This window comes from Lissotriton vulgaris, chromosome 7 (assembly GCF_964263255.1).
Source record: "Lissotriton vulgaris chromosome 7, aLisVul1.2, whole genome shotgun sequence".
In the NCBI taxonomy this organism is placed as follows: Eukaryota; Metazoa; Chordata; class Amphibia; order Caudata; family Salamandridae; genus Lissotriton; species Lissotriton vulgaris.
This window is the reverse complement of record NC_141695.1, coordinates 1706393069-1706537247: the sequence shown is the minus strand read 5'-3', so window position 1 is coordinate 1706537247 and position 144179 is coordinate 1706393069. Positions and strand designations below refer to the sequence as shown.

The 144179-nt window shown below is 45.7% G+C and overlaps 1 protein-coding gene across 2 annotated transcripts; it reads left to right on the top strand.

Moving 5' to 3' along the window:
- Positions 1-81422: 81422 nt before the first annotated feature.
- On the top strand, positions 81423-141040 carry LSM14B (LSM family member 14B). 2 transcript variants are annotated; one of them, XM_086932867.1, is made up of 9 exons: positions 81423-81920; positions 104456-104619; positions 108025-108160; positions 108717-108836; positions 110071-110223; positions 114252-114329; positions 129318-129479; positions 131807-131960; positions 139825-141040. In XM_086932867.1, exons 1-9 carry the CDS (start codon positions 81800-81802, stop codon positions 139988-139990), a joined length of 1254 nt encoding a protein of 417 aa, XP_086788993.1. In that variant the 5' UTR covers positions 81423-81799; the 3' UTR covers positions 139991-141040. The 2 variants fall into 2 exon arrangements, with proteins under 2 accessions (XP_086788993.1, XP_086788994.1); XM_086932868.1 differs by lacking the exon at positions 108717-108836 and having other exon boundaries at positions 81528-81920.
- The last annotated feature ends 3139 nt before the right edge of the window (positions 141041-144179 follow it).

Sequence of the window (144179 nt, the reverse complement as noted above, 5' to 3'; positions counted from 1 at the left end):
CGAAAGGTCGTTTTAAGTATCTGCTTTTACCCCCCCACCCGCAACAACAGTCCCTTCAGCCAACTCCGAGGTATCAACGTAATCGGCCCCATCGGGGCCTGCTCCAGGCTATTCGGGCCTTCATGCCAGGCCGTTCCAACCACTCAATCCGCCCGCCACTCAATACCCCCAGTTCCAGTAGATCCAGGCCTCCACCAGCAACCCTCCAACGGCTTCCGGCCCTCCCCAACCCCCCCTACAACTAACCCCCCCAACGCCCCCCCCCCTGGCAACTGCTAAGGTGCGTGCTTCGCTCTACTGAACTGGATGGTTCCACTACAATACGTGATGTCATACTCCTGTGGGCGCCCCGCGGTGTCCAGCGGCTTAGTCCTCGCCGTCTTCATCCTCAACCAAAGCATCCCGCAGAGCCTGTACCACCAACTCCCACGCACGCGCTGCATCCAGAGCCTTCTCATTCCCCAACTTCACTGCTTGCTTCATCCGGAGCACGCTCTCGCAGTCAGACCATCGCAGTAACTCATTCTTCCACCTACGCAGTGAGGGACCCCCCCTGGCCTTCCAGTGCCACGATATTTCCCTTTGAGCCAATATCAGACCCAAATCTATAAATTTACTGGTCACCTTGGTGTGCTTAGTATGTGGGAACCAGAGCAATAGACACGTCGCCATGTCGAAGTCTACCTCCCTGTCTGTCACTTCATTCAGGAGGTCCCCTACCTCCGCCCAATAAGTTCCCAGCTGCGGACACCCCCAAAACAAGTGGTCCATGTCCGCCCCTAGGGACGAGCACCGGGGGCAACAGGCATCCGGCACCCTAAAGTGCCGCTGTAGTTTTTCTGGAGTTAGGTAGGCCCTATGGAGCACATAAAAATGGACCTGCTGAAAGCGCGCATTCCTAGTGCCCTTCCACGTGCGTCGCAGGATATGGCCCCATGCCGTATCCGGTATGGGCCGGCCAACGCTCTCCTCCCACTTAGCCTTGAGCCCATGGAGTGGTTCCAGCCCATCGTTCAGCATCCTGTTGTGGAGGCACGTCACAGCTTTGAATGTACCAGCCGCCATCACCACATATTGGCATGCCATAGTTGTCGCGGGTTCCAGGAGCCCCTCCTTCCAGTGCTTTTGCACGGCAGCCACTATAGCCGCGTGCAGTAGGAAGCCCCCTTCAGGCAGCCCGAACTGGTCCCGGAGCACGTCGAACGGTGCCAACGCCCCATCTATATACAAGTCACCCACCACCTGCAACCCCGCGTCCTCCCAATCCATCAGCGGGGACCAGTCCCCTCCGTGCGGCAAAGCTGTCAGCATCCCGATCGGGATCTCCGGGGCATAAGGCCGCGATGTTCTCGCTCTCCGAAGGCTCCTCTGCCAGCACAGCCGGAGCGTCCGCTCCTCCATGGTGAGGGCCCGTATTTCGAGCCGTTGCTGCATAATGATGTACGACAGCACGTGGCGCTGCATCCCCCGACCCCGGTCCTCCTCCGGCCCCCGGAACACCCTGGCTACGTTCTGCGTTAGGACCTGCAACTGCGCCGCTAAATAGTATAGCTCAAGATCGGGTACAGCCATGCCCCCCTCCAGCTTGGGGCGAAGGAGCGTGCTCAAGGCTACCCTGCGACGACCATGCCCCCACAGAAAGCCAATAATCATTGACCGCAGGTCCCTAAACACCCCCTGGGGAATCCAAACCGGTAGCGTTCGGAAATAATAAAGGAAGCGCGGGAGCGCCACCATTTTCAACAATGCTATCCTGCCCAGGACTGTCAGCGGTAGGGTCGACCAGAAAGACAAGCTACCCCGCAGTGACCGGACACAACGGCCAATGTTGCCCTCCAGGAGGTCGGCGGCCGAGTGGTAGATGCGGACACCCAAGTAGACGATGCAAGAGGGCTCCCACGTCACACCCAGGTCGCTGCTAGGGGCTGGCGATCCCGCTCTCAGCGGAAACACGCAGGTCTTTGCCCAATTGACCCTAAGGCCCGACAATCGGCCGAACTCAGACAGCAGAGCCATCGCTCCGACCAATGCCCCCGAGGTGTCTGCTAGGTACAGGAGCAGGTCATCCGCATAAAGCGATATATAATGCCATTGCCCATCCCCCACTACTCCCGCGTAACGGTCACCGGACCTCGCATGGACCGCCAAGGGTTCCATCGCCAGGGCAAACAATAGAGGGGAAAGAGAGCATCCCTGCCGTGTACCCCTGCCCACCGGATACGCGGCGGATACCAGGCCGCCCAATCGTACCCTCGCCGTCGCCGAGTTATACAAGACCCTCGTCCACCTCCTAAACCCATCGCCCATGCCAAACCGCTCCAGCACTCCATCCAGGAAAGGCCATTCCAAACTATCGAAGGCCTTCTCAATATCCACGGACAGTACCGCTGGCGACCCCTCCCCTTCCAAGATGGCGTCCATTATTCCCACTAGGCGGCGGATATTCATCGCCGTGCTCCTCGTGGGTATAAACCCGGCCTGGTCCCTGTGCACCAGGCCCGTCATGTGCGGGGCCAGTCTAGTGGCTAGGATGCGACTTAGGATCTTGTAATCCACCGTCAGCATGGACAGTGGGCGATAAGACCTCACGTCCGCGGCATCCCGGCCAGGCTTGAGGAGTGGTACTATCAAGGCCTCCCGCATGGAGGCAGGCAACACCCCCTTCTCGAAGGCCTCCGTATATACCACCAGCAGCCTGGGCGCCAGAGCGTCTGCATAGTGCTGATAGAACTCGATTGGGAGTCCGTCCACCCCTGGTGTCTTGTTACGGGCCATATGTTTGATAGCCACTCGAATTTCCGTTAGCGTGATCGGGCCACCCAGGTCCTTCGCGTCGCCCTCGTCCAAGACCGAAAGCGGCCTCTCCTCCAGGTACTCCACGATGTCCTGCACCCCCACTCCCAGCTGACTCCGGTACAATTCCTCATAGTAACCCCGAAAGCGGTCCACTACAGCTGCCTGAGAGTACACCATCTCTCCCTGTGCGTCAATAATGCTGAGGATCGGGCAACCCCTAAGTTCCGGGCTAGCTAATCTGGCCAAGAGGGTACCCACCTTGTCCCTTTCTGCGTGCGCCCTAATCATGTACTGCCTGTAATCATAGCATCTCAAACGTTCCGCCTCCGCGGCCACCACTTCCTTCGCGTCCAGTAACTGGGCCTGTAAATCTGGCCTAGTTGGCCTGCGGCGTTCCAGGTCCCTCAAAGTCTCCTCCGCTTTCATTAGGTCATTCAGCACAGTCGTTCGAGCATTCGAGAACTTACCCAGGCACACCCCTCTCACCACCACTTTCATTGCATCCCATTCAACAGACCTGCTCGTCGCCGTTCCATCGTTCACACCGAAATAACTATCAATGCCCTGCCGGACCGCATCGTCGAACACAGAATCCTCTAGCGTCTCCGGCCGAAGCCGCCATGTTGGAATTACTGAGCGCTCCCTCTGCCATTGAATATGCACCAACAGGGGGTTATGATCAGATATCGTCCTAGCAAGGTACTCAGCATGGGTGATCAATGGTGCTAGGGAGCCCCCACAAAGCACCGAATCAATCCTAACATGTAAATCATGTAAGGCGGAGTAAAAGGAGTAATCCCTGGTTCCCCTGTGCCTCTCCCTCCAGACATCCAGCAACCCCCACCGGTCTTGCCAGTCCTTCCTGTGCGCGGCCAGCCTGCGCACAGGAGAGTCTACTAGGGGGGGATGGGACCTATCCAGAGCCACATCCGTAATTGAATTGAAGTCCCCCCCTAATACTATCGGACCCGCTAGGAAAGAAGCCAAGGACCCCGAGAGGCCATCAAAGTATCGGCCTTGGTCAGTGTTAGGTGCATAAACACAACATAAAACCACATCCCGTCCATACAGTCTCCCCTCCACCGCTACGAACCTGCCATCCGGATCTATTACCTGATTCAGGACCTGGAAGGGGATCCCCGCCCTCACCCAGATCAAAACCCCCCTGGCATACGCTGAATAAGTGGTGCCAAAAACCTGGCCCCGCCATCTTTTCTGCAGGGCAGCGCACTCTTTTTTAGTGAGGTGAGTCTCCTGGAGCATAGCTATCTGAACCCCCCTGCGTACCAGGTATGCATGCACTTTGTGACGTTTCACCATAGTCCGCAGCCCCCGGACATTCCACGTTAGGCATTTCAAATTAGGTAATGTCCCCATTCCAAGTCCGTACAGTCCAATTCACACTCCAACGGTCCATGACCCCCCCAATGCAGTTGCCCCCCCCCCAACAACCCCAAAACTGAAACTTTCCCCAACCCCCACTCCCCAGGACAGAGCATACGAACCCAATGGCCGCCCCCATCCAAACCTTGAACCAACTGCTCGCACACTTACCCTGTGGTCTCCACCACAGTCGGCCTTAAGGGCCTAGGGGGGGTGAGTCGCCGCCGACCCCAGCCAGCGGAGCCCGCGTCCGCCCTTCATCCCCTCAGATACACTCCGCTCCCCCACCCGGCAACCCGCCCTCCAGCAACAGGATATCACCCTACCATGAAGTCCCGATCAAGACCAAAGTCTGTCTTAGCCGCAGATAATATTATCCGAAGTCTGTGGGGTCACTGTCGGCCCCTTCTGGCTCTCTGCCTCCGAAAGTTCCTCTCCTGTTCTGCTGCCCTCTCCTCCCGAGTCCGTTTCGGCTCGCTCACTATTCTGTTGTGACCCTGTAATGGCCGCCGTCGCCGCGAGTGCGTCCCTCTTCTCCGCCGCCATTTGGGCCTCCCGCTTCTCCCGCTGGCGCCTGTTGCGGGACCTGATACGTTGTGACTGCCGCACCCGGGGCTGCTTGGGCTGGTCTCGCCTACTTTGGTGTGTCCTGTCCGTCCCCGCTCTGTACAACTCAAGCCAGTGCCAAACTTCGTCCGGAGTATGGAAAAAGTGTGTGGTGCCATCCATGATAATCCGCAACTTGGCCGGGTAGAGCAAGGAGTACTGAATGCCTTCCTCCCTGAGCTCCTTCTTCACAGCAAGGAACGATGCCCTGTCCTTCTGGACCGCCTGCGTGTAGTCCGGAAATATCGTCACCTTGCTGTTCTCCACCCCGTAAGGGCCCGACATCCTGGCCCGCTGGATGAGAAGGTCTCGGTCTTTGTAATGGAGGAGCCGCACCACCATTGGACGGGGGGGGCGGCCAAGCCCCGGCGGGCGAGCGGGCACCCGGTGGGCTCGCTCCAGAGTGAAAAATGGAGTAAGCCCCTCCGGCGCCACCACAGTGCGGAACCAGTTCTCCATGTAGGCCACCGCATCCTCCCCCTCAATCCGTTCCGGCAGGCCTACGACCCGCACGTTGTTCCGCCTATTGCGGCCCTCGGCATCCTCCGCCCTCCGTTCCAGAGTGTCCAGCCGGGCCAAAATGTCTGTAATCCTGTGCTCCGCGATCACCACCGAGGGCTTCAGGTCCAGCAACAGTTGGTCATGATCCTTGACCCGATCCGCCAGCTTCGCGTGATCCGCACGTAGCAGCCCCAGGCCCGTGGCCACTTGGGCTATGTCGTTATGTAACGCCTCCTTGGTGGAGGTGATCGCCTCAAGGATGGCATCCAAGCGCCGGTTCAGCCGCTGTTCTTGGTCAAGCTCCGGGGAGGGGCTCTCACTCAACCGGGTCGATGTCGCCGAGTCCCCTTCGCGGCTCCCGGGCGTCGGCCCTCCGATCGCCGCCATGTCAGGGCGCTGCGTCACAAGTCCGGCCACCCTGTCTGTGGGGCGCTCTCGTGGGCCCGTGCCGAGCACCGGGCACCAGGCAGCACAATGTCACCGCCAATGGTCTCAGGAGCAATGACCAGGCGGATGAGCTCCGGTCCGTCACCCCCACTAGTCCGGTGGGGGGAGGATGAGTCACGGGACGGCGGCCGACGAGGGCCCCGGGTCCCCTGGGTGAATCGGGCAGCGTCCCCCGGTCTCAAGGCTTCGCGCCGCCAATCCCAGTGCGTCGGGCAGTCGGGTGCAGGGTCTCTTTCTGCTTGGCGACAGCCGGACTCAAGGCTATAGTTCGGGACCATCCGATCTCCTCGCCGCCATTTTCTTCACACCCTGGTCTACACCTCGGCCGCCTCTTCCTCGATCTCCTCGGGGCCAGCAGTCCCCCAGCAATTAACCGATTATGTCCAGCTGTCCCCCTACACTTCAGAGGGTAGGAACGTCTTCTCCGGGTCGCCTGGGGTCCCGAAAAACAGGAGAATTAGCGGGAATCCGCGCGGAGCTACGAGCTCACGCCGCCATCCCGATCGGCGTCCAAGCCACGCCCCCGTGTGTGTGTGTATGCTCGTGTGTGTATGTATGTGTGCGACGGTGACGGCGGGGGAGGGAGGGGGGCCTCTGTGCACTTGTGTGTGTGTGCGCGCGTGTGTGTATGTGTGAGGGGGCGGTGTCTCTGTATGTATGTGCGTGCGTGCGTGGGCGCTTGTGTGTGTGTCTGTGTGTATGCACATGCGTGTGTGGTGCCTGAGCTTCCCAGGAGACTGCGCCTGGCCACAGCGCGCGTTCCAGTTTCACATCGCCTCCAAGGCGATGCGCGCGGCCGGCACTGGCTCCTGGGAAGCACAGTCGGCAACAATAGATCTCTAGCGAGACACAGCGCTGACGCTCTGTGTTTTCGCTACGAGACCTAAAAAAGCAGGCTTTCTGGACAAAGAGCTACCTTTCTGCCAAATTTGGTGTAATTCCATCCAGTGCTTCGGACTGTAGTAGTGTCTAAAATCTCTATGGAAATTAACATAGGAAACACATTTTTCTTACACCTCCCTCCCCCCTGCTTTTCTTAGCCACTGCTCAATGGATCACCCTGAAATTTTCCATGCACAACAAGAATCAGCGTGGCACTTTGGAAAATGTTGTGAAGCTTCGTCAAACTGCGCCAAAGATATAGGCAAGTCAAAAAAATATTTTCCTGTGGAAACATGGGCATAACTATAACTTCCTACTGGCGGCCACTATTGTGCAAATATATATATATATATATATATATATATATATATATATATATATATATATATATATATATATATATATATATCAAACAGCAGTGATCTACATGAAATTTTCCAAAAAAGTGCTACTTTTTGATTGTTTTCCAATGGTACGGTTCGGGGTGATCCATCAAGTGGGGGCTGAGAAAAAGGGGGAGTCCCAAAACATGTTTTCCCTGTTCATTTTTCTATAGAAATGTTCGACACCGCTACAGCCCAAACCACTGAATGGATTTACACAAGATTTGGCGGAGAGCTAAAGCTTGGGCCAGAAAGAATGGTTTTTGTGATTTACTGTATATCCATTCAGTCGTTTTTGAGCAATTAATGCTTAAGGAAACTGTATATCTATGAAGGCGGAACTGATGAATATCAAACTGAGATCTGATTGTCTACCACTACATAAACCAGGAAGTGGTGGCAGCCATCTTAGGACTCCGGGCCACCCCCGCCTTCCTATAGAATTCAACCCCGTTGGATAAGGCCACCAGGTCCTATTAAGGCTCTTGCCGTGGACCACGCAGCTCCCCCCCTTTCAAATTAATTTTGCCATGGGGGATGGTGGTCCCCGGTGACTAATGAGGCTCAGAGATGTGGGGATGCCCCCTTATCTTTTTTTAATATAATTTAGCTTGGAGGGGATGCTGTCCCTGGGGCCAAATGATGCTTGGGGAGAGGGTCACTTGGACCTTCCCTTTTTTTTTTTTTTTAATTGAGCCCCAGTAATTGTGTTCTGGGAACATTTAAGGCTTGTGGAAAGGTGTTGCATGCCCCCCCTTTAATATACATGATCTGAAAGAAACACATTAGTTATAGATCCTTTACCTTAGAATTACCCCCGGCGTCAGACTGGATCTGGAAAGTTTTTTCGTCAGCAGTACCCCTGCGTGTCAGGAGGTGGCATCGGTCAACTCCGCGTCCATCGTCCGCGTCGTAGTCGCCGGGATGACCTTGTGGAAGCTACTTAGACACCGCCATCATGCGCTGACGTCCGTTATGTACACGACTTTCCACGCAAGTAAGCGCAGATCCGGAGAGAGCGGTACCCCCAGTCAATGTTTGACTGACTTTTTGCAACTTTTTGTCTAATCCTTTTTGAGTCTACATCAACTCCTGGTGCACGAGGGATGCCCAGTTTCAAGGCCTGTAGTTCCTGTTCTCGGCTGATGTCTGTTACGGATCCGCACCGCGTGTGCCTCTACTGTTTGGAGCGTGACCACGATCTCAAGACGTGCTCCGACTGCAGGACCATGGCCCGAAGTCTTTGCAGGACCAGTCCTGAAAGCTCCTCGAGGCCCGGCAGTCGGTTCCGCATCGCTCGAAGTCCAGGTCGCACAGGAGGTCACAGGACTGGTTGCTGAACCACCATCAGTCCTCGTTGAAGCCTTCGCATTCGTCCGGTAAGTCGAAGCATCGTCGTTCTTCAACTTCCCCTTATCCGTCGGCCAACGTGACAAAGGGTGTGGTGGTGCCACTCCAGCGGCTCCGCATGCAGAGCCTTCATGGTCGACTCCGGCCTTCCCTCCCTTTGCGGGACAGGGGGCGACTCCTGCCCAGCTTCGTCAGGTCTACGAAGCGATGCATGCCATCTTTGGGAGGCCCGACTCCGCTGGTTTGTCTTCGGCCCTGCTCAGTCAGCCAGGGGCCCTAGGGCTTCGGCCTCAACACCGCAGAGCCCCCTTGGATCCAGGCCTGGATCCGGATCGGTGCCAGTCAACCTCGTGACACCTCCACCGGTGCCTAATCCACCGGCATCATGTCCGCTACAGACGCCAGTTAGTCCTCCAGCCAGCTTCGACCCCCAGCTTCCACTCCGATGTCGATACGGATTCGACGGTGATGGGTACTTTTGTGCCTGCATTCCACTCTCGGCATTCATTTTCAGCCAGTTTGGCAGCCAGAGGAGGGTGAGGAAGACTGGGAGGGGTCTGAGGACCCTCTCACACCCCAGCTGGAATATGACCCGGACTGGAGAGAGGGACTGGGGGATATTGTCTCCGTCTACCGTGGCTACGGAGGCGGGAGCGTCTTACGCAGTGGTATTGCGTAGGGCTGCCGAGGCCCTACACCTCAAGCTACCTACTGTGGCGGTTGTTATGATGTTAACACACTAGTAGTTGGGCGTGGGAGGAGCTAGGGGGCGAGAGGAAGAGGAGGAGTAGAGGCAGGATATGGTCAGTTAGAGTAGGGACAGGGGACAGAGCAGACACGTTAAATAAAGCTCTATTAGTGATCATCCCAAGCGTCTGTCTTTCATTGTAGCTGGACGCTACAACTGGCGACGAGGGTGGGATTAGGAGTACCTGCCACCCACTGAAGCCTGCAAGCCTGCAGGAGCGCTTAAGAAGTAAAGCGCCCGTCGGCGCCAAAACGCGAATCACGCGTGACGCGTGAGAGGTGGTGTGCCCTGAAAGAACAGAAGTCGGGAGCCCACTCCGACTCTGCCCAGAGCCCTGTCGTGGCGAAAATCGCCGTAGAGAAGAGCGCTGCTCCGGGGAAGTTTTGGCGCGCTGTCGCCGAGTTTAGGAGGCCATCGGCGGAAGAACGCGGGACTGCTGAAGCAAGTCGGGAGCCCACCCCGATCTCACCTGGTGTCCGTGGTGATGGTGGAAGAATAAATCCTGGCGTGAGCTGCCCCAGAAACCGACCGCCGGTGAGTCCTGAATGCCCCAGAGTGAATGAGTCTGGAGAGCCAGCCTCGTGTGTGTCTGCAGGAGCGGCGGCCATCTTGAAGTCAGGCGCCCAATAAGGACAACTCTGTGCAAATCAACGGCGGCCATCTTGAAGTCAGGCGCTGGTGAGAAAACAAGCATTGGCACAATAAACAAGCATTGGCGACTACAAGGAACAAGCATTGGCAAAACAAACAAGCACTGGCGACTACAAGAAACAAGCATTGGCAAAACAAACAAGCACTGGCGACTACAAGAAACAAGCATTGGCAAAACAAACAAGCACTGGCGACTACAAGAAACAAGCATTGGCAAAATAAACAAGCACTGACGACTACAAGAGACAAACCTGGGCAAAATAGATAAGCACTGGCGACTGCAAGAAACAAGCCTTGGCTAAATAAACAAGCATTAGCGACTACGAGAAACAAACACCGGCTATCAGCGATTCCAAGAAACTAGCCTTGACAAATAAACAAGCATTGGCGACTACAAGAACCTAGCAGTGATAAAGCCAACAAGCATTGGCGACCACAGGGACCCAGCATTGGCAATACAACAAGTGAGATCGTTGCAGAATGGGAGACGAAGACGCTCAACTTCCACCCAGTGGATCGCTCTTGAGAGCACCCGCCCCTCTCAAGGTAACAACGGAAGGAAGCATGGGCCCCAAATGGCAAGAGTGGCTGGAAGAGTTTGAGGACTATATTGTAGGTTCAGACGTCACTGATGAGGCAAAGAAACTGGTTATCCTGCGCAATTTGGCGGGGCGAGAGGTAGTTAAGATACTCAAAGACCTGCCTGCGGCTGACGTAGACACTTATGCTAAAGCGTGTGAGGTCCTGAACAAAAAGTTTCTTCACAAGAGAAATGTAGACTATGAGCGACACACCTTTCACTCCGCCAGGCAAGGAAAGGATGAGCCCATGAGTGCCTTCATGGTGCGTCTGCGGAGACTAGCCAAGTACTGTGAATTCGATTCTTTCTCCACTGACGATGCCATCAAATCCCAAATAATAGATGGGTGCCATTCGGATCAACTTAGGAGACGACTACTGAGGAAACCACATGGGTTGGACGAAATAGAGGAGATGACACGAGCTTATGACCAGGCAGAGAAGTACGCCGCCGTCATGGAAACGGAAAACAAAGGGAGTCATGAACAGGCACGACGTGTACACGCCCGGAATGACAGTCGAAGACACTCCAGAGACAAACAATGGAGGTCGCACGCATCGTCACGTCAAGAGCAATCAAGCTATCAACGTCAAGAACCATGGAAGAAGGAGAGACGACAGGAAAGAGTGAGAAAATGCTACCGATGTGGGTATGACTTCCCTCATGCGGGCAGTTGCCCGGCCTCGGGCCAGAGATGTCGAAAATGTGGTCGCACTAACCATTTCGAAGCAATGTGCGGGGAGTACCACAAAGAGCAACGAAGTAGCCACTCGGGTGCTACACGATCTGACACCCGAAGCAGAGCTCCAAGAGTGTCGCGGTCTGACACCCGAAGACATCATGCGCGAGCTGTCCAAGATCAGACGGAGCGGTCCCCTGAATCGTCACACTCCAGCAGAGAGTCACGTCGGTCTCGGTGGGAGAGGAGGTCGCCGTCCAGAGAATCCAGACCCTCATCCCGAGACTCTGTTTATACCATTGAATACTTGAACTTAGCAGCAGACCCGGACCAACTTAAGAGATACCCTCGGCTGGACATCAAAGTCGGAAATCACGACTCAAAGTTTGTACTAGACTCTGGTGCCTCTCTAAATTACATTCCAGTTACTGAATACGAGAGAATGAGTCCACGACCCCCCTTGACATTTGCACCTGTGAGAGTCTACACGTGGATGGCTAAGAAGCCCCTTCCTTGTCTAGGGAAATTCTCCACGACACTTACACACGACGGCACAACCATATCAGCAGTCATCCATGTCATCAAGGGCCCTGAAGCAGACTGCCTTCTGAGTCTACCAACTGCTGAACGACTCCACTTGGTGGAAATTCTCTTCAAAGTCAGCGACATCCGAGACGTGACCCGCCTATTTCCCAGGTTGTTTCAAGGCTTGGGCAAGTTGAGAGACTGTCAAGTACGGCTTCATATCAACGAACAAGTCAGGCCTGTAGCCCAACACCCTCGGCGAGTACCATTTCACCTACAGGCCGCTGTGGAGGAAGAACTCCAAGATCTATTGGCTGCGGACATCATCGAACGCACTGATGGCCCGACTCCATGGGTTTCGCCGGTCGTCATTGTTCCCAAAAAGGGCACGGCCAACAAAGTCAGGCTCTGTGTGGACATGCGGTTGCCCAACACTGCAATAGAACGAGAGCGGCACCCGGGGCCACACTTGAGCGACATGATCGCAGCATTGAACGGAGCCACTGTGTTTTCCAAATTGGATTTGAACAAAGGTTATCATCAACTGGAATTGGAAGTGGGGTCCAGGTACATCACTACTTTTGCAACGCACATGGGGTTGTTCAGATACAAAAGACTGAGCTTCGGTGTGTCCTCGGCAGCCGAGATCTTTCAGGAAATGATCCGGCAAGTCATCCAAAATATTCCAAACACGCTCAACTATAGCGATGACATTCTTGTCTATGGTTCTGATGTCAGAGAACATGACATTGCACTTAATCGTGTCTGCCATGCCTTAGTAGCAGCCAACTTGACTTTGAACAAAGAGAAATGCGAGTTTCACCAGGCTACGCTGAAATTTTTCGGTCACATCTTCTCGGGTGCTGGCATGAAACCTGATCCCGACAAAATCATGACTCTAAACAACACCAAGAGTCCCCAAGACGTCAGCGATCTCAGATCGTTCCTGGGCATGGCCAGCTATTGTGCTCGCTACATTAAGGACTACGCTACTATCAGCCACCCCCTCCGCATGCTAACCAAGCAGGGTCAATCGTTTGAATGGACTCCCCAATGTGAGCAGGCATTCAAGGAAATCAAGAAAGCGGTAGAATCGGCAAATCACTTGTCATATTTCAACCCGAAACGGAAAACTGAGATAACTGTCGATGCGAGTCCGGTGGGACTAGGAGCGATCCTGGCACAATATGAGAATGACTCGGATCAACGCCGCATCATTGCCTACGCGAGTCGTAGTCTGACTGAGCCGGAACGAGCCTACTCCCAACCTGAAAAAGAAAGCCTAGCCGTGGTATGGGCATGTGAACATTTTCATGTCTTTATCTATGGGAAGCATTTCACTTTAATCACAGATCATCAAGCCCTCATCACCATCTATGGGAATCCAAGATCCAAAATGCCCCCAAGGATTGAAAGGTGGGGTCTACGGTTGCAGGAATATACCTTCACCATACTTCACAAACCAGGGAAGTCTGAAAATCCAGCGTCAGGACTAACCTCCTGACAGAGGTGCTTCAGCCAGCAGCGAGCTCTGCGGATCCCCTGCTGCCGTTCAATGAGGCACTCACCAACATCCTTTTGGGCACGTGGTTCAGGCCCAACAAAGGGGCTCCTGTGGACAGGATGATTGCCCAACGCCACCGCCCGGCCCCGGGTAACCCCACTTTCCTCTCCCAACACCCTTCCCCTGAGAGCATGATAGTCCAAGCCTCCACGTCCCAGTGCGCATTCCCTACTGCACCCTCGGACAGGGAATCCAAAAAGCTGGATCAGCGAGGGAAGAAAATGTTTTCTTCCTCCTGCTTAGGGCTGCGGTTAGTGAACACTGCATGCATCTTGGGCCGTTATTCCCATACTGTGTGGGATACAGTGGCGCAGGTGCTGCCTCAGTGCCTGGAGGAGGCCCGGGGGTGTGCTCTCCTGTGTAGTTGCTGAGGGGCGAGACGCAGCAAAGTTCGCCATACGTTGTGGATTGGACACCACTGACTCCCTGGGTAGGACCATTTTAACATCAGTGGTGCTTCGCCGTCACGCCTGGTTGAGGACGACTGGCTTTTCTGGGGCTGTCCAGAACACATTGATGGACATGCCCTTTGATGGCCGCCACCTGTTCAGCAATAAAGCAGACAATGCCCTAGAGCAGTGTTTCCCAAACTGTGGTCCGCGGACCCCCAGGGGTCCGTGACACATTCCCAGGGGGTCCTTAGGCAACAGTTTTAAAAGCACAGAAACGTTTTTTGTATAATTAGCAGTTTTCCAGCAACAATAAAAGTGTCAAGAGAATGCCAGTGATTAATGTACCTGCTGGAGTGTGAAGAGAGTTTTCTTCAGTGGCAGCTTTGATTTAACTAATGTAGCACAGAGGGTTAATGTGCCTACTGCAAAGAACGTGTAACATGCATCTTAAAAAGCAGTATTTTATGTGCCTAGGTTCGTGGTTACTACTTTTGTTACAGAGATTCTTTTGTTACTGTGCACTTTATAAGTGACAATCGTAATCAAGCAGAGGGACCTATAAACTGTCATCATAGAGCTGCTTGCAAACTGCATGGTACCAGTTAGTAACTTATATTTTGCCCCAGTTATTAATTATCCCGATGCTGCTAAAAAGATATATTTTGGTGGAAATGCGTTTTTAATGTTAAAGTCAATGCTAGCAATTGAGTTATGTTCTGAATCCTGAGTTTGTGCTTTTCCAGACCAAGCACTCTTTAAACATTTTATATACACACTGATTTACATGTATGATTCAATGTCTCCATATGTGTGTTATGTAAAGTGCTCTGACATCCTGAGAGATGATATAAAACAAATACAATACATGTGACAGAGGGGCTATTACTTCAATATAAAATACTAAGGGCCAGATGTACGATCTGTTTTTATATACGCGAACGGGTTCGCTGCCCCGTTTGCGCATGCAAAAACCTATTGGGCCATGTACATGGCCCATTTCGCGAGTTGCAATTTTTTTGCGACTCTCTAAATAGGTTTTGCAACTTGCTATTTGGAAGGGGCATTCCCTTCCAAATAGCGAGTCTCAAAACCATCTACAAATGTTTGCGGTCGCAAAACAGTCACAATTACCACCTACTTCAAGTAGATGGTAATACATTTGCAAATGGGAAGAGGTCCCCAGGGGACCCCTTCCCCTTTGCCAATGCATGCAAAATTATTTTTTAAGGGCAGGTGGTGGTCCCAGGGACCTCTGCCTGCCCTTAGAAAATGAAAACAAAATGTTTAATTTTCTTTTTTTTTTTAAATGCATGGTAAACAGGCTGCATATTTTTTTAAACTGCTTTATTTAAAAGCAGTCCGAGACATGGTGGCCTGCAGAGCCCAGCAGGTCACCATCGCTGGGAGGGCTGGCATTCCCAATGGGCTTGCAAATTGCGAGAGGCTTATTAATATTAATGAACCTCGCAATTTGCGACCCCATTGGGAATCCCAAACAGTGTTAAACACACTGTTGTACATTTCATTTAGCGACTCGCAATTTGCCACTCGCAATGTGTCACCAATTGCGAGGCGCTAAATAAAATGGTCGTACATCTGGCCCCAAATTCCTTAGTACTTTGAGTATTTGTTTTGTGTGCAAACGTGTGTATTCTTTTTCGAATTACTCTTTTAATGTTTGAATTTAACTCATACAAATTGCTTGGGGGTCCCCGGCTTCCAGTGGTAACTCAATGGGGGTCCTCAGGAGTCAAAAGTTTGGAAACCACTGCCCTAGAGTGTTTCAAGGACTCTCGGGCTACGGCCAGGTCCTTGGGCCTCTCCACCACACGCCCTGCACAGTCTGAATTTTTCACCCCTTTCGTGGCCAAGGAAGGGTTGCCCCAACACATTCCTTTCAGAGCCACAGGTCGGCGCAAGCCGAAACTCCATGCAGCCGGGGACGTGGGAACCACAGATGTGGTTCTGGGGTATAGCGGGTGGGCCACTCAACCACCGCCCTCTCTGCAACAGCCTCCAAACCTTCCTAGTCCGACCTTTCAGGCCCATCAAACGCCAGTGGGTGGCAGGATTCGCCATCACCTCCCCCACTGGTGCATCATCATGTCGGACAGGTAGATTTTGCAGATAGTCCGAAGGGGCTACTCCCTCCCCTTTGAGACTATTCCTCCATCCATGCCACCCCAGTACCATCACATGTCGGGGATCATCTGGCACTTCTCCAACAGAATGTTATGGCTCTCTTGGCCAAGGGAGCCATTGAGCACGTTCCTGTCCCAGAAGTAGGTCGTGGTTGCTATTCCCACTACTTTCTGGTGCCCAAGGACAAGGGCCTACGTCCTATCTTGTATCTCAGGAACGTCAACCGCTTCCTCCGGAAGGAGAAGTTCAAAATGTTGACGCTCGCTCAGGTTCTGTCTGCCCTCGACCCTGGAGACTAGATGGTAGCGTTGTACTTGCAGGATGCTTATTTTCACATCCCCTTCCTGCCGGCCCACCAGCGTTACCTGCGCTTCACAGTAGGCCATGAGCATTTTCAGTTTACTGTGCTTCCCTCTGGTCTTACGAGCACCCCTCGGGTGTTAACGAAAGTAATGGCGGTGGTTGCAGCTCATCTGCGCAGATCAGTGCTTCCAGTCTTCCCCTATCTAGACGACTGGTTCCTGAAGGCGGCCTCGCCCCAGGCAGTCTTCTCCCACCTCCAGCCCATGGCCAACCTCCTGCATTTGCTGGGGTTCTCCATCAACGTGCCAAAGTTACATCTGTTCCCCTCTCAGAAGCTACTCTTCATCGGAGCGGTTGTAGACACAACGCAGTTTTGGGTTTATCCTCCTGAACAGCGAGTACGGGATATTCAGGCTATGATTCCGATCTTTCAGCCTCTATCCCGGGTTTCGGTCAGAATGACCCTGAAGCTGCTGGGCCTCATTGCCACCTGCATCCTGCTGGTCGATCATGCCAGGTGGCATATGCAGGCTCTGCAGTGGGACCTGAAGTTCCAGTGGCTCACGAACCAGGATTAGGTCAATGACGGATCCCTCTCCCTTCCCCAAAGAGATCACACAGTGGTAACAAACACATCCCTGCTGGGATGGGGCGGCCACATGGGAGAGGTGGAGATCAGAGACCTTTGGCCTCCGGCGAAGTCCGGGCTTCACATCAACCTTCTGGAGCTCTGGGCAATCCGTCTTGCACTGAAAGCATTCCTTCCCTCTGTCCGCGGAAGAGTAGTGCGGGTGTTTACTGACAACACCATTGCCATGTGGTACTGCAACAAACAAGGCAGGGTGGGGTCGTGGACCCTATGTCAAGAGTCCCTCCTCTCTGGACATGGCTGGAACATCAGGGCATATCCCTGGTGGTTCAACATCTGGCAGGTTACTTGAACGCCAGGGCGGACGAACTCAGCCGCAGGTGCATGATGGATCACGAATGGCTTCTTCACTCGAAGGTGGTGCAAGGTCTCTTTCAGCAGTGGGGAGACCCTTGGTTATATCTATTCAGCACCAAAGAGAACGCGCAATGTCAGCAATTCTGCGTGTTGGAATTTCCAAGGCGGCAGATGCTAGACGCAGCTTTTCGTCACAAGTGGAGTTGCAGTCATCCATACGCCTTTCTGCCTATATCACTTCTGCCCAGAGTGCTGAAGAAGATCAAGTGCGACCGGGCCCAAGTCATTCTTGTGGCTCCGGACTGAGCACAAAGAGTTTGGTATCTTGAGCTGCCCCATATGGCCATCAATCCGACCGATCTGACTGCCTCTTCTGGAGGATCTTCTGTCGCAGCAGCAGGGGACGGTCCTCCGCCCGAACCTTTCCAGCCTCCTCCTCCTTGCATGGAGATTGAGCGGCGACAGTTGACGTCATTTGACTTGCCTCCCAAAGTCTGCGATGTTATCTTGGCAGCCAGGTGTCCCTCCACAAAGACGGTATACGCCTGCAGATGGAACACATTTGTGGCATGGTGCACGGCAAAGGCTGTGGATCCCCTTCCTGTCCCTCTTTCTGAGGTTCTCTTGTTCCTCCTCTCTTTGGCCCAGCAGGGCTCTGCTCTGGGCACTGTCCAGAGCTATCTTTCAGCCATTTCTGCTTTTCTTCTGCTTCCTGATCAGCCATCTCTCTTCAAGTCCCCGGTTGTAAACCGTTTCTTAAAAGGCATAACGCATCTCTTTCCTCCTATTCCTCCCTCAGTGGGACTTGAATCTAGTTTTAACTTATTTGATGTGTGCTCCCTTTGAGCCACTTCACAACTGTCCTTTGAGGATGTTTACTCTTAAAACTGCATTCCTGGTAGCTATCACATCTGCCAGAAGAGCTCCAGGCCCTTTCATCAAAGCCTCCTTTTCTGTCTGTGCATCCGGACAAAGTTGTCCTCAGGACTCGTCCATCCTTCCTTCCAAAGGTTGTCACCTCCTTTCACAATGGGCAGACTATCACTTTGCCCACCTTCTTTCCGCATTCGCATCCTTCAAAAGAGGAAGAGATGCTCCACCATCTAGACCCAAAACGTGATCTCTCCTTTTATTTGGATCGCACCAAACAGTTCCGGGTACATGACCAGCTCTTTGTTGGCTGCATGGGTGCCGAGAAAGGTTGGGCTGTACAAATGCGGACCATTTCTAGATGGGTAATTTTGTGTATTAAAGCCTGCTATTCTCTGGCTAAAAAGGAGCCTCCAGTGGGGATGCGCGCCAATTCCACCACTGCTTTGGGGCGAGGAGTCCCTATGAATGACATCTGCCAGGCAGCTACATGGGCATCACTGCACACTTTTAGCAAGCACTACTGCCTGGACAGCCAAGTCCAGAGAGACGGCTTCTTTGGCCATTCTGTTCTCCAGGATTTTCTGGTGTGATCTTAGTTCGCAGACTCACCCCCGGGCGTTGATATTGCTGGGGTATCTATTCTAAGGTAAGGAATCTATAACTAACTGTTTCTTTCAGATGAACAAGTTACTTACCTTCGGTAACGGTATATCTATAAGAAACATTAATTAGTTATAGATTCCTTACCGCCCCACCCACCCTCCACATTCTGTGAACTGATTTCTAGGGCTAATTTTGTGCACCAGTGGTGAGTGTCTTACATGGCTCTGCGTTCCTGGCGCGGAAAGTCGTGTACAGAACTGACATCAGCGTGCGAAGGCGTCTAAGTAGCTTCTGCGACGTCATCCTGGTGGCCACGACGCCGACGATGGACGTGGAGTCGACCGACTCCACCTACCGACACGCAGGGGTACTGCTGACGAAAAAACTTTCCGGATCCAGTCTGACACCTGGGGGTAATTCTAAGATAAGGAATCTATAACTAACTAATGTTTCTTACAGATATATCGTTACCGAAGGTAAGTAACTTGTTCTTTTGGCTCCTGGGGTTGGGTCCCCATGGGCCGAATGTCAATCCTGTGCCCCTCAAGCCAAAGGCTGTTTTTGTGGGTGGCTTCCTGCAGGGAGTTGTTTACAAGTTCTGTCTGCATGCCAAGTCCTGTGCGCCGCATGGGGTTGGCTGCCTGCAGGGGGTTGATACTTCATATTATTATGATCTATTTTGTCCTTACTTTCAGACCTCTAATGCCTTACTTGTTTATAGCAGAGAACAACTTGGGTTGTGGCTCTAATCAGTAAGGCTGAGTCCTAATCATTTGGTTTATAGAGCAATGTGTGCAAAAGAAACTTGGATGATGTCTTCAGTGATGTAGTCAATTATGTAATTTGAGATGTTATCAGTGATGTTATACCTAATGTAATAGAACATGTCATGAGTAACGTAATATGTGAGGTCATAAGCAGTGCATGGAGGTTGCACAAGTTATAGTTAGCTCTGCTAACTATAACTGGTGTATTTTTGTGTATTTTGAGTTAAAACGTTAATGCTGTCACTGGCAAATTCACCTAACTATAACTTCACCTTTATTTTTTTTCAGTGAAGATGTATATGTGTACACACACACTTACACACACACACATATATTACACAACAGTGGCATGATGTCCGGGTATGGCCTCTGTGGCCTATCAGGCTAACATTGACAAGATGCACTTGCAGCCTCCCAGGTAGATCTGGCTTACACTAACAAGGTACAGTGCGAAATCCCAGGCTGCTCAGGCTTACAGTGGTGAACTGTAGTTGTGGCCTCCCTGGCTGATCAAGATCACAACTGCAAGATGCAGTGATGGCCACGTGGAGTTATGACCGCTGTGGGCAATAGATCAGGCCTTTTCTGGATCGTATAGTGTTTGGGTCAGTTCTTAGGATGAATCTGCACAGAGAGACTGAGGATTTCCTAATGATGCAGGTTTCTCCTGACTTCACTGTGATAGTGTTCTCTTTCACTGGGTGCTCCACACATCTGGAACACACTGGGCTTCTCTTCCTTGACATTCTTGCATCCCTTGGGGCCTAGCTCACTCCTTTCCTTTGTCAGACGGCAAGCAGACAGGGTTATAGGAAGTAGGCAGACTGTTGGGATGGGAATGTTCCCTGCATGGTATGCCAACATGTACTTCTGCCCTGAATGCCTGGCAGCTTGTGTTTTTTGGTATCTTGAATTGTATATCTGGCATCAAGCTAATCTAGCGTATGTGCAGAGGCCTAAGCCTGTCCTTGACAGAGGGGTGCACCAAGCATGCCTCATGGTGGGTAGATACTGCTGTTCTGGTCCTGGATTTAGCACATAAAACTGTGTTGGCAGGGCAGGGTGTATTGTGATGTTATAGTTGACCACAAGCTTTGTTTTTTTATCTGGGTCAATGAGAGTGTGGCCTACTGTCCCCTCATGTAAAGTAATCGTATTACGTCAAACCAATAACGTTGCACAGACATTCTGTGTTCATGTCAAGTACATATACACGCATTGTCTGCATGTAGTACATGTGTTGGCTTAGGGGTTTGTGTATGCTGAAGCTAGTGGGATACATTTCAAATGTCCCTGATTTAGCAGGAAGATTTAAGGAGAATGACAGTGGGATTGTCTTACCTTCATTCCTGTAGCTTGAGGGTAGCAATCATGACACTGAAGTGAGGAGGATGGAGACATGGGTACTTTGTTAGCTTTGGGCTGCTGATAACTGCCATGTGGTTGATGGTAGGGGTGAAGCATGGGACTGCAGTTTCTGTTGTTGAAGGTGGGGAAGTTTTGGGTCTGTCCCTGAATACTGCTTCAGAAACGCTAATGACAGCCAGGTGCAGAAACCACATGCTTAATTGTACTCAGTTTGAATATGGTCCCAGTGCTGCCAGCTACACAAATGCTGTGGTCTTGAGAGCAGCCTGAGAAGTACACCTGAGAGTGACCACAAGCCAGTTCTCAGACATGGGATGCATCTGAACTCCCCTGTAACCGCTGCAGAAACAGCACACGAGTACAGCGCACCTCAGTGTTTTGCCAGGACCAAGCCGCTGCCATGCTTGAAGCAAATGTGAGGACATGAGACTGCTTTTTACCAACTACAACTGTGGTTAAAACAAAGTAAACTGACTGCGCATTTTAACTTGTGAGGAATGTAACCTATACCTGACCCTAATTCATGTTCCTTCCAAAATGTACTGGGGGACTATAACACCAGTGCTTCCCAGGTGGAACAGAGTACAGAGAGTGGGTGTTGGCCCATAGGGGAATTGTCATTAGAACAACAACTCTGCATTCACAAATTTAATTGTGTAGTATGTAGAATTGCTATGTGATTTAAAGGATTGAAGTCTACTCAAAAGCAGACCCTTGCGTGGACACTAATACCACCGCACTGGCGAAAGACCAAGGACTAAAGAAATGCTCAGCCATCCTGAAGTCCAACAACTTGGTAATATCTGCCCTGATGGACTTTTTCACACATTCTATAAGTCCTGCGCTTCACAGCAAGCTATCCCCTGCATCTAGGTCATGAACGCAGACAGGTGTCAATGCTGGCATAGCGAAAGGAGTTGACAAGCCCCCCAACTCCCCAGCACTTCTCGAGACTCTTTCTGTTGCTCGGGCATTAGTCCAGGGGCATGTTTTACCCCATTCACAGAACTGTCTTCCACATCACCATGCAACAGGTCAGGAATTGGTTCACTGCCTTCCTCAACCTTCTCGGTCATTGCTGTGATGCTCACTGTAAAGTCTGTCTGGAGTTATAGCTTCTCTATTGTGGTCCCTGGGCTCACCAAGTAATTTACCTCAGACTATTTCTGTACTAATGTGTATGGCTCATGTAGGAAGGTGGAGTATTATGTGGTGAGGCTGGTTAGGCTTCACTATGCAATACTCTCACAGACCCCAAAGGTGGTCCTTGGATTCACTATAATAAATCATTAGCTCAGTCCTTGTAGTGTGGCGCTGAGCAATCCGGTTCTACTAGAGAACGAGTTAAGCATTTCAGAGTACCAACATGGACTGTAAGAAATTGAGATGACTCTAGAAAAATCAGACACCAATTTATCACAATAAAGCGTATTTTCATCTTAATTTAGACACCAAAATGGACGGAATTGCAGACGTATAACCGGAGTTATGGATTTTAGAAGCAATATAAAAACATTGCAAAAGAATACAGTGAAACTTCATCATTGCGCTCAATGGGCAAAACTACTAGTGACAATTAGTCGGGTAGCGTGAAACCCTTGCAGGGTAAAGGTGATGCGGGTCCCAGGACTAGGCCATGACAGTTCAATTTTACCTGGCTCGTAGAGCCTGGGTGCAGAGCTGTCCTGGCTGTGCCTGGTGCTGAACGGGAGCCGCGGGAGAGCTGCTTTTACCACTTACACTGTGCTGTGGGGAACAACAACAGAACAGGGTGGTTGCAGATGTCGGTCGGATGGAGTTCTCTCTAGGTGCCGCGTTGAGTGCAGGGTTCAGTAGCCAAACTGGTGACCAACAAACCTTGGCAGTGGTAAACTTTGGAAAAAGGTACTTCAACGTCAGGCAGTCCTGGGGAACACGGTAGCTGCCTGCAAGTTCATGGAAGGCAGAACTGCAGTTCCCACAATTAATGACATTTATAAAGCGCATAGTTACTTCAAACTAAGTGTCCTAGCGCTGAGGGTCTAGCTCCAGAGGTCAGAAAAGCACAGCAAAACTAATTAGAGTCAGGTTCAAAACAATCTAAATAAGCAGATTTTTAGGTTTAAAAAACCATGCTTCTGTTTTTTGCCTGTCGTAAATGAAAGCAAGGAAGTTGTGCAGACTTTCTTAACAGTGATGACACATGCTAACAAAGTCCCGGTAAGTATGAGGCACCTGAAGGGAGAGTAAGGCTTGACGAGGAGCTGCAGATAACAGGCACACTTGTTCATAAAAGCCCTGTAGCAGTAGCACAGGGCTTTAAAAAAAAGTTGTTTCTTCAAAGGAAACCAATGAAAATTAGAGAGTGCAGAACCCAAGGGGGGCTTGCCTCGGAAGTTTCAACAACAAATGAGCTGCAGTAGTCCAGCCTGGAGATGAGCAGTGCCTGGAATACTGTTTTCCTGGTCAGATTGAGGTAACAAGCAAATAATGATTCTACGGGATGTTTGAATCCTAAATAATCTACAGTTCCCACATTGCACTAGACCATCTGGATTTGGGTGATCCCTCGGAGGGCCCAATGGCTAGTGATTCCTGAGAGCATTGCTTTACCTGCAGTTTAAAGGGGACTAGTGCCACTAATCCACGGGAGTCTGAAGTGCTTCAGACTCTCACTGGGGTCCCTCTGTCTGGGGTAGCCAAAAAGTAGCCTAGGATGAGTCTCAATCCGACAGTTCAAGGATTGTTGCCACAGGTGCAGAGTATCCCTCTTGTGGTTTGTGCAAGTCCTGTTGTCGCCAACACTGCTATCTTCATTGTCCTCTTCGATGCAGGTGGTTCCGAACTGAGGTTCTGGTGTCAGTGGTAGCCCATAAATCCTAGATTTGGGGGGTGCAAGTGGCTAATGGCCTGCTTTCCCCTTCGTCTAATCCGCCCCTCAGATGAACACATCTGGGAGTGTAGGTCACCTTTTCTACCCATAATCCACTTTTTCTACCGCTTTTACAAACGGCAGAAGTCTTCTTTAGCTGTACAGACCAAGCAACCCACCGTACAGCTGTGGTTAGCCTTCTGGGTTTGTACTCTTCCTACATACCTAAATTCCCACCTGCTTGAGTGCAAATGTGCCTGGGGCAGAGGGAGTGTCAATTCCTTCTCTGGGAGTCTGCCCTGATGCATACCCGAAACGGTGCAGCCTTTGAAGCTCACCGCCTTGATGTGCCACTCCACTAGCCTTCCTAGGAGGGAGAAGGTGTGACCTCCTTACTGCCCAGTCCTTTCTTTCTGACTCCTAGGAGGGATCACACTTGCTGGCAGGAGGTCAGAATCCTGTCTTGGCGATAGTAAGCGCAGGCTGCCAGCCAGAGTGCAGAGAAGCTGGGGCAACCAGGTGGGCAACATCTAGGGTAGCCACCTGGGTGAATGCCACATTGCTTTTGATACTAGATTTGTGTCTCAGTTGAGAAGGCACGTGGATTGATGCAAACACATTTAGACTGTACCATAATGTAGCTGCCAACCTCTGGTTTGCCCATTTGCCACCCCATGTTATCCTATGAACCACGTATGACTTATAATGTATTTAAGGGTAAATGCCACTATATGGACATATAAGCTTGCACATACGTATCCACACCTTAAATATTAGCCATCCTGCCACCTGCAATCAGAGGCTTTCCTTAGGGGTACAAATGCAAAAAGAACAGATGATGTACCGGATGCTGAATTAATCAACCATTCACCCCCAGTCAAGGATCTGGGTTAAATCCATCGTTTTTTTTGCACGCAAAGCCATTGCTGTTTAGACCAGCCATATGCAAATCAGTCTTGAACCTGCTCCCCATGGGAACAGTTCGCCCAAACTGCCAGGCCAGGTCTTCCCTGCACCAGAAACAAGCATCCTGGGACCGGTTTTGGGGTAACACCCCTCATCAGCCAGGCTAGCTTCAATCTGGTGGCATAGTGAGCACGGGACCCACGTCTGGGCGCATACCCTTTCCAGTTATTTATTTATTTATTTATTTAGAAAGTTTTATATAGCGCGGACAAGATCCTTGCGGATATCAGAGCGCTTTACAAGAGAAGTACCTGGGGGAGCATAGACAGACAGGTGGAACAATAGGTCACATAGTATGAGACAGCATTCGATGTCCAGTGCCCTCCTCCGCCGTGTAGCGGGGGACCTCTTCCAGCCCTCCGAAGTCGTCGAGCTGTCGGGACTAGGCTCCTGGAATTTCAGCTGCCCCTGTGATGTGCAATTAATAACAGTACTGAAAGGTTGAGTGAGAGAGTTCGGGCGGGGAGGTGTAGTTGAGTAATTAACTAAACGGATTTATTAACTTAAGTGGCAAGTGCAAGAACATGACTGTAAAGCCAAACATAAAAAGATAGGTGTGCAAAAACGTGAGCCTAAAGGCAGGCTTTTGGGATCTGGCGTATAAGGACATGATAGGGAAAATATGAGTGTAAAGAGAGACAGGAAAATGCATTATTTCAAAGGATGGTGTCCTAAAACATGTTTGCAAAAGACCATATGTAGACACAGGTGTGCAAGAGTATCCCTGTAGAACAGGCGAGTGTACAAAACGATTGCTAAAAAGTGTGTATGAAAATGATGTACTTTCGGGTGATGAATACAAAAAGAATAGATGATGGACGGAATTCCTTCAGGGGTGACTGGCATATCTTAAAAGCAGTGCGTTAACTTTGTAACACATGGTAAGGGCAAAGTTGAAGTGGAGCAGTTTACACTATCCCTGCAGTCTGCAATGGCAGACCTGCTGTCAGTAGTTTATTTGGGTCACTCAGGGTGGAGTGGCAGAAACAGTGACGCAAGCCCTGTGGTCCCCTTTACCACCCATGTCCTGGCTACCACTGGTACCATATACTCCTGGTAAAGTCCTTGTCAATTGGGGATGCGAATTTACACATACTTTTGAGGGAGAGAGCACTGACACAGGCCTGGCCAGCAGACTCCAGTGCACTTTCAGATTCCTAACCATCAGCAATGGAACAAACAGTGGGGGGTCGGGGTGACCATTAGAAAAGGGCACTTTCTTACAGCTGACACAACCTAACCTGCAACGTTCTTGGACAAATGGGCTTCAGTGCCTACACTTTCTAGCTTCCTGGTACCAAGGCAGCAATGCTTTTTGGTCATACCACACCTTCATCTGTTCTTGGCTTGCCTGAAGGTTTTTCTTCACCTGAATCATGAATTGCGCCAACAGTTTCCTGAGGCCAATCAGACAGTCCACCACATTTTGAGGCGACTTTGATGTATTTTCCCCCATCTTCTCTGACTTGAGGAATGGGCCAGGCAGTGGTTATCCAAGCAGAATTTCGAAATGACTGAACCCTACCCCCTTCTGTGGAATGTTACTGTAAGTGAACAGGAGAGATGGAAGGTAAAGATCTACTTTCTCCTGAAGTTCTGTGACTGAGGTCACATCGTGCTCTTAAAGATCTTGTTAAACATTTTCACTAACCCACTTGTTTGCATACAGTATGCTGTGGAGGCTTAGTAGGTTACACCAGCTTCTCCCAAAACTGTCTTATGGTTGGGAAGGTAAAGTTTATTTCCTGGTCAGAAATAAATGTCTTAGGAATTTAACCCTTCAAAATATTCCTAGGACTGCCAAGGTTACTACTACTTTTGCAGCTGTACCTCAGAAGCATTGCCTCAGTATACATGGCGGCATGGTCTACCGCAAGCAAAATATACCTTGCCTGATGCGGAGGGTGAATAAGCAGACTAACAGTATCAAATACCGCTCTTTGAAATGTAACCTTTGAAATGTAATACCCACAGCTGGCGGTGGCACTATTGGTGCCTTAGTAGTACTTCTTGATTTACCAATCAGTTGGGAAGTTGGACGGATTCTACAGAACCTCTCTGCATATCCCTGACCAGTACAAAAAAGAGACTAACCTGTCTATGGTTTATGCAAAACTATCCTGGTAAGGGCATCTAATGTGCCAGGAATGTAACAGGAAATTTCTGTGCAGTAGGACAAGAGGGACCACTAGCCTGTTGCTATCTTGTTGCTCTGGATTCACAGGCACACTCGAAGGAAGTCCTTCTTTCCAGTGAACATAATGCCTTCAACCCACTCTTTTGCTGATTTGTTCCTGTGCTTCCTTCCTAAATCTCACAAGTGGAGGGCACTCAACATGTGCCTGGGGGACATTCTCCCATGTAGGTCCTACAGCAGCTAACAAATCCCGCTACTAAACCAGATGCTAACTCCTTATCCTCTTTAAGTATCTTATCATCCTTCTGTCTTCAACAAGGGCAATGGATGCCACTGCCTGCACCATCTCTCATTCTGCCCTCATCTGCTCACTACCTTCCTCTGGTCTTTACAAGTCTGGTTATGCTGTAGTTGCTACCCGAGGCTGACATGCATCCTGTGTTCTGGACAACACATCTGATGTGGTTGAAAGCCTTGAAGGCTTCTGGTCCTAGTACTAATGGGGCACAAACAAATCTTTACCAAAGAGATATCCAGCTCCTTGCTTCTTTCCCACCCCTACATTGACCAAGACCCAATTATCTTTGGTTTCTACCTTACCTCTAGAAATCAGGTACCCCATGTCATCCCACTGGCTACCACTACTGTGGCAGTGGCACCAGGAAGATTTTCCTTGGTTTGAGATACTTATTCTCAGCCATAGTCCTGCAAACACCTCTAGCCCTCAGGACAGGTACGCTCCTCCCAGTGATACAAGCTTTCAATGGTGGCTGGTGGATTTGAAAAATGGTGGAGTGGAAAGTCAAGGTCTGATTTGGAATGTGCAAGCAACACATGGATGGTTTTCTTGCAGCCAGCATTTGAGCTTGATTTCTTGGATCATTTCGAATTAGGATCTGTCCCCAGCAGACTGGCAGGGCCAATTTCAATGGCTGCCTCCTTCACACTTCAAGACTCAAATAGGTGAAATCAGAAGTTGGTCTCTTCACTGAAGAGTGTAGTCTCTTAACTTCCTCTCAAGGAAGGTGCTACTGTTATTCTCACAAACACAGTCCTTGAAATTTCTGTCAGCATTTCACTCCTTAATATAGTGGTGTTCCTAGCTAGTGAGATGCAGGGTCCAAGGAATAGTCTTGCAGCCAGGCTCTGACTGACATTGAGCTCCACCATCTGCAGCTCCACTCCGCAAATAATCACTGGATGGGAAAATAACCCCCCCAGTCAGCTATTCACAATAATAGCTCACCAAGGCATGCCCTGCTGTAGGTTTCACTTCCTAAGCTAAGTGTTCCTTTAAAGATGCGAAAACTTACATTTGTTTGGAAAAGAGTGCTTGTTGGACAGCCAGACTGTAAAGCAGCCATCCCATTTTTTCTGACACACTTGCCACTTGAAGGATACCAGGCATGCACCAGAATTGGTAAATATTATTGTGCAAGCCATTTCTTCTGAATTTTAATTCTTTTTTTCTGCCTCTGTTTCTCAACTCCTTGAGTCAATGAGATTGTTGCAGCTACTGTGTAATTTGCAGGCCACAGGTTATAACCCTAATTAGGCTGTCAATCCGCTAGCACAAGGGTCTCCAGGTTTGTAAAGGTCAGGACTGATTGAGTAGACTAAGATGTCCTGCATTTGCTGTTGAATTATGGTACTTGTGGAATTCTTTATAAGGGAATATCAAAACGACAATATCCGGAATTAAGAGAAAAACAGGCCTGGATGAGCTACAAGCTGCAGAGAAAAGGGAGAGAGTGCTGATAGTGAGTGCAACTGTTCGAGACAGAAGGAGGGACAGATGGGTGAAAAGAATGGATTGTGTGGACAAGAGGAGGGACAAACGGATGCAATTGAAAGGAAGTAGTATGTAAGAGAAACATTGAGGAATACTAACAGGAAGAAAGAGGTGGAAGAGAAGGCATAAAGAAGAAAAGGCAAGTAGAACAGGGAAGGGAGAAAGAGTGGAGAGAAACTGAATGAATATGAGAAACCTTCAGACAGAGCGACTGTGAAAAATAGGTAACTATTTTGGGACTTTTTAGGAGACTTCTGTTCCTGCAGCCTATCTCTCAGAAATGTGATTAAGGGTCTTATTAAATGGTAAGAAAGCCAGGGGCAGCTCCTCCTCAAGAGTGGAGGCGCATCGCCCCACCAGCTGCGAGTGCAGCAAGCAAACACAAATTTTAAAAAAGCATGTCAGTGTCATTTTATTTTGCCACTGCTCTTGCTGTGTACAGCGTGAGGGCTAAATGCTGCAAACGAAGGATGACTACACTGGTCTACAGTGCGCATGTCAGATTGGCGGGCTGTCTACAGCCGTCCTATCTAACATGTGCCCTGTAGACCCAGCAATCCAAGGTCTGTGAAACAGCCGGGGTATTGCTGGCACTGGACCCCAGCCTCAAAATGAGTGCTGGGTTAGCCTGATCCAACCAATCCTGGAGCTGCACTCATGCTGAAAGCAGCATGAGAGCAGCTCCAGGACTGGTTGTGTTTGCATTCCACAAGCAGGAAGGAAGTCCTTCCCTTTCCGGCTCGTGGACACCAGGATCCCGCAGAGGAGAGTCACACCGGATGGGACGGAGGCCAGCAGGCTCATCATATATGGTGAGTGTTTTTTAGCATCGCACCCCACCATATTTTAATGTTGCCCGCTTCAACTGAAGGAAGCTTCTTTACATCATAACAGCTCATCAGTGCTACCTTTAACTCCTTTCGCGGACTCATTGGTGATTTTTTTGTCTTTAAGACTCCATATTACAAGTTAGAGTTGTAAAATGGTGTAAGGCAAAGACAAGAATATCCCTATTTTATACTTGCCTACACAAATAATTGTACAAAGCAGGTTTACAAAAACCAGCTATCCTAGAATGAAGTGGTGTTGCAACCCTTGTATCCCTGAAATCTGAAAAAGAAAGTCTCATAATTATGGCACAACGTTTCGACTTATTGGCGCTGCCAGTTGCTTAACATTAAAGCTGTTTCTGGTAGGCTAGACATGTGCCTTTTTTTTACAAAGAGTGGTGTCATCTTTAGTCTTTAGTGGCCTCTTCCCAAGCTGAGTGGCCTCTTCTTAACATTTTAGTAATAATTTCATTTATTTTGCAGTTTTAGTGATTCAAGAAAAGTTGGTAAAGTGAAGCCATGTACCTGTCTCTTGGAGCACGTTAAACTGAAAACCTATAACCATAGTAACACATGTAAGAGATCCAAGCCATATTTCAGTTCAGTAGAATATAAAAACACTTATCCATGTGGTGCTGATTAGATCAGGGGCACAATGTCTTGAGTCCCAGTGCCTCCATTAGGGAGTTTTCTGTGGCAGGAAATGTGGCCTGTGCACCCGTAGAGTCCAAGGCAAAAACCTGTTTGTATCAGACAAGCATGCCCTCAAGCACACACATACAAACATGCAGAGACACAGAAGCCATTAATGACACTTACCTCAGTATACTGCAGGCACTGCTGGAGTTCCATCTCTGCATGAACCTGGCTTCTAACTTCTGGTTGTAATTCTGGATCCCACAAATACCACGCCTCAATCAACAAGCACGCTTCCCTTGTCATGGCCAGGAAGGCAAGCTTCTGTACAATCAAAAGATACAATAGGTATGGAGGCAGACACTCCTTTTCTATCCCGCCTACAGATTGGACTGTTGATTGACAAGCCCCACTGAAGCTCAATTCGCTGACATGCTGCACTACCAAAGATAAGTGCAGCATGTCACTTAAGTGCATTGTGAATGTTTGAGGTTCCAAATTCAAATCCCACTGTATTAGGGTGGGTGTGCTTAAGAGCTTCCGTGCCCCTTTCTCAAATGTCCATTACTACTAGGTTGAGTAGAACAGGGCTCTCTCTGGACCCTTCAACCAGTCAACACACTTGGTATGAAGGGAGCATCAGGGCACAGGGTCTTTCATCTGATGGTCAAGTTTGCAATGCCTTTCCTTGGGATACCTATAACAAATAATCACTTTGGGAGTGGAAGAACCCTCCAGTCCCCCCTTCCGCTTGTGTTCCTATTTTGGAATCCAATTCTCTTCTTGTTTAGGTCTATAGAGAGTTCCTCACTCCTTTTGGCTTTTCACCATGCTGCTCTAGCTCTTTTTTTCTTTTTTTAAACCATGGTAGCCAATCGATTGTCAGCAAACTCTGCATGTTTTTTTTGTATTCCTTTGTGGCACGTTTTACAGATGTTGCCTAAATGGAGAAGCATTCCTCCTTGAGTTGCTCTGTTACCATCAACTAGTTATGGGAATGAACATCCTTTGCCCCCATCCCTCTGATTCCAGTCATGCAACCCTCCGTGAATCTAAGTCTCAAACAGAACACCATCCACCCTCTTGCTTTTCTTAAACTTTTGGGGGTGCTGAGGATGCTTCAACTTAGATGGCCTGACTAGAGTTTCCTACATACACTGATAGTTCATTTGATCAGCTACATGCATTCTCCCACTGATTGCCGTCTCTTCCATGGGCAAGCCACCCATTAAAGTTGCTGTCTTCCACATATCATTCAAAGGCTCTGCTCTACAAATGATCGCAATCAATCAGGCGTTTGTATCTCAAAGCTTACAAACCATTCAAAACTACCCAGACCTTCCACGTACATGTAGACAATCTCTTTTGACACCTTGACAAGTACTCCTATAAAGTTGCAAGTGAACTGCCTCTTCCAGATGTAGCTATCTCTACTAACATCCTGAGCTTTTCCTTCTATAAATCTATCCTTTACCACTCAAAGTCTCTCCCTTTCCCATGCCTTTCTATTTCTTTCCCTTTCCTATTCCCTCTCCCCTCTCCCTTTTTCTTTCCTCACTGGTCCATTCCTCCCCTTTTCTCGCTCTTGCTTTCTTCTTGTTCCTGGTGTGCTAACCTAGGGCCAGATGTAGGTCCGTAACGGCCGGAATTAACGAATTTCGGACATTACCGACCGGTAATAGGCTTTTCTGATGTAGGGGGCCGAAATTATGGATTCGGTAATTTACTGAATCGGTAATTTAAGGAATCTGTAAATTACAGATTTCTTAAATACCGATTTGGTAATTTACCGAATTCCAAAATCAATTTTATGCAAATTGCTTCAGTGCCATGTTGCAGACATACATGCCCTTAGGGCATGAATGTCTGCAACATGTGCACCCATACACAATTGAGGGGTGCAACAGGGAGTCAAAGTGACATCCTGCCACCCTTCAATGTTTTCCCCTTTTACCGAATCGGTATTTTTACAGATTCAGTAAAATGTACCAAAAAATTACCTACATACTATTTACCTATTCTTAAATACCGAATCGGTTAAATTCGGTATTTAAGAATAGGTAAATAGTATTTACCTACATCTGGCCCTTAAACTTCTCCCTCTCAAATTCCATGGCTTCTTTCTTTTCCTCAGTTTTCTGGGGAGCAAACTGCAAGTTGAGTCTCAGAGTTGAAAAGTGACTACCTCCTGGGATTGGAGATAACCTTGAAACTGAAAGGGGTGTCCTGGGGACACCATGGAAACCAAGAGAAACACTCAAGGTGTAACAGGAAATTTACCTGGGAATACGTGCTAAGGAGCTAAGAGAGACTGATAACAAAGCACTCCCCTCCTGATAGCCCCCGATGGTATCTACTTCAGAGTCCATCACAATTTATTCCCTCTCGCCCAGATTCTCTAACTGATCCTCAACAAAATCAACAAGGATTTCTCTGTTCCTATTTTTGTGAGCACTCCAACCTCTCTCAAAACACAGATCCCTTAAGTGTTCCAATGTGAATATCTATTCCCACCTACTTGGTATCTGCCAATGTACAGGTAATACTCGGGGGTGGGCCTAACTTGTTTAATTCCATGTACTGTAATCATGTGGACCTACCTAAGAATTTTGCAAGATTATACTTGAATTTTGTGAGAACAGTAATTGTGCATACAGCACTATTTCTTAGTGCAAAAAAGCCACCTTGCATCCAAAATGGATGTGAGGATGCATTTTGTGCTAAGAAATAGCGCCAAATGCAACTGAGCATGAATAGTGAACACAAGCAGCTGTTCGCTAGGATTTCCCCCCAATTTCCTGCCAGCATTTAGCACTATTGTCTTAAAGCAAAATGCACATTTGCATCCAAAATGAATGTGATGATGCATTTTGCACTAAGAAACTGCACTAAATGCAGCAGAAAATATTCGCTAAATGTGCTATCAAGGTAGGAACTTTTCCTTCATATGCCGCAAACAGGAGTTTAATTTTAAATAACTCTGCATGAAAGAGTAATGTTGAATGACTGAAATTACTCCAGCATAATCCAAATTCTGGCCTGGCGTGGTAATGGTCTGTGTCTGCTGAACTTATTACTCTATCCAAGAAGGTTGGAACAGGAGCTTGGAGCTCTCAGACTGCATGCTGCCAACTGTTGGACATCATTCGGTCAGCTACGGGTCCAGTGGGGTGGTTAAGGTAGGGAGCCACTTGTGTCCTGGTTCCATCCTAGTGTGGCTGTGCAAATTGGGCCAAATGCAGTCCTCTCTGCACTTGACTGTCAGGGTAGCAAAGATAAGCATTTCAAGGCATCTCAGGAAGATGTGGGATGCAGGGCGGGTAACAAGTTGTAACTGGTTGGATGGTGCACTAGAAGCACTCCAACAGTACTCCCCCCTGCATCTAAAGAATCCTGTATCATTTACCCGAGGTACCCACTAAGAATTGATTTGTCTATAAGGTGTGGAAGTCAACGCTGGTAGACCTGCAGCATGCTAGGAGAAGAAAAGTATAGGCCACACATACATGACAGCAGGAACTGAAGGTCTTGATCAAGAGGAAGTATAGGGGGCTTTCTGTCCTCTAAAGCTTGTGTCATGCCAGGTACTGCAAGATTCCTGGCTCTGAACTCCGGATAAGGGGGTGATCGGCTGACTATTGACAGGCATGTGCCTGAGCAGACCGAACAGAAGGTCCCAGTACCACCAAGTGTAGCCGGGATGGGTGGAGTTTAGGGGGCAGGAATAAAGAGGCATCAAGAGTGTAGGAGGCGTGACCTGAAAAGAGTGTAGGAGGCATGACCAGAACTTACGTTTTCGCCAGCTTCACGCCTGTCAAGGGCCGCAGCAGCGGTGAAGGCGGCTACTATAGAAGGAAGAGATATAAGCTACGGCAGCACTCAAAGAGACAGCGTGACTCTGAAACAATGGATGCTGAGCTGAGGGGCTGAGCCCAGCACCAGTGTATATGACTCGGGTTGGTGTGGGGTTGGGGTTCAGGAGGGACAGAAGCGGAGAAACAGCAGGAGGGACGAAGGTCGGACCAGTAGGTAATTTCTTAAGTTGAACTTCCTCCCCTCAGGATCACCCCTGGCAAGGGACGCAGCAGTGATAAAGGTGGCTACCATAGATGACCCATGGGTGACAGTGGAGAGGAAGAGAAGTGTCACTCATCAGAGGACCATTGGCAAAGAAGGGGCTGGTTGACAAACCAAACTAAGTGAAATAGGTTTAAAGAACAGGTCTGGATTCACCACCAAATCCTTAATGGAGGCACAAACAGAGTGGTGGATAAATAGGAGGATTTGGCAAAAAGACTACAAGTGTCACGGTGTCATAGTCGTACATGGAGGGACCTTCCCACCCCCTTCCAGACCCAAAAAAAGCTAATCTGCAGATTTACTCTGTCATCAAGAGCATGGAAACCAGGGACACCCTCTACCCTTTCCATGGCACTGTGGGGGGAACAAATTGTGGTGTAAATAGACTGTTCTCCTCATTCACCGTGAAGGCACATGTGCTATCATGCAGTACTGCAAGTTGACCTGTTATTGCCAAGAATAAATATATGCTTAAATGATGAGACAGGAGTAGAACAAATCCCAAAAACAAACAATAAGATAAGCTTCAAGGGAGGTGGCAAAGATAGAAATAACTTGAAGGATAGCCACGTTGAAAGGGTAAAATAGCTGAACTAGGTGTAATTTAGCGGGAATAAGGAAAACCTGAGAAGCTTTAGGGACAAAGCTTGATACTGTGGTGAACAATCCTAATTTGGTAAGAACAGACCAGTGGGAAATATCCCACTGACTGGCAATGAACGAATCAGCTTGGCATTGGTCTCACTCACTGTTATAGAGCTTCAAAAGCATGTGCGAGGAGGAGCTGAGGTTTGCGTCAGCAGGACTAATCTAAGGATCATCGGCTTCATGGAAAAAATCGATTGGCCACTTATTGAACTATTCCTTGAAGATTGGTTTGGTAACACTGAAGCATTTTGAGAGCTTACCTGGCTCCAAAGTTAAAACAGTTCTTGACTGTTTACTTAATTAAAGAGGTATATGCTATCTACTGCAATTGGCATGAAGCAATGCCCATATTTTCCTGTTTACTGATTTTATAGTCTTGAGCAAACAGAAAAGAAATACATTCTTAAACTTATGGTGATTTGTGGAAAAGAGGCACACTTCATTACAGATACTGAACCCATTATTGAATGGGCGGAAAAGAGGGCAACCATGCATCACAAAAGTATACAACCAGCCAAAAAAATAAGAAAAATGGGGAAAAGTACAAAAAAAACAGAAATTACAAATTTCACAGGTTAATATGCAAAAGCAAAGACTCAGTATAAATACAACAGATAACAACGTGGTTCACTGGATTAAATCAGAAGGGAAGTCAGACCTGGAAGCTACACTCTGGCAGTCAGTATAAGCAGCAGACAGTGAGAGGTCCAAAGAAGATGATGAATAAGTACCACATGTCACAGTGACAGCAACCAGTCTGGTATAGTTATCGCAACTGCTATAGGGTCTTCTGTTGACACCACCCATCTAGCAGGAAGGTACATAGAAGTGTGATAATGATGTCTAAACAGTTCCAAAGTACTCTGTTTGAACTAACCATAAGAAAGTAGTGAAAGGGTGGACACCTTCTGTACCACTATGTACCCCTTGGTGAGAGTTGTATAGGTTTCGGGTGACCATATACATCTCTCCTCCAGGCTATTCAACATCTCAAATAAACATCTGATAGTAACTTAAGATGGTGTTAGATCACCCACCAGAACCCTGGGTGAAGGATTTAGGTAAAACCTGGGGTGTCCTTCATGTTTACAGATCGACCCCTCAAGGCAGATATGTTCTTCTGGTGGAAGCACAAGATGAAGAGCCACTGACGATAGTTATCCTTTACATGCCTACCATGGCCCAGCTAAAATATCCTGCAGCTATCCCCAGATGACCAGCCAGGTAAATACTGTTGCAAGTTACTTAAAAATGAAGAAAAAGAGAGACTCCTCTCGGCAATGTAAAAACAGCTCTTTACTGTTGCGATAGGGAAAGTGGCAAGTCCACACAAGTAAACTGCTGGTCTCTATTTGTTGCTTCTAAGGCAGCTTTTTCTATACACAAAAATGGTTGTAAGAAAACATTAAACATTAAGTTAACTAAAAGTTACACATTTCGTGACAAAAAAAGAAGTCACCTGTGAACCTAAACTGTAACCTAATTCTCTACACATCCTTTATTTCTGTTCTAACAATGTTTATCAAACAAAGTTTTCTGCTCTTGAATGTGAGTGTATTATTGGTGAAAGCATAATTATTGGTGTGTGTGCTTTATTATTGTGCTCCTAAGATCTCTTATCAGATTCCGTGTGTTCTTGGCTAATTCAATTTCTTGCTACTTTCTTCAATCATCTTCCAACCTATTGAAAACACCAAATTTGTGTCAGTGTCAGGGCCAAACTAGGAACAGAAACTGGCCCTGGCAAACTGCACAGCCGCCCTCCCCCCCCTCCCCCTGGGGTGAGGGGGAGTACAGCCGACCAGTTTGTGAGGGCCGGTTTCAGAGGATTTTGTTACAGGGGGCGATATTGCTGACCCCCGGTAACAAAAACGGCATCCCAGGGGCCCAAAACCGGCCACACCATAGCGGCCTACCGAGGAAACACCCGGTGCCCGCTATGGCCAGTCCGGCTCTGGTCAGTGTGCCTATGTGCTAAGGCCAGTTAGGTAAAGTTTTACTTTACCTATGACCTTACAGGTCATGCATACTAAAGTGAACTCTTCACCTCTCTCTTATCAGCACAAGTTCTTGGCCTGCACTGTTCTTTAACCACATATAGCTGTGTCACGCCTGATACTGTTATATGATGTTGTGCCATGTTGTCATATTTAATTTCTTCCCTAACAGTACTTCACCTATATAGGGAGAGATTAAAACTGTGTCATGGTTTTGAGTCTAGACCATGGGTACTCACAAACTTTCTCTCGGGGGGGGTAAATTTACAGTGTGGTTTGTGGCCGAGGGCCACACCGGTGGGGTGGGGTCAGTGGGGGGGGGGGGGAGGGGGCAATCTAGAGTAACAAAAAAACTGTGACCATGAGGTGGAACACAGGCCCCTGCAGCGGACGCCTTCGTCCACTGAGCCACTAGACCCAACATATACACATCTCTCCCTCTCTCCCTCTCCCTGTCTCCCTCCCTCTGTGTACCTCCCTCCCGCTCTATATCTCTCTACCTCCCTCCCTGTCTCCCTCTGTCTCACTTACTCTGTCTCCCTCTGTCACCCTCCCTCTCTCTCTCTCTCTCCCTCTCTATCTCTCTCTCTCTCTATCTCTCTCTCTCTCTCTCTATTACCCATCTCCCTCTGTCTCACTCACTCTGTCTCCCTCTCTCTCTCTCCCTCTCTCTGTCTCCCTCCCGCTCTCTCTCTCTGTCTCCCTCACGCTCCATCTTTCCCTCTGTCTGTCGCCCTACTCCCTCTGTCTCTCTCCCTCTGTCTCCTTTCCTCTGTGTCTCCCTCCCTCTCTGTCTCCCTCCCTGTGTCTCCCTCTGTCTGTCTCCCTCTCCCTCCCTCTCTGTCTCTCCCTCTCCCTCCTTCTCTCTCTCTGTCTCCCTCCCTGTGTCTCCCTCTGTCTGTCTATTTCTCCCTTCCTCTGTCTCCCTCCCTCTGTCTATCTCCCTCTCTCTCCCTCTGTCACCCTCCCTCTGTCACCCTCCCTCTGTCTCCCTCCCTCTGTCTCCCTCTGTCTATCTCTCTCTCCCTTCCTCTGTCTCCCTCTCTCTCCCTCCCTCTCCCCCCTCTATCTCCCCTGACTCCCTCCCTCTGTCTCCTTCCCTCTCCCACCCTTTCCTTCCCTCTCTCCCTCTGTCTCCCTCTCTGTCTGTCTCTCTGCCTCTCTGTCTGTGTCTGCCTCTATCTGTCTGTCCCTGTCTCTACCTCTATCTGTCTGTCCCTGTCTCTGCCTCTATCTGTCCCTGTCTCTGTCTCTATCTCTGTCTGTCTCTGCCTCTATCTGTCTCTGCCACTCTCTGTCCCTGCTTGTATCTGTGTGTGTCTCTCTCTCTCTCTCTGTCGCTGTCTGTCTCTGTCTCTACCTCTATCTGTCTCTGTCTGCCCGAACTCTATCTGTCTCTGCCTCTATCTGTCTCTGTCTCTATCTGTCAGTCTGTGTCTGTCTCTGTCTCTATCTGTCTCTGTCTGTTTCTGTCTCTGTTTGTCTCTGTGCCTCGGGCAATGCACACATACTGTGTCTACACCTCTTTTCACCAGCCCAGAGACAGCCCCCCCACTACCCCCTCTACCTGTGTAATGTAAAAGCCAGTGCATACTTCACAGGTCTTTAAAAGACCATTTACTTGTTAATGAGGCTTTGTTGTATTTTACCTCTTCTTAGCGTCCCTGCAGCTCCACTCAGAGTATCACTGGCATCGTCCGGCCTCCACAGAGCACAGCCTGTGTTTGCTGACACTCTTAAAAAAAAAACACAGTTACGATGTCTGCAAGGTCCGCAGGCCGCAAAGGAAGGCTTGCCGGGCCGCTGGCGGCCCACGGGTCGTACTATGAGTACCCCTGGTCTAGACAGACCATGTCGGTCCTTGCGTGGCACTTCAGTGTTGAGTAAGGCTGAGGATTAATGGTATGAGCACGCCACTGGACTCTGATGGACTCATGGTGTACATTAAACTAGTGAAGAGTGGAATTTATATTTTACTCGCATGTACATGATTTTTACTCTAGGTGAGACAGGATCCTATATTCAGAACATCGGAAAGGTACACATAAGACTGGCTAACGCCTTGGGTGACTCCAGCGATAGTTCAGAGAAAATGAAAGGACAAAAGACAGTACATTGACAAAGTGGGAGGCCTTCAAGGTTTTCTTCAGATATGTGTGTGATAGGTACAGGCATTAGGGTTCGGGTAGTATTTTTTGGGATAGTGTTGGGGTATGTGGTGATGTTTGGGTTCAATGCTCAGAGCCTTATTTTGTATCAGCTAACTGTCCATGTGTGCTTTTGGATTGGGTGACTATAGAATAAAAAGACAAATAAGACAGCACAGTGATGTGGACAAACCGGCCAAATTTTGGCTTGGTTGTTGTAAAAGTAAGCCTAAAACAACCAGAACACTGAATTTTGCACACCTGAAAAAGTGATAGTCCACACCCCCCCCCAAAAAAAGTGTAAAATTATTACAATAGGATGAAAATAGCATGACAAGTGTATTGTAATTGTATTCATATCGCGCTTACTACCCCATACGAGGCGTCAAAGCGCTTTTTCGGTGAGTAGCACGCTACTCCAAGACCCATAAAGAATTAGGGTTGAATTAGTATAGTTAAATATGAAAGTAATTAAAGTGGTGGATAGGTTAGTCAGTTATTTGGATTTGGCAGGATAGAAGAGGAAAAAAGGTTTGTCTCAATATAGCGCTTGTTACCCTTGATGGGATGTTGAAGCGCCTTTCTTTTTTTTGCGCTGTAGCAGTAACGAAACAAGATGCTTGATAAATTAAGCTAGAGGAAGGAACCATGCCCTGCCAAGATAAAAAAAAACTAAGAATAATGCTTACAGTGCAATGCTTCTCTGAGTTCAGTTATTGTACCAAGCAGCTGGAATCTTGTAGTTGGTAACCCGATCTTGATGAAATCAACAGAAGATCCAGCTATTTTTGCTAAATATCACCAAGTCTCCCTGCTCCCCCTCTCAATTAAAATCCTGAAAGGATATGTCAACAGTATCTTACTTATCTGGCAGCAACACTTTAGAAATCCCTTCAGTAAAGCATTGAAAACTAAAATGTTTTGAGTAACCCTTTATAATGTGTTTAGCTTTAGAAATAAGGTATACGTGACAGAACTCCCTTTGAGGTATCAGATGCTCGTTCTATAAACTGTATAGCATAGAGAGTGATGCAGAATCTGTCTCCTCTGTGAGACTATATAGCAATCAAAACGGACTCTTACTTTGAGGGTAAAAGTTGGAAATGGCAATTTCTTTAACTTTGCAATGTATGCATCACTTCCTATCATCATTAAACATTTTACTTCATCATGGAGAGATAACAAGGCTTTGTTAATTTATGTCCATAAAGCCAATTGTTCTGTCTATCAAACATAACAACTATGGGCCCGATTCACAGAACGAACTTAAGACAAAATCCTAAACTTACTACTTTTGGAATTCACAGAAGTTAGGATTTTGTCTTAAGTTTGTCTTAAGACAAACTTAAGACATCTGTCTTAAGTCTGTCTTAAGTTTGTCTTAAGACAAACTTAAGACAAAATCCTAACTTCTGTGAATACCAAAAGTAGTAAGTTTAGGATTTTGTCTTAAGTTAGTTCTGTGAATCGGGCCCTATGATGGCAAGACAATATTCCAATGTTATGCCAAATCTATACTTGCTAGAAACCTGTCTGTTAATTTCTAGTGGTATAAGATCAAATAAAAATGGCATCCAGCCTATTCGGGTACAGATATTTACAATGTTGAGACTATGCAACTTAACGAAACATTTCTTAGTCTCTCTGGAGAATTGAGGTAACATGTTCAACAATCTTCTGAATTCATTACTTCTGATCACAGCAGCATGGTTAATTTTTTACTGACCACTTCCATTTCTTGCTGGTAAAGGAATTTTCATTTATGTGATAACTTGAGGTCTGATGGATACTTCTCAACACAGATACCACACTTTTAGAATACTCCCCAGGTGTTAAAGATTGCAGGGATTTGTTAGCATGAGCTGAAAGCCATTTTGTATTTGGCAGCCATTTTAGGTAGCCATGTGCTCGCCATGTGCTGTTTCCCTCTTCAGAGCCTTGCACATGCACAGAGAGGCCTATCTAGTATAATGCACCTGCTCCTCCTATATAACTGTCAGGCTATTTTTACTGATGTATGGAGAAGTAACTCCCCTCCCTTGTTGTTGAGCAAGCAGATCTTGCATGCCCATGTTAGGCATTGTGCATGCTTACATGTGACAGGACCTTCCTTGGTCTTATGCTGACTATGTAACCCTAAGCATATATAAGGCCCCTGTTTTCTGTACTTCTAATACTGCCTCATACAGTTTCTGAGGGTACTGTGTGACAAAATCTTCCTAATCTGAGGTTAATAAATACATTCTTTTTATATTTCAGCTTCTGTGCCAATTTCTTCTTTGTTGGTTTAAAAAGATCACGTATCAGTGAGACCCCTGAGAAGGTTTCTATTTTCTTCACAGGCACCAAACTGAGGGGGTCATTAGGATCGCGGACGGACTTGAGTCCGTCCGCGACCCCAGAGCATGAGGGAACGTCCGCCTGGGCTGCGGCGTTCCCTCTGTGCAGATTAGGATGTGACCGCCAGGGTGGCGGTCACATCCTCTATTTTTAACATTGCTGCGGGTGGAGCTTCAAGCTGCACCCGCAGCAATGTTAAAAATGCATGCACAGCATTTGCGTGCACAAAGCGGCAGGCACCGCGCGGTGCCTGCTGCATTGTGCACGCAAATGCAGGGGGGTACCATAGGTACCCCCCATGTGCACCCCCCACCCCCCACTACACCTAGGGGGCCCGCAATGGGCCCCTGCAGTGCAGTTACACATGCTTTTCCACGGCGGAAAAGCCGCCGCGGAAAAGCATGTTTCCATGCACATCCTAATCTGGCTGAAGGTGTCTAAGAGACACCTTCACCATTTTAGTGCTTTTCCGCCGCGGTTGTAAGCCAGCCGCGGCGGAAAAGCTGCGGACCTAAACCATGACCCACCAGCCATCCTAATGTGGCGGTGGGTCCTGGTGGGTCCGCAGAGGATTTTCCGCATCCTCCGGGCCGGCGGTGGCTTCCGCCGGCCCGGAGGATGCGGAAAATCCTCCATCCTAATGACCCCCTGAATCTGGAAAACTTTCTCCATAGCAGTGCTCCTGTGTGGCACTATGTGGAACCGCATTGCTCCGCACTGACTCCACACTATCGCGGAAGTGATGGAGTGGAGCCACATCTAAGTAGTGTGCTTTTCTGAAACCTATTCAGAATATGGCCCAAGCTTCTGGGCTCTCTAGACCCTTTAGCAGCGCAGACTTAGTCAACATATCAACATGAAACAGACAATCCGGTGGGCTGTAACCCCTCAACCACCTAAGCATTGCATGAGGACGGTGCATTCTGGGCAAAAATGAGTCCTGTGAGACCCACAGTAGTGTTTGTTGTTAGGAGTTTACAAACCTGTTTTCACCAGGAAAATACACTCTCAAGGATATACACCAAGAATAAACCTTAAAGACTTTTATTAAAAACAAATTCCCAATCTAGTGAATAAAACGTCTAAAGTTGTGACAAAAAAAAAAATAATTATGGTAACCATAGCAGCTAATAAGGATTGCAGCATTATATTTTAAATGTGTTCCCCAATCCCTCCTTCTTTCCTGTAACTAAATTGTTTAAGCACCAAAAATTGCCTGTACTTGTTTCTTATGTGGCCTTGTCCTTCACCCACATAACTTGATAACAATAATATTGTTCCTTATGAAGGAAACTAGTGCCGCAGCAAACCAGTATAGCCTGTCTGGGAACCTTGAGGTTTGTTCTCTTGGCCTTCAAAAAGGGTTTTTTCAACTACTGTCTGCGCAAGCCCAATCTCTCTGCTCCCTGGAAGTGTAACAATTCCTCTCTCTTCAACTTTTTGTATTTAGCTTAACTATTATTTTTAGATTTCTCTGAAAAGAATGAGCTTCTTCTTGAAGGTGTATTTATTTATTTATTTACTTGAGTTTTACATAGCGCTGGCTAGACCAGGAGGTATCAGAGCGCTTTACATGAGGAGAGTTACATAGGTTACAAATTACACATGGTTACAGAAGGTACAACTATCAACATGTACTTTTGCCTATATATGTTACTATAAAATGCTATTGATGTTTAAAACACACACTCACACACACATATTTTTAGTTTCAAAATACTATTTGAAATTCAACAAAGCACTGAAATTCACTAGTTACAGTTAAATGAAATAACTATAACTTGCACCGAAAATTTCTATTGTCATTTTTAATATAAATTAAGGTGTTACCATGCCTAAGTAGGTCAGTTTAACTTTTTTTTTTCTTCAGTAAATTTCAGATTTGTTTTTTAGCATGAACATTTTTATTACCATACCTAATTATTCCAAACCCCTGCCGTGCATGGCCTTTGGCCAGGCCCTGTGCCCCGCCTCAGGGGCACCCAATCCCATGGGTCACCAAACGCCACCGTAAATGACATTATATCTGCAGCCAGGCATTGCACCCAACCCTCTCTAGGTGGCTAACACCCCATTGCTGGGCAACCCCTCCATGGCAGTGTAATGCCCCATGGATACCCACCCAACCTCTTTTTTTGGTCCCACTGTATTCTCGTTTGTTTTTCATGGTACTTCTGCCAATTTTCACAGAGAGTTGTTCTAGGTACCGCGAGTCTGCGGCGACAAAAAAAAACCGTTTTGTAGCACTTAGGGGAAGGATTTGCCCTTTATGGGTAAAGAGCTAGCTTTTTGGCAAATATTTGTAATTCCGTTCATTTGTTTTGGCTGTAGCATTGTCTATAGTTTTTATAGGAAACTGCATGGGGAAAATGCATTTTGAGACCCCTCACCTACTTATGATTGTCACTCTTTTGGCACCTTCAGGTATAAGAGAATGCTGTTTGGCTTAATATCAGCAGTTTCAGTTTCAGAAGCCATGTAAAGGGTTTTGTAGTGTCTGAATGGAATAAAAGAGCATCAGGATCATGTATTTATTGTTGTTTGCAATGACCAACAGCATGACAAATGAGTGAAGGAAATGCTCAAGAAATCTAATGATGCTAATTTGATCATGAAAGGAGAGAGGTGTAAGCTCAAGAAGGCATTGATTGAACATTTGGGGGCATGAAATTGCTGCAGATGGTATTAGACAGAAAGGTAATTCTGATAAAACTATTCAAACACTATCTCCCCGACCTGCAAAGAAGAATTATTACGACTCTTGAATCTAACAGAATATTGCAAGAAGTTTGAACAAGGGTTTGCAGAGAAGAATAAAGGGATGAGAAATTTGCTAACTTAAGTTGTAGAATTTGTCTGGGATGAAGGATGTGAGTGGGAATTTAATGATATTAAGTCTAAACATGTGGCAGCTCCTAATTTAAGGAGTGTGTGTCCCTGGAAAATATCTACATTTATTATAGATGCCAGCATCAACGGTTTAAGTGAGATGTTGATAAAAGTGAGGGTGAGTCAGAAAGGACTGTAATGCATGCTTGGCAGAGCTTAAAATGACAGAAAACTCCCAATTTGTTGGTAGAGAGAAAAGGTCTGGCAATTTTTATTTTTTGGGCTGTAAAGAACATGAAAATATTCTTGTGGGGCAGTGAGTTTAAAATTAAAATAGATAACAAACCTCTCAGGTAATTTTTCATTAAGAAGGGTATTGATGCTGTTTCCAGCAGAATACCTAAATGGGTGTTAGCTTTGCAATAATTTAGTTTTGAAGTCGAATATATTCCAGGTGCAAAACATCTCGTAGCAGATTCGTTATCAAGGCTCGTATAAGGCAAATTTGATGAACACATGGATGAAAATGAAGAAGAGTAAGTTAACATAAAGATATGTCAAATTGAAAGAGGAACAATTATATAAAGGAGATGGAGGGTCGTACTCGAGATAATGAGGATCTACAAGACGTGCTTAGCCTAGTAAATCTCAGGTAGAAAAATAAAGGTAATTATAGTGAAAATTGGAAGACATTTTGGGGTATTAGAGACACATTGTCAGAGAAGCATGGACTTATGTATAGGGGCACACAACTAGTCCCTTCAGTCTCACTAAGTTTCTGAGTGTAATACACAAGGGTCATCAGGGTATGTCTAACACTAGAGAAAGATTTAAGAATAACATATTGGTAGCCTGTCATGGATCTAGAAGCTGAAAGTTTGATAAAATATTGCATGCAATGTACACTTTGTGTACACCTGGGGCCATATGTATCATAGTTCCGTTTTGCGAATTCCAAATAGCGAATTTTAAGGAATTGCTATTTGGAATTCGCAAAACGGTATGTAGGTACAAAATTGCTGTTTCATAGCGATTCCTTACCATTCCTAATGTGCGATTAGCAAATAGCTAATCGCAAATTACCCATTCATTTCTATGGGCCAGGAGGCCCATAGGAATGAAGGGGGAATTTGCGATTAGCTATTTGCTAATCGCAAATTAGGAATATTTTCAAGGGTGTAGGGGTGTCTTAAGAACACCCTGCTGCACCATGAAAATGACATTTGGGGGCATATGGCGCACATACATGCCCTAAGGGCATGTATGAGCGTCATATGGCACCTTTGGTTTTTTTGAAAAAATCTTTTTTTAAAGAATTCGCAACTTACCACCAACTAGAAGTTGGTGGTAATTTGCGAATCCTTAATGGCATTTTTGGAATATTTTTTCTTTGATACATTGCATTTAAGGAATCGCTAAATTTGCGATTACTTAAGTGCAATCGCAAAATAAGGAATAGCAAATTTTGCGATTCCTTATTTTGCATCAAACATGTTACATACATACCATTTAGCTAATTAGCATTCGCAAAGGCCGAAATTCGCATGATGTGATATGATATGGCCCTTAGTGAAAACGCATTAAATCCCTATGTGCAACTCATGGTTATTAGAAAATTATCCATGCATCCACGGTAGGAAGTAGCCTTGGATACATTATGCCCTATACACAGCATCAACGTATGTATAGGTCTTAATTGATATGTTTTCTAGATGGCCAGAAGTGTTTTTTACCAGTGAAGTAGAGACCAAACATGTAGGGTGTTGAGGAGTCTCATTGGTAAAGTGGACATTCCAGAGGTTCTTTTGACCGACAATGGTGTCCAATTCGTCTCTAAGGAGATGGAGATTTCATAGAGTGGAGAGGTGTGGTGCAGCGGCCAGGGAAGCTGACTTCAGAGCACAGGGTTCACGGTTCGATCCCTGGCTCAGGCGGCATCTCAGCTCAGCACCATGTGACTCTGGGCAATAGCTCACTTGATTCCCACGACGACCCCACTGCCTTGAGACCCGTAAGGGTGAGTAGTTTGTGCTTTACAAATCCAGCTTTACATAGAGAAGAATGGAATCAGTTACAAGAAATGTGCCTTGTATTTTACAGAGGCCAATGGGATGCTAGAACCTTTTAACAGGGTTTGAAATAAACCATCCAAATTGCTAAGAGGAGTGGAATGCAAAGTTGAGGTGAGATTAGGTGAGAAGAAGAGTGGAAGTGTATCACCTAACTCCAAATTGCATCTGAGGGAAAACTCACTTCGAATTGTACTTGGATAGAAGGCCTAATACCATAATTTCCCCATTTTGTGTGATTGAGAATAATTGGTTGTAGGTAAAGTTTAGTTGAGTTGGAGGAACAAACAAATAAGGAAGATGAGCAAAAGAAAAAATTAGTTTGATACTAAAAGAGCAGTGAAGCTAGCACACGTTATGGTGGGCGATTGGGTGTGAATTGGAAAAACAGGCTGGAAAGATCAATGTGCTACGTTTTTGAAAGCCATAAAAGTGATAAAGTTGTTTAACAATGCTATTAAGACTACTGACTCATGGATATGGAATTTAAATTGAACGGTGGTTTTCAAACATGAAGGAGAGGAGGAAAGAAGAAGGGAGTATGAGAAGGGCAGATATGTAATTCTATATGGATTTCTCTTGGGCAAGCTTGTCACAATAGAGTGTGAACACGGTCCTAATGTTGACTCTCCAAACTTTTTTCTGATCTATGGGATACGATTGTTGCCCTAGGCCACACTACAGTGATTTGGGGGGTGGAAGAATTTTAATGTATGTATCAGCACCCCTGCTGTACTGCACACATCCAAACTCTTTTGACGAACGACGACCTGTTCGAAGTCAGGCGCATCAGGCATCGAGGGTATGTGCGCGACTGCCTCTCGGGCGCCTAATTGACTATTGGCCCCTCACTCATGATGTCTATGGTTGAGTGGTCACGGTGGGCCGCTGCTGGCCCAGACACTCTCTGACCATGCGCCAGTGATAATGACTCTGTCCTTAGGAGAGCCTCCGGCCTGCGCTTTCACATGGCGACTTCCTCATAATGCACCTAGTGATCCAATTTTTCACTCTGAGATACTAACCGCAATCATTGAATTCTTCGAGTGCAACATGGGCTCTGTCGACTCTCCTGGACTGCTCTGAGAACCCCTTAAGGTATACATATGGGGGATTTGCATTGCTAAACAATCCGGTATTCTGCGTGCTCTAGGAACAAGACTCCACACCATAGATGATAACTGCGTCATCTCGTGTACTACTGCGCCAACACGACTGATGCGCAATTCCTCACCTAATTCCGAAACAAAGTGTCAGACTATGAGGACTGTGCAGGCAGTGAGGTATACTTCCTGCACAAAGAGGCTGTGGCCCGTCGCTATGAAGAGGGGGATAGGGCAGGCCGCACTCTTGTGGCACGGCTCAAGAAGTTGCTGGAGCAGTTCCTACATTACTGAACTATTAGATCCCTGTGGGGGAACCCCACTACTCCTCAGAAGGCATCACTTAAACCATGCTCAGATTCTATTCTGAATTATACATGTCCCAGGAGGAGGTGCAGCCAGGTAGGCTTGCTGAGTATTCTGACTCTATACAGCTAATTTGGCTAGACACCCACTTCACCACAGAACATATTGTTCAGGCTATTAGCAGTATGGCGGGGTAAGGTTCTGGCCTGGATGGCGTTACGGTCTGGTTTTATAAGGAATACACTGAGCTTCTGGCACCTCATCTCCTAGCAATGTACGAAGAAGCCAGGGACACTGGTTGCTTACCGCTATCAGTGAGCGAGGCCCTCTTGGTCACACTCCTTAAGCCTGATAAACCCGCTAACAGCTGTGATTCCTATTGGCCTCTCTCTATGATCAATGTGGGCAGTAAAATACTGGCCAAAATGTTAGCGGTTCGAATCCTGCCCCTCATTCCTGAGGTTATGCAACCAGATCAGTCAGGATTTATACCCCGTCGCTTGACAAACCACAACCTCCACACCCTCTTTACTGTCCTTCGTATATTAAGCCAGAAACTCCTGGCAGTGGCTGCCTTCCTTGATGAGACAAAAGCATTAGATTCACTGGAGTGGTCATACCTGTTTCTTTCCTTCAGCGAATGGGCTGCAGCCCCTCTTTTCTCCGGTGGATCAAGCTGTTGTACACGCAACTGATCGTGAGACTGCGTGTCAACGGAAGGGTTTCTGAGCCCATAGCTGTAAATAGAGGCACTACACAGGGTTGCCCAATTTCCCAAATTCTGGAGGCCATAGCCTTGGAGCCTCTTGCGGCACGCTTGCAACAGCACTATGCTGATGTGACCTCTATTACACATTGCGGCGGCTGGGAGTGTCCATGTACGCAGACATTGTCACCCTCTACGCGAGGAACCCGGCCACGAATGTCCAACCTCCACTGTGCAAATTCATTAATTACTCTGCCCTCATCGTAATTATGATTAACTAGTTGAAATCAGCATTGTTCCTGCTCACTGAGTGCACAGAACGCTTTCCAACTGAGTTCCCTCTCAAATGGTCAACTGACAGCATTGGGTATTTAGGGATTCATGTTAGTAGAGATGTGATCCAGATCTGGAGAGATAACTATGGCCTGGTGGCTGAGTGGCTAGAGGAGTGCCTCTCAGTGTGGACAAAATTATCTCTGTCCCTCACAGGACGCGTCACCATTTAAAAAACGACGACATCGTAAGGTCATGGTATCACTATCTCCCTCTCCAGAGCGGAATCCGGAAGGCGAGGCCTTACCGTTGGAGTCGCCGGAGCATTCACCGGCTCCGGTATCGAATCCTTCTCCGGCTCCTTCTCAGTCTTCAGAACATGAAGAGGAAGAGGTTCCTGTTCCTAAGGGCTCATCGACTCCAGTTCACCAACCGGAGGAACAAGAGGAGTCGATTACGGTGCAGCCTCCCCAGGAGCAGCCTGTGGGTTCGTATCCTTCTTTTCCGGGTCCAGGACAGGATTATTTGCATTTTTTAAACACCATGTATAGTGTTTATGCGAGAGCCATGTACCCCTCTGGAGCACCGGCTGGTCCCATGGGTCCGTTGGCATACAATTTGGGAGTTCCCCAAGCTTATGCTCCGGCGCCTTTCATGCCGTTCATGCCGGCGCCGACTCCGCCTTGGCATCTCTCGGCGCCGCCGAGGTCATCGACGCAGTTTACGGCTTCAGCGGCTCCGGACCAACCTCGAGATCTTCCAACTCGAAGTTCGACACCTGCTCCGGCTCCGCGTTCGATGCAGGCTCCGGCCCTTTTGGAGTCGATTCCAGATCCGACTACGTCGCTTCGGAAGGAGAGGTCCAGGCGTGAAGCCCAGCGCCTTTTGGAGGAGCGGAGTCATAGGCAATCTGAGTTTGAAGACGGTGAGCTTCAGGAACCGGAGGATTATTTTGATGACTTAAGAGAGGCAAGCGGTCTTGAACTATCCCCTGATTGGGAGTTAGCCTCGGTGTCGGATGCTCCATCTAAAGATGTGGCACCCTATCATGTTGTTATTAAGAAGGCAAAGGATTTACTCAATTTGACTTTGCCCACTGCTGAGTATAAATCGAACATTCTGACTGAAGTCCTCCATTCTCCTTCATCTGTTGTTGAGCCTATACTTCCATTTACTGATGCCCTGACTGATCCTATCCTGGAGGTGTGGAGTAGACCTCTTACTGCTCCTGCGGTTTCTAAGGACATTGCAAGGCGTTATAGAGTGGCTCCTGGTGACCCTGACTTTTTGTCCACTCATCCCTTGCCGGAGAGTTTGGTTGTGCAAGCTGCCTGCTCTAAAAAATCTGCAGGTGCTTTTCCCCAGGTACCTGGTGATAAGGATTCCAAAAAGCAGGACCAATCTGCAAAAAAAGTATTTTCATCAGGTAGCATGGTCCTTAAATCTACAAATGCCACTTCCTTACTGGATCGTTATATCCATGCGTTGATGGATACTGTTAAGCATTTGTCTCCTAAACTTCCTGAAGAGGATAGAAAGAATTTTAATGAGGTGGTTGCTGACACGCAGACTGCTGCTCGGCAGGTCATACAGAGCGGTATGGACACAGCGGATTCAGTGGATAGGGTCTTGGGGTCTTCAATTGCCACCAGAAGGGCTGCCTGGCTGAAGACTTCTGAGTTCTCAACGGATGTTCAGGCTGCTTTAATGGATTTGCCCTTTGACAGCTCAGGCCTTTTCGGAAAGAAAGCTGATGCTGCATTGGAAAGGTTCAAAGACAGCAGGGCAACAGCCAAGTCTTTGGGATTGCAAATTAGAGGTTCTGTGAGCAGAAGGTACTGGGTCTTCGGAAGATCTTCTTTTCGTCCCTATAAGCAGCAGCAGCAGCAAAACCCATTGTATAAATCATACAGAGGCAGACAAACAGCTCGTCCTCGTGGACGTCAGGCCTCCTCCTCCTCCTCCTCCTCCTCCACTTCCTCTTCTTCTACCCACCCTCCTCCTACAACAGCAAAGCAGCCCTAGATCTGCCATTCCGGATCATTAGGGTCCTGTGGGGGGCCGGCTTACCTATTTTCTGGGGGGATTAGGAATCGGTTACATCGGACCTTTGGGTTCTCAATCTCGTAGAGAATGGGTATGTACTTCCCTTTCGGGAATTTCCCCCCAAATATCCTCCTTGCCAAGGCTTTTTGCTCGGAGGAACACCTGTTGCTTCTGCAGGAGGAAGTCCTGGCATTGCTAAGAAAGGGGGCGATAGAGGTGGTTCCGGAGCAGGAAAGGGGTCAGGGATGCTACTCCCGGTATTTCCTGATTCCCAAGAAGGATGGCAGACTTCGTCCAATCCTGGATCTCAGGGTCTTGAACCTTTACCTGAAACAGGAGAAGTTCAAGATGCTCACCCTTGCACAGGTTCTTCAGGCGCTGATGGAAGAAGACTGGATGGTGTCAATCGACTTGCAGGATGCTTATTTCCATATTCCCATCCTGAAGTCACACAGGAAGTATCTCCGTTTTACGGTGGGATCGCAACATTACCAATTTGCGGTTCTTCCGTTTGGTCTTAGTACTGCACCTCAGTTTTCACCAAGGTGATGGCTGTGGTGGCAGGACATCTCAGAAGGTCAGGGATACCAGTATTCCTTTATCTGGACGATTGGCTGATCAAAGCGGAATCTCCAGAGAGAGTGCTCCATCATTTGCAGGTCACAACTCAGTTGTTGTACAGGTTGGGTTTCTCGATAAATGTGCCCAAATCTCACCTGGTGCCCTCCCAGCGCAACCTGTTCATAGGTGCGGTACTGGATACCACTGTGTGTCGGGCATTCCCTCCACCACGAAGGATTCTCGACATACAGGAAATGATTCCTTTATTTTACAATGGAGCAGTCGTTCCAGTCCTGAAGATCCTACGTCTGCTCGGTCTGATGGCTTCCTGCATTCTGCTAGTCAACCATGCACGCTGGCATATGAGGGCACTCCAGTGGTGCCTCCGCAGGCAGTGGTATCAACACAACGGAGATCTCAGGGAATCTGTGAGGATCTCCAGAGAAGCTGCGGCGAATCTGTCTTGGTGGAGCGTGGAGGGCAATCTGTCTCAAGGAAAGCCCTTCCATCTGCCTCCATCGGTTGCCACTGTGATAACAGATGCATCCACTCTAGGGTGGGGTGCTCATCTGGGGGATCTGGAGATCAAGGGTCTTTGGTCTCCAGAGGAAAGGTTGCTTCACATCAACCTTCTGGAGTTACGGGCAATACGTCTAGCACTCAAGGCCTTCCTCCCTTTCCTTCGCGGTCGGTCGGTAGGTTCAAGTCCTGACGGACAACACCACCGTGATGTGGTATGTCAACAAGCAGGGAGGAGTGGGGTCGCAGTATCTGCAGAGAGGCTCTGTGTCTCTGGTCCGGGGATCAGGACCATCAGATTTGTCTGATGGCAAATCATCTGGCTGGAGTTCTGAACGTGCGTGCAGACAGTCTCAGTTGGCAGTTCTCTGCTGACCACGAGTGGAGGCTTGATCCAGAGGTAGTTCGTCACGTCTTTCGGATGTGGGGAACTCCTCAGGTGGATCTGTTTGCCACTCAAGAGAATGCTCACTGCCCTTCATTCTGCAGTCTCCAGTTTCCGATGCAGGGAGCCTTGGGGGACGCGTTTCAGTTGAGTTGGGGCTCACAACTCCTTTACGCGTTTCCCCCATACCCTTGATTCCTCGGGTTCTTAAGAAGATTTGCCAAAACCTGGCCCAAGTCATATTGATCACCCCGGATTGGCCAAGAAGGGTGTGGTACACAGATCTTCTCCACCTCTCCTCGTGCCTGCCGCTCCGTCTCCCTCTCAGGGCAGATCTCCTCTCTCAGATGGAGGGGCAGGTTCTACACCTCCACCTCCAGACCTTACACCTTCATGCCTGGAGATTGAACTGGGCAACCTGAATTCATTTTCTCTCCCACATGATGTGGCGGATGTCATTCTATCGGCCAGGCGTGATTCCACCAAATCTATCTATTCTTACAGGTGGTCTAAATTTGTTACTTGGTGTGGGGTGAAGTCCATTGACCCTTTGAAGGCTCTATTGTCTGACATACTTCAGTTTGCTCTTTCCTTGGCTCTGCAAGGGTTTGCTGTAGCAACAATCAAGGGTTATCTTTCGGCCTTGTCGGCATTTCTCTGCCTACCGGATCAGCCATCTTTATTTATATCTCCTGTGGTTTTAAAGTTTCTTAAGGGCCTTACAAATAAATTTCCTCCTACTCCCTTTATTGTGCCTCAATGGGACTTGAATCTTGTGCTTACTTTTTTGATGGGTTCTCCTTTCGAACCTTTGCACAAGTGTTCCATGAGACTTTTATCTTTTAAGACGGTCTTCCTGGTTGCAATTACCTCGGCAAGGAGGGTAAGTGAGCTTCAAGCTCTTAGTTCAAAACCCCATTATTGATCATTCATGCTGAATGAATGATTCTTAGGACCAGGGCTGCTTTTCTGCCTAAGGTGGTAACTCCCTTCCATCTGGGGAAGTCCATTACCCTTCCTACCTTCTATCCTTCCCCTCATCCTTCCAAGGAAGAGGAGAGACTTCACCGCCTGGACCCTAAGAGGGCGGTGAGCTTTTATCTTGATAGGACAAAAGACTATCGAGTGGATGACCAGCTCTTTGTTGGGTTTGCTGGCTGCAGAAAAGGAAGAGCTGTGCACAAACACACACTTTCAAGATGGATTATACTATGCATCAAGATCTGCTACTCCCTAGCGGGTAAGGAGCGTCCAGAAGGTATAAGAGCTCACTCTACTAGAGCAAAGTCATCAACGTCTGCTTTGTCTAGGGGTGTTCCTGTAGAGAATATTTGTAGAGCGGCAACTTGGGCATCCCTCCACACTTTTGCAAAGCATTACTGCTTGGATACCGAAGTGAGGAGGGACGGCCATTTTGCGCGCTCTGTCCTTCAGGACTTTCTAGTATAGGAGAGTGGACACCCTCCTCCGAGAGTGGGGACTGCTGTGGGAGTCTATTCAAAAGGTGAGGAATCCACTGGCAGATGTAACCATCAGAAGAACAAGTTACTTACCTTCGGTAATGCTTTTTTCTGGTGGATACAGTATCTGCCTGTGGATTCCTCACATGCCCACCCGCCTCCCCGTTGTCCACTCTTCTATTCCTGAGATGATAACATGTAAACATTAAAACATTGCTATCTTCAAAGGAAATGTGTTTTTGTACATGATTTGCTATGTTGTATTCACACTATGTGTGTTACCTTGACTATTTTGTAATGTGTACACTGTGTATATATCTACTGTTGTCGGTCCGTCCGTGTGCCTCGAAGGCACGGAAAAAAGGGCGGAACTGATGTCATCACGCCGGCGTGGGCCTATTATGGTGTCGGTGACATCAGCGGAGCCGGGCGCGATGTCGTGCTCCTTTGACGTCATCCACGCCGGCGAGCTACAAAAGAATTTTCCGAACGTTGTTGACGCAGGGGGATATTCACAAGGTGAGGAATCCACAGGCAGATACTGTATCCACCAGAAAAAGCGTTACCGAAGGTAAGTAACTTGTTCTTAAAGTGACCAGATCTAGTGTTGCTGGTGTTGAGGGTGCTCTATACAGGAGCTGTTTCCACCTACATTTGAGAACTACCCAGAGTTCTCTGCTTTTTTGCATAATTTATGCATCCCTCCATGCCTGAAAGGGGATTGTTTTGACCTATACTGGGTGCTCTCTTGTGTCTGGACAAAGGTTTCGTGTTAGCAATCACATTGTACTGGGTGCACACGCTTCTGTACTGCGCATGGCCCACAGTAGATGTAGAGACCTAATAGTAGTGAACTATTACAATAACATTGTGGGGTGTAAACGGGGATTGATTATTCCCGAAATTGAGCAGGCCATTGATATGACCCTATCAGGTACAATAAAACCAGCTGCAATCCTGTGGGCTGGAGATTTTAATATTAAAACCTGCAATTATGCACTCAAGGGGGCTTGTGGCCACAGGGAGGAGTACACGGGAAGGGAAACTAACGTATATAATCATTTCCCGCATAATAACTATGGTGGTGCTTTGAACAAACTACTAGCCAAATATGATCTGGACCTCTTAGAATGCAACAAGAACGCAAATAATGACAAGTGTCCAACATTTCATGGGAGAAACAGTCGGTCTTTTATCGACCATATTATGATATCCTGCTCTGTAGTATATACTAATGTTTGGGTAATTGAACAAACTGTCAGTGATCACAATAGTGTAACCGTGGAACTACTGGGCTGGGGAACCAAAAGGAACACCTATGGCCAACCAATCCAGGGCATCGCGGCAGAAAGACCTAATGGGATGAGGGTGAAATGGATAAAAGTTGACCCCAACCAATTGGTAGCCAATGTGATCACAAGTTGTTGCAGAGATGTGGAATATTGTCTGTCCTTTAATCCATGCCCACGCACCTTGTTATCCAACTTCCTAAATATAACAAAAGAGATCGAGAAATCCTTGACACGCAAAGCTCGAAAAGTAAGGAAGGTCAAGGCGGTGTGGTTTGACGACAATTGTGCACAATCACTAAAAAGGCTGAAAATTTCACTTGATGCTATCCCAAGAGATGTCAGCAAGATCAGGGAAGAGCGTCACTACTATAAAATCGCACTCTCCACTAGGAAGAAGGAATTACAGGATGAGGCATGGGCCGAATTAGACTTGGCTGCTGACACAAAAGACCACAAACTTTTCTGGGACACCGTAAACAGCCCATTTCTGAAGAATGATAACATTCCCGAGTTAACTTCACATGTCAGTTGTCAGGCCTGGATAGCACATTTTACAGGGATTTTTAATTCAGAATTTACTGGTTTTATTTCTGATTTTAATCCTAATGTTTTAATTGATACTTTAACCAATTTTAAATGGGAGAAAATATTGTTTTCTGTGACACTAAGCGAGGTGATTGAAGCAACTGAGAAGAGTAAGGGGGGGAAAGCCCCGGGACCGGACGGGGTCCCTGTGGACTTTTATAAATCTGAGATTAACCTATGGGCCCCCATCCTGACTCGCTATTTTAATGCTGCTATCGAAGATGAGTTGCCAATTTCATGGGGTCAATCAATTATTGTGCCACTTTTTAAAAAGGGTTCTAGGGCAGAAGCACGTAACTACCGCCCAATATCACTTTTGGACTCGTCTTTAAAAATTTTGAGTCGTGTACTCCTGGCAAGACTAGAGTCCTGGGTTGAAGATAATAACATTCTCTCACCTATTCAATACGGATTTCGAAGGGGTTTAGGGACTATGGAGCAGTGCGTGAACCTGGAACTTATTATCGGCAAGTACACGAAGGCCAAGGAAGGGAATTTGTTTATGTGCTTTGCCGATTTAAGTTCCGCATTTGACTTGGTGGAACACGCACTGCTCTGGCCCACACTATTGGCCATGGGCGCCCCGCTAGAAATCATTCACCTCTTGGCTAGAATGTATAGTAGCCTTTCAAGTAAGGTTAGATTTGGAACAGATGGCGAATGTACCCCCTTTTTTAAAATCGGCAGAGGGATACGACAAGGGTGCGTGCTAGCCCCTCTTTTATTTTCCCTCTTTATTAATCAGGTTGACCAATTTTTACAAGAATCCCACGCTGATGCCCCTATCATTAACGGAAAGCAAATACCCATCCTTTTATACGCGGACGACGCGGTCCTGATTTCTAGGACCGCGAATGGGTTACAAAAGCTGATCGACAAATTTTATAATTTTATTCATGGCAGGATGCTTAAAATTAACAAGGGGAAAACAATGACTATGACTTGTGGGAAGAAAACGAAGAAAAATAAAACATTTTTTATAGATGGAGATAAACTTGAGGCTGTGCAATATTTCTGTTACCTAGGTATCACATTCTCCGGAGATGGGAGATGGGTAAATGAACAATCTAATGTTGATTTAAAAATGACCAGAAATGTAAACTGTATTTTCAGATTTGCCTCAAAATTAGGGGGTCGTAGAATCCGAGAGATGATCTCCATTTACAATTCCAGGTGTATGTCCTCTGCTCTATATGGAGCAGGGGTATGGGGATACAACCACCAGATTGCCCTGTCTATCCAGCAGGAGGAAAACAAGTATCTAAAACGACTATTATGCCTTCCTGCTTCGGCTTCAAATGAGATCACACATAGAGAGTTAGGCATAAATCATGTTACAGATCTGATTGCATTGCGCCCCCTGTCACTGTGGCGGTCCATATGGGCCAAAGAAGAAACCAGGTTTACCCAGGAAGTAATTATGGATTGTATTAAATTAGATTGTCACTCAAAAATCCCCTGGCTAAAACATATTCAATCTTGGTATAAGATCCTTTTTGGCCAGGATATCTTTAAAGACCTATTAACAGAATCAATTTTAACAAAGCGCGATCTTAAATCCATTTATCTGGACCACGTAAAGGGGATTAGAATGGCGAAGTATGCCACACAAAGTACGTTCAAATTATACATGGAATACAATCTTGGTGTAGGTTTTTCCCCCTATCTCACATTTGTTAGTATCAATTCCCATCGCTTTGTTCTAGCCCGTTTTAGGCTGGGAATAGTTCACCATCTAGTGGCATTTCCCACTGTAAAAAAACCTGGAACATGCCTGTGCCCATGCGATGGGAAATCCAAACAGAGCACCTGCCATTTTCTACTCTTTTGCAAGTTTTATACTGGTTTTAGGAAGTTTTATCTGAAACAATTATTTTTAAATTATAACATGTGCAATACAAGAGCCGCAATGCAACTGATGTTTTATTTGGGTTCCCCGGATGTATGTTATCGTGTGGCCACTTATATCCTAAAATGTATGTGGCAAAGAAAATCTATAATAATATGATTATTTTGCACTAGCGTTTTTGCACATATCCCTGTTGAAAACTAACTGCTGCTATAACGTTTATAGTGATAAAATATTTTACTGCACTTTACATTTAACTGCTGCTATAACGTCTATAGTGATAAAATATTCTACTGCACTTTATATTTATTTCAGATGTCAATAGCACTTTGTACACAGTACGTCTTCCAAATTCTAGCACCTTACATCTGCACTCTTTTTGTACTTACCTACTGTGTAATAATTGTTGCTAGAGTGATTAAATCCAAATGTTACACTTTAATGTGGAATTTGCTCTTTTGCACTAGAGTCTTTGCATAAGCGTTTTTTGCACAGATATCTATTGTAAATAAAATTGCTGCTATAATGACTATATTGACAAAATAACCCTTTGCACTTTATATTTATAGTTATTGACATGTTTATAGCAATAGCACTTTATGTATATAATAGGTTCTTTGAATTCTTGTACTTACATCTGCATTTCCTTTACACTTACCAACTGTATAATATTTGCTGCCAGAATATATAGAGTAATTAATCCTAACCTAGCTCCCTAATGTGATTTTGTTGTACTACAAATTGAACCAAAAAAGTGTGGTTTGGATAATGCTGTTATTTTAAATGTTTTATCATTTAATTCACATGAATATAAACCTGAAACTGTATTTATGTGTTGCTATATGGTTGTACTTGTACAAACCGAATAAAGCATTTTGAAATTGCCTAAGGTGGTAACTCCCTTCCATCTGGGGAAGTCCATTACCCTTCCTACCTTCTATCCTTCCCCTCATCCTTCCAAGGAAGAGGAGAGACTTCACCGCCTGGACCCTAAGAGGGCGGTGAGCTTTTATCTTGATAGGACAAAAGACTATCGAGTGGATGACCAGCTCTTTGTTGGGTTTGCTGGCTGCAGAAAAGGAAGAGCTGTGCACAAACACACACTTTCAAGATGGATTATACTATGCATCAAGATCTGCTACTCCCTAGCGGGTAAGGAGCGTCCAGAAGGTATAAGAGCTCACTCTACTAGAGCAAAGTCATCAACGTCTGCTTTGTCTAGGGGTGTTCCTGTAGAGAATATTTGTAGAGCGGCAACTTGGGCATCCCTCCACACTTTTGCAAAGCATTACTGCTTGGATACCGAAGTGAGGAGGGACGGCCATTTTGCGCGCTCTGTCCTTCAGGACTTTCTAGTATAGGAGAGTGGACACCCTCCTCGAGAGTGGGGACTGCTGTGGGAGTCTATTCAAAAGGTGAGGAATCCACTGGCAGATGTAACCATCAGAAGAACAAGTTACTTACCTTCGGTAATGCTTTTTTCTGGTGGATACAGTATCTGCCTGTGGATTCCTCACATGCCCACCCGCCTCCCCGTTGTCCACTCTTCTATTCCTGAGATGATAACATGTAAACATTAAAACATTGCTATCTTCAAAGGAAATGTGTTTTTGTACATGATTTGCTATGTTGTATTCACACTATGTGTGTTACCTTGACTATTTTGTAATGTGTACACTGTGTATATATCTACTGTTGTCGGTCCGTCCGTGTGCCTCGAAGGCACGGAAAAAAGGGCGGAACTGATGTCATCACGCCGGCGTGGGCCTATTATGGTGTCGGTGACATCAGCGGAGCCGGGCGCGATGTCGTGCTCCTTTGACGTCATCCACGCCGGCGAGCTACAAAATAATTTTCCGAACGTTGTTGACGCAGGGGGATATTCACAAGGTGAGGAATCCACAGGCAGATACTGTATCCACCAGAAAAAGCGTTACCGAAGGTAAGTAACTTGTTCTTAAAGTGACCAGATCTAGTGTTGCTGGTGTTGAGGGTGCTCTATACAGGAGCTGTTTCCACCTACATTTGAGAACTACCCAGAGTTCTCTGCTTTTTTGCATAATTTATGCATCCCTCCATGCCTGAAAGGGGATTGTTTTGACCTATACTGGGTGCTCTCTTGTGTCTGGACAAAGGTATACCTCTCAGAAGAGCTCTAATGAGAGTGAAACACTGTGTGAGGGGTTGCTTTTACTCATTTCAGGTTGGCTTAGTTGGTATTTTACTAATTTCAAAGCTATAGAACAAGTTACTTACCTTCGGTAACGCTTTTTCTGGTAGATACTATATCTGCCTGTGGATTCCTCACCTTGTGAATATCCCCCTTGCGTCAGCAACGTTCGGAAATTTTTCTTCGTAGCACGCCGTCGTGGGCGACGTCACAGGAGCACGGCATCGCGCGCGACTCCGTCTGACGTCACCGACCCCATAATAGGCCCACGCCGGCGTGATGACGTCAGTTCCGCCCTTTTTTCCGTGCCTTCGAGGCACACGGACGGACCAACGATAGCAAATATGCAAATATACAGTGTACACAGTACAAATAGAACCAAAACAATACAACAGTATTATAATCATATATATAGAAAGACCAGGTATAGCAGAGTAGACAAACGGGGAGGCGGGTGGGTCAGTGAGGAATCCACAGGCAGATATAGTATCTACCAGAAAAAGCGTTACCGAAGGTAAGTAACTTGTTCTTCTGATAGATACATCTGCCGTGTGGATTCCTCACCTTGTGAATAGATTCCCACAGCAGTCCCCACTCCCGGAGGAGGGTGTCCACTCTGCTACACCAGGAAGTCTTGGAGGACAGAACGCGCGAAGTGGCCATCCCTCCTCACCTCGGTATCTAAGCAGTAATGCTTCGCGAAAGTGTGGAGGGAGGCCCAAGTCGCGGCCCTGCAAATATCCTCAACAGGCACACCCCTAGACAAAGCAGATGTTGCAGACTTTGCTCTAGTTGAATGAGCTCTAATACCCTCAGGAGGGTCCTTACCCGCAAGGGAGTAGCAGATCTTGATGCACAGGATTATCCATCTGGAAAGAGTGCGCTTGTGCACCGCTCTGCCCTTCTTGCAGCCAGCAAAGCCAACAAACAGCTGGTCGTCCATCCGGAAGTCCTTAGTCCTGTCCAGATAGAAGGACACCGCCCGCTTAGGGTCCAGGCGATGCAGTCTCTCTTCCTCCTTAGACGGGTGAGGGGGAGGATAGAAGGTAGGAAGGGTAATGGACTGCCCAAGATGGAAAGGAGTCACCACCTTAGGCAGAAAAGCAGCCCTGGTCCTAAGAACCATCCTTTCTGCATGAATGGTCAGGAACGGGGGTTTGGAACTTAGAGCTTGAAGCTCACTTACCCTCCTTGCCGAGGTGATTGCAACGAGGAAAATAGTTTTAAAAGAGAGAAGCCTCAATGGACACTTGTGCAAGGGTTCGAAGGGAGAACCCATTAAAAAGGTCAGCACAAGATTCAAATCCCACTGAGGAATAATAAAAGGGGTAGGAGGAAACATATTCACAAGACCCCTCAAGAATCTCACAACCACCGGAGACTTAAAGAGAGAAGGCTGATCCGGCAAACAAAGAAACGCCGATAAGGCCGAAAGATAGCCCTTGACCGTGGACACAGCCAAACCTTGCCGCGCCAGATAAAGGGCAAACTGTAAAATATTAGACAAATGAGCCCTCAAAGGGTCAATATCCCTCTCCCTGCACCAAGAAACAAATTTTGTCCACCTATAGGAGTAAATGGACTTAGTGGTGTCACGCCTGGCAGAGAGAATGACATCCACCACCTCGTGCGGGAGAGAAAAAGAACTCAAGTTGCCCCGTTCAATCTCCAGGCATGAAGGTGTAATGTCTGGAGGTGGGGGTGTAGAACCTGCCCCTCCAACTGAGAGAGGAGGTCTGCCCTGTGAGGGAGACGGAGCGGCTGGTGAGAGGATAGGTGGAGTAGGTCCGAATACCACACCCTTCTCGGCCAATCCGGGGCGACCAAAATGACTTGGGCCCGGTCTTGACGAATCTTCCTCAGAACCCGAGGAATCAAGGGTATGGGGGGAAACGCGTAAAGGAGTCGATCTCCCCAACTCAACTGAAACGCGTCCCCCAAAGCTCCTTGCATCGGATACTGGAGACTGCAGAATGAAGGGCAGTGAGCATTCTCGCGAGTGGCGAAAAGATCCACCCGAGGAGTCCCCCACATCCGAAAGATGTCGAGAACAACCTCCGGGTGAAGCCTCCACTCGTGGTCGGCAGAAAACTGCCGACTGAGACTGTCCGCACGCACGTTCAGAACCCCGGCCAGATGATTTGCCACCAGACAAATCTGATGGTCCTGAACCCAGGACCAGAGACGCAGAGCCTCTCTGCAGAGACACTGCGACCCTACTCCTCCCTGCTTGTTGATGTACCACATCGCAGTCGTGTTGTCCGTTAGGACCTGGACCGAACGACCGCGAAGGGAAGGGAGGAAGGCCTTGAGCGCCAAACGTATCGCCCTCAATTCCAGAAGGTTGATGTGAAACAACCTTTCTTCCGGAGACCAAAGACCCTTGACCTCCAGGTCCCCCAGATGAGCACCCCACCCGAGAGTGGATGCATCCGATATCACTGTGGCCACTGATGGAGGTAGCTGAAAAGGCTTTCCCTGTGACAGATTGCCTTCCACGCCCCACCAGGACAGGTCCGCTGCAGTTTCTCTGGAGATCCTCACAGACTCCCTGAGATCTCCGTTGTGCTGATACCACTGCCTGCGGAGGCACCACTGGAGCGCCCTCATGTGCCAGCGTGCATGACTGACCAACAGAATGCAAGAAGCCATCAGACCGAGCAGACGAAGGACCTTCAGGACTGGAACGACCGCTCCAGGGTAAAACAAAGGAATCATATCCTGTATGTCGCGAATCCTTTGAGGTGGAGGGAATGCACGACATACAGACGTGTCCAGTACTGCACCTATGAACAGGTTGCGCTGGGAGGGCACCAGGTGAGACTTGGGTACGTTTATCGAAAAACCCAACCTGTGTAACAACTGAGTTGTCTCCTGCAGATGATGGAACACCATCTCCGGCGACTCTGCTTTGATCAGCCAGTCGTCTAGATAAGGGAATACAGGAATCCCTGACCTCCTGAGATGCGCCGCCACCACTGCCATCACCTTGGTGAAAACTCGAGGCGCAGTAGTAAGTCCAAACGGGAGGACCGCAAACTGATAGTGCTGCGATCCCACCGTAAAACGGAGATACTTCCTGTGCGACTTCAGGATTGGGATGTGAAAATACGCATCCTGCAAGTCGATCGACACCATCCAGTCTTCTTCCATCAGCGCCAGAAGAACCTGAGCAAGGGTGAGCATTTTGAACTTCTCCTGTTTGAGATAGAGGTTCAAAATCCTGAGATCCAGGATAGGCCGAAGCCTGCCATCCTTCTTGGGAATCAAGAAATACCGGGAGTAGCACCCTTGACCCCTCTCCTGCTCTGGAACCACCTCTATCGCTCCCTTTCGAAACAGAGCCAGGACTTCCTCCTGCAGGAGAAGCAGGTGGTCCTCCGAGCAAAAACCTTGGCAAGGAGGGTAATTGGGAGGGAACTCCTGAAAAGGAAGTGCATACCCATTCTCTACGAGATTGAGAACCCAAAGATCTGATGTAACCGATTCCCAATCTCGTAGAAAGTGAGTAAGCCGACCCCCTACTGGCCCTACATGATCCAGAATGGTGGATCTAGGGCTGCTTTGCTGATGCGGGTGGGGGTTGGGCATTATTGGAGGAAGTGGAGGAAGAGGAGACTTGACGTCCACGACCACGACCCCTCTGTCTACCTCTATAGGACTTGTATAGAGGGTTCTGCTGCTGCTGCTGTTGTTGGCCCTGCTTGAAGGGACGAAAGGAAGATTTTCCAAAACCCTTGAACTTTCTGGCTGCAGACCCTCTCATCTGCAGACCCAACGACCTCGCAGTGGCACGGCTGTCTTTAAACCTTTCCAAGGCCACATCTGCCTTCTTACCAAAAAGGCCAGATCCTTCAAAGGGTAAGTCCAACAAAGTAGATTGTACATCCGCTGAGAAGTCAGATGACTTTAACCATGCGGCTCTCCTAGTTGCAATGGATGAACCCATAATTCTGGCAACTGAATCCACAGTGTCCATGCCGCTTTGGATGACCATGCGAGCCGCAGCCTGAGTGTCAGAGATGACTTCATTAAAGTTCTTTCTATCCTCCTCAGGACGTTTTGGTGACAGCTGCTTCACTGAGTCCATCAGCGCGTGCACATATCTACCCAGAAGGCAAGTGGCATTTGACGACTTTAGAGCCATGCTCCCAGAAGAGAAAGTCTTCTTCGCAGCCTGATCCACTTTTTTTGATTCTTTGTCAGCAGGCACTTGAGGGAAGGAGCCTGCCGCCCTATTAGAACAAGCCGCCTGAACCACAAGACTTTCCGGAGACGGATGTGTAGAAAGAAATGCAGGGTCATCAGGAGCCACCCTATAGCGCCTTGCAATAACCCTTGAAACTGCAGGAGCAGACAACGGCCTCTTCCAAATTTCCCTAATTGGATCTGACAAGGCATCAGTAAACGGCAAAGTTGGCTCCACAATAGAGGATGGAGAATGCAGGACTTCCGTGAGAATGTTGGGCTTGTACTCCACCGTGGGCAGCTTTAAGTTAAGAAGCTCAGCAGCCTTCCTAATAACCACGTGATAAGGAGCCACGTCCCTTGATGGCGCATCAGAAGTCGAAGGCAGACCCCACTCGGGAGAGAGTTCCAGACCACTAGCATCCCGAAGCTCTTCGAAGTCATCACCATGATCAGGAAGCTCGCCTTCCTCCACATCTGAACTCTCATCATCCTTTTGCTCGAGGAGACGCTGAGCTCTTCGCCTCGACCACTCCATTCGAATCGAAGTCGACGGATCCGGTAACGACTCCGACGGAGCCGGTTCCGACGTCGCTCGAGGAACTGAAGCAGAAGGACGAGAGTCAAGAACAGGAGTAGCACCTCGATCTCGACTGCGAGGTCGATCCGGAGTCGGCGAAGCCGCACGCGGAGTCGTGGACCTCGGTGGAGCCGTACCGAGCCAAGGTGAAACAGGCGCCGGCATGAAAGGCATAAACGGAGCAGGGGCATACGACTGAGGAATACCCAGGTTGTATGATAACGGACCCATGGGGCCACCAGGCGCTCCAGCGGGGTACATCGCCCTAGAATACACTCCAAACATCGCATTGAGAAAATGCGAGGGATCCTGCCCAGGACCAGGGAAGGAAGGGTACGGACCTACCGGATGTTGCAATGGAGGCCGACCCGACACATCCTCACCCTGACCTTCTGGATTCACAGGAGTCTCCGCCGAAGTCGGTTCTTGGGTCACCTCCTCTTCTTCATGCTCCGAGGAAACCGGCTCCGGCTCCGGCGCCGGAGAACCCACTCTCGACAAAGCAGGTGAAGGAGAGACAAAGTCCTTACGGTGCCTGTGAGACTTTCTCTTCGAGTCAGAGGAATCCTTCCCCGAATGATGTCTCGAGCTGTGCTTCCTCCTCTTATGTTTTCTCCTCGAAGAGCTCGAAGCATGCCCGGAAGCCGACTTAGATCTAGACCTAGATCTTTCCCTGGACTTCGACTTCGCCTTGGACCTCGAGTCGTCACCAGACCTCGAACCTGCTCTGGACCTCGACGCCGATCTCGACCTCGACCTCGACCTCTGCTTCGACTTCGATCTCCGAGACGTAGATCTCGCAAGCCGCCCAGAGTCCTTTTTCACCTTCGCCAAGAGCAACTTTGCTTCACGCTCTCGAAGCGCCTTTGGATTCATCTTGAAACAGGACTCACAGTTCTTGACGTCGTGGCCTGATCCAAGACACCACAAACAATCCTTATGCGGGTCCGTGATCGACATCGTGCGGACACAAGACCTACATGGCTTAAAGCCTGTTTTCCTCGACGACATCTCCGGAGAGGAACAAAGTCGCAAGAGAGAAAACAGTGACAAATACTAGTTAGAAAGATACTAGGTATCGCTGAAGATCCCGAAAACCGTTAGCGTCGGAGACGCGGAAAAAAGGGAACTGACGTCATCACGCCGGCGTGGGCCTATTATGGGGTCGGTGACGTCAGACGGAGTCGCGCGCGATGCCGTGCTCCTGTGACGTCGCCCACGACGGCGTGCTACGAAGAAAAATTTCCGAACGTTGCTGACGCAAGGGGGATATTCACAAGGTGAGGAATCCACACGGCAGATGTATCTATCAGAAATACTGTGCCTGGAGTGGTGAAAGGCTTTTGTCATTTTACAGCTCTGCATGGACAGCAATGTGCTAGTCCTGTGCTTAATGACTTTGCTGTGGAAATGGCAAAAGACTTTGGGCCAGATGTACGACGCTTGCATTTAGCGAGTCGCAAATTGCATCAAATTGTGACTCGCTAAATGCAATGTACAACAGTGTCTCAGACACTGTTTGCAATTCTCAATGGGGTCGCAAATTGCATCCCTCATCGATATTCATGGCGAGGCAAGCGCAATTTGCGACCCATTGGGAATGGCCAGCCTTCATAGGGATGGTGGCCTGCTGGGGTCAGCAGAACACCATGCCTGTGACTGCTTTTTCAATAAAGCAGTTTTAAAGGAAAACGAGTTGCTTTTTAAAAAGAAAAATGAAACTTTTTTGTTTCATTTTTTAATGGCAAGCAGTGACCACTGCCTGCTCTTAAAAAATATTTTCGCATTCATTCACAAAGGGAAGGGGTCCCCTAGGGCAGTGATTCCCAATCTGTGCACCGCGGCTCCCCAGTTTGCCGTAAAAACTACCCAGGGGCGCCATGCACCAAAAGCATAATTAGAGATCCAAATTCATTTTTTAATCCCGTCCTATCAATAGTTTAAGAGAGTATGTGGTATGAAAGGTGCAGAAATGCCATTTATAACAAAAATCGATTAAAAAAAATACAAATGTACTTTTTGAGATAGTCTGTGATCCACAGTACCAATGAACGCCTGTACACAAATATGAAAATACTGCCGGGGGTCACTCCTAGTGTTTGTAAATAAAGCTCCGGTGCCAGCTGCTACTGTGAGACCTGGTCTGAACCTGGCAAGCTGGGGTTAAAACAGCAGGCCGAGTCGGAGGAGGAAGAAGCCTGGGTGGAGAGAGGGGTTGACAGGAGAGTCTTTACAAGGGGAGTAGGGAAGAGGCGCAGACGTCACCAGTGGAAGCCTTTACTGAAGTGTTGATTACATGTTGGGAACACAGTGATGGCAGCTATGGCAGAGCTGGAGACTGAATAGTGTCTCTGGCGAATAAACCCCGCCTTTAAAGAAGCCTCCAGTGTACAGCAGCGCAATATTGACCTGTGTTTTTGTAAGGTAAGAATTCTGTGAAGCTTCGCGATTAAATAACATACGCACAAACCATAAAGGACAATGAAAACTGGATTAACACACTGACTAAAGTTCTTCATGTGCACAGATTCGAAGAGGACAGACAGGTACGTCACCCCCCCTCCACAGAACTTGTTGGGTACACAAAGATGTTGGTTGCAGGCACCTTAAACTCATGTTATTTTAAATTGCAGCCCATATGCAACATTCAAACATGCAAGAACATATTTATACCACATTTGTTCTTTTTGCAAATTGAGTTGCAGTAGTCTTATATAGATCCTGCAAATGCCCACTATTTAACAAAAAAAGCACAGTAAACAAGAGTTTTCCCTTTAAAACGAATATGTTCAAAATCTTATAGTTTAAAAACAGAACTGCTTACTGTTACATTTGGTAATTGCATGCTCATTCATTTGTGGTCCAAACTTGTGCCAGTACTGTGCTCAACCTACTTAGAGCTGGAGCTCTGCGTTATCACCTGCGCAGTTTCTGCAGAGGATCACTTTCTGTGTGTCTCTGGGTCACAGCTGTAGGGGCGACAGTGCCCCTGTATTGGTCCTACCAATCCTCTTGTAGTAACACCACAGGGCAGTGAGTACCTGACCCAGATAACAAAGAAAACTACGGAGAATATGTCCTGGCAGCATCTAGGTAAAGTGAGTAATGCACTGTACTCGACAGGGAGAAAAATAGAAGTACTCCCGAGGCTAAGCTTACATCCTCCCCACCCGCCCAAAAAAAGTAACATGATGGGGAGCCGTGGCCAACGGCCAACAAGTCAAGGGAGCCGGGGGTCAAAAACGTTTGGGAACCACTGCCCTAGGGACTCCTTCCCATTTGCGCAAGGTTTACCACCCTTTTAAAAAGGGTCGTAAACCGTGAGTGTTTTGCAAACGCAAATGCGGTCGCAAAACAATGGTACATGCCATTTGCGCTCGCTATTAGGAAGGGATGCCCTCGGCACACCCCTTCTTAATAGCGAGTCGTGAACCATATTTTGCGAATCGTTAATAGGTTAGCGCTTGCAAAATGTGGTTTGTACATGGGGCTGACCTTTCTTGCAGTCGCAAATGGGCTGAATTCCCATTTGCGACCACATAAAACGGTTGTACATCTACCACTCTGTCCCATTCTATCTCGATGTGGATGGCACTGTGCTAATCCTATGCTTAAAGACTTCAATAGAAAAGCAGACATTTGAGGTGAGCAGATCTAGAGTGTCGCTGGTGTTGAGGGTGCTCTATACAGGAGCTGTTTTCTACCTAAACTTGAGAACTAATCAAAGGGAGTTTTCTGCTTCTTATTTGCATAATTTATGCACCCCTCCATGCCTGAAAGGGTATTGTTTTGATACATATATATATATATATATATCCCAAAAACGACCACTTGCTTAAAGTAATCAGAGGACCAGCGGGGAACTCGAGGAAATCCGTTTATTCAGTTAGTGGCATAATGCATTTTGGTATGTTCGCCTTCATCAGATGCCGCTAAATACAAGGTCATACCTCCACACTCCTTTGAACATTCAGCGGTGCTCCCATTGGCGGGAGATCAGCTGACCCTGCTCCATTCAAAGTAGCTGCAGTCTCTATACTGGACTGCAACTCCCAGCATGCACCATGGTTGAGTAAGTACTGCCAGCAGAGACCGAATAATACGCAAATGATTGCTGGCATTGCCTAGCAAAACGTAGGGGGCCTTGTAGCAGTTGGTAAACCTGGTTATTAATGTGTCCCGGACTCACTCGCGTCCCCAACGTCCAGCCCAAATTGCAGAGTCAAATCGGGCCGTGTAACGTAGGTGGTCATAAATATATATATATTAAAGGCTAATCCTGTAGGATGTCTTGGAGCTTTATATATATATATATATATATATATATATCGACAAACACTTGCTTCTTTAAAAGATAGTAGACGGCACTCCAAGCTTGAGATGTTTCAAACGATTTATTGGCAGACCCCCCTGCCCCCAAGATGACAAACGCGTTTCGCCCTAAAGGCTTCCTCAGTGTCAAAAGCGCATAACAGTGAACGCCATTTTATCTCCACCCCTCTATCGACATCAAGAGAGGACTAAAGTGCCATGTTGGTATTTTGGCAGACATCTTGTAATGTGCATAGCTTTACAATTTTATAAACTATACATGGAGAATGACATTCAAAAAGTGCTCGTGCGGTTAAAAACAAACGGGGAAACCCCATAAAATTCATTGTACATTACATAGCTTGTTTGGACAAAGATAAATTAACAAAGACAATTCATTCATGAAATTCGACATCACGGTAAATGATGGAAAAAGTGCATATTTAGAATAACCTCAAGGTTAGTTTTACATAGAGATTACATATTTATGTATTCCTTAGACCTCTTAGCAATTTAAGAGAATCTAACCGAGGCTGCTTATATTTTGTGTATGTACAACATTATAGCACGCCGTGTGTATCTAAAGCCTTCACTTTTGTTGTTACACAATGTCCGTACAAGTCTATATTATTCCGCCCTGTATGGGCAGGTGCTTTATGTTCTTTAAAAAAAAAAAATATATATATATATATATATATATATGCCAGTCACACACTTGAATGGGTGGTCGTCTCTAACCTTGGGATCCCTTTGCTGGAACGTGGCATTCTGGGACATGCAGTCCAGTAATCTGGTGAGAACTGCATGTTGGGCAGCCCACTCCGGCCGGAGTGGGAGGAATGGAGAAAACAGCCAATCAAGACTGAGCCGGACATTGATAGCAGCCCGAGGGGAGGAGGCGTGTTTATTTCTGCAACTGGGGGCATTGAGAAAGGCCTCGCGGCCGAAATGCATTTGCCTGTTGCTTGGAGAATAAAAGCTGCTCCCTGGAACCTCCCCATTGTGGCTTCTATTTTCTTCTACAAGAAAAGTGTGTCGATATCAATTACCGTGTTTCGCCAGTGACACGGTCTAGAAGCAACCCGCAGCGCAAGTTACACCGGAACCATTGGCAGCGGCAGCTTCGGCTGGTGTGTGTTTGTTTTCTGCGGTAGCAGATTTTCCGCTGTACACCTGGTGACCCCAGAAGGAAGAGATGCGATGTAGAGGCAATTCCGCCTCTCTGTGGATCGGATGCTGAGCCATTCGGAGCCTCGTAAAAACGCAACCTGGGCGTTTAAGGTAGCTGCGGCTTGGGGACTCGAGGGAGTACTATTAACTCTATAATGATGGAAATGGAGGCACGCTCTACTCTTAGACTCACCTGCCAGTCACACACTTGAATGGGTGGTCGTCTCTAACCTTGGGATCCCTTTGCTGGAACGTGGCATTCTGGGACATGCAGTCCAGTAATCTGGTGAGAACTGCATGTTGGGCAGCCCACTCCGGCCGGAGTGGGAGGAATGGAGAAAACAGCCAATCAAGACTGAGCCGGACATTGATAGCAGCCCGAGGGGAGGAGGCGTGTTCATTTCTGCAACTGGGGGCATTGAGAAAGGCCTCGCGGCCGAAATGCATTTGCCTGTTGCTTGGAGAATAAAAGCTGCTCCCTGGAACCTCCCCATTGTGGCTTCTATTTTCTTCTACAAGAAAAGTGTGTCGACATATATATATATATATATATATATACACACACACATACACATACATACATGTATATACTAAAATTAAGGCTTGTGAACATGATAATAACCATATCTGACCTGCTGCAGGCAGGGTGATGTCTGGAATGATACTTGTATTCTATTGCATTTTCAGCTCTGAAGCAAAAGTGAGTTAGGGGGTGCCGAAGATTTTGCCAGATGCAGATAAACTACGCAACAAACTCTCCGCAAGGAAAGAGAAAGTTGTATGTGAGGGACATGGTTTCATGGACTTCACAGTGCAGTGGAGTGGTGTGGCTCACTGGTTTGAGGCGGCAGACCTGGAAGCAGAGAACGGCCCGGGACCAGGGTTCAATTCCCGATGTGGGGTCAGCGGACTCGATAATTCTCGCCTCGGTGCCTACTCTAACCAGGAGTCACACTCGGCAACTCTGGGCATGAGCTTGCCTCATCTCTACAACGGCCCCCCACATTCGTCGGGATGCCTGGTTTCACCTTGGAGATACCCAGGAGGGACCATCTCACAGGGATAGCCAGGAAGGGTTCCCCAGCGGTCTACAGCGCCACGACGCCTCAGGGCAGCAGTGCGCTTTACAAGACACATACATTACATTATCACTTATATTTCAACCATGTGACTAGTAGTTTCTTGTGTCATGGTTTCTGGGTCTTGTAGTTTGATTGGTGTATGGCTGCTGTATGAAAGTAATAAAGGACTAATGCATAATCTGACCCTCCATGACCATAATAGAATCATAGCTATATAAAGCTAGGAAATTTTACATATAACGGGAACAACAACCCTGTCCTGTAACGCAAACACTTGCACACAATAAGCACAACATGCACATCCAGCCTATGCCTTCAAGCTTGTTCTATGGTGCCACTTAGGATTCAATACTATTGTGAAATTATAGCTTTTCTTAGAGCACAGTGTGATCATTCGAACTAGGCATCAGTGGCTGTTTGTCCCTTCTGGGCCCATCTTCATACGACTCAGTAAATTGTTTTTTCTTTGAGTCACATCCCCTGGACTGGATTTATCAACGGCAAATCTGACACGACAATTTGGCAAAGAACAACAGACTCTATTTTAAGATGTTCTAGAAAATGTAGGCCCACCACGAGGAGAGATAGAGAGCGCCGTGAAAATAAGCCATTGCTAGAATCTACTCTTTTGGAAATAAACCACTGAAGGAACCAGTACATGTTTGATTTATATTAGTGCATAAACAAACCTACAATTGTTTACTTTGAATTTAAAGTTTTGGGCCGTCACAATGGTGAGCCGTTCAGCACAAGCTTAGTACCCGGCTGGTATCACCAGTGCTTAATTTGAGCCGGTGATTTCCGGTGCTCAGCACCGGCACTTAATCAACGACGACCGCTCTTGAGCACCAATTAAGGACACATTCATTTTTGATGGGCACAGGGAGATTAAGTGATTTGCCAAGAATCACAGGATGTTGAGCCTACGCCCAGCTCCACAGTCGGCAGCTCTGGCCATTACGCCACATCCTCTCCCCACTTGTAGGGTTTGTTGGCTCTGTGTTAGGCAGCGCTAACAGGAGAAATGGGCTGGTCGAAGCTGCCTCCTGGCGAGAGCCCTGGCACTTATTTTTTTACGAATTAACCGCAGATTGTAACCAACACTCAGCGAGGAGAGGACCTTATGGGCAATGAATGCATGGATGTCTTCATCTTAACAAGCCTATGGAGTCCTGGGAGTAGTCTGACAATGGATGTGTGTCAACGCTGATGCACTGTACCACGTGACTGATTGAAACGCAGTGTGACGTTCTCCACAAAACGATCAGCAAGGATAAAGATATAAAAGTATAATTTGAAATTGATGATTACGTGACATACAAGAATGCACTTTAGCTTGCTGCAGTCGAATACTTTTAGACACAGCAAAAGGATTAGAGTGGGCAACTGTTTCAGGGAAGGCGTTGGGAGTGGAAGAATCTGGGTCAGCGTCATCTGTGCTTGAAATACAAGACAAAGACAAATATAACAAAGCTAATGTAAAATGAAATGTTGACTGCTACAAATGTGGTTCAAAATTACACTTGGGGAAACAGTCGAAATTGTCCTTTTGCAGGAAAAAATAATAAATGTAAGAAAATAGGACGTGTGTTTGTAGGAGAAACTGAACACCTGTTTCTATAAATGTCAATTTTGTAGACGAAATAGAAAAGACAATATGCAATGCTTCTGCACTCTCCATCATTGAACAAAGGGATGTTGTTCTTGCTATAGTTCTTTTTAAAGCATCTCTACACTGGGTTAACATTTGAAAGATGGGTATGTATATAATTGCAGGTCAGGTTTAATAATCGCAATTACATCTGAGACAGGTTATGATAGTAGATAGAAAAATATTACACTAAGGGAACAATACGTGGTTAATCCTGGAACATTCAGTCATTTTGAGATTTCAATTCCCAGATATTTTGGAGGCATCCTTGAATTTAAGGGATGCTCCATTCGTACAAAAATCTATATTGCAGTTATTGAGAGAAATATTGTGGAATGATATGATCTGGAAAGATTGGATATAGTGTTAAGTCCTGGGACAGACTTACCTACTTTTCTTGGTGAAAGGACCATTTCAACTATTGAAGAAATGCATAAGATTGTTGAGAAGCACATTGCAGTTTTTGAATCGCAGGTAGGATGCGTTAAGGGATTTGAGCGTACAATTAAGCTAAAAAACTGTGCATTGCCTGTTGTGCAAAAAAGTTTACCCCATGCCATTGAGCATTAGAAAAGTCCTAAAAGAACATTTATATGCTGTGCAGTGATGGAATAAATGACCAGTTGAGAGTGGGTTTCTGTTGTAATAGTTCTTTAAAAATCATGGTAAATTTGCCTATGTGCCCATCTACACTTTTTCTACAAAAACATTATCATAGTGTGCTATCCCATGCCTAGGATTCACGAGATGTTAGCAGTACAACACATTGCTTTCCATTATTGATCTCAAGTCTGATTATCATCAGGTCTCCCTGGTAAAGGAGCCAGGTGACTGGACAACATTTGTTACACCATTTGGGGCCCATAGATGTATGAGATAAACGTTTGGTCTGGCCTCAGCTTCCTATATCTTTCAGTAACTTATGAAGAATTTTTCAATATGATTTAGTAATATTTGCCAAAGATCGAGATTAATGCAACATGTTGTTGAATAAGGTTTGACAGGTGTTAGAAGGCAGATGTATGTGCACATTTATGAAACAATAAGTTAGATATTTAGGGCATGTCTTTACAGAATGAGTGATTGCTCTCAAAACTGATTTATTAGACGCCATTAGAAAAACATGAAGACTGTGATAAGGATGCTCTCTAGTCATTTTAAGGTTTGGGAAAGTATTCTACAAGATCTGTAAAGGAAAAGACTCGTTATGTGGAGCCTTTAAGAAGATTATTGAGAAAGGAAGAACATTTTGTTTGGTGCGATAAAGATGCACCAGCATTTAAACAATTTGATATAGTAAGCAAATGTATAGTCAAGTAGATGCTAGCTCTACTGGATTAAGGAGAGTTTTAAGTCAAATGGTCAACACCAAAACACACGGTAGTATTTAGTTCTGGTGCTTTGCGTGAATCAGAGCTTCACTCTAGTGTGATTGAGAGAGAGGCACTTGTTTGTGGGGAGCCTCTACCTCTGAAGAGGCGCTATAATCGTGGTCCGAATTCAGGTTGGAGGCCAACCTGGCAAAATCTGCTGCATGGGGACCCTTAGCGGTCGTTTCACTGGTCGTGGGGTGCAATGGGGGTGATAGGCAGCAACCCTGCTGTTCGGTGTAGCCACAGAGATGACGTTTTAAGGGCTCAATGGCCCGTACCATGGCTTGGTTGACAGAATGATGCACACCCACATCCAGTGCATCTACCAGGTCTGGCATCAGGGACCCCAAGGGTTCCTCGTAGAAATAGTCCGCTGCATAAAACTTTGCCATACTTTGTTTTTCTGCAGTGCAGGAGAAATATCCTAGAAGGATAAGACCAAGGACCAACACTGTAAAACTAGGGTGGTGACTCCCTGAATCAGGAGCAATAATGGGGGAGTAGAACCAACCCCAAGCAAACCAGGTCCCAGAATCACTGCACTGAGTACAAATATATGGTGGAGGGAGGGCTGGTCTGCTACTCTAGGCAGTGTTTTCCAACCCTGCTAAGGATAAACTTGTAGGGGCTCAAATGGGAGCAGCCACATGGGTCTGGAAAAAAAAGAGCAGTTATACATGGTTTCCCGCGTACGATTTAAGCCTTTCAACTACTGAAAGCAGAGAAAATGGAAACTGTGCATGCGCGGTGCCGCCCCCTCATTGAAATAAAGAGAGGACCACTCCACACTCTGGTAAGAAGTGGATCTCGGGCGCCCCGTCGGGAGGCAAAGCCCTCCCAGCACACTGCAAATAGTTGCCCCTACCGCCCGATGCTCTCTTTTTAACCAGCGTGTGTGCGCATTGCGTTACTATCTTCAAATCAGACTTATTAATACATGCACAATAAACAACTTTAGGCAGCGTGAGCCATGCTACTATCTATAAATCAGCATATCAGTACACCATATTCAAAATTAGGCAAGTTAAATCACCACATCTAATGGACAAAATTGAAGTGCAAATAACTGGCTTCGAAGCAGCAAAGAAAGAGGACACTAAGATGCTGTGAAGGGTTTATGTAGGGCAGTGGCTCTATGGCTGGTCACGTGATATCATGGTATCATGTGAAATGTAGTAGTATTAAAAACGTTGCTGTTTAAAACTAGTAAAGAAAAGAGAAGCATAATGGGAGCCGCCGGTCCTGACATAGAATTCAAGGATCATCTTTGAGGCATTGTGATAATATTACATGGTAAGGTCTCACAACCATACCACATAATGTTCTACTTTCCTACATATGTGCAAATCGAAAGTCATGTCCTTTGATCTCCTGACCAGTGCTTCGACCCTCAACACCAAGAATATCTGTGGAGGTCACTTTTAGTTCTGTGTTGACCCTGTAAGAAAGCAAACTAGCTGTTTCTGTTTTGAGACATTTCCTTTCCCAACAGATCACTTACCATATATCACTGTACAAGGCTGAACTATTAACCATGTTGCTTACTGCCATGCTGTGGGAAGCTGGAACTGTTTCCTATTGCACAAATCCTTGCTTAAATTATGTCTCCCACGTGTTAAGCTGTAAAACACAATATTTGCACAGACCTCGTGGTATGGGGATCCAGATGACATTTGACCATTGAGATTTTTTTAATGAATACTGGCCCTGTCTTCAGTCTCCCATTAAAGAAATGGGGTGACCCAAAAGGTACTGGACCTGGGTAATCTATTAATATAAACAAACAGCGGTCCGAGACCTATATATTTCCAAATATGTAATAAATCAAAAATTAATCAATTAGAAGGCGTATGTTATTTAAACAACCCTGCTCAATCAATGATGAACATGTAGAAAATAGGCAACAGCAACAAACTCAAAATATATATGCAATATTTTAATCTATTGTCAAATTGTAGTAGCGAGAGCACAATTCACAGTATTATGTACTTTTCCTTATATACATTGCCCCGTATTTAGAACGTGCAGTGAAGCAAAAGAGGTGTCAAAAGAGCGTGAACGTGATAAGGTGAAGGGAAAAGAAATCACACAGATTTATAAAAAATATTCTAGATAATTCAAAAGAACACCAGCCAATGAAGGCCGGAACAATATATATCCTGGCCACTTCAATTAGTCAGCACAGTTTCCCTAATTTTATTCCAAGGCATAAGATGTAAAAAATGTCTGCACTATATCATAAAGGGAGATATAGTTAGTGGTCCAGGTTTTTAATAAATGTCGACGTTTCGACTCGTCTTGCGGCCTTGCGGTTGATTATGCCTGGGCCATGCGAGTCTTCTTCAGGACAGGTGGGACGGGACAATACAGGGATCTCATTGATGACCCTATGAGAAATATAAAAACCCATTAGGATTGGGGCTGTGGCCTAGTTGCTTAAAACAAGGGCAGAATTCCAAGAATTCTTACCCTTCTAGGGATATAGTGGTCGTGATTCCCACTCCAAATTGACTCAGTCCTTATGATATAGTGCAGACATTTTTTACATCTTATGCAAAAAATGCAATAATGGCAATACAGAGGTGTTTTTTTGTGTTTAATACAATATTTGTTTAGGAAATCAACCATTTTCTTAGATGTGAAATGTGTACCGTTGTCAGACACTAATTTTTGGGGAAAACCTTCAGTGCAAAAATGTTTTTCAAAAAATCAATCACAGAGTCAGTAGTAGGAAAAGGAACAAAATAGTAAGTAACCCATTGCGAGTAAAAATCAGTGAGTACAATAAGATATTTCATATCACAACACAAAACATTATAAGGTTCTGAAAAATCTATGGCTAATTTTTCCCAAGGTTGATTGGGTAGACTATTAACACAAGTAGAAACGTTGTTGGTTTTCCAATGCTTATTGGATAATAAGTATTCAGGACAATTGTTAATGAATTGCTCAACAAAAATATACAGACCTGGCCCCCAATAAAACTTGCGAAGCAATTTTTTTGTGCCTGATATACCTGGATGACCAATATGTGTAGCTTTGACCAAAGGTTCAATGTGTTTCTGTGGTGGAACAAATAAACCATGTCTAGTGATTAAAGTGTTCTCAATACTTAATTCAGAAGACACTTGTTGATAAGGAACTAAACATTTTTCTAAATTTCTCACTGGTGGCCAACCATTATTATTATTATTATTAATATGTTTCTTATATAGCGCCAGAATCGACCCCCGAAGGGGTATCTCCGTGCTTGCCTTGGGAACCCGTCCTGGCTTTTCCCTGTGAGATAGCCCCTACGGGGCATCCCCAAAGTGAAAGCCAGGCATCCCGCCGCGGGGGCCGTTGTGGAGATTAAGCAAGCTTAATGCCCAAAGTTGCAGAGTGTCAACCCATGATTAGGTCAGGCACCGAAGCGAGAATTATCGAGTCCATGGACATTTGAGAACTTCATCATTTTCATAATGTTCAATCCAATCCTTCTCAGATATAACTCCAAGGGTGCATTCTGAAGCATCAATGGCTGAGACAACACATTCGTCATCAACATACTCAGAGATATCTAAAGTAAATAGGTAAACGAGACACACAATCTGCTTTAAAATTAGCCCCACCAGATATATGTTTAATTTCAAAGTTGAATCCTTGCAATCTCGATATGAACCTAACCAACCTTGATGATGCCACACCTGTACCATTGCCATTCGTCAACTAGATTAAGGGTTTGTGATTGGTTAACAGATCAAAAGCATTACCCCATAGATAACTCTTTAATTTTTTAACAGCCCATGAGCAAGCAAGAGCTTCCCTTTCTATTGTGCTGTAATTAGATCTTGAAATTAAAGCAATAGTACATTATTTCCCTTTATGCGACGGAGTAAGAACAGCTCCTAGTCCAACAGAACTTGTATCCACAGTGACAGTACATTTTAAACCATAACTAAATGGTTGAAAGGCAGGAGCATTTTTAATCATGTCCTTAACGTTAATAAAAGCATATTCATGACATTGTTACCAAATAAATGTTTCACTTTTACAGGTTAAACATCTAAGAGGCTCAACACATAAGCATAACCATGCACAAAGCGTGCATAATATTCACTGAGTCCCAAAAAAGATCTCAGAAAATCTTTATCCACAGGTGCTGGAGCGTTAATAATGGCATCAATTAAGTTTTTCTTTGGCTTAATAACTTCAGAGGTGATGGAATGACCTAAATATTCTAATTCTTTCACAAGAACACTACATTTTTCTTTGGAAACTGGCATACCTTTATCATGTGAAATCTTTAAAACTTGTTCTAAACCAGTATTATGTTTATTATTACCATTAACAAATATCAAGATATCATCTTGAAATGCTTGCACCCCTTTGAGGCTTCCAAACAACGAGTCCATTAATTTCTGAAATATGCTAGCTGCTGAAGCTACTCCAAACGAAAGCCTCATATATTTTAAAGTGCTAAAAGGCGTGATAAATGTAGTTAAATCTAGGGATCTTTCAGAAAGTGCAACTTGGTGATACGCTGATTTAAGATCAATAAGCGAAAAATGAGTAGCTTGACCGGTTGCCATTAACATTTCTTGAATAAGTGGCTAAGGATGGCAATCCACAAGAATATTCTTATTCAATGTGTGTAAGTCTGCACATAGACACAAATTTCCATTTTTCTTTTAGCTAAGACCACAGCCGAAACCAACTCTGATGAATCAGTAGGGTTAATAATATTGTCCTTGCACATACAATCCAAAAGATCCTTTAACTCCTTCCTAACACTAAGTGCCAGATGTAGGTAATCCCAGTTTACCTACTCTTAAATACCGAATCATACCGATTCGGTATTGAAGAACAGGCAAATGGGATGTAGGTAATTTTTCGTAAAAAATTACAGAATCGGTAAGTTTCGGTAAATACTGAATCGGTATTTACCCATTCAGTAATTGCCATTCATTCCTATGGGCCTGGAGGCCCATAGGAGTGAATGTCAATTACCGAGGCCCATAGGAATGAATGGCAATTACTGAATCGGGAAATACCGATTCGGTAAAAGGGGGAAACATTGAAGGGTGGCAGGGTGTCACTTTGACACCCTGTTGCACCCCTCAATTGTGTATGGGTGCACATGTTGCAGACATACATGCCCTAAGGGCATGTATGTCTGCAACATGGCACTGTTGGAAAAGCAAAAAAATGCTTTTTCAAAGGTTTTTATTATTTACCACCAACTTCTAGTTGGTTATAAATAACGAATCCTTAACTGCGGAATGCACTAACTTGAGTGCTCCCTACATCCTGGATTCGGTAATTTACCAAATCGGTATGTTAAGAATTCGGTATTTTACTGAATCCTTAAATTACTGATTCGGAAAAATACCGAATCCTACAAAAATGCCACCTACATCTAAAAAGCCCAATACCGGTCGCTAACGGCCGAAATTCAGTAATTTCGGCCGTTACCGACCGGTGTCGGGCGACCCACATCTGGCCCTTGGTGGTACACTCCTAACTTTATGTTTAACAGGTATAGCATTTGTTTTAGCTTAATGTCATGTACTACACTGTTGACACAACCTATTTTATCCTCAAACACATCTTTGTACTTATTAAGAATTTCATCCAATTCTTGTGAATTATTATTTGTACATACATTGACTGAAGCGATGGACATGTCTCCTAAAATTATGGGAGTATCACTACCAGGTTTGAGCATGATACCCCTTTTTCCCCAGATCACGCCATCCAATAATGTCATTTCCCTTTTTAGATACATAAACTTTAGTGGCTATAGATCTACCCAAAAGATTCACTGTTTCATAGAAATAACCTACCATGTCTATGTCCTGTCAGCTAAATGCTTTAGGATTAACATCTGAAAGAAAGAGTTTATTTGGAAAACAATTTTTGTAATAAGTCAAATCAGACAGTATAGTAATTGGTAAACCTGAATCTGCCATAACTGCAATATAAACATTTCCAATGCAAGTTTGACCTAGAGGTGCTTTAAAAGATACCCCTGAATCATTGAGGTTAACAGTTAATATCAAATTATTAACCATATCGTCTTCAAGTTCCCCAACTGCATTCACCCTCATGGGAACAGTACTACTGTTCTTGACATTAGATCTGCATACGCTCTAAAAGTGCCCTTGCTTCTTGCACTTGGTACACCTACGACCAATAGCAGGGCAAATGGGATTATTCACAACGTCTGTTTTTGAGCCACATTGATAGCATACAAACTTGTTTTATAGAACAGGATTAAAAACAAGCTGATCACGTATATAAATGTCCAACATGTCTCCCAATTCTCACTTAGCTGCTACGTGCGTAAATTTGAAATATAATCTTCTATGCTTTCCTCAGCTAATTGTTTTCTTTTGTAAAATCTATGTCTTTCTACCATAATATTAGGTTGTTCAATTAATCTTTTTTCTAACCTTTTTTTAGCTTCTGTGAAAACATCCCAGGGTATTAACTGTCCTGGAGGAGGTTCAGTTTCTGGAAGATTATGAAAATTTCTCTGCCTGCATCTCTTAATAAACCATACAGAACAGCCTTCTCGAGCTCATTAGAATAAGCTTTACCATAGCAATATTGTAACTTTCAAAAGACTTGTACCACTGTTGTCATTTTACTGGAGGTTTTCCACGATTCTTTAAAAATGGATTAATCTGATATGGTTGAATTTGATAAGCCATAATGTATATAGATGGTAGAATAAATCAATAATAAGGTGTTTGACCTGTTGAGTGCATAATGAAGAAGTGAATAAAATGCACTAGTCTTTCAGGATGATAGGAATGAATAAAAAACTGTCCCGAAAATGTACCAACAACTTGTTACTCTTGCTGGTAAAATAGTAAAATAAACTGGCACCCGACTTCCTCACCTGTTCCTTAACGGTAATACTGCTCGATAATGTTGCAGATGAATCGCTGAAGTTATAACGGTGGCAGTCTGCAGCCGACTGCTTAATTCTTGTAGTTACCAGGCAACAGAGTGGAAACAATGTGGCTGTCATGCAAAGTCACGTTGTATGACCTTGCGTGATGACGTGTGATGGCGATTCTGCAGATGTCGATCGCTGTCTCCTGCCAGGCTCTTCACGCGCAACAGAGTGGAACGCTGCTGCGGCTTGAAAAATGCAGCCTCTCAGCAGCACAACCAATGGCTTTCTGAAAGCTACATATAAGTGCAGAAAGCTTACTGATTGTTTCATAAAAAAGAAGTCTTCGCTATTTGTAGAAGTTCGCGTATGCTTCTTACTCTCAGCGCTATTCCCAGCTGTGAGTTAGTAATGATTCAAATTTCCCTCTGATGGGCAGATTCTCCCAGTGGATCCAAAATCAAAACCGCTTGTCGCCAAATAATTGTTGTATTGGCCATACAACAATAAACGGAAACATGTAGAATTGAAGAAGAGGCTTATTTGTAATTAATTCCAGGGAAGAAACCCACAGAGAGAAGCAGGATCTCCAGTGAAGCTGTTGTCAGTTCGAGTCTCAAGGAAAGAATCCACCAGACACAAGCAGCACCATGGAGACAGAACATAGAGAAAGAACACACAAGTTAAAGGAATACAACACTCTGCCGCACAATTTACATTTAATCACATAAATATACATTTACTAGAAGCCCAATTTGAGCCCTCTACCAAAATAATTTAGCAAGCCCTGGAGAATTAAAGCCGTTCTGTTTAGCGTCGCCAGATAACTTTAGTGATCTTGCGTATGGCTTTTCGACTACCGTAGCGGCTTAGAGTTTAAAAATGTCAACTTCGTAGCCTAGCTAAGTCCTATGCAAGAAGAGGAGGGTTTTGTAAATAGTAAGTCCAAAGGGAGCCATCTGTCTCAAATGCTTTGTATTTCTTATTGTAGTCCTTTCTATAGTTCAGTCTTGCAAAGTGTCACTGATAGGGGGATTCCATCAGCTGGGAGGCTGCGCATGCGCAAGAGTGCAGTCAGGGCCTTCCGTACGTGAGGGCGGGGCTTATCGTACGTCACTAGTTACTGGGATCCTGACGCACGGGTCAGACTGCTGCTGCCATAGAGCGGAGCGAGACTCTGCCGACGTCAGGTATAAATCTAGGCGTTCCATGGAGACACGCCCACCCATGACGCTACTCTATATGAGGCTCGGCCTGGACGCGGGTGCGCGGCGTAGGAGACCCTGGGGGGAAGGACGTGGGCAGCAGAGGAGAGGCACGTTTAGACTAGTGAGAGGAGCGAGGCCGTTTCCGAGTGAGGTCAGCGGAGCCTCGTGGAACTTAGACCCAGTGGATTTCAACGTGGAGCCGTCAACGTATGGTTAGCCAGCAAGAAGCGCCCAGGACCTCGGAGCAGCGGAGTGCTTGAGCAGGCGGGTCGGACGCAGCGGGCAGGATGAGTTCAGGCACCCCCTACATCGGGAGCAAGATCAGCCTCATTTCCAAGGCCCAGATACGCTATGAGGGCATTCTCTACACCATCGACACCGAGAGCAGCACCGTAGCGCTGGCCAAGGGTGAGGACAGAGGCTTGTATTGGGGGCGAGAGGTGGGCACCTGTTGGAGGCTTGGGGCGCGCACTGGCGAGGGTGTTGGACTCTGGTGGTAACGGAGAGATGAAGCAACACTGCGATAACATTGGGGTGCTGGAGGGTAAAGTTAAGACGCGCAATTATCCTGAGTTTCGGCACTGGCCGAGCGTGAGCTCCCCGGCCTTAAGGCTCGGGTGCGGCAAGTAAACAACATCAGGGTAAGTGTGAGGCGCTGCGGCCTTAAGCGAAGCTTTATCTGCGCAACCAATTAGTACTCGGCTCCACAGGTGCTAACCAATCATCATTGGGACACCTGTAGAGGCTAACCAATTGTAACCCACTCGCATGGCCTGCGTCATCGCGCTTGCAGCTTCACATGAGGACGTGGGAGGCGGAGCCTATAAATCACAACATAACCTTTAGGGGTGGAGCGTCGCGCGATCCTCCGCTGGTCAGCCAATCAGGCGAGCCCGTAGGATGAGCGCCTCCATCTGTGTGGGTCTCTCCCCAGTACTTGTAGTGCCCGGCGGGCAGTCTGAGCTGCAGAACGGAGCTGCTGAGGAAGAAGGGCCTGCGAACGCGGCTGCCTTCCTCCTGTCAGTTTACTTAATGGTTGGGACTGGGTTGAAGCCGATCTTCAGCCCTCCCTGTTCAGATCTCGTGCTCAGGGCCGGTCCTAGGATATGTGGGGCCCGGGCAGCTCAGGATCATCTGAGGCCCCTAAGCCTCACATGCTAATGAAAGTTTTTTTTTTTTTTTTTATATATATATTTTAGAAATGTGACACCCACACACCCGCGAGTCATGCCGGCTGCGACTGTTTTTTGTCAATGGTGGTTAACGGGTTTAACTAAATGAGTAACTACCATAAATGATTTTACTTTCACCTTGTTGTTTTGACCAAAAAGTAGCCTATTCACACAAGCTTACATATAATCACAACTGGAATTGTAGTGACAATGAAGCAGAGACTAACACAATTATTTCTACTTCTCTTTATTAATAACGAGCTTGTGCTGAATCAGAAGGGAACTGACAAGCCTCCAAAACAGCTGAGGTGACGTCACATAAATACTTAGGGAAAATTCCAAGTGATGTGTGGGAAATACACCAATGGAAGGAGAAAAGGAAGTGGAAGACTAGAACTACATCTCCCTTCCTAATACAAGGAACATTAATGCATACATATTCTTTAAGAGCTTTGGGCAACTTTGCTAATCTGGTACAAGTGCCTCCCCACCATAAATCATCATCAAGGGGAAACCTCAACCATATTTTAACTATTCCCTTAATCCCCAGACTCTCAACAAAATACTATACATGAGGCTTCTAGCCCTACCAATTTTTGACTTCAATCCGCAGTGGGCCTGGTAGAATGAACAACCCACTTGCAGGCTCTGCAATTTCATACACGAGTCCTGGCTCCACCTGTTATGCTGCTGCCCATTCTTTGCTACCGACGCCGCTTATTGATTCCTGTTTTCCGGGAACAGTCACTGAGACATTGTAGGGAAGCATCAGCTTTGTGTTTTAGCAACAATTTATCCCAGGCCCTAGCAAGAGCTGGGAAGTTTGTTAATATTATTTTAACGACACTGCATAATGCTCAGCACTAAGAATCTGACCATGACATTCATGTTTGTACATTACGGTTTTTATTAACTGTATAATAAAGTAGTGCCTTCCCACCCTCCATGACAATCTGTGGAGGTGTTGCAAGATTCAGAGGTAGCAGGATTAACTTGTCTTGGAACAGAAACACAACTATCACTATTTCTTGTCTCAGTCGCATTACATGAATCACTTTCTTTGTTTACCACATCACTAGCAAAAGTAATTGAACTTTCACAGACTATACTGCTAGTACTCTCTACATCTTTGGCATTACAGTTAGCAGTATTAGAACTATTACTGATTTCTCCTGAATATGTATCAAGCCAAGAAAATTCACCTCCCAATAGTGTAAGATCACATTTTCTACTGTACCATAAATCGGCCTGATCTTTTCTCAATTTTATGACGTCAGATTTGTTACGCCAACAAGGATCTTTGAGACAAATGGCACTGTCAGAAAAATCAATTTTCTGTTTCACTTGCAACTGTTCATCATTTATGGCAACTGTCAATGAGGGACAGTTTTCAACCGTAATAAACTCTGGAACAAATTCGTTGTTGTCTCTTCTCCCTCTCATTAAAAAGAGAGGTGAAATACCAGTAAAGCTGTTGGGTGTAGTCCTCATCAATCTTTATTTCGGCAAAATATTGCCATAAAAGATACAAACCAGCTTAGTAAAATAATAATAAATAGTACATTAAAAACAAGCATCTGCAAGGCATTTTAAAACAGACACATATACCAATTTTGACAGTTATCCAGCATCCCCAATTAGTAGATGTCTTCTCTTATGCCATATGCTTTTTAGGTATTTTGCTACTGCAAAAACAATAATACCATATAAATCATTTTCAAAAACCCTGCATGCCTGCAAACAGTGAGAAAACCCTACATTTTTGCAGGCCTGGACAATCTAGTGCCTCCTTGCCCGCACATAAGCGCGGTAGAAGAACAGTATATGCAGTTCAGTTTCCTGCTCTAATTTGCACCCGGGACAGTGGCTCGGGGAGGACTCAGACCATTTGCTGGTATATGCCTGGATAGGCAAACTGCCATCCAGACGGAGAAGTGTGGCTCAGGGGTTAGAGGCGGCAGACCCGGAAGCTGAGATCGGCCCTGGACCAGGGTTCAATTCCCCACCTCGGCGGGTCTTGGGCTCAAATTCCACGGACTCGATAATTCTCGCTCCGGTGCCTTCTTGACTCACGGGTTCACACTCTGCGACTCTGGGCAATAGCTTGCTTAATCTCCACAACGGCCCCTCGCGGCTGGATGCCTGGCTTTCACCTTGTGGATACCCTGCCGGGGTTATCTCACAGGGGAATACCAGGACGGGTTCCCTAAGCAAGCGCTTAGATACCGACCTCGGTCAGTGATTTGCGCTATATAAATAAATGTACATTTACATTTACATCCATTGTAGGTACAATTTCCTGGTGGTAGTTGGGAATAGAATACGTAGAACTGGTTCAAACTTGTATATGTCCTTAGCCTTTAAGAATGATTCAGTCAGGGTGCCCAAATCTGTATTTTGTGTATGTGCCGTAAGTTTACTTTCGTAATACATTATGACCAAGTGCTTCTGTGATACCCTGGTGTAGGATGGCAGAGGATCTGACCATAAGGAAGCTAGTTCTAATCGCCCTAGTTCATTTTTTATGTAATTGAACCAGGGGATTTTCCCCACATTTGGGAGGTTCAGGATTTCCTGCAGCTCTGACCTGTAATTGACTAGCTCTGGTGTGGTCCATATCCTGTGCCAGAAGGTTAGGGGCCTAACACCCAGATCTTCATCAAGGGGTATAAGACCCAAATCAAGCCTCATTGGCAACAGGGGAGTGCTAGGGGTAGTAGTAATAGCTGCCTGATAAATTTGTTCTCTGTTGCCACTAATTTGTGTTTACACATGTGGCCCCAGAGTTCGCCTCCATACATAACCGAACCCCTGGCCTGAACTCTATAAACCTCTAACGGTGGCCCAATCGGCTTAGTGGAAGATTTATTAAGGTTGGTAGGCTTAATTCCTCCCGCCAATTGGGCCAATTTTAGTTGTGATTTTGTTTGATGGTGTCCCCAGGTCATTTTCTCATTTAGGGTAACCCCCAGGTACTCAAAGGTTTGGACCCTTTCTAGTCTGTTTGCACCAATATGCGGGTTGGGGCGAGATTTTGATGGTGGATTGAAAACCATAAATTTAGTTTTTAGTGCGTTGATCTCGAGACCATGTTCTCCACAGAACGCCACAAAACCGTCAAGCACTCTTTGGATTCCCATGGGCGATTTAGACAGCAGCAAAGTGTCATCCGCGAACATAATAGCCGGCACCCTGCTGCCTGCTATCTTAGGGGCATCACGGTTTTCCACCCCACTCAGATGGGTAATGACCCCGTTGACATAGAGGCAAAACAGGGTCGGTGCTAGCACACAGCCCTGTCTTACCCCCTGTCAACGGGGAATCTGTTTGATAAGGTTCCCCCCTGCCACATCTGACTTGTACAAAATTGTCTGTGTGTAAGAGGATAACTATATTTAGTAGGTGTTGCGGAACCCCCAAGTTTGAAAGCACAGACCAGAGTTTTCTACGGGGTACAAGGTCGAAGGCCGCCCGTAGATCAATGAAAACGGTGTAGAGACTGCCACCCTCCAACTTTACCGTTTTCCAAAATATGGGAGCCAGGCGGAAAACTTGATCTATAGTTGAAACTTTATTCCTGAACCCTGCTTGGTATGGGCCCAGGACAGTGATCAAGCATCCATGCTATTAGGCGATCCAGTATCAACCTCGCAAATATTTTTTGTGGGACATAGATTAGGCTAATAGGCCTGTAGTTGGCTGGAAGCAGAGAAGAGCCCTTCTTGAAGAAGGGAACAATCTCTGCCCCCAGCCAAGTACTAGGCACCGCCATCCCTCCCAAGATTGCATTAAATACCACCTGAAAGTATGGGGCCCAAACTGTTGGTTCGTGTTTGAACAAATCCGCATTAAATACCACCTGAAAGTATGGGGCCCAAACTGTTGGTTCGTGTTTGAACAAATCCCCATTAAATACCACCTGAAAGTATGGGGCCCAAACTGTTGGTTCGTGTTTGAACAAATCCCCATTAAATACCACCTGAAAGTATGGGGCCCAAACCGTTGGTTCGTGTTTGAATAAGCAAAAAACTCTTTCTTGAATAAAGTGGTAGACTAGACGCCACTGCCAATTGAATGCCATCCTTTAAAAAGCGATTGACTTTCAATTTCGACCATTGGACCTGGGGGAATAAAGAGGGATTTTCTCTTGCTGCACACCATGTAATTTTTTGAAAATCAGTCATTTTGTTGGAAGTTAATATCTTGCCATTGTCTGAAACAATTACTCTTGGACTATCTTCAATAGTAAAACAAGTCTTTATATGGAGTTCCACTTCACCAACATGAGCTACCCCAACGGGACCTTTGATATCTGTAGTTGTCTCCAAGAGTTAATACTATATTTGAACACATTTCTTCGTCAATCTTCAACATTACTAACTCTCGCTTTGTAAAAGTGTTTCTGACCAAAGTTTCCACATACGCTAGCAAAATACCCTAATCTCTGACATCGTGTACATTTCTTACCTTGAGGTGGACACTGCATACAGTCAGCCATGTGATTGCGTGAACCACATCTAAAGTATACATATTGAGGCAAACTGACGGTGGCAGCTGAGCAACGGAACTCCAACGGCGTTTTCTCACGCGCTGTGAAAAATCGATTCATAGAAGAACATTTATGTGGCAGAATAAAACCAGTCAAGACAAAAGTAACAAGTTACTTGCCTGACAAAATTCTTTGAAACTTCTTGACCGGAACGCTTCACGTGTAAAACGCAACGAAAGCTGAACCTCTTCAAAGTTGCCGAAATTTGGTTAGAAGAATGTTCATCAACCATACGCTTGCCTCAAATCAATGAAGAAAATATATCAAAAACCATGACACTACCAAAATTAAATGCAAATTGAGCACTTGCCTCTTAATATCGAACTGAAGGCTCGAACTGGATTCTCTCCCACTAGCTTGTTCGTACCAATCTCATCCAATCCTCGTCGCCAAATTGTAGTGACAATGATGCGGAGACTAACAAGATGATTTCTACTTCTCTTTATTAATAACAAGCTTGTGCGGAATCAGAAGGGAACGGACAAGCCTCCAAAACAGCTGAGGTGACGTCACATAAATACTTGGGGAACATTCCAAGTGACGTGTGGGAAATACACCAATGGAAGGAGACAAGGAAGTGGAAGACTAGAACTACAACAGGAATGCAGGGCCATAGCTCTTTGTGCTCTGCAGAGAGGCCATATTTTGAATGATCATGTAATCTGAACACTTTTTGACCCAAAGACTGGCACAGTGTGAAACTTGTACTGTCTGTATCCTCAACTCAAAGTGCTCAACCGTAGCACCAGTTATAAACACCTGGAGGTGACTCCGTACAAAGGGTACCTTATCCAAGAGTATTATTCTGTGAAATGAAATACAGAAACGCACATGCTGGGAATAGCTAAGACTCTTGGGAATGCAAGATTAAGTAAAGAATGGCAAATATAAACAGGAACAAAATCACTACCATTACCCCAACATCAGGACCACTGGAATTATGCGGCAGGAGATGGCTAAATTATGTGGGAGGATGAGTACATTATGTGGAAAGAAAAGGCAAATTATGCGGCATAATCCGGCACATTTTGAAATATTACTTCATTTTTTTGCCATTTTTAAACTTGGTTAACTGTTTAAGCACTGGTTGCTCCCCATTAGTACCAATTTAAAACCCGGATTTAGCAGTAGGAAACAAAGTTGACTATTCCAGCTTTTCAAAGGGCCTCCCCACGTGTTGCTGCATTTTTATTAACTTTTGAACCGTGTGATATAGAAATCAATTTTGTTAAAATTAGTAGATTATGCAGCAGAAGATGGGATTATGTAGCAAATGCATAATTATGCAGAAATTGCTGCTACCACACAAGTGCATAATTACAGTGGTCCTGCCTAACATGCGGCATCAGACTGGGACAGAAAATAGCTCCCAGTACCAAAATAAAAGGGGCCCCCATGAGTTAGCTAGAAAAGTGTCCCATGTTTGCAAACTAGGGCACTTTTAAACTTGTAAAGGCCCTGCTGTATAAGTTTTTCTGTAAGGTATAGAAAACTGCACTGATTTGAGTTGGCTGCTGGCAATGTTTGTTTTAATGACATAAAAATCAACAGTAAAAATCAGCACCTGACTATAAAGCAGGTCCAACAACTAGCCAAAAAAACAGCCAACCTACTGACCTGACAGCAGAGCTTTAAGTGGGACAAAAAAACTATGGGGGTCTTTCAAAGGGGCATGGCTAATGTAATTAAGGCCGTGGCTCAAAAACATTTAAGCTATATGAATCTGTACTTAGCATAGTGCTCTGCCCGACTGGTACTTTGCTGCTTCTTTCATTGCCTACAGATAAACAAGCCAGTACTATTGACTTTGTCAGTGATTATTAGCTGCATAAGATGAATAAGCAACAGCTTCCTTGTATATAATATTGAAAATGCTCCAGTTCTGACATGAGACTGTGTAATAACTTTAAGGAGTCTCGTTGAAGTTAGGCGAAGGCTGGCTTTGCTGCAGAGTTGAGATTTGTTTTTTCACTCTGAGGGTTACCACGAAAATGGAGAGAGGGCCCATTTCATCACCAGCTTCTCAGATCTTTCATTCATTGTGCAGTCAGTGGATCAATGTTTTTGCAGCTGAAGTTAAGGACATGAATATAGGGCCCCTTTTTCCATGCCCATTTTAATTTACTACCAGGTCTAAGACTTTAGTGACCCGGCACACTTTAAACCCTGCTCCATACACTTGTCCTAGGGGAGCAGTTTCCATTGTGATGTGTCGCCATTCCACCTTTTGCTCTGAGCAGGATATTTTGTTTTTCATTGATAGAGGGGCATGGCACCCTTAACACGCAAGGGCACTGTAATTACCAGTCTAATTGCCGTCATCAACATGCAGATGCAGCCATTTGGCCCACAGAGACAGGTCTGTGGGGGAGAATAATAAAAAAAAGAAAAAATACAAACTTTAAAGACTGGAGTCTTCGGAGGTGCAAGTCCCCATAGTTGCAAGCAGGCGCCGGGCCCTGGGCAGCTTCCCATCCCTAGCGCTGCTCAGGTCTCTTGTATTGTGTGCTTTTCAGCTGTAGGTAATCTCTCCATGATATAGGGCATGTTCCTTTGAAACTAAGTAGGTATCTTGGCTCCAGTCAGCTTTCTATGATATATACTTCTGGGCTTCTGTTCAGAAGAAAAGAAAATGTATCATCCATACTGCTCACCATACAAAAGTTGAGCAGTGGCTATCCCTGTAGGTGTGCACTATATAGACATTGAGAATTGGAAAGATTCTATAATGAGTTTGATTATACATGGACCACATTGAAACACAAATGTGCATCAGTTTAGTATCCATGCAGTGACTTGTTTAGTCTGCTAAACATGTAAAGAGTGAACAAATTATAGACCGCACATACTAATTCAGGAAATACATGTTGCATGAATATACTTTCCAATAGGACAGCTGTGCACTACCCATCCATGTAGTCAGTCATTCACTTACTAATATTTCAGTGGGCGTCAACAGCACAATAGATGGGAACTGTGAAAGGTTGCTGGGAAAAATGCATGAAGGGAAAGAAATTAATACTATGTGATTTTTGAATACAAGTGATTGTTCTAAATCCACTGCTTCTGGATAATGAGCTATGTTATGGCTACTTATGATGTAAAGCCATGTGGTAGTCTGGAAAAGTTGAGATGCTTGTATAGAGCTGTGATGCACGTTATTTAAAGCACTATAGTTAATGGATGTGTTTAAAAACTTTTGAGATTCAGAGATTTATTTGTTGGGCGTGGCTTCACATTGCAGCCAGCCACCGGACCTTATGTGAGCAAATAAAGAAGAACTTTGAGAAGCACACCTGAGTATTTTTGTCTCCACCCATATATTGGTTACCTTGAATACTGCATTTGGGCAGAAGTTGTGTGCTGACACTGAGAAACCGTGATGGTCATACTCCTGCTGACTCCTGAGGGGAGTTCAGTTACCTAAAAAGCATAATGATGTGGCAGTTTGCAGTGAAAGACTCATTTGCCATGCATTAGTATTACTAATATTGCTAAAGCTTCATAACCTGATCACTGTGTATTGGATACAGCCTGGACCATGTTTTTATCGATGGGCTAATCCTGTTGGTGAATAGTTTCTTAAAAAGGATCTTCCCTCTTTCTGTGTAAACTTCTTATGTTTTCCTTTTCAAGATTTATTCATGTAGGCTTCCACATTAGTACTCAACAGCCTCAACAGGCTGTTGAGAAATGATGTGGAAGCCTACATGAATACATCTTGAAAAGGAAAACATAAAAAGTTTACATTGATGCTTTATTGTGACACATTACCAATTGCTTGCTGTTATAACTGGGAGACCATATTGAGAATTGATGTGTGCTGGGGAGTGATTTGTAGTCTTGGAAACTTTCTAAGGATATTGCTTTGAATCCTTCTAAGGAGAAGAGTAGCTGAGTATCAGCATAGTTCACTACCTTGATTCCAAATGATTTTATTAGGGAGATCAGTGGGCGTAGGTATATGTTGAATACAATTGGGCTGATTGCAGAGCTCTGTGGTACTCCATATCTGATGGGTAAATTTTTGGATACAAAAGGAGGAATAGTCACTGCTTCCTGTCTATTCTGTAGATGGGACTGGAACCAGTTAAGAGCCATGCCTGTGATTCTACATTCCTCAAGCCTGTTGAGTAATATCCGATGATTGACAGTATTGAACATGGCTGACATGTCCACTAGTACTAACAGAACCTCATGGCCAGTGTCAGCACGCTTTCTCAACTCGTCCAGGACTGTTACCAAGGCTGTTTCTGTGCAGTGTGACGGCCGAAATCCAAATTGGATTTCGTCTCATAGTAAATTTTCCTCTAGAAACTTAGATAGCATTTTGCTGACCAGCCGTTCTAAAATCTTTACTGGGTATGGCAACAGGGAGATATGTCTATAGTTTGAGGATCAAGTGTGGATTTTTTTTAATAATGGGGTCACCATCGCTCTCTTCCAACATCTTTGGACCGAGCTGCTGCCCAGTGACTGGCTGCAGAGTTGACAGAGTAATTCATATAGTTGCGTATTGAACTCCTTCCATAATCGATGTGGGAAGGGGTCTAGTGGAGATCCAGAAGAGATGCCGAGAGCTATGTTATTGAACTCTTCCTGTGTGGGGATCTGAAACTGTTTTAAGGCAATCTGTTCCCCTCTGATTTCACCCTCAGTCTGTTTATTACCTTTAGCTACCTCCGGTACATTACTCTCGGTATCCCTCTGAGCAATTTTGTCCAGTTCTAGGCCACCATTTTTTTTTCTTCAAAAAAAGTTGAGGCTATCGCAGAGCTCTTGAGTAGCTATTTTCTGTGTACTATCAGGTTTAGATAGCTGTTTTACTAAGTTGAAGACAGTTTTTGTTCTGTCGGTGGCCTGCAAGATCCTTTTCTCATAATGATCTGCTTTTGCCTTTGCTATTATTTTTTCGTTTTCAGGGCTCTCTTGTCCTTTTCCTTGTACTGTTTCCCCCATTTCCTCTCTGCCTGTTTGCATTCCTTCCTTAGTATTTTTAGTTCTTCATTGTACCAAGGGGCTGACTATTTCTTCAATTTTTTCAATGGTACCTGCTGGTCAAGAGTGAATAATCCACCCGCAGAAATAGATATAATTTTCCTCGACCGTTTTTGTATGGTCAAAGGCATTTTCTCCAGGGCATAGTCATTTTACTTTTAGCAACTTGGCCCATTCTCTACCCTGACGATATCTTCTTGATTTAGTTTTGTTGTTTTCCGTAGGAAGTACTAGTCTGAAGAGAACTAGGGAGTGGTCCGTCCAATGCATAGGCAGTATTTCCTCCACCTATACATCTGTGATGTTTGCAAATAGTAGATCCAAGATGTGGCCTCCTATGTGGGTTGGTTGTTGTACCAGTTGTGGAAGTTTTATGGATGCGCTCATTTGTGTTTGGGTGCAGATGAAAGTACAGAGGGAATAATAAATGCATGGTGAGTGATGTGCTTGTTTGAGAATGAGTGCATTGTGAGTGGTGAGACTGCAGGGTGAGCAGTGGGAGTGAGCGGAGTGGCGTGTCATAGGAATGTGTTGGTAATGTATTTAGGTGAGCGCAAGGTAAGTGGAGGGTGGACCCTGTGAGTGCATTGTGAGCAGTGGAAGTACACTATAATCCCTGTGAGTGCAGGTTGAGCGGTGAGAATGACCGGTGGAGTGTCATGAGAATGTAGGTTAAGTAAACCCTTTCAACCCTATGAGCGTTACACACCTGATGGTTTACAGAGCAAGGCAGCGCATGCTGCAGCAGCCAAAACTATTGGGCTCACAGGCAGAAGCCAGGACTGACAAGCCTACTCCAGGAGACAACGGCAAAAGTTTCTCCAATGATACTTGGTGCATAAACCACAAACCCATACTTGTCCTGATGAAGACCCACCTTGACTACTTAACCCCTTCCATGCTGCTGTGATTCTGCGCCTGTGCGGCAGAATCTCAAGTGGGCGGGTTTATGACGGCCCCCAGCCGTCATCAGCACACGAGCACCGTAGTGCATGACGGCTGGGGGCCGTCATCGGCATGGAAGGGGTTAATAGAGCATATATTGGGTTGAAGCGTCGACTATCTCCTACTGTCCAGATTGACCAAGGCTCTGCATGCAAAAGACCAACTGATCTGTATAAGGCAAGTCATTGTGTTCTTCATAATATTCTGGCCTCCATTTTCCCCTGTACATATTTTAATCGCCCTGTATCAAATGCGCACTGAATTCTATCACTGGGCACAAATGAAACTTGATCACACATCACCTGAAGTTTCAACTCGTGTTGATAGCCTTGTTTACAAATGTGTGAGTATATATAATTGATTCAATTTATAGAATACTCCTCAGTTTGCATTGCTGTTGCGTTTTTGCTGTGTTCCGTATGTAAAAACAGCTCAGTTATGAAAGTTTGAAGACTATAGCAAACCCATTACCACAAGGGCAGGATGGGAGGTCCTATGTGCTCTTCAAAACTTTCTTTGGAGTATCTACCACTTCAAAGGCGCAATTCAGTACTCGACTCATGATACCATGACTTTAATCAGACCCCCCAGGATATAGCGGCACAAATATGGAAATTTAGCGGCACAAATATGGAAATTTAGCGGCATTTTTGCAGCACTTTATTTTACTCATAATCATTCATTCTCAGCCTTAAATCAATGGAAACTGTTTTAGCAGAGTAGTCCGCTTTGAAATGGGCAACCTGGGATATGGAACAGCGGAAGCAGCCCACAGGTGAAGGCTGTTATCCCTTGGAGATGCAATCCTCCATTTACTTTAGTATAGTGTCCCATAGGCGCTGGGATACTCGGGGATTCCGTTACTATCCCTGGACTGATAGTAGGTTTAGGGGTAAAGAGAAACACTGGCGCCTTTAGTAAGGGTTTAAGAGAGGGCTTTATTGGTATATAAGTCTTTTTGGGTAGGGGTCCGACTCTGTCCCTGAAATGAGACGTGGGATCCAATGGAAAGGTAGCTTGCTCCAGCTTGGCTTTCTTCTTCCTTGGATGGCGACTGGTACCGGGGCTTCTGAAGGGGACGTCTCTCACCACGAGTCTCCTCCGCTCCGGTGCAGAAAAGAAAGGAAAAGGGGGTCAGGTAACGGTGATGACCACTAGTACTAAGTAGGGCCGGGAGTGAGGGAAACCAGTGATAGTGCGTCTCGAGCCTTACTTAAGTTCCGTGAACTAAGGGTAGAGTGCACGTGAGGGGATGGAAGGGGAAACTGTACAAGGGCTTTACACGTTAATACTCTAGGTTGGCTTTTCCGCCCCACCCAAGCTGCCATACGACCCCGTACCTCTTGGAGCCACGCTCCTCCCGTGGGACCGTGGCGGGGCGCAGAGTGGAAACGTTGGCCTCCTGGCTTCGCGGTCCCAGTCTTTTCTTCCTCCTCGGGGTCCTTCTGGTCTCACCTTTCTCTTTCTCCGTCCTCTTCTCCGAGCTCCTCCAGGGAATCGCCATCCGTCCTCTTCCTCCCAGTTCCGGCTTTTGAGTCCCCGCCGAGGGGCGGGGACTCTTCCTCATAGTCCGGACTGTTAAAGGGGCCGTGTGTTTGGTATCGGCCGGCCAGCTCGTTTCCTGGTCTTCGGTCCACGTGCATTCTGGTAGCTGTGGGGAAAAGCGGCAAGGTGAGAGGGGGGTGGCAGACCACCAGTCCGTAGGGGTGTTCATGTCCTGTCCGCTCACCCTGTCACATATAGGTTCTGAGAAGCCCAACAAAGATGGCCTGGTAGCATCCCATAGGAAATGGCATTCCAGAAGCTACCTTAGTGAAATTAAATATTTGCCCAAGATCACACAATGTGCCATGTTACAGCCAGCTCGGAAAGCCACGGTCGGGTAGCCCAGGCCAGGGCATTTTGAATTTAAGCGACTGGACAACTTCTGAAGGTCCCCCAACCAGGGCCGTTCGCAAACTAGCCCTGGCAATTATGTCTGATTGGCCAGGGGGGGTGAAGAATGGCCTGCATGTTTGGCCTGGCTTTCTAAGAGGGTTCTTTGTTCTGTAGTTGGATGATGAAGCAGTTCCTGCTACAGCTGGAACACTCTTCGGAGTAGCTGTTGCACTTTATAAATAGTTGGCTGATTGATTGATTGACTAATTGAATGCCATGGATGTTGACTTAACATGCTCTGTTAGCCGTCTGGTGTCTGTTTTCATGGTAGCACAGTACAGGCAGTGCAAGAACAGTGGAAGTGTTTGCAGGTGACAGAGGACCTGCAAATGGCAAGATGGGGATGAAACAATTGAGGCATATTCACTGGCTTTCCCAGAGTGCTGAGGACATTATTATGGCATATGGAGACAAAATACATTTAAGGTAGGGTTGCGCTACTACAATACAAGTTGGACAATACTCACGATGTGATTGTGACAGTTAAAACAGTGAGGCATACCAGGATGTGGTACTGGGATGCATAGTGTTGCCAGTCCTGGTTGGGACCCTACCTCAGGAAAAAGGTGGTGCAACTGCAGCTGTGACCAAAAATGCAGGAGTGAAAACAATGCTTCCCTTGGATCATAAATACAGTATGCTACGCTGAAAAACTCTGTACTTTTATTGATTTTCCAAAATTCTATGGATGATTGAATTTATCACAAATAGTGTGAAACAGCAGTCAGCTAAGCATGAACAGTTATATTTGTTGCATCTCAACACAATAAAACAGCGAAATGTGCTCGATCCACAGAGCCATTTGTGACTTGATATATACATGAAAGGAAATGTGCTATTGTACAATGGCACTGCCTTTTGACAGTTCACAATTGAACCCACTATACAACTCTGATTTGCACACGGGCAAAATGGATTTCACAAAACGTTCACAGGATTGTTTCTGGGAATCTGCACCTGGCACAGTTTTCTAGTCATACCCTAGCAACATATTGTGCGAATTCCAAAAACCTGTAAACGTCTATGCAAACGTCAGAAGCAACTACAAACAGACACTTTTTTATCTGTGAACAGGGTCCTGAATTTCAAGAAAATCGAAATCCTGAACAATGATAAATGGCCACTGGGTGACACAATGTGTATGCTCATGCATGAAGGACAATTAGTAACACAAAAGAAATGTGGTGGAAACTGTTTCATAGTCATTTCTCAAGGGTTCCGTCCTGTAAAGCTCCATCTTTGCAAGGTCCAAACTTTCAATTGAGTGACGTTTCTGCTGCCTGGACAACAGAAGCATACTGAATCACGCGCTCCTTGACCCCATTCACTTGCCTCAGGATGTTCTGCTTGAATTCATTTGTTTGTGTCTAAATGGCCTGGACGGCCAGGTATTCACAAAATTCAACTCAAGGTGGGAATTAATGTTGGCCTTTCCCATGTAGTGTAATGGCAATGCTTGCAATTGTATTATAAACTATGAGGACACTGAGATTGGCATCAACCTCCTACCCCCCAAAAACGTCAGGCTGTTCAACATATTGTAGATGCCACAGCTTGCATAATCAAGTAACCATAAAGTACTTGCACACTCCAAGCAGAAATCTGCTTAATTCTATTTCAGTGTACCTGCTCTTACAACAAGTCTACTAAAAAAAAGGTTGATGGAAGCTATGCTTTGCTCTTAGTGCCACACTTCTTGGAACTGCAGCAGAAAACTGTAGTGTAACCACGATATACACTTTCAATAAATACTTCACTGTCGATATGACTCCTTGTAAACCGGATAGATCAATATATTCTGTCCTGTACTAGGTAACTGATCTTCTCACATGCTCCCAGATTGATTTGGTCTGAAATCCTACATGAAGGCTTGCAGTTGTTATCTGAGAGAAAAATCGGCTATGGACCTCTCTGCACAAGAGATGGGACTGTGCTTGCCAGAAGACAACCTTATTTGAACAAGCCCAAAATGAAGAGCGCACCCTAGTGTAGAAGGCCACAGTGTATTGAGTGCGTGCCTAGGAGACCAGCTCCCAGCAGCCACCAGGAAGAACAAAAATCCATATCATCTCGGGTTGACGTGCTACAATGTCAGTGCAACTAAATACCCAAACTAACCTTAACCTGTACCGTTGGGGAGCTGGAAAACGATTTCCCAGTACCATTCTGTAACTATTTAAATTAATGATAAAGTTTAACTCTACCGTGACACTGTTGGTATCTGCACTGCAGGAACATTTTGACCGTAACCAGCATATTAAGAGATAAAGGAAGCGAAAGAGTAGGTAACCTAGGGGATGCTTACTCACAACTATATCAGCCCAAAGATTCACTGGAATCCAACCGGGTGTTGGTTTCCATTGACATGTGGCCTGAACAGCATCCTGTTACACCTTTTAATACATTTAAAAAAGCTTAGCCCTGTGCAGAAAAGCATTGTCCAGTAAATATTAAGTGTAGATTCTGAAGTTAGAAACAGTGTCACTAAAGGAGCTGGAGTTGAATTGTTGAGAAACTTGTAAAGATAGAGACACATTTCCCTATATTGAAAAATGTATTTAAGAAATTAAAGAAGCAAAAAAGTTCAAACTACTCAATTTGCTGTATTGGACATTGCGGCAACATTACCTTCTGAAATCGTTTTTACAAAAGTGCCGATTTTACGGGCACTTTTGTAAAAATCGTGACATTTTTACAAAAGTGCCGATTTCGCCGCAAACAGCGAAATCCTGGAGGGTCTGTTTAATACACTTCTGAACCTGTGACTAAGCCAGGAAGAACGGCTGTGCTGCTTCAAGGACTGCCACTCTGCTGGACTGCTGCTTTGCTGGGTTCTTGCCTGCTGTGCTCTTGCCTTGCTGAGTTGTCCTGCCTCTGTTCTTCTGCCTTTGAGAAGGACTTGACCTGCATCACTTGAACCTTGTGACTCCAAGGGCTTGCTAGCTTGCCTCCTTTAAGTCTCCGGGATATCCAAGACTTCAACTCATCCTGCTACGGCACCTGAACTTTGCTTGCTGCAAGTCATGTCTTGCCCTGCCAAGTGGTGCCAACCAAGTCTGGGGCCCTTGGAATTGGGTATAAAGTGCTGCTACAACCAGATCTCGCACATCCTCATCGGAACCAGCGTACCCATGTCGTTGCGTGGCGGTACTGCTGGAGCATCACCCGCACATTGCTGAACAGACTTCTCGCTGCAGTTGCATCTCGTCTACTGCATGGCTCTGCATGCATTGCTTCGGCTGCATCTCGCATCCTTGTCAACAGCGCATCCTTGATTAACCCCGGTCTCATACACGTAATGAACTTGATGGCCGCTAGCAGCCTAAAGCTAACCTGTGATAAGACTAAGGTGATGGTAGCGGGCAATAATCCCCAAAGGTGAATGGAAATGAACTGGCCAGCCACCCTGCAAACCATCCCACCCCCAAAAACGGAGGTAAAAAGTTAGAGTATGGTTAGATGAGAAACTGACCATGGAAGTCCAGGTCTGGAAACTAGCACCCTCCTGTTTCGTCTACTTCATACCCTCAGAAGACTTCTGAGATGGTTAACAAACTCAACACGCAGAAATTAGTGGTACAAGGCCTGTTAACTTCTCAATTGGACTATGAAAACTCTTCTATCTTAATAGCTCTAAGACGGTCTTAAAAAGATTGCAGGTCGTACAAAATGTTGCAGCACGCAACATCCAAAAAATAACCAAACGCCACTCCGCAAGGACAGCACTTGAAGCCCTGCATTGGCTCTCCGTAGCCAAGATTCCATTTTTAGACTGTCCTGTACATAAAGTGAGCCACAAAAAAGGCTCAACACAGATTCAGGACCTTTGTTACCTTTTTATAAGCCTGTGAGTTCACTGCGTTCTAATCAGTTACTGCACACTGTTCCCAGAATGAGCCAGAGGTCGCTCTTTTACTTGTATCGCTCAGAGGCTTTGGAACTTTCTCCCGCTGCATTGGAGATAAACCAAATCAGAACAGACATTTAGAAAACTACTGAAGACTAGACTGCTGCATACTTGGCCGCGTGTTTAGCTAGCGCTTGGAGACTCGTATGGGTTACCATGCACTCTATAAATCTGAGAATAGAATAGATGGTACTTTGGTTCAGAGGGCCCAAGTGGCTCTCTATCGGGTCCGTGCTCCATCACACAGCACGGTTGGTCTGAACTTGTGACCGTGGCCCAGCGCAACCAGATGACCGATTTAAGTGCTTATTCAGGAATGGAAAAATCACCTTCTATGGCGAGCCAGATTTAATCAGGACAAGCTATTTTGAGGCCCTACTCTTCCTTTCTGGCGAGTAGGAAGACAAACTGACTTCTGACCCGTGTCTAAAAGCGGAGCAAATGTGTTATGGCAACAAGATTTAAAGACACCTTTATTGCTCAGAAAGTGGATGAGCAATAAAGATGCTTTTAAGTCTTGTCACATTATCTCCTTCTCTGAAAGCGGATCAAAAGTACATTACAGTTAGGTAGAGTAGATTTGTCAGGTTCCTAGATCTGCATGTCTAGTAAACGTTGTATGACTTTTCCAGGCTTGTTATGGTTTCTTAGCGCTCTTTTACACTCTTTAACCCCTTCGGCGCTTATAACCAGCTCAGCTCGTCATGAGGCACAGTGGAGCTGTGCTCATGACTAGCTGAGCTCGTCATAACTGCCGCGTGGAAGGGGTTAAAAACATAATATCTTGACTTCTGCTTGTGGGCTTTTGCCGTTTTGGTCTCGTTTAATTTATACTCTAAATTTTTCTAATTTCTAACCTGGTGTGAAGACTTTCTGTAGTGTTTTCACTGTTACTGTTGTAAGTGTTGCGCAAATCTGAGTTCCTGGCTGGCCACAACTGGTGAAATAGCGGATCCTGAGATCACGCCAAAGTGCATCATTGTCTCGGTTCCCTGCCAGAGACTCTTGGAGTTTGTTTTCCGGATTTAGGAAGTACAAACCTAGAGGAAATCCTCCTCTTGCAGTTAAAGCACCTTAGCAAGTGCTTCACATAGGAACATATATATCTATAGTTCCTTATATCACCTCTCACCCATAGGTCCTGAAGAAAGGCAGTTTTTAATACGAGGCCTGGCTGAAACTAGTTGACCACACCGGACGTGGGAGACCAGAAGTCTCTCCTACCACGTCCAAAAGTTTTGTTTTTAACTCTGCCAAGGGCCCATTAATAAATTATTCTTTGGACACTGGGACCCTAAGGATAGTTCTTAAACCTCACTCTGAACACCATCACTGCACACTTACTTAACACTCTCTGCTCCGCTGTAAACAGACATCGCAGCACACCTGAGGCAAACTCTGTTCCCCAGGTGGGACCCGATGATGAAGCATGCCACCAACTAGGTTTGTGGGTGAGGGCCTTCATAAAAACTAATGTTTTTCTGAGACACACATAACATGAGCGTTATCAGTGTAGCTAGCTCGTATTGATTACTACTTGCGCAAATACTTTAAACATTACTTCTAAGTTAAGCCAGACAGGTCGGCGCCAAGGTACCATATGGTGAACACAGAATAGTTTAGGGTGTGTTGTGACTTACAATGAATAGCCTACCTCTGCAAACCAGAAACCCAATTTCTATTGAGTTGCCACTTGTTTGACCACCCCCTCCCTGTTAATTGACCAGATCATTGAGGTACTTGTAAAAGTGGTTCAAAGATCAAATGGGCCTCAAGGTGCCATGAGGTTACAAAACTGCATTCTAGGAAACATTCGCCATAGGACGAATGTTTTTGAAAATCGAACACCTAATTAATCACTATAAAAATGTTTGGATTTGATTCTTTGATGCAGGAGGTGCTGCTATACCCTCTGTCTTCATGCATATCACATCTTAGCTATGCTTATTTTTCCTTTACACATCATATTGAATTAGTTGTCCACTCTTTAGAGGAAAAATTGCTGTTAATTGCCATGGCTGTAATTGTAGGCATGTGTCAGGGCAAAGCCCTATAATGTGAGGGTAATTAAAAGGAACCATTGCCTTGTAGGTAAAGTTAATAAGGGTATTAGCACTGCCCCTTAAAAGTAAATGGGGACACTGTAGTAGTGATCTGACATAAAGGATAGGGAAGAAAACAGCTCTGTTCTCCTCCTGTGTCAGTCAGCTGCCTCTTCTGATCGAGTTGGCTGTCTGTGCTCTTCGCTTTACATTCCTGAAAGGGAAGCCGACTCGACCAAGGATGTAAACTGTAACTTTTTTCAATTTATTTTTTATTTTGCTTCCCTCTGCAAAATCAAAGGTAGGAGCCCGGATACCTGTCTGAATGAGAGGTTGCATTAGAGGAGGCTGAGGAATAGGCTAGGAAAAATTGAGCCATCTTTAGGTTTCACCTTCAAGACAGCAGAAGCGGTCTGGTTGCAAAAGATAAATTGTGAAAAATACAATGGACTTGGAGCAAAACCATGGCTTACCCGTGGTTGACTTTCTCACTCATTTACTTGTCATTTAATAGCTCGCCTTTCTCTTATGCTTGCCCCTCTTGTGCAACATACCAGATTTAAATACTTTTGATTGACTGACTTGTAGCCTTCCACTGCTCACTTCTAGGGAACTACTTTTTAGGTTGAGACTGGGCAGCACTTGCTCCGCGAGGCATGCTGTAATCGAGACTGGCTTGAGGTACCTCCCACCATCTTATCCATTTGTTCCTGTTCGTGCCCTTCATAAATGCATGCTTTTGATCAGCATGCTTAATTGGTCTCACCTTTTTCTGTTTCATACCCTCCCAGGAGACTGCCCCTGTTACATGTGGTTGTGGCTTTTTGTTTATACAGGTTCAGCTGTGAGCGCTAATTTTCTTGTTTTCCTCCATGTGTATCAGCACAGCACCTGCTTCACTGATGCTGTGCTTTCTTCTGTCTGCATGTGCATCGCAGGTTTAACTATGGTTTTAATTTGGAGGCTTTCTGGTTATGCACTCGAGTGCTCGCGCCTTCCAGCTCTCCCTCCTATTCTGTTTTGCTAATTTGCTTTTCAACCCGCTCTCCTCAAAAATCCCACTTCCTGTTTGTGGTTTTGTTTTTCTGTTTACTACCCCACATCCTTAGCCTCTTTTAATGTGTGTGGAGTAAACTGCTATCGGCCTCCACCTTTAATTTTGTTTTGTTCCGTTTTTTTTAACTTCTCAATCCACCGTGGGAAAGTACATCATTTTGTGTGGTGGTGTGCCCACATAGTGACAAGTGCCATCACCTGTGACGTCAGCCAGTCTGGCTGTGACCTAATTTTTTTTAATGTTCATTTTTTTTTGTCTTGGTTCTTCTCTGTACCGCTTCACCAAAAGGCATTGTCATACTCTATTTGGTGGCTTTATCAATGCTTGTTATCACCCAGTCTATAAAGTAAGAGCCAGCTCCTACTACCACAGCACACAGGACGGACATTCGAAGCTGGCTGCAAAGAATGCCGCCTTTGCTGGCTTCTCTGAATAGCTAAAGACTGTAATAGGCGCATTTGATTATCCGGCTCCCAGTGCCCATCCAGGATGCTAGCTGTACTCCTAGCAGTATCTCCACAGCATAGCGCACTGAACCAATACGAGCAAGCAGCCAGTATTTATCACCAGAACAGCCACCTATTAAGGGCTTTCTGGAGCCTCTAAGTGACCCTTTCTTTTCTCTGGAATGAGCTGCCTCTTCATTCAGAAACTAGGCCAAGTACTGACCATCTCGAATCACCCCAGCTTTACCTTGGTTCCAGAGACCGTATATAACTTGAAAAATGCCTAGTAAAGGGAACTATTATCTGAGAAAAATGGGTATCGAGCATCCTTAAAGGTGCAAAAGAACTCTTGAAGGTTCGTTACGTAAACAGTTGTAGTTTACCTCCAGAATTGGAAAGCAACAGATTTTCTAGATATGATGAGTTAACCAACTCTCCCCATGCCCCGCCCTGCTAAGGAAATGGCAGAAGCATCAGTCAATTCTTATTGGCTGGACTTTTGTATGTACTCATGGGGCGTCGAGGGGAATGTGATGTATTTCTGTAATGTAAAATCAGGTGTCTCTGCCCTGTGTCCTGACATCCAAAATGACCTTTCCGTTCAGCCCTAACAAATGTGAAATCCGAGGCCTTTAAATTTTGCTCTGTCTGACAGGGGGCCAATGCAGTTGTTTAAGGAGAGGTGGTGCACGAGTTCGTCTGGGCGCTCTAAAAATAAGCCTAGCAGCGCCATTCATAATCACCTGCAATCTATTCAGAAGGTTACCTGGGAGGCCAATATACAGGGCATTCCCGTAATCTAGTCGTGATAGTATCGAAGCGGATACTGCCATTCTAAGTGTATTGAAGGTGAGTAATGGGGCGAGCTTACGCAGCGGTCTCAGCATGCCTGTGCATGTACCTACAACTGTCGATACCTGTTGGGTCATAGTGAGCTTGGCATAGATTGATACCCTGACTTTTTACAGCCACAGCAGACTCTGGGTAGACGCCGAGCTGTTGTGGCCAAAAGACCTCTTTCCACGGGTTGGAATCTGAAGTGACGGCCAATACTTCCGTTTTATCCGGGTTGATTTTAAGGGAGTTGGCCTGCAGTCACTGTTGTTGTGCGGATCCCCACCTCTAACACTGTCCCTCTGCTTTACTGCACCCAAGATCCTGCATCTGACTTTCATAATTTAATCGCCCTGTGCTTCAGGGATAGTAATACTAAACTATTACTTTGAGGATCGCAAATCTCCTCTCGAAGTTTAAATAGAATGTCTCCAAGTCTTTTCATGGTAGGACATTTGCTGACATGCACAAATAACCTGAACCTCTTATTACTGAAAGTATTCATAAACCTAACAATTGCTCTGCGGCATGACCACGCACTCCTTTGTCCATTGGTGGACTTGCTGTCAGTGTTGCTGTACCTGCCAGTGGCGCACAGCCTCACGTTGGACCTCCTTTATCCTGGCTGCTGTCTTAACTCTTCCAGATTTAACCATGCTATGGAGGGCAGGGCATGCTACAGGTTACCCACCCCTTCAGAGTGCTCCTATAGCCATACAGTACTTGAAGCAGTGTCTTGGAGTGCAGAGCTGCCACTTTTGCAGAATGTGGGTAACAAAACAAACAGGTGGCCGTACAACTGTGCGGACTTATTTGTAATGCATATCTGATGCTCTGAAGATTGCATTGTACTTGTACCACTCTTCCTTCTCTTGCCAGTGGGATCCAGTGAGGCACGGTATTCAGCCTGTCAACACCACTTTCCAGTCCAAGTGCAATGCAGTCTTGCGAATATGTAGGCACGGGAGCCACATTGATTGGCGGCATATTGTAAATTGGTATTTAAAATATAGTAGATGGTCCTGTTAATTTTCCTTATGGCTTTTTCTTTCAAGTGAGGTCTTTTGGAACTGAAGATCGTCCTACAGATAGACCTGCTCCCCCAAGAGAAGAGATCTACGAATATATCATCTTCCGTGGAAGTGATATTAAGGACATTACTGTGTGTGAACCTCCGAAAGCCCAGCATGCTCTGCCCCAGGATCCTGCTATTGTCCAGGTATGTGCTGAGAGATGGCCAGTTGGGAACCATTTTATGTCACCGGAGGAGCCTGTGCTTCAGTAATGGACTCGTGTTATTTATGCAGTATAATCTATTTTGCTAGATATGTGAACACGAGTGCATTTTCAAAGCTAGATGCTGCTGTTCACTAAAACCTCTACCTAAATCATGGCAGTAAGGACACGACTCGAGCAATTTTATTGCACCTGTTGATATTACTCGATGCCCCACATTAAACCTTACATTACAGATGGGTAGCCTGCTCCCCAGCGATGGACCGGGGAGAGTTGTTAAGTTGTAAGTGTTTTTTTGCAATCTGCCTTATGATGGACATATTGTCTACGCATGCAGTGGTGGGAGATGCAGAGTGATAGTCTGACGGCGTATGGGACCTGACATTGCTATTGATCTTCGAAAACCTACGGTCAAAACTGCCTTGCTGCGGCTGATTCTGCACATTTTGTGTGTGTAGACTGCTCCTTAATAACGGTTTCGAAAACCTAACTTGAAAGCAATTTTACTCCCGATTTTGAGTGGACCTCTTAACATGCACACACTAACATACAATGTCCATATGATTAAATGCTCAGGGTTCTCAGGTTTTCGTATTGGGATAGAAGGATTCTCTTTTTTGATGGCTGGTGGGCACTTTGCAGTTGTAACAGCCTGTTTGCAAGATTATGGAACGCTTAATAACCCATATAGATGCAGTTTAAAAAGAGATCCCAAGAAATCCATACCTGCACAGCAGGTTACTACTTTAAAGTAGGTGATATCTTCAAAATAATCATCCATCCTGGGAGGGTGCTTGTGGCTCACCAGTGAAACTTCCCACATTTCATATTGCTCATGAGGGTAAAATTGTGCAAGGTGTCTGATCCTGGGCTTTGAGAGAAGAGCTTCGTAGGTTTTGGGGGGAGTAGCGGGCTTGTCTTTTGATAAGAGGTTAATATAAAAAAACAAGTGTTGGCAATACATCTGGCTTAAAGTGAAAGGGCCTCTTCAGCAGTCATTGAGGCACTCAGTAAGTCTCCATACATATACCCACCATCTGTGTACTTGCTAACTTTGCTTTAACCCACTTTCACAACCACAGGAACAGATACAAACTCAAAACCATATGAAAGGTAAACTAAAAGAATTGAAATAGAAAAAACATGGTGGCGCTTACACCTAATGTATGTAGTGTATGTTTTAAAATACCAGCATGCTCGCCATGTTTAGAAAGCTTATACTAGCCATTTTGGAGTGGTAAAACGATAGACTATGGACAATATCATTAATGGTGGTCAGCTTGCATAGAGGCAGTGTCCACCTGGAATGCAACATGTTGTCAATTACATGATCAACAAGAAGCATGTTGGTTCTTTCTGGGGAGCTGTAGTATGCTTGAACACATGGAAATAAAGGGAGAAGGAAATAAATGATAGGGGGAATATATATACAAGGAGAACTTGGCAAACTTAACCTGTTTGTTGCTTCGAACGTTCTGCGCTAGTGCTGAACGTTCGAAGAAACGGGTGCGGCCGCGTCGGCAAACGGACGTACGCAGCACTGGCAAGGTAGTGCTCGTGACGACCGTTGGCCGACGGCAGCACTAAAGGGGTTAAGGAACAGACCCACTAGCCCTGACAGTGAAGAGCACTCCTTTTCAGACAAATGTGCACGTGTGAACTGACTGATAGTCACGGGGCAGTGGAGCTCTGGAGTGTGCTGACCTTTTACCCTATCCTCTAGTGGATGGAAGCAGATTGATGTTACTGCCCTCTGTGCATAATCCTTTACAGAGGGCTGGTGTATGTACCTTTATGCAGGTGTATATATGTATGAATGAGTTTATAAGATCCTGTCAGACCATGTGACTAATCTCTAGTACGAAATATTACAAAGCAAACCCTTTACCCCAAGATTTCGACAAAGTGGTATAGCTAAGATAAATCCCTTGGCTGCTAAGGTAATCTGAGATTCTGTGTAAAACATGTCTGTAGGCTGTAAAATGGTTCAATAACTGTCCACGGCTGAAGACCTATTGGCTTTTACATGCATCTGACTGTTTTTATTATGAAGTGTTATGAAAAAGTAATCTTACATAAGGCACCTGGTGTTCACTTTTTGCAATGAACCAATCTGCCTATAGCCTTTATCACTGGCTTGCCAGCACAATAGCTCAGGCCTGCTGTATTGAGCAAAAGATGTTCTGCAAGGCAACCATCGCACATACAGTGAAGTGTCAACAACAAAAATAATCCCATGGGGGCCTAATGAAGATGATAGAGTACAACTATACTGTCGCCAACCGTTTCAGAAGACACTAAAACCTTTGCCTCCCACAGTAGTCTGTAAAATCCCATGTAGAGGAATGTTTCTCTATATAGACTTTCTTACAGAATAAAAACAGTCCACCTATACATGCCTGTCCATTTCATATGCTTTTCACAGTAACTAGGTTGGGCCCTCTGCCGTCCTCTTAACGTTTCTAAACCAGTGCCGTCCAAAGCCCTTTATCAATTGGCTTGCCCTCGTAACCAAAACCGTGAAGCTGTATTGAGCGTAAGCTTTTTCAAAAAGAGCAATAAATGTACCCTGCTTTAGTGTCTGCTGATTACTGCCATTACAGCAATTTGCTGGACCAGCGATGGATAAAATACTTTAAACTAAGCCACTGCTGATTTTCTGGGTAGTACTTTTTGTATCCACTTCCATTACAAATTGGGACAGATCTGATAATGTTTAGTCTTGGGTTGGAGGTGCCTCCCATATTAGCACTGCACCTTCGGTTTGTTTTAGTTGTATCCATGTTTCCCTTGTTGACTGTTACAAAGCACCTGTACCTCCAATCTGGTTAAACTTTTTTTTTTTATTCATCTTTCTTGAACTTGTAGTAATGTTTTGTGTTTTATTAAATACAGTGCTGTCGTTATCACCTTATGTTATGACATGATGAAGCTGGCTTGAAAAGCAGTGTTTTCCCACAGTAGTTAGAGTGGAATTCTTGTTTATACAGACTTTCACATTGCATTATTCTCTACATTTAGTATTCAAGACGTCTGTAAAATGAAATTACCAGTGACATTTAAAGCGTGGCTGTGTTGGATATGTTGATTTTTGACGTGCGTAAGTGTGTGGGAGTAGGTATGCACCTTTATAAGTGTAGCTGCAGGCTGCCGCTAGTATGTCGATAGCCAGCATTCTGTCTTGTTCTGAATACTGGTGCCACTCTTGACCTCGCTACATCTAGCTATGAACAGACTTTGTTTATTGATAGCACCTGTTGTACTCCCACGTCTGTAACTTGTGCCTGTGAAGCCTGTAGAATGATGCCAGCTTGCTTAACAGATGAAGGATGTCTTAACGTTTCGCCTCAAAGATATGGTCTGTAACCAAGCCTCTTGTTTCTTGTAGTCCTCCTTGGGCTCCAGCTCCACACAGTCCTACCAGTCCTCCATGCCATACAGCCCCTACAGAGCTATGCCATCTTATAGCCAACTTGCTGCCAGCTCTTTGCTAAGTCAGCAATATGCGGCCTCTCTCGGTGTAGGTAAGTAATGCTAAAGTGATCCAATCTTGGTGATGGCCACTGTTTTACTGTAAAAGTAGCCGTGTACACTAAAACCAGTGGTTGCAAGAAGTCCTCCACCTATCCGCAGTAGTCTTTTAATGCCAATGTTTTTTTTTATGGCTTTCAAATGCTGAAGCTCAGCTGATTTCTTTTGGAATAGTGCTGCAAGTATAGGCCTCAGTACTGTGCATGATGGCTTTAATGTTAATCACTGTTTGCTGTACAAAAAAGTCTTGTATAAGTGCAACAACTGCCTAGGTTAAGTATTTATTGAGCAGTTTCGATGGTTAACCAGTGCTCATTGTAATTGTACTCTCATCTGGGTTCAGCAACCTTAACGTGGACCCGAAGGCCATAGAAAGGGCTGCTCCATCTGCTGTGAGGGCACTGCTACTTGGCTGACAGTTTGGGGAGTTCTAAAGCACAGTGCTCCTGCTCGCTCTTCCTCTGAATCCAAAGAGGCTGAGTTGTCTTTCCCTCTCAATCTTGTTTTACACCAGTCTACTTGTCTCTTCCTCCTTGTATTTAATTCTAGAGAAATTGGTAAGCCCAGTGGCGTCTGCAGCTGCGTCGAGCTCTAGCTCCTCCCCGTCTCCGCAGCCTGTGGTGACAGAGCGGGAACTCCCACCAGAACCTCGTCCTCCCCCAGTGAAGGGTAATTGCAGTTCAGGAATCCCATGTTTGGGAGGAACGCATGTCTTTGCTAAATTTCCGAGTTTGCTTTTTAAAGTTGCTTTGAGATTGACAGTATTTGTAGTAACTGGTTGCTTAGTCTCGGGTGATCCCATCTGCTCTTCAAAGCTATGGTGTGCTTCAGTGCAGGGCATTGCATCTCAAAAGGTGCTTTCTGCTGGCTGAAGTTTTTGATGCGCCATCTCAATTTATATTACCTAGCTATAAAAAATTTATTTTAAATCTTAGCAAAATTTGCATATGTAAAGTCTTTATGAAAGTCACTGAGCTTGCCCTGTCTAAGATGTTAACCCATCACTGGTAAAGTGATTACTGCCTATTCTTCTGCTACTTATTGATTAACAAGTGCTGCCCTTCATTGCTGCCTTCAGAATCTGACTTCGTTCCAATGGATTCCTGGTTCATAGCGGGTCTCTTTCTTCTACTTGGTCAGTGGTTACTGTCATTAATGAATATTTCCCTGCCCGTTTAGTTTTATAACCAGAGCAAACTAATCTAAATGGATTGACCATTGGGCTTTAACAGTATCAAACTAAGCAGGTGTTTGGCTGCTCAGCCACAGTGCAACAAGAATTGTCATGGTTGCATCCTGCTGGACAGTCTGTTACCTGGAGCACCCACTTACATTTCTTTGAACAATTACTGTCAATCTTGAGTAACCTGCATGAGTCTGTTTGACAGCTTACATATTGGCAACATAAGCAGCAAAGCATTAAATCTTAAGTTAGCTTTTGCAAAGCCCCTGAAGGAATATGATGGATTACCCTGTTTCAAATTTAGAAAAATTGGGTCTTGAATATTTTACTCTGTGATCCACATGTGAACTTATTTTATGTTAACAAATCTTACGTTTGTGCTCTGCACTCGAGGATTTGTCTGCTCACTTGCCAATACAGTGAGAAGTAATGTTATAGGTTACTGCTTTGTTCAGTGATTTTTGGCAAGACTTGTTTCATCCCCCAATGCTTTAGGAATGACGTCAGATTACTGACTTCAGGAAGCATGAATTAACACTCCTCTACCTCCAACTAAAGGGATCAATCCTACTTGTGTTGTGCTGAGTACATTTACAACGCCTGCATAAACTAGGCCATGATGAAGCAGGTCAAGCTGTTGGTAATTCAGATGTGCATCTACTTCCATGGCATGGGCTAGTTTCTGCATTGGTCAGTCTGCTCTAATTTGGTTTTCCATAGGAGCAGGATTCCCCTCTGTCCCTGTACGCAAAAGTCCGATGGTGGAGCAGGCTGTGCAGACTGGCCCATTGGACAACCAGAAAAAACTGCAGCAACCTGTGGGAAAGGGTCCTGTAGGAAATCCTCGCAGCAACCGGCAAGCCCAGCTAATAGGCAAGTATGAACTGATAGTGCAGTTTGACGTTACTGGTTCAAGGTGCATCTTGGTGATGGTGAAATGTGCAGGCAGTGACTGCAGTGTGTTTTACTTTTATCCCCTATATTGAATGAATTGTGCTGTAGTGCTGATATTGATGCGAATTGAGTGTCTGTTTCTGCCTATAGTCCATGGCGTTACCAACTTTAAATAAACTTTCAGATGCAATGGAACATTCATGTATAAGCAAAGTGTGTTGCGAATATATATTTAGGAAAGGTTTAGTGGCATGACTTTCTTATCTTGAAAGATGAATTCTAGCTTCCAAGTTGTTCTGGGGCCAGTGTGGTCTTTATACTGACTTCCAGTTGATTTGTACCTCTGAGCACAGCTGGTATTATGATTAGTGCTGTAATAATGGAGCAGTTTGTAGTTATCTGTATTTCTGCATGTTGTACTGGCCGTACTGTTCCTGAACTGTGTAAGGCATACTCAAATGGAGTAATTCTATCATATGACATTAAGTGTAAAACAGACCGGTCGAATACATCACTAAATATAACATAACATTGTTTAAGTTACTGTTATTCAGTATGGGTAGAAGAAAGTAACAATACATATATAGAGTAACCACCTTCTGTACGCCAGTAATGGAGGGTATGGAGATATCTACCTCTGCAATCTAATGCAAAGTCAAGCAAGCAATCTTTCCATCTCCCAAAGGGCAAATTAATTATGCATCTAGTTCTGTGTAAAGAAATCACTTGATCCTAATTGCAGGCTCTGTGAAGTTAAGTAAATGACAAGTGATTGGTATTCATTTCACATAGGCTGAAGTATTCAAAGCAATCTGTGTTGTAGTGCAGGGTGAAGTAATTGAAGTACTCTCCTGTAATGAGTAACTGGTGGTCTTTTGTTATGTAATGCACCTTGAAATCTCAGATGCCCTTTAATCTGAGCAACCTGTAATATTTAACCTAATAAAAGTCAAAGCAACAAGAAATCTCCAGTAGTCGTGCAGGTTGCTCAGTCTAGTTTTGTAATCCAATGTAGGTTAGAGTAAGCTGTTCTTTAGCAATCTTTTACAGGTTTAGTACATTGGAATTAAAATTGTACAGGTTAATTGGAATCGTCATTAAAAATTGAATAAGTGCACGCAAAAGTAATCCTAGTAAGCTTCACATAAGACCATAATTCTATGGCGAAATTAGTGGGGAGAATTGTACTGCGACGTCTCTCTGAGTGGACATGGGACAACAATCTCATGTCTATTACTCAATATGGTTTTTGTAACGGCCGTTCGACCACAACACAATGTTTAAATCTTTTTTTGATACTCAGTAAATATACTATTGCACAAAAGGGTACAGTTCACCTGGCCTTCATGGACCTATCCTCAGCTTTCGACTGTGTGAACAGGGGGAAGCTGTGGGGGTCCATGAAGGATAAGGGAGTAGACAACGGTATTATAAACTTTTTGGTCGACCTCCATAGTAATACAAGTGCAAATATAAGGTATTGCCAAGACCGGTCAGTAACTGATGATTTTAGAACAGGGAAGGGGGTGCGGCAAGGCTGCATATTAGCTCCTTTCCTTTTAAATTTTTACATAAATGAGCTGGATAGCGTTTTACAGGAGGTGAAAGCAGACAGTCAAAGAGTGGGGAAAAGAAGTATCTCTGTCCTGTTATACGCAGATGATGCGGTGTTAGCAAGAACTGAAAAAGGCCTTCAATTACTACTTAACGCATTCAAAAAGTTCATGGAAGATAGAGATCTGTTAGTGAACAACTCCAAATCATACATTATGCAAGTCGGGAAACAGCCAAAGAGACAATATATCTTCAAACTAGATAAGGCAGTAATACCGTTTCCTAACACATTCTCCTATCTAGGAGTTCTCTTTGACTCTAAATTATCGTGGGGCCCACAACTTGCGAAGAAAAGATGTAACATGACTAGGGTTAATGCCTCCATTTACAGGAGTGAGCTTTGGGGCTATATGGCTGGGGATCAACTTCAGATCACAGAAAATTCTTTCTACAAACGGCTCCTGTGTGTCCCGGCCTCCACCTCCAACTTTGCAGTTCACGAGGAATTAGGAGTGGGGTATTTGAGCGATATCCTGTCCCTACGACCTCTGTTATGTTGGTTGAAAGCGTGGTTATGCAAAGACATTCCCTTAACACATTTAATTGTTAATGATTTTATGGCTCATGATAACACGTTGGGCACTCCATGGATAAAGTATCTAAAAACTTGTTTCTCTGAGATGGGTCGTCCTGATCTGTTTGAACACTCGTCAGGAATTGCAAAGGGGGACATTGATCTAGTCAAGCAGACCTTTCTTCTGCATAAGAAGGCTGTGAGGGAGGATGTTGAGTTACAAAAAGTAAGTGTAAGGAAATTTATTATGGTTAAAACCTGTCTGACAACAGAGCCTTACCTACTCGGCACTCACGACAAGTTCTTATTAACAAGATTCAGATTTAACCTGTTTCAACATCTGCTCATCAGACCCAAAAAGGAGTTTCTGTAAAAATCCAATATCCTGTGGCTGCGACGGAAAGTCTCCACAGGATATGTTGCATTTTATGTTTTTATGCAGATTTTATGAATTCCCACGTAAAAGCTTTTTAATTGCTCTTTTAAAAAAATGAATTTTAATCGGATACAACCAGCCTTTTTATATTTACAGTTGCTGCATAGTGACCGTGTCCTTCAAGTTCTTGAATTTTTAAAACTGTCTCTTAAATTGCGAACTTGTTTGGACCTTTGAATGAAGTAACGGATCCAATGTAGTCAGTCCTTTTACTACCTGTAATCCTATTTTACCCAATGTCTTTCTATGTTTGTACTGTATGTTTTTATGCACTTTTATGGTTGAAATATACCGAATAAAGTCTCTTTTGATTTGATAAGACCATAGTTATTCAAATCTGCAATTTCTAGGGTGTAATGCCAGATGAAGACACCATGTAATCCAATGCAGGGTTAAATTACCTGTGGATAATAAACCGAGGTCACTTAAGCAAACTAATTGAAGTAATCCCTTCCATGAAGATTAAAGTAATTTGTTATCAGTTTGTGTTCTAATGCACAGTGAATTATCTCCTGTAGTGTAACAGAGTAATTGGTGATCTGCATTTTTAATGTGCATAATCCATCTTTAGTCTTAAATTAAAACATTCTCTTGCAAGGTTAGTGTTGCTTACTACTAGGAACACAGGGTAGTTCCCGATCTTTAGAAAAGGTACATCTGACCAATCTTTTCCAATAAAATGTAGAGTACTGAGTCTTTTTTTGTAGTACCATGTAGATTAGTCAAGAGTAATCCTCTGTATTGTAATGCAGGCAGATTATCCTATTTAACAGAATAACTACAGAGTGTATTATAAAACGTGACTGCAGTAATTTAATGCTGTATAAAATCAAAGTAGCTATCTAAAAATAGGTAAAACGAACCTAGGTTTCTACTTCTGAGTTTAGCATAATGCGAAGTAAACCAAATCTTCATAGACACTTTAAATAAATTTTAGAGTAAAGCGGAACCTTCTGCCAGCATAGGGTAATGTAATCTAAGTTCTTGCTTTATTCAATGTAGGGTAAAGTAAATGTGCGTCGTTCTTTAAACTAATGCTTGGTTCATCATTGGGACATTTCCATTGGAGTACTTCATAGGGAGCTAATTGTAGTAATCTTATGCAGGCTAAGCTAATTCACATGACCCATCCTCTAGCCATAGTAAATTAGTCTTATAATTTTTGCAGATTCATGCAGGTGGTGTAACCTCATTTTGAAAATATTTTCACTGCTGCTATGCTGTTCATTTGTGAAGTGTGCGGGAGTGTGCATGTGATGTGTGCCCAATTGCTGAGTTATGCAAGGCAAAAGCTTTAACTATTGATTTTGACGTGTATTAGATCGAACTAAGAGTTGCTCTTGTACAAGTTGCATTACGCGTGAACTAGACAAATGTTTGTTTGTTCCTTACAAGCTAATATTTGAAGTAGTAACGCTTTCTTTTTTTTCTTTATTGTATTAGACACAGTTCAACCACCAGCTGCACAAAGTCAATTACCAGTGAATGATGAGAATCAAAGGCCTCCAAGGAGGCGGTCAGGTAACTTCAATGAGAATCTTAATCAGATTGTGCTAATCACTGTAACTGAAGTGTTGATCATGAATACGACAGGGCATGCTCCCAGTACTTGGTGAAATATAGAGAAAGCTGCAGTTGATGGCATGTTCAGCATTAGACTACAGACTGGGGCAATGTTCTACCTTTGCTGTAGTTTTAGTAAATCTTTCTTAAACAAAATTAATTTGATCGATAACCTGCGTGTATGTATGTGTATATATGTGTGTGTGTGTATGTGTGTATATATATATATATATATATATATATATATATATATATATATATATATATATATATATATATATATATATATATATATATATATATATAAATTGTAGTGCTATGCATACTACCATCTAGTGTTGGGCTCAAACATGTGCAACTTGTTTTTCTTCAAAAAAGGTTTCGATTCATGTGGTATATTGACTCCACCTATTGCTGGTAATGTGCATGAGGATTGGTTCCATTGTGTACCTCCCCACCACCCGCCCCAGCTGTCTGGATCAGACGTGTTGTCGCCGAGCTCCGGGTTGACTTCTTGTGGTGTTGCCGGAGCCGCTCTGATCCTCTACGCTGTGTAAAACAATTGTGACGTTTTTGGCTGGAAATGTGGTGTACCGATCGAGCAAGACTTCTGTGTTCTATTTGGGGCATCACCCTTCTGGGGCCTTCTCTGCAGTTCGACAATTGAGAATTTTCTTTGTCATTCAGATTTATTGTAATGGTTTTCAGTAATCAATCATCTGTTCATACAACAATACAAACACAGATAAATAAAAAATTTTTAAAAAAGTTATTTAATATGCAAGACACAATGACCTTCACTGTTAAGTAAAAAAAAAAATACACTTTTAACAATGTCTCGTAATACAGCTTCATTTACGCTTAGAATGAAGAAGTGGGAAGACCTGACGGCGATTAAGAACAGTAAGATGCAATAGTATGAAATCTTAAATCATTCTAAAGAAAGTGCAATTGATTTTGACAAGACACTACCAGAGCTGAATGGACATCAACCCCTTGCTTAGTTAATAGAATACACCTTCATTAACATTTTCAAAGATGAGAAATACTTTAAAAAAAAAACATTGAAAATGCCTGGCAGCATTTAATCAAAATACACTGGTATAAAGTCTTCAATCATTCTAAACAAAGTGCAATGGTTTTTAATGACACTAGCAGAGCTGAATGGACATCCAACCCTCGCTTAATGGAGTTCAAAACATGACTGGCATTGCCATATAGTCAATAAGGTACATTAGTGTTTACACTCCGATGCTGAACATCTACTGGAGCTCATTCGCCCTCTGCCGGAGATAATTGGGCATCTAGCCCCATTATAAAGTGCTTTACAATAACACCTAGATGTAAGAGCTGAATGGACAGTTAACTTTCACAACTACAATATTTTTCATTGAAATGCTCAGACTAACAAAGCTTGTATTGCCCCCTCGATACTAAAACCATAAGCAGGATAAACTTCAGACATCTACACATAAAATAAACAAATCAGGATAGTAAAGCTTGTATTGGCCCTTGATACTGGAACATAATTAGGATGAATCACGGATATTTACGCATGAAAGAAGGCAAAAAAAGGAAAAGAAAAATAAACAACTCAACGTGAGCAACTCCCCATTCTGCACTCCTGCATGTAGCTTACGCAAGACCCCAACTAGCAGTGTGCCTGTCGCCCCATCTAATCTACAATAACTAAAAATAGTAAGTGGAGGAGGACCTTCGTTCAGGCTCCTGGCCTCTTCCCCGCCCGCCAGATCTGAGCCTCCCATTTATTTACTGATTCACTAGCAAATTATCTATCTATCTAAAATCAGGGGAATCATTGTTCGCCTACTTCGCCTCCCGTTACCAATATTGTAAAGTGAGTCCTGCACAACCACAAAGTCAACAAATGTCATCAAACGGTCAACTATTCTCAACCTTGGCCCGTCCGATCAGGAGTATGGATGCTTCCTAGCAGAGCTGCCGCCATCTCAAGAGATTCAAAGGACCAAAAGTTTTCGTCCCATTGTCTGAGTTCCCTCTGCACCCACAAGAACCCCTGGCATTGTTTCCGGTCCAGTTGTATTGGATCCAGGAAGGAAGAAAGGGCCGCATTGTCGAACCCCATTTGAGACCCATCATGAGCCGTCAGAAGAATAGCACAGAGCAGTTTTTTCAGTCAGCTGATGTCGGACACACTAACTCATCTGGGACTCCCAGTGCTCGGACATTAGCTAGCTTGTAGTTCAGAAACTCCCAGACCTCCCGTTTCATGAGGTTTACGTCCTTGATTAGTTTGGCCTTTGTGGGTGTCATGGCTCTTATTTTGTCCTTCAATCGAACGAAAGCCGTTCTCATTAGCCCCAGTTCAAACGTAACAGTGACCAGCTTATTTTCCAGGGCTTGGGCTCTCCGGCCCAGGGAAGAATGTAGACCACCGATAGCCGTCATGACGGCTCCAAGCGTCGGTTTAACCTTGGCTAGCGCCAATTCTTCTCCCTCGATAGTGAGTCTTTTCCTCTTTCGGATACCCCTTAGATAGGATATATCGTCCCAATTCGTGCGTTTGGTCTTTTCCGGTCACTTTGGAGGAGCGGGTCTGAATTGTACTTAGGTCGGTATTGGGCGCCATTTCGTTCAACTCGTTCACGATCTATGCCCCGTGTCTGTAGACGCAAACCCCGCTCTGTTGTATAGTTACGGCCCAGGTATTAACCCATCGATTTGCTGGGATACTTCAGGGTAGCCTTCCAGATTACGTCCGCATCCATCGGGCCGAGTTTCAGACAATGTCTGAGCCGTTCACACTCCGGGCTCCGTCATTTATGGCACTCCAATTGCAGCCACCATGTTATTATATTGCTCTACTTTTGCCGCAGATCAGTTTGGATGTTCACCGCTAGAATCGGGCAAAACTCCACTTCCATACCGGTTGACCGGTCCCTCCCGGACTCCCACGACCGATGTTGTTTAACTAGTAGCCGGCTGCTCCCTTACTAGAGTCCCGGCTTCAAAGCTGATGTAGGCCTCAATTGTAAAGGCGATGTTTCTCCGTCCTCGAAGCTGGTGGATCACTCTGGATTACACAACCAGGCGTTGTTTCGACTCATCTATGCGGGGGTGTTGCATAGGCGCAGGGTAAATAACAGGATCTTGTGGCAGAATAAGGAGGGCTTTGGAGCCGGGAGCCTAAGTGGCCATCTTGGTCGCCAGCTTGGCTCCTCCACACTTACAAGTTTTAACCATTCAAGGGGTGTGAACACCCCATTAACAGTCTACACATTAACTACCTGGAGCTGCTTGCCGTTCATCTAGCCCTCAGTGTTTCTGTGTCATCCAGCAAAAGATGGTCTTCATTTGCACAGGTGTGACCGTGTTTTTCATACAGAAGCAGGGTGACTCTCCTCAGTTGTCTGTTAGCCCACAATATGTGGTGGTGGACACAATCACAAAGGCTCTCTACTGGGAGTACCTACAGGGACAAGACAATGTTGCAGACTCTCACCAGGATGCAGCAGCAAAGCCACAAGTGGGCACTCCACCTAAAAGTCCTACTCAGTACTTTTGTTTGACTACTTCGGAAACATCACTCATCCTGGTGGCCTCTACCTGCTCCAAAAAGCACAGGTTCATCACCTTCCTAGACCTTGCTAGTGTCTTGAAGCTGCCCAGTAGACCACATCATGCTGAGAAATCTTGGCCCCAAGCAAATAAATCTTTTGATTTGGCTCCTGTGGTCTTAGAATTGGGTTACTGCTACCTACCCCCAGCATGTAGGACAATCTTGAGGAAGGCCCACAGGCCTTCAATGAAAGCCTGCTATTCATCCAAAAGGAAGAAATTTGTACTCTACTGAATTCATAGGCACTTCAACCCTTTCCATGCAGCAATCCAAGACCGTATGTTACCCGCTTCACCTGGAGCAATATTGACTCACACCTCCATTAGACTTTATTTTTATGTATGATTTTAAGTCATCGTACTTTGGGTGCCTCCTGTCCCTGCCTGGAAACCCCTCATAATCTTCTTGACTTATGGATTCTCATTTTGAGTCTCTTGACTCACACCCTCTACACTTCCTCACCTAGGTTGTTTTCATAGTGACAATTTCCTCCCTTAGTTGTGAGTGAGCTTCTGGCACTTGCACTTCATGATGTTTTCTTTTAAGTTCATACTGATTTACTAGTCCTTATTTCCCAATTTATACCGAAGGTGGTCTCTTCATTCCACCTCCGTCAAGCCCTTGGACTTCCAGTGTTCTTCCCTTGTCCAGAGTCTAGATGTTAAGAGGCCTGACGAGTTCATTCACATGACAACCCTTTTGAATAATATATACACAGACCTATTGCACCAAAGCTAAATTACATTAACCTACCTCTCCCAGACCCCACGCTTCCCTAAAAATAGACCTCTATGGCAGCCTTGAGTAACGTCTCAATAGCTGGCATCTGCATAGCAGATACCTGTTCAACTCCACAGTTTCACCAAGCATTACTTTGTGGATGTCGGAGCTCCCCAACTAGCTAATGTTGGCAAAGCGGTCCTTTTTAGGTCGAGGACTATCGGTTCTGCCGTAAGGCAGAAACCGGAAGTCGGAGATTTAATGATTCTTAGAGTGCTGCATTTATCCCTCCCTCTTTTTGCTCTTTCTCCATTGGCTGGCTTCCTAAATGGAGGCCAGCCATTGGAGGAGAGAGCTATCCCTCCAAAGAAGCCCCGTCTTTTTCGGATTTGGGGGCGTCATTTTTGCTGTTCTTTAGACAGTGACGTCGCCCGTCACTCAAAACAGCAAAATACGCCCCCAATTCCGAAAAAAAATCTGAAGCTTGTGGCCGCCATTTTAAGTCTTCTTGTGATGAGGTAGGCTGCTGTCCTCGTTTCCCGCTGTCTTTTTCCCGCCCCCCCTCCCGCTGTCCGTCTGTTTCCGCCCTCCTCCCGCTGAATCGGTCGGCCGTTGTTTTCTTTCCCTGCCTGGTCTTTTTCCCGCCCCCCTCCCACTGTCTGTGTTTGTTCCCGCCCTCCTCCCGCTGATTAGGTCGGCCGCTGTGCTGTTGTATTCTTTTTCCCACCCCCCTCCCGCTGTCTGTCTTTCTTCCCGCCCCCCTCCCGCTAAATAAATCATTCAGTGGTAGCCGTCTTTTTTGCCGCCCCCTCCAGCTGTCTGGTTCCCGCCGTCTTTTTTCCCGCCCCCTCCCGCTGGTCCTGTCCCGCCCGCACAGGATCTCATCGCAACTGGCATCTTGAACGCCCACCATAATTGCAGGACGCTGAGGTGTGCGTGCTCAGGACTCGGGAGACGGAGGGAACAGACCGGAGCACTCCTGAGGAACGAGGACGAGCCAAATGAGGAACAAGGACGTGAAGCAGATGAGCTCATCGAGGAGCGAGGACGAGAAGCAGACAAGGCACCCCAATGACGTGCGGAGAGAGCCGGTGTTGAGCAGGAGGAGTGGACGGAAGAGTGGTGGTCACTCCCGGAGGACGTTGTAACGCCGCCGAAGCTCAGGAGAATTGCGGCCCCCGTGGTATGTCGTCCTGCTCTGCCCCCCCTTCCCTCCCCCCGCAGCTCCGTCGTCCTGCTCTGCCCCCCCCTTCCCTCCCCCCGCAGCTCCGTCGTCCTGCTCTGCCCCCCTTCCCTCCGCCCGCAGCTCCGTCGTCCTGCTCTGCCCCCCCCTTCCCTCCCCCCGCAGCTCCGTCGTCCTGCTCTGCCCCCCGTCGTCCTGCTCTGCATCGAGGGTAGTGGTGGCCCATCTGTAATTGGACCCATCATGTCAATCAAGCCATGTGAATTTTACCTTGTGCTGATGCGCACCGCCTCATTTACCTCTTATTCCATTTGTGCTGATGCTCACAGTCTTGCTTCATAATTCCCTTGGTGCACAGAGTTTTGCTCTCAGTGATTTACCCTGCGCTGATGTGCACAGCCTTGCCCACGAAGCTCACATTGTGCACTGATGCCCACAGCCTCGTTGGGCATTTGTGTTTTACAGCCTCTTTGGGCATTTGTTTGTTCAGCGCTGACGCATACAACTTTACCTGCTAATTGTCTCTGTACAACTTTGCCTGCGAATTAATTACGTGCGCCGAGGCGTACAGCCTTGCCTGCCTTCTCTGTATTTTGTGCTCAGCTAGGTATCAGTCATTTGCCGGTGTAGTTTCGGGGCTGTTGCACACAGCTTCATCTGTCAATTGTTTCTATTGCGTTGATGCGCACTGCCTTTTCTGTGTGTTTTACGTTGAGCGCTGATGTACCCAGCATCACCGGTCATCTGGGTATTTTACTGTTTTTTTTTTTTACTGTTGCCCCACTTCTCCGTCGTCCTGCTCTGCCCCACCCCCCTTCCCTCCCCCCGCAGCTCCGTCGTCCTGCTCTGCCCCCCCTTCCCTCCCCCGCAGCTCCGTCGTCCTGCTCTGCCCCCCTTCCCTCCGCCCGCAGCTCCGTCGTCCTGCTCTGCCCCCCCCCCCCCCTTCCCTCCCCCCGCAGCTCCGTCGTCCTGCTCTGCCCCCCGTCGTCCTGCTCTGCATCGAGGGTAGTGGTGGCCCATCTGTAATTGGACCCAGCATGTCAATCAAGCCATGTGAATTTCACCTTGTGCTGATGCGCACCGCCTCATTTACCTCTTATTCCATTTGTGCTGATGCTCAAAGTCTTGCTTCATAATTCCCTTGGTGCACAGAGTTTTGCTCTCAGTGATTTACCCTGCGCTGATGTGCACAGCCTTGCCCACGAAGCTCACATTGTGCACTGATGCCCACAGCCTCGTTGGGCATTTGTTTGTTCAGCGCTGACGCATACAACTTTACCTGCTAATTGTCTCTGTACAACTTTGCCTGCGAATTAATTACGTGCGCCGAGGCGTACAGCCTTGCCTGCCTTCTCTGTATTTTGTGCTCAGCTAGGTATCAGTCATTTGCCGGTGTAGTTTCGGGGCTGTTGCACACAGCTTCATCTGTCAATTGTTTCTATTGCGTTGATGCGCACTGCCTTTTCTGTGTGTTTCACGTTGAGCGCTGATGTACCCAGCATCACCGGTCATCTGGGTATTTTACTGTTTTTTTTACTGTTGCCCCACTTCTGTGCTCAGAATTTTGTTCTGTTGATTTTACTGTTAAATTATTTCTGTGCTTAGCATATTGTGATTACGTCTGTTTTACATAAGTAAGCTCGTGGGTCCCCTATAGTCCTAACAATGCAAAATGTACTTGCTCCCCTTTTCGTCCTAGGGCATATTTTAAAACTGCTCCTCTTGCACTCTAGCTAGCACCCACCCCAGCATATGATGGTGATGCAGTCCTTTTGGGACGCGTCCCAACCACTGGGCATGGACGTGTGGAGTGTCTCCTCGAATGTGATGCTGGCACAAATAGCAGGCTCACCTCTACTATGAGCGTTGCATCATAATTCAGGGGTTGAGAATCTTTTTTTCAATCTAGCAATAATCTGAATGCTATGTAATAACACATTTATTGCGCTATCAAGTACAACTTTCGGGATGGACTGGTTGCCATGCTACTCTTTTCTACAGTATGGTACAATGTGCCATTGTTATTTTTTTATTTTAAAATGCTACGCTTTGCGTATCGATACATCGTTATAGTTTTTACTTGTGTTGGCTTGGATGCTCTTTATATTTTTTTACTTCGTCCCACCTCAACAAGTATGTCCTTTTATTTTTTTTTTTAAACACTGGCTTTATTAAATTGATTCAAATACACCTTCTAGTACAAGTTGTACCGACTGAGTTAAGTAATGTGTATGTAAGCTTAGAAGTAGTGTTCTGCTGTGACATATTTAGTTTGCTTGACGTCATACAGGTGACGTGCCGCTGTCTGCAGTGAGCGTTTCACCCACTGAGCTACTTCACCACACCTGGCACGTGTCACCTGCAGGTCACAAGACGACCCCTGCAGCAGGCACATCAACACTCTGAGCTGCTTCACGTTGTTTCAATCGTGGTACCAGAGCAAGTCCATTAACGCTGGACATACCTCCCCAGTACAGTGCCCGGAAGCTTACTGCAGCTAGACTAGATCTGTGCAACAGGCGTCTTAACCATGTCATCTATCTACAAAGCAGTCTGTTGGTGACGAACACGAATGCGTTTTAAGTTCCCCTTTGTTTTCAGATTATTTCTGCAGAGTTTATATAAAGTCAGACAATCAGGCGGCAATACTGTGGCTCATATAGGAATGCATTACAACCACTGCATTACAACCAGGGCTGCTTTATCCCTCCCTCTTTTTGGCTCACAACTACCTCACAACTTTACTCTCTATCTCACTCTCTCTCTATCTCACTAGCTCACTCTATTTCTATCTCAATCTCACTCTCACTACCTCAGTATATCACAACTCACTCCCTCAAAAATTCACTACATCACTCCCTCACTAACTCACTCTATCTCACTACCTCACAACTTCACTCTCTCTCTATCTCACTACCTCACTCTCTCTTTCTATCTCACTAAGTCACTTTCACTCTCTTTCACTACCTCACTCTCTCTCTATCTCACTACCTCACAAACTCACTCCCTGTTTCTATCTCACTACCTCAGAACATCCCTCTACCTCACTCTTTCACTACCTCAGTCTCTGTCTCTCACTACCTCACTCTATCTACCTCTCTCTCATTACATAACTCTCTCTACCTCACTACACCACTCTATCTCACTACCTCACTATCTCACAACTTCTCTCTCTCAAAACATCACTACCTCACTCTCTTACTACCTCACTCTCTTACTACCTCACCCTCTAGCTCACAACTTCACTCTCTCTCTAACTCACTACCTCAATCACTCTCTATCTCACTACCTCACTCTTTTTATCTCACTAACTCGCCATGAAACCCCTGGGTGTTGTGCGCTTAAAAAGTTTAGAATAACATAACTCACTTTCACTCTCTTTCACTACCTCTCTCTCTCACTACATCACTCTATGCTTATATCATTACCTGACAACATCCCTCTCCCTCCCTCACTCTTTCACTACCTCACTCTCTATCTACCTCACTCTCTCTCACTACCTCACTCTCTCTCTTTCACTACCTCACTCTCTCTCTGCTAATGCAATAGGTATCACATATGCAAAAAAAGCTAATGCCGATAGAAATGACAATGCCATTTATTTAGGGATACAAAAAAGATTAAAAAACAAGCATTTGCAATGCAATAGGTCTCGCATTATTTAAGTTTGAGCTATTAGCATTGTAAATGGCAATTGTTTTTTGCTTTATGCTATATATTTTTTTTACATAAAAAGCTTCATATAAAATATGTTTTATTAAAGTTATTTATGCAGTATCTAAATTTTGTTTGCATAAAACAGTATAATAATATCTTAGTAAAAAAGTCAAATATTTTAATGGAAATTCACCAAACGTTCATTTATGTGTTGGTTTTGAAAATAGCTAAATTAATAGCTTTGTCATTTACAATGCCAGTAGTTATAACTTTCGCAAATGTGACACCTATAGCATTTGTAATGCAACATTTGTATTTACGTGACTTAGATGTATTGATATTACAAATAACAATGGCTTTTAATTTTTTTTAATACTTAATAAAAGTGATTGTAATTTATAATGGCAATAGCTTAAACTTTTGTAAATAACTTTTGTGAAGATTATGTTCAGTGTATTTTATTGTAACAAAATCCAAGAACAGAAGTGAAATATTAACATCTTTTTGTGACATTTGTAATAAAGCTTGAAACATTGAGAGAACATATTTGTGCTGTGGTGGTGCTGAGTGATGCTGTGGTGGTGCTGAATGGGGCTGTGGTGATGCTGAGTGATGCAGTGGTGGTGCTGAGTGGTGCTATGGTGGTGCTGTGGTGGTGCTGAGTGATGCTGAGTGATGCTGTGGTGGTGCTGAGTGGTGCTGTGGTGGTTCTGAGTGATGCTGTGGTGGTTCTGACTGATAATGTGGTGGTGCTGAGTGACTGTACTCACTGTCACTCTGCACTCACTGTCACTCTGCACGCACTGTCACTCTGCACGCACTGTCACTCTGCACGCACTGTCACTCTGCACGCACTGTCACTCTGCACGCACTCTGCACTCACTGTCACTCTGCACTCACTGTCACTCTGCACTCACTGTCACTCTGCACTCACTGTCACTCTGCACGCACTCTGCACTCACTGTCACTCTGCACTCACTGTCACTCTGCACTCACTGTCACTCTGCACTCACTGTCACTCTGCACTCACTGTCACTCTGCACTCACTGTCACTCTGCACTCACTCTGCACTCACTGTCACTCTGCACTCACTCTGCACTCACTGTCACTCTGCACTCACTCTGCACTCACTGTCACTCTGCACTCACTCTGCACTCACTGTCACTCTGCACTCACTGTCACTCTGCACTCACTGTCACTCTGCACGCACTGTCACTCTGCACGCACTCTGCACTCACTGTCACTCTGCACTCACTGTCACTCTGCACTCACTGTCACTCTGCACTCACTGTCACTCTGCACTCACTGTCACTCTGCACTCACTCTGCACTCACTGTCACTCTGCACTCACTGTCACTCTGCACTCACTGTCACTCTGCACTCACTGTCACTCTGCACTCACTGTCACTCTGCACTCACTGTCACTCTGCACTCACTGTCACTCTGCACGCACTCTGCACTCACTGTCACTCTGCACTCACTGTCACTCTGCACTCACTCTGCACTCACTGTCACTCTGCACTCACTGTCACTCTGCACTCACTGTCACTCTGCACTCACTGTCACTCTGCACGCACTCTGCACTCACTGTCACTCTGCACTCACTGTCACTCTGCACTCACTGTCACTCTGCACTCACTGTCACTCTGCACTCACTGTCACTCTGCACGCACTCTGCACTCACTGTCACTCTGCACTCACTGTCACTCTGCACTCACTGTCACTCTGCACTCACTGTCACTCTGCACGCACTCTGCACTCACTGTCACTCTGCACTCACTGTCACTCTGCACTCACTGTCACTCTGCACTCACTGTCACTCTGCACTCACTGTCACTCTGCACGCACTCTGCACTCACTGTTTCTGCACGCACTCTGCACTCACTGTCACTCCGCACTCACTGTCACTCTGCACTCACTGTCACTCTGCACTCACTGTCACTCTGCACTCACTGTCACTCTGCACTCACTGTCACTCTGCACTCACTCTGCACTCACTGTCACTCTGCACGCACTCTGCACTCACTGTCACTCTGCACTCACTGTCACTCTGCACTCACTGTCACTCTGCACTCACTGTCACTCTGCACTCACTGTCACTCTGCACTCACTGTCACTCTGCACGCACTCTGCACTCACTGTCACTCTGCACTCACTGTCACTCTGCACTCACTGTCACTCCGCACTCACTGTCACTTCGCACTCACTGTCACTCCGTGTGTGTGTGTTTGGGTGTCTACATAGAGCCTCTGAACCCCGGCACCAATGCTCCTGCTGCGCTAATGGAGGCTACGGCTCTGGTCGGTGCATCTGATTAACGAAGGAACTGAGATTAGAGAAGGTTTAAACCTAGTTCATGGCTCTGGGCCCACGGCAATGGAGTACTGTAATGTTGCTGCAGCACCTGGCCTCGCGCTTGTTACATTAGGGACAAGCGTACGTTTTCCGGTCCAAGGTGCTTGAATGTGCAGAAATGGAAGCGAGTGACAACGAACTTCTGCTGCATGTCTAGCTGCCACAATCTGATCCGAGGATGCATGTCCATTTTTCTGTACTACACCGGACACTCAACACTCCTCACTGGAAAGCACAGGGAGCACATTTCCTTAAATAATGTAAGAGCAGAAAGGTATTCCATCATCAAACCTGCACCATTAAAGGCCCTTCCATGATGTTAGCGTTTCTGACTCCCCTAGCTCCGATACCCCTGTGTCACATCCTGTTCGGTGACACACTAGCTCCTCCGAGAAGAACAGATTTTCCGGGAAGTATTAAGGAATATCTGGTTCTAGACAAGAAAATATACAAAGGTACCATGTGCAGCAGACAGCCGCCTTGTGCCCTACAGCACATTACACTCTATGACGCAATGCAAAATGGAGGGGGCCCACAGGCAGAATTTGAAGAGGGCCCCTGAGTCTCCCGTATCTCACAGACAAATCTTGGCCTTCAGTGTGGGCTCACTGGAGGATTTGCAGTCACTCTGCACCAGAATTACGGCAGGGTGTACTTTATGCCCTTTTTACATTAACATAGTCCCTCATATTCAAAACTCCCTCTCCGCCATTCTTCATGTCTCTACATGAAGGAAATGATGTCTGGTGAATGTTGGAGCTGTTCAACAGGGCCTCAAATCACAGCAGCGCGTATATTGTAAAAGCGGTGCCAATTCTGGAGGATTGCATGCAATACGTGTCCCCTCTTTTTGTTGAACACGGTCCTCTGCCTACCTCCTTTAATCCCACTTGTAAAAGAAATATGTGCTGTTAACAGTGAAAACGAAAGCCGGTTGTGACAGTGACTGTAAGTGCTCAGAGAAAACCTGCATTGCAGCATCAGTGTTCTGATGCACCGAGTCCTCTCAGCACCTCAGCCGTCCCCGCTGCTCCAGCCGGATCGTGTTGTTAGAAAGATGAGCTCCGGAGCTCATCCCTTGAAAGGCCTTGCCTGATAATGCGCAGGTAACACCTAGCGTTACTGAAATCCGGAAGTGAGTTTGATCGCAACACAAGGCAATCCGCAAGTCCTTTGGAGAGGCAGTAGTGGCTGGCCACTGAAGCACACATAGAGAGAGGACATTTCTGCTCTTGCCCGCATCCAGAGATAGATGCACACGTATGCATGCACACCTCCGCGCCAGTCAGACGTGCGTACATTCACAACTACAGGTGCAACGTCATATACACACATTAACACACACACGGGCCACCTGTGAGGGAATTAAACTGTGTCAATGTCCTGAAGAATAGGCTCAGGGAGCAACTCTAACGTGTGTTATATAATGAGTTGCGAACTTACAATACAAACCAAATGGGCACCAGGGGCATAGTACAGGCCCCTTCAAGCGGGGGAGGGGGCACGGTTGAGGGAGGCAGGGGGCTCTACTCGAAACTAAATTAAGCGAGATCACGTCCCTCGCCTCACACCCCCACCACCTCCTTGCGAGCCGCTTACCTTGTGCATTCCCTCTGCTGGTCAGCACCGCGATGACTTTACCGGCGCACGAAAGATTCTTAAGACACTTTTTGTCTGTCTGTTTGCCATGAACATTCCGTGTCTTCTACCAGGAAGTCAGGCAGGCCGGGCGGGACAACCGGAAGTAGGAGGGCGGGAGCCTACCCCGCCTCCCACGGAAGAGCCGCGATTGTTTGGCGCACCGGAGCAGGCAGGAGCCTACCCTGCGCCCCGGTGCCGAAGAAGGGAAGAAGAGTCTTGCTGCCGGTGGGAGCCGCTGCACTGAGGATGCCGGTGAGTGGGGCGTCGCCTTGTTGGGGGGGGCGGGGGGCATCTGTGTGCGCGCGCGCGGCGGCGGACTGTGTATGTGTGTGAGCGTGCATGTGTGTGTGTATGTGTATGTGTCCTGGAGTCTGTGTGTATGCGTGTGTGTGAGGGGGGGGGGTTGCCTGTCTGGGTGCCTGCGTGTCTGTGTAAGTGTAAATGCGTGTGCGTGTGTGTGGAGCCGAGAGGAGAGGGGCTGGTGTGTGTGGAGGGGTCTCTGTGTATGCGTGTAGGTGACGGGGGTGTGCCTGTGTATGCGTGTGTATGTGCGCATGCGTGAGTGCTGTGTATGCGTGTGGCTGTGATGTGCGCATGCGTGAATGTTGACGCGCGTGCACGCAGCTCAATCCACGCTCGTCACAGTTTTGTGTCCCTCATTCCCCCGTGTCAGCCGACTATAAGTCTCCGCCCTGGACGCATCCTTCGGATGCGAATTCCAGGGCGAGACCTAAAAATGAGCAATACCAATAGCTCTACCTATAATATTGCCGAGACCATTGCATTGTAAATGCTTGTTGTACACTTTCAATCTTGTGCAGCATCCTCTGGCCAGCTACTGCTTGGGAGGGATGGGATGGGGCTGCTTTGCGGTCTGTGCATAGCATTTGTGCCCCCAGATACACGTACGCAAAAAGTTGCTTATCCTGTAAGCATCGGTTTGCGGCATGTAATGCTGTAGATTCACATGCGCCAACTCTCTTCCTTGGAAGCCTTTGGATGTTGCAGATACTTTTTCTTCGTATGTTCTTCTTTCTACTCTCCATTTCCATCCTTATCCCCAAGCGGCAAAAACAATCTAACAATGGAGCTGATGTTCATGTGTATTACCAGCAATATTTTGAGTTACTATACCTAGTGACTGCAACTTCATTGAAGAAAAACCAGTTGCACACATCAGAGACCAACACTAGATGGTTGGTATGCACGTCATGTGAATCTACACCACTACATGCAACAAACTGAAGTGTGCAGGGTAAGTAACATTTTCTATATAGTGCTTTTTAGATCGTAGTTTTGTCTAAAGCTGGCTTCCTATTGTGAAAAGAAACTTGTCCATTTTATTGGTGAACCAGTGGTATTCCAACCGATTACCTTTAATATTACATGGATTTCTGCAAAAGTTGACAGATTAGAATTGTAAATTCACATGGTTTTTAATCTAGTGGTAGGATAGATTGCATGGTATCCAATAACCGCCAATAGAGAACCACTTAAATCGTAGTTCATTCTGTATTCTATTCCAAAACCACCTTGAGCCAGTTTATGGTAACCTTGAGGTATACAAACTTTTTGTTTTCTTTTAAAGTTAGTATTTTCTCACTGTTAACTCTTTGGCATAGGACTGTCAAAGTTAGATTTTTCGTATGATCTGAGACCTGTTTCAAAGTATCTTGAATACCGCCAATGGTTAACATGTATTCTTCAGCTTAACTTCAATCTTTATTTTAATGCTGATACTTCTTGAATTCTGTAACAGATTTGGCTAATCTAGCTTGCTCCATTGCAGGTAATAGGAGAACACGTAATCGTTCCAGAGGACAAAACCGGCCAGTCAGTACAAAGGAAAATGCAATCAAATTTGAAGGAGACTTTGATTTTGAAACGGCAAATGCACAGTTTAACCGAGAAGAACTTGACAAAGAATTTAAGAATAAACTAAACATTAAAGGTTTGCTACCATCAACTTTGAGACTTTTTATCTATTTAATTGACCAGTAGGGTTGGTAATGTTTGGAGGGTAGGGGTGCTGTTCTGTGACACCTCTGGCTCTTTCCAGAGGTGTTTTGGCATGTACTCTGCAGAGCTGTATTGTTTAGAGTTGGCACGGACTTCCCATTCAGTGTTAACTTGAATGACTAGTAACTATGTATCTCGTGCGCTGGCTTTTGAAAACTATTTTCTTGTAACAACTGGAGTTTGTACGAATAGCATGCGGGTGCCAGTTCTAAGTTTTAATGTATTTGTGCAGTAGCTTCAATTGTGATCGTAGCCGACTGTCACTTAATGGATAAATTAGTCCTAACCTCCATGATCGGTTTGTATAGAGCTTATCTTTTCCCGATACGTGAAGTGTCAGAATTGCATTTTAGAATCAACACCTTTTTTACCCTGGGTAATTTGTGACTTCCTAAATTGGCCTTTCTATTCTTTGTGGGTACACACTTGCTTGATCAGGGAGTTAATGCAGCCTAGGTTTATTTTTTACCCCCCTACCGAATGCTGATCAGTATGTTGAGGTGCAGATTATTTATGCTGTGCAAAAGTGTAGTGCTGTTCAAACACCCTCTATTTAGCATGTATTTCCCGTTCAGTTCGCTGCCATTTCAGTGAGGAAAAAAGTGGGAGCTCTGCTACCTTAGTTAAATGTCTTAACATTGCTAACTCTGTACACGGCTGAGATCCCCTCAGATTTTAACTGTTCTGATGATTGTATCAGGGTATTGGGCAAAGGTACAAGACTGGGTGCAATTGGGTACTGGCTTACTTGCTGACACTTGACTCAGTTTGAGTTTAATTACTCTGAAGATTTTACAGCATGGACTTAGTCACATTTTGGAACGTTCTGAGTCTGGCAGGGAATCCCTGGTAAACTTTTCAGTGCCAGCTTGAATGGTGATTGCCCATCCACGTCATTGTTTGGCGTCCGTATGATTATTTTTTTCCCTGTAGGAAACTGGGTGCAGGTGGTCCTATCCACTCCCTATTCTCATCTTTCCTGATCCCCCCCCCCCCCCCCCCCCCCCCCACCCAGTGAATAAGAGTCCAGAAAAACAATTGTGAGCTAGGCTGCCCCTACATGTTAGGTCTTCAACAAGACCGCTAAAGCAGTCTATTGACAACCTAAATGGTCATGAATATGGAGCTGTTCCTCCTCTCCCAGATAGTGCTCCAGAATTGAAAGGATTCCGGTGAATGGTCGTAGCCCCATTAGGGAAGCAGTTATAGTATGTGAACTTCCAGACTCATCGTAAACTTAAGATTGAAAGCCAGCGTCTTGAAATTCTGTATTGCACTGTTACTCGTGTAGTTTGCATTCAGACAATTCAACACTGGAAGAGTGAAGGTGCCCTGACATTTCTTGGAAAGCACATGGCAGCTTGTATATCTTTGTGCCATAAAGGGTGCAGACTTCTAACCGCAACAACTTGTGCACACACCAGGAGGATGGCAACTGGAATGGTGCCCTCCCACAGTCACTTTCTGAGCTGCAGTCCAGCAACCTAGCAGATGTGGGGACTTTAAGACGCAGCATTGCAGTGCCTAAAGCGCAGCTGAGGGTGGAACAGGATTTGTAAAGTGTGTTCACTCGTTTTGGGGCTGGTTAACAGATATTTAACCAAATCAATGCTACTGATTTTATCGATCTTCGTGGAAAGGCGGAGTATACCAGCAATGTTTCAAACCTGCAGCCATGACGTCAAGAGATTCTGGAGTGGATGCATTGGTCCACTGAGGCACCAGACCTGCGTGGGACCAGGTGATGGGCAGGAGCTTGGTCCCATAAAGGGAACTTCATTCCGCATTTTCCTTTGTACGGTTTACTTTTCCAAAACGTGTGAACATGAGCTATACCGAGGCAGGTTACTAGCCTGGAACTACTGTTTTTCACTCTGGCATCGTTTGCCACCTCATGAGTTTTTACTATGATCCTCACTTTTGCTAAGAACATCTGATGGAAATGTCCTGTTATGTTGACCTCCCTAGCTGCTTGGTAGATCCAATCAGTAAGGAGGGTGAGCTGTTGTGTTGCAAAATGTATTACTTCAATGTTTCCTCCTACTCGGCATTTGCAGCAGCACATTTGAAGCACGTGAACCTATAGAGAACTGAAGTCGCAGAAATCTTTTTTCTATGATGTTGAATTGTTGAACCTAGATACTTTATCACGATGCAAAAATGTTCTACGGGTGAAAATCCTTGCCTGTCCTTAATGCAAGGAAGCATCACACACCTGAATGCTCTAGCTTGTGTAACAGTCTTCATTCCTTATTTTAGATGACAAGCCAGAGAAGGAAGAGGAGAAAACAGATTCTGGTGTGGAGACCCAAAACAGTGAGGGTGTCCCAGAAGAAGACCCTCTGGGGCCGAATTGCTATTATGACAAAACGAAGTCTTTCTTCGACAACATCTCTTCTGAGATGAAGTCCAGGTAACTTTCCTTTCATTCATTTTTTCCAGGCACGACTACTATGCTATAACTGCTGGTTTGCATAAAATGAAGTGATTTTGGCAGAGCAATCTAACTGGCATGCATATCTTAATCCATTTTCAGACCGGTGAGCAGTCTTGCTGCTCTTCTTGGCATGCATATATACGCAGTACTTGCATTGGTACATCTGACATGGTTCGAGTGCCCTGCTCTTGTTTGGTCCAGTTTCAGGTATCCCACCTATAGGTGACTTTCGATCAGAGGGGAGGTGAGCCTTATGGCTCTGTGCTGCACATTCATGAATGTAATAACCAGGACCCAGCTTCCCAAGTGTCCAGCTCAGCTACAAGTTATTGGTTCTGTAGCATAACCTGTCTGTAGCTGTGTGGGCCAAGCAATGGTGCATTCAGAGAATACTTATGGATTTCTGTAGCAAGCTAGAATTTTAAAATAACTAACTTAAGTCCCTGTCCAGCTTGCTGTGTGGAAATTGTTTTTTTTTTTTTTTTACAAATGACAAACTTTTATTCTGTCGCTGCATTGTACTGCAGAATCTCATTCATGCGGATTCTGGTTTCTTGGCTTTTCTTGGGCCAAAGCCTTCAATTTGAGCATATTTTGTGGGGATTGAAGAGCTGCTTCCATTCAAGAAATGCTGCCTATGCTCATGTGTTTACACCATTGCCAGAATTGTATTTGTGCTTTCAACTCTGCTAGCAGGTCACGGCCTCCCTTTCACATTGCATGGTTATAATGCATCCTTCATTCCCTACGCATTCACTGTTTCTAGTTATCCAGATCCATGATCCTTTGGGCTAGTGTGGGGTTAGATTTAATCTCTCAAGAATGCAATCGTTTATTCCTATGAGATGGATCGGATTGCTTAATCGTTTTAATGCAGAGGATTGATCTCTGGAGATTTCACTTGTGGGCACAGGAACATGAGGTTTTGCAGGTAGCAAGAAGGATCATTTTTAAAAGGTGGTTAACAAATATCAACTACGGTCCATGTAAAGATGGCTTTTCCCAGATTTCTGGCGGGTGCATCTAATAGGGTTTGTCACTTTAAGGTGTAACTTGTCCCTATTTCAGTGTGATATATTAAACTGTTCCTATTTGATTTGAGGCTTGGGAGGAAAGAGCTTATTCGTAGTTCACATTTGCTTCTAAAACTATCATAACTAGTCAATAGTGTGGTAAAGAATGGGCCTTCAGTACATGGACAATGGGGCTAAAACCATTGCCGATAGCCAACATTGAAGTAGTGATTGACAAAGTGGTCTCCCTTCCAGCTGCATAAATGCAGTTTGAATCAAACTAGTGATCGAGCATGTCTGTGTGAGTTGTAGTCCATTGTATGTGAAGTGCATATACGTTTTTGGGTACTGCAGAACACCGGTGGGAGATGCCATTGAGTGCCGGTTGTTGAACTGCCAGACTTGAGCAGTTGAAAGTATCTGGTTCCAAAACCTTCTGCAGAACTATTCAGATGTGGAAACTGCTGTAATTGGATGATCGGACCAGGGGCTGGGAATATATACATTTTGCCTCACAAACCTGGAATTTAAGAAATTCTTTATCAAATACTTATTTTATTTATTTATTTTACTGGCTTGTATAGCGCTGGTCTCGACTCCCTAGGGAGCATCTCCGCGCTTTTGACATCCGCCACATTTGGAAAGGGAGCACGTATGCTGTCTATTGGCTGAAAAGGAAGGTCTTTAGCATTTTCCTGAATGGAAGATATTCTGTGCACAGCCTTAGGGTGATGGGAAGGCTATTCCAAAGAGACGGTCCAGCTATAGAGAGAGCTTTGCTGCCCTGCCTTGCCTTTCTTGCTCTGGGCACTACTAGAAGGCCTTGTTCGCTAGAACGAAGTGGGCGTGGGGGTTTGTAAGGGACAAATTTGGTGGCCAGGTATGCCGGACCCATACCGTTGAGACTCTTGTGTATGGTACAGCCTACCTTGAATTTAGCCCTTTGTCTGATAGGCAGCCAATGAAGCTTTTCTAGAAGGGGTTTGGAAGGTGAGCGGGGGGGTGCGTTTAAGACCAGACGGGCAGCCGTGTTCTGGACCACCTGTAGTCTTGCCATGACTCCCTCATTGGCAGCCAGAAACAGGGCGTTGCAGTAGTCTAAACGACTCATGACTAATGCCTGTACCAAAGTTCTTCTGCTGTCGTCTGGCAGGAGGGGGAAGATCTTACGTAGCATACTGATTATGTGGAAGCAGGATCCCACCACCTGGTTGGCATGTTGCTTGAGGGAGAGTTCCTGGTCCAGCCGGACCCCCAGATTTTTTACAGATGGTTTAGGCTCCGGTACTGGGCCAAGGTCTTGTGGCCACCAGTCCGGAGACCAAAGTTGTCTTGCCCCCCCAAACAACATGACTTCAGTCTTTCCAACATTGCATTGCAAGTAGTTGGAAGACATCCAGTGTGCTACCGCTTTCATTCCGAGGGAGAAGGAGTTCCTAACTTCGGGTGTCAAGGTTTTGAAGGGAAAGAGGAGTTGAGTGTCATCCGCATAGGATATTGGAACAAATCCATATGCTCTCAAGATGTTTGCCAGGGGTGCCACATATATGTTGAAGAGGGTTGGGCTCAAACATGAGCCCTGTGGCACCCCTTTAGTGATCTCAACTTCCTCTGACCGAAAATTGCCCATGGTTACTTGTTGGGTCCGATTAGTCAGGAAACTTCTTACCCATTCGAGGGCATCCTCCTTTAGGCCGATGTTCTCCAGCCTGGCCATGAGAATAGAGTGAGATACGGTGTCAAACGCCGCAGACAGATCTAATAGCACCAGGATGACGGAAAACCCCCCATCCTGGTACATACGCAGATCGTCTGCGACTGACATAAGAGCGGTCTCTGTACTGTGCCTGGGCCTGAAGCCCGACTGTGATGGATCCAGCACTCCTACAGACTCAATGTATCTTGACAGATGTTTATTCACATGTTTTTCTGTGATTTTGCCCAAGAAGGGGAGTAGGGATATTGGTCTCAGATTGTTAAGCTCACTCCAGGGAATGGTGGTATTCTTCCTGAGAGGTTTGACCAGTGCCTTTTTCCATCCAAGCGGGACCTGCCCCGTACTAAGTGAGAGATTTATTAATCCCTGGATGGTGGGTCCTAGGGCTTTAGCTAGAGTGGGCATGATACGTGCAGGAATGATGTCTGAGGGGGAGCCACTCTTTATCTGCGACATGAGTGCTTGTACCTCCTCAATCTGGATAGGGGGAAATGCAGAAAGGGAGTTTTCAGGAAGGAGGGGGTTATCAGAGTTAGTTGTGAGGTCATTAGTAGCACTGTAAGGCAAGTTGGAAAGAAGGATTTTGGAATATATGGCGTCTATTTTATTCGTAAAGAAGTGGGAAATACTGTCGCACAGATGTTGCGACGCCACTTCTGGACTTTCACAAGCAGTGGGTTTAGTGAAGGTCAGTAATATCTGATACAAGGTCTTGGAGTTATTGCCAGCCGCCAGAAGCTGTGAGGCTATATGGCTTTTTCGTGCTGATCTAATCTCCTTGTGATATGCTTTCAAAGACTCTTTGTAGGTGTGTTTATCATTGTCTAGGCGGGAGATCCTCCATTTCTTTTCTAACCTCCGTGTGGCCTGTTTGGATAGTCTGAGATTTTCTGAGAACCATATCTCTTGTTTAGGGGCAGGTTTAGGTTTAAAAACTCTTAATGGGATAGTCTTGTCAATTGTATGTGACAGCATTTCTTCGTATTCATGTAAGGCTTTGTCTATATTGTCATTCCCGCTCATAGTCCTTAAACCTTTTTCATCAAACTAGCGAAGAGATTGTAAGAATGGTCTTTTGAGTAAGCTACATAGAGTGGCATTTTGAGTGAGCTGCAATTTAGGTGGCTGAGGAACCCAATGTAAATACAGATGCAAGTGTTCATTTTAGGACAAAAGTGTTCTATGAGGTCGAAGTGGTACACTAACCTTTATGGTTCTAGAACGCTTTTTGCAGAAGCATAAACACTGTCCACACTTGGTCAATTAACGATACTCTTGATGCCAAAATTCTAAACACTGGGATGGATTTGGGACAAGAGTTCAGATTGTGGCTGGCTGGAGGCGCTTTGCAGTTTAGGGATTCACAAAAAATAGTGGTCCTGCAACTTCTAATGAGAAATTTCCTAGTTACCACAAAGGAAAGTTTCAATTCTATTAAGGAGGCGGAGGCGAGGATTTTGCTAGTCCTTTCTCCATTTTATTGGACAGCAAGTTAGTAGTAAAAGAAAAAACAATACATCATGGACTACCCAAACCAACATGGCAGCGGTAGTCCTGGTAACCTAACAACCAATCAGAGTCCAACAGTTCGTATATATGGAGTCCCAGCTGTTAGTCCTTCCTCTTTCTTGGGAGCTGCCGCAGGAAAGAAGTCGTCCAACCACTAGTCCGTTTTTTGATCGGAGCCTAGGGAAGAGAAACAATAATAATAATATCTTGTCCAGAACAATGTCGAAGAATTCAAGAACATTGCAATGGAGTAAACAGCACGGAATGCAGATAGAACTTAATCAGCATTGCACAGCTTATCAATGAGAACATTAAAACTCAGAAAAAAGTATACTTCCCTTAGACGAAGTAAAATATCATAGTCCAGTCACGGGAGGGGAGGCTCGATAAAGCCTGGGTGGGAAAATCCTCGCCTCCGCCTCCTTAATAGAATTGAAACTTTCCTTTGTGATAACTAGGACATTTCTCATTCTATGTCAGGAAGCGGAGGCGAGGATTTTGCTTGTTCAAAGCCTACTCACCACCAACGAAGCAGCCTCATGGATTGGCTTAAAGTAGAACTTTTTGAAAGTCGAATCTGAGGACCAATCCGCTGCATTCATGATATCCTCCAGGCGTCCACCTACCTGAATAGCCTTGGAAGCCATTGCACCTCTAGTGGAATGAGCCCTAAAGTCAGTGACGCTAATTCCAGCTTCAGACATTATCCACCTGACCCATCTGGCAATGGTGGGAGAGGAAACTGCCTTGAACGGCTTCTTAACCGCAATAAGTAATTGTCTCTCGCCCGGAGGGCGGAGCTCAAGAGTAACGTCCTCATATGTCTTAAGGCAACGAACAACACAGAGCTTTGGCGAATCTGGGGAAGCCGGGTACGTTACTGACCTGGTATTACATTTAGTTCTTCTTGAAACAGTAAATGTAACCCCTTCTGGGGTAAAAACCCTGGCTGATACGTCCAGTGCACGAACATCTGAAGCACGTTTACATGAAATCAGGCAGAGGAGAATCGCTAATTTGGCCGAAAGCTCCTTGTGGGAAAGGTATTGATTATCCTGCCAGGACATTAGAAAATTCAAGACCACATTAACATCCCACAAACCTGAATAACGAGGTTCTGGGGGGCGCGAAAGACGAATACCTTTAAGGAGTTTACAAACCCAAGGGTGCTCACCAACCGGAGAGCCATCAACGAGGGCATGCCCAGCAGAAATTGCCGACCTGAAAGAATTAATTGTGCTGTACGCCAATTTCTTTTTCAAAAGATCAGCGAGGAAGTTAATCACGTCGGTGACAGAGGAGCCCATGGGATCCAGGTGTTTTCCCACACACCAACGAACCCATCTGCTCCATGCTGATCTATACCGCTTAGTGGTGTTAGGAGCCCAGGCTCCTCGAATGAGGAGCTCAGCGTCTCTCGAAAGCGAGTCACAAGACCAACGTCCCCTGAAATCCTCCATGCCATGAGACGTAGATGGCCCTGGAGAACCAGCGGATGCGGGTGACCCAATGGATCCGTCAGAATGTGGTCGAACGACGGAAGTCGAAGAGGCTTGTCCCAGGATAGTTCCAAAAGAGAAGGGAACCAGCATGGAGCTCTCCAGATTGGCGTGATCAGAATCAGGGAAGCTCTCTGCCTGCGGACTTGAGCCGCCACCCTTTGAATGAAAAGGAAGGGGGGAAACGCATAAGCTGGAAACAGGGACCAGTCCTGTAGGAAGGCATCCACTGCTTCCGCCCCCGGATCCGGTTTCCAGCTGTAGAAGCGGGGTATCTGGGCGTTCCATCTGGACGCAAATAAGTCCATTACTGGAAGACCCCAAAGGTCTGAAATTCTCTGAAATACTGAAGGATCCAGTCTCCAGTCGCTGGCATCCCGGAAATTCCTGGATTGCCAATCCGCTACAGTGTTCAGATCGCCTGGGAGATACTCCGCCGTGACAGAGATCTGGCGAAAAAAGGCAATAGTTCCAAAAGTCTTTCGGAAGGTCCGCTAGGACCTTGGAGTGCGTGCCTCCCAACCGATTGATGTACCTGACCGCAGTCGTGTTGTCCATCCGAAGAAGCACACAACACGAAACCTTGGTCGAGGTGAAGGAGCGGGTCGCGAACGAGCCCGCAAGGAGCTCCAGGCAGTTGATATGGAGGTGAAGTTGCTCCTCCGTCCATCTGCCACCCACCGAGAGAGAGCCGCAAAGGGCGCCCCAACCCTGGCGACTGGCATCTGACTCGATCACCAGGTCCGGACTGGAACCGAAAATGTCGTAGAGTATTTTGTCAGTGCAGCTGATCATGATTATTTTCTACATACACAAAGAAGACTAGACGGGTATATTTACCATTGAATACCAGAGGAATGTAGGCCTGGGGGGATAGCTTTGAAGTGTAAAAGTGCCACTTAGTGTGTGTTCTTTGAAAGAATTCCTTTCGGCAGGGCCACAAATGACTTGTTGCTGTGAGTGGGTTGCTGTAACTTCACACTTAAGACGTCTATCCTGGTAATGGAGCAGATTTGAGGTGGAAATTGGCAAGCTCCTTTAACTCTGAAGGGGTGTGGCATGGGAAGGAAGTGTTTGGATTCTTTTTTTTTTTTTGTGGTGTCACTCCAGCCTTTGTTTTCTGGGAAGAACAGACCAAACAACACTATCATGCACAAGAGATCACTAAAACTTACAGGTGTTCCTTGGTGTGAAAGGACTAACGAGAGCTGCAAGAAGTGATCATTTTGAGAAATGGTTTTTCCTTTGATCCATATAACAAAAGTCGATCAGACATTGGAGCAGTTGAAAATGTTCAACTGCCTGTGGCGTGGTGAGCTCCTGGATCATACATTTGTAGTAGTAATAGGGGCCAGAATTATTGGTGTATTGTAGTACAATTGGCCTTGTTTTTGGTTAGACCTTTCTACTATATATAATATAGATTTTGGAGCTGTGTGGCCAGCCTGCTTGGGTTGTGGGTTTCCAGTTGCGAGGTTGCTAATGAAGGTAAATCCAGTCTTCTGTTCCCAGTGCTGCGGGTGATATCACAAGGATTGCAGTGGCCTTGGTGTGGGGAAAAGGGAGATGCGCAGATCTAGACTCAATACATTGCCTTGCACTGCCGAGTCCCATATGGACATACAACCCTGCATTTGTTTTGCACCAAACTACAAACCTCTTTAGGTAGGTCAGTACTGCCTTGTGTTAGTGATGTTATTGTAGTGTAACATTGGAGTGTGACTGCTATGTTTAGACTAGCTCAATGGGGTGTACTGGATAACTGGTTTACTACCTGGTGTATTCCTGTTCGATAAACGCTGGGTGGAATGGGTCAGGCACTTTGCATAGCTAACTTCATTTCAGTTTTTCAGTATGTAAGTTTAAGCACTTGTGTGCTGGCTTGCTGCTACTTTCTCTCACTAGCCTCTTACGTGATATTGGATAATTGACTTTAATATGGAGCATGAGGTAGCTTTTAATTCCACTTTTGTATATTGGGTGAAAACACTGGCGTGCAACACAAGGCTTTCTCTGTTTTGGCTTAAATGTTTGCCAGGTTTGGTTCATCCATGTCAGGTTCTTGTACTGGTTTCATTTGGACTTTTTTTTTGTCTTACCAGGCGTACAACATGGGCTGAGGAACGGAAGCTGAATACAGAGACATTTGGAGTCTCTGGCAGGTTTCTCCGTGGTCGCAGCTTCCGTGGTGGATTCAGAGGTGGAAGGGGCGGTGCTACCCCCAGAAGAAACCAAACAACCCAGAGGGCTGGAACAGGAAGAGTGTAATGGAGGCGTGCGGTTCAACGCTCTAGTACTCTTGGTTTCTGAGACGGACTTGGTCTTCCATCCATTTTTTTTTTTTTTATGTTTGCTTCCAATTTGAAGTTAACACTATGGACTCTTGAGTGGAACAGTACGTCAGTGTTTACTTTCGTTTGGTGATCTGTGTATAGGAATAATGGCCGTGCTGATGGTATTGTGGGGAAGTAATTGGGTCATTTATTTTGTATTGGGGCTGCTTAAAGCAGGGGTAACTTGAACATTGTACATTGAGCTTCTACCAATCTTCTGCAATGACCTCTAGTTAACCTGCATTTAAGATGCCCCATTGTTCTGAGACTTCAAAGGAAGAGTTATCTTTAATCCTAAGTTAGACCGAAGCCAATAGGGATTCTATATAATGGGGCCTTAAACTTTTTTTTATTTAATTTTTTTTCCCCCAACCTAAAGCACTTAATCCATTTTCAGCTGCAGATCCAGCTGAACAAATGGGTCCACAGCATTAATAACGGCCATCTTTGTCGATTCTGTGGTCAGGTTTTGCGACCCAGTTTTGCAGCCTGTATAAAATGTAAACTGGATTGAGCTTTTTTTTTGTGTGTGTGAAAGTTTAAAGAATAGCCAACCCTTCAGAGAAGGTAGAATTGCAGCATACCCTGATGGGGAATCTACTAATCTGTGTAGACTGAATGGCATGCAGGTTTCTGCTCCCACCAAACTGAAATGTGGTTTTACCAACTGCCCCATGCCCTCTCCCCTCTCCTTTAACTTGTAAATAGTTAATGAGGCAGTTTTAAGAAGCAGTACAAAGTCTTATCGCATGAATCAATGGCTCAAATTTTGTTTAAGCATGTCCATTAAGTTGCAGTTCTTGTGAAGGCAGCACAATTTCTAATTGGCACCTCCTTAAAGGCACTGAATTTAAGTTGTGAATCTGTTAAGCGAATATAAAGCTTGCCTTTATTTTTGTAGAAAGTAATTTACTAAAATCCAATTTAGTACACTGCCACGGGTCTTCTGTAAATTGTAATATGGCAATAAACATTTAGAGATGTTTGTAGTTTGTTGGTACTTTAATAAACTCTTTTCAGGTTTTAAGTTGGTTACAGCAAATATTTGCCACATGGAAGTTATTATAGCGTCGCATAATGTCATCCTGTAATGGCTGTGTGCGAAACAGGAACTTGTCCAGAGTAGCACATTGTTCTGAATTCACCCACATTTTGGATGTCCATTTTTTTCCCCCTCCCATCTAATTTGTGTTTAGGAAAAACAGACCTTCATATCAATGGATTGAGCGACTACAAAACTTAAAATGTGCCTTCCTGCAGTAGGGGGCAAGACTCGCTTTAATTTTTTTCTGATCATTTGCTATGAATAGACTTGTATGTAATGTTTTTTGTAACCACAGCACTCAGACTTGAGCACATCTTCGAAAAAGACCTTAATGCATTACAGTAAAATAATGGGGGATTTAGATAAGTCATTAGTACTGGGCTCCAATGTCTGTCTGGATCGCCAACTTGGATATTTTTAAAGGAAAGAAACATCTAATAAACCTTGCACTTTTATGTTACAATTTACAGTAAATCTTGCGAACATTAGAGTATGCGTTTGCTTCATAATTTTTGTTTGACTTTTTAATTAATTGTAAAGTTGTCCACTACTGCAAACTGTACAGCACTTACAAGGACAAGGTGAGCATCATTTGGGACATTCCATTTTAATATCTGTCTTTCACAGGAGACAAGTATTCAATAGTTGTAATCTTCAGATGTGTCACTGTTCGGCGCCATTAAACATAGGAATCGGCCCTTTTACAATTCTGTGTCAGAACTCACCATTTAAGTGGGACTTCTGGGGTCAAATCTTCCACCCCAAGGCCACCTTTAAGCTTTTCATCCCTCCTGCTATGCCTTGCATGTAGTTTCTCTGCCAATGACCACTCTACCACATCCATGTTGCAGGTTTTTGATGGGGGGGCCCTCTGCCCCATCCAAATGACAGCGACCTGCCACCTGGCCAATACAAAGGCTGGCTGTAAAAATGTTTGTACTATTTTCTGTTCCATGGGCCTGCAAATATTTCCCAACAGACAGAAGTGCGGTGTAAGAGTACCCTGCAGCGCCCTAGCAAAAGTAAGTATTCGTAGCTTGTGTTAGCTGCAGATGCACATGCTATGCCTACTCGTGGCATCTAGTGCTGGGCCTGGACTTTTGAAAGTGTTTTTTCTCGAGGAAACTGTATGATCCGTGTTGCACATTGATTCGCCTCAACCCCCCCACCTGTTCAAGGCAGTGTGCATGTCAGAACATGTTTCCCCTTAAAGTTTTTTGCCGCCATTGTGCTCTGTTTGATTAAGTCTAAGCTGTTAAAGATTTGATGGCAGACGGTCCACGGGGAAAGTAATCGGCGGAATCTTTTTCTACACCGGGGAAAGACTTCCCGGATTCCAAATAACTCCACCATCAAGAATGATAGTCTGCATGTGATGGAGACGAAGAAAGAACTCTTCAGACTGTGCCCTCAGTGCACACAAAGTACGCGCACACGGCTTCTAACTTGGCTCTCCAGAGAACAAAGAATAGTGCCCTGCCTATGCATGTAAATAAAAAAATAAGACTCTTTGATCACGATGAGATCGACTGCTCCACATAACATGGAGCCCACAAATGAGGCAGAGATCAGCAACGTGGACAGTGAAGCCAGCGCTCCCAGCAAGAGGTGGGACGGTAACAGCCAGCCCACATTACTCAGTGTTCAAAGTTTGTTCTGGGGAAGAACTAGCTACATCCAGTACAACCACAATCACTGACCACACACTGGACCGAGGACCAAAACTATGTCCAGTACGGAGTACTACTACCACCACCTCAAATATTATACACTCGCCACCACCAGTACCCCAACATCATGCGCCACAACCTTCGGGTTTAAGGTGACCCTGTGACCAGGCATCAAAAAGGAGACCGTTCTGAAACTATTACGGCACCAAAAACAACTACTCTGACATTGCCTCTGACACCAAGGCATCAGTCTGCAGCAATAAAAACATCGGCACCAAAGAGCTCCAAGACACATCGGAGCCAAAAAAGCATTCAGAATCGACAAAGTATAAAACTTCAGAACTGCTCTAGGAAACACCACGGACACTCTTCTAAACAGAAGAAAAGCCTTGATTCAAGTAGTTATAAGGCACATTCAGTTTCTAAAAGCATAACTGCTGCCTACAAGAAACACAGCCAACGGCCAACCTCCACCGTGCACCCCAGGGTACATGCAATACTGATGACCCATCTGACCCATTGTAAGACTATGATGTGGTGCGACCAGATAATTGTCCAAAAAGGAGTTTCCTTTGGGCTGCGCTCAAAGACTTATTTAAGATTACAATCTATATACACGCTTGCTTACCTCACTCATGGAAAATCATTCACACCAAAAAATCGAAGGGAATCCTAACCATATACCCAAGGTTACCTCTGAAGAAGGTTTTTGTTAAAAATGAATAGTTCTATTTATTCATAATAGTATCATAAAAAGCATCAATCATTTAATGCATAAACATTTGTTTATAATATCCCTGACACAAAATCTAAAATACACACAATTGTATAGTTCATAAAATCAAGATTGAAAGAGATACTGCATTGTCTTTAGCATGTAGTCATTAAAAGGCACGCATCCGTGATCTCTCAATATTAAGGACTAGAATCAGACACTGCCGTACTGATATGTAGTCTGCAATTCCAGCCTTTCACAGATTGATTCAAGTAAGGGCATCAACGCGTTTTGATGGTAAATCTTATACCACCATCTTTATCAAGACTTTATTAATGACTCTCAAATTGGTTTCAACTGGAACCTTTAAAATACCTTTTCATGATAGGTAGAGGATAGTCTGCTTAAAGTGTAGGAATGCAAGTTCAGGGCTAAAACCTCAGTCCTCTTGACACATCTTCGCTCAAGTCGCAGGGCATTTCTCATTATTGCTGGTTCAAATAGCTCAAATAGCGCATCTGTCCTCAGCACGAAGTATGCAGCGATTCCTATTAATGGAACCTCTCCGGTTCGCTGTTAATCTGTCTTTGCCTTACTTCAATTTCGGTGTTACCCTTTTTAAATTTGGATTATTTTGCGTGCAGGCGCGTCCTGTCACTCGTACAATCCCGTTCGTGTTCAGATAATGACCTAG

What these genes read in the sequence shown, in the direction of transcription:
- LSM14B (XM_086932867.1), top strand. Translation starts at nt 81,800, where the DNA reads ATGAGTTCAGGCACCCCCTACATCGGGAGCAAGATCAGCCTCATTTCC. An exon ending in AGGATCCTGCTATTGTCCAG is followed by an intron (nt 104,620 to 108,024) that starts GTATGTGCTGAG and finishes TGTTTCTTGTAG; the next exon opens with TCCTCCTTGGGCTCCAGCTC. An exon ending in GCCTCCAAGGAGGCGGTCAG is followed by an intron (nt 114,330 to 129,317) that starts GTAACTTCAATG and finishes GCTCCATTGCAG; the next exon opens with GTAATAGGAGAACACGTAAT.